At 37.9% G+C, this 144,179-nt stretch overlaps 2 protein-coding genes across 4 annotated transcripts in view; one reads left to right on the forward strand and one right to left on the reverse strand.

Moving 5' to 3' along the window:
* The first annotated feature begins 25,028 nt into the window (after window positions 1-25,028).
* Window positions 25,029-108,386, forward strand: LOC149787779 (uncharacterized). The gene is made up of 12 exons (XM_089975666.1): window positions 25,029-25,183; window positions 46,907-47,091; window positions 54,935-55,107; window positions 55,522-55,670; window positions 56,682-56,809; window positions 85,935-86,076; window positions 94,402-94,469; window positions 97,152-97,298; window positions 98,275-98,410; window positions 104,365-104,412; window positions 107,259-107,368; window positions 107,943-108,386. Exons 1-12 carry the CDS (start codon window positions 25,096-25,098, stop codon window positions 108,153-108,155), a joined length of 1,587 nt encoding a protein of 528 aa, XP_089831792.1. The 5' UTR covers window positions 25,029-25,095; the 3' UTR covers window positions 108,156-108,386.
* Window positions 108,387-135,319: 26,933 nt separating this feature from the next.
* LOC149787780 (DNA damage-regulated autophagy modulator protein 1-like) overlaps window positions 135,320-144,179 on the reverse strand; it is a 14,113-nt gene continuing 5,253 nt past the window's right edge. For all 3 annotated transcript variants that reach the window (XM_089973978.1, XM_089973975.1, XM_089973977.1), the window contains exons 4-8: window positions 140,595-140,662; window positions 139,476-139,621; window positions 138,388-138,568; window positions 136,185-136,261; window positions 135,320-135,806 (exon numbers count right to left, since the gene is read on the reverse strand). In XM_089973978.1, the coding sequence (XP_089830104.1) occupies window positions 135,576-135,806; window positions 136,185-136,261; window positions 138,388-138,568; window positions 139,476-139,621; window positions 140,595-140,662 (703 nt within the window). In that variant the 3' untranslated portion in view covers window positions 135,320-135,575. The remainder of the gene's footprint in view (window positions 135,807-136,184; window positions 136,262-138,387; window positions 138,569-139,475; window positions 139,622-140,594; window positions 140,663-144,179) is intronic.

Below are 144,179 nucleotides of genomic sequence, written 5' to 3' on the forward strand. Positions count from 1 at the left end.
ATTCATCTTACCTAGATCATGACCTAGAGACAACAACAACGCGCGGACCTAAAAGAAACACTCACTCACTTTTTATGCTACCCATCACTATTGTAAAATTTTTATTAATCACTTCAATTGACTATCCTCATACGCAAAGCAATCCAATCTAACCTAAAATATATACCTCTAACAGCCAAAAAAAACAAACATCATTTTAATCTACTATCCACACCAACCTACTTTATCACTTACAAACACAATCACACAAACACATACCCTCACATTTTTTAAGAAAGAGTTAGTGTTTATTTTCACACTACTCTACCTACACACACTGGCAAATCGATTGTTATTTCTTTTCTAGAGTATTGGGTAGCCCTGAAAAGGGCTTTTTTTTTTTTGTTTTTTTGCTATGGCATTCTTTTTTAGTTTCTAAGAATGCGATGTCCTCTGAGGATAGACTTTCTGGCGATAGGTCTGCTTCTTCGGAAAGAGAAGAAGAATTCTTTGGTGTCGATACGACAATCGACAAAGCCTCTGTCAGCTTCAGGTTGCTGCTGTTGCTGCTGTTGTTGCTGCTGTTGCTGCTGTCTCTGAAGTCTGTACTTCTCTGTCCATTCTTCTTTCTCCCTGTTCATTTCTTCTCTGAAGAGCTCTTCTATCAGGTCTTCAGTGATTTTTAACATTCTCACATTCTCTATTTCTTCTGGCTTCGGTATCAGACTGTGTCCGACCCTATGCAAATTCACGTAGGCTTCGTTGAGCTTAGCTAGTTTGGAGCACATCTTCTTAGGAGGATGAGTCGACAATGGATGGCTAGACTGGGAACAACCCGGTTCTTAAAGTTAAAGCGCGGACGTGAAGGAAAACATCCCCCACACGGTTTTCGAGCCGCAACGTTCATGAGAGGGATAGTAAGAAATGAAAGAGCATCAATCCAACATTCTTATAGCTAAACAAAAGACAAAGGCATTTTTTCTAAACACAACATTTTTTATTCAAAAATCACTTAACACTAAACAACAACAACATTTTTAACAATAATCCAACACTATAACATCAAACAATTTTTTTCAAATGACAAACATTTTTTTCTTCAATTACTAACTACTTTGAACAGGGCTGACAACGTTGTGAATGAAATTGTGATTTCCACTGTTGGAAGTCATTAGGCCATTGATGGACACTACGTTTCCTAGCTTGAGACAAAAGATAAGCATAATGGTCACAAAACCATCGATCTACTTTCACATCGTTTCTAGCAGAAGAACGAGGATCGAAATGAGTCACTAAATGTTCTAAGGAATAGCCCAGGCTGCGATGATGCAGAAAATACACACAGTACTGTCCACACACCAAGGAATCTGTGCCTTGTAATTTCACGTTATTGAATCGGGTGGTTTGAGCATTTCTTCTCATAAAGTCGATGATATCGTCTTCCAAAGGGGGCAATCCGTACGAATCGAAATATTCCACGCATCCTTCTTGAGGAAAGTAGACGGCTACCCAGTGGGTTCCTGGGAGATGACTATCGTCCGTGTTGATCACGTAAGCTTGATGGTCTTTAGGTTTGCGATGAGGGAGTTCATCTTTAGCACAGACGACGGGATTCCAAGAAGACGTATACGAACTGTGGTTCAAAAGGTAATAAAGTTCCCAGGTATCCATTGATTTGTGTTTGTTTTCTTCTTCTTCACAGGTAATAATAAGTCGTCAATTCGATCCTGACTTTTTGCTTGAAAATGTCTGACGAATAAACGGTTATTCGTTCTGTTTCCTCACTCTGATTCAGGAGAGCTTCGATACGATGGATCTCTTGAGTGGTTAATGGTGGACAAGAATGTTCACGCAAGTCTTTATACCACTGGTGCAACACGTCTTTGTTCGAGATGAGGCTCCAAGCTTCGTCCAAATACTCGTCCAATTTTTCTTCTTGACTCAACATCAGGCATTTATCGTGTTGAATTTGACTGGGATGATCGTTTTGACATCCATAGCAATTTTTCTTGATCAATTCCGTCATTTTGTCGACCAAGTGTTTGGCAAAACAGCAGACTAAATGGGCTTCTTGTTCTGGCCATCTCGACTTCATTATGATATCTTCTTCGTCTTTGTCTTGAGATTCTTCTTTTTCCACGGTCTCTTCACATTTCATCTCCAAAGTTTCTCCACTAGGTAAAGAGGGATAACAGTCTTCCATGGCTTTCTAATAATCTAGAATGACTTCTCTCAAACTGTTGATTTCTATGGTATTATCGAATTCTGCATACAGGAGGACGTTCACCGTCTCTGTTAGATTTGTAGTAAACTGAAGTTCCACACGAATCTGGCCTGATTTTATAGGGTGGAAATGTCCCTCGTCGCTGCCTTGGTCTGGAGTGAAATCGAAAGCCCACAAAGCGTAGCCTCCTGCATAATCTTCGTACGTAATGCCGTGACTGGTGTTGGTTCCTAACTGTCCGGTAGCTTCGTACAGGGACAAGTACGACCTCAAATAATTCCCGTCACCAAACTTAGGTTCTAAAGGCCGGGTACACAAGGTCTTGCCGTCGTGACTGACTTCGATCTTGGACACATTGTAATGATTAAAGAGGAAAGGATTTTCGTTGTAGGCTCCGTTGAAGGCTGAATTCTTGACGATACCAACAATCAAACGTTTGGGTAACTGTCCTTGGAACAGATGATCTTGGATCATGGATCGGAGTCCAGAGGCAATGGTGAACGTTTTCACTTCCACACGTCGGATCGGATACTTGGCGGTTGTTCTGCTCAATGTTTGACTGATGTCGTTACCTACTTTAGGTAACACTTCCACACGACGCACGTAGAGTCTGGCTTCTAGGATTTTGGTTTTGAAAGTGGAATTTTCTGCAGCCATCAAATGGAAAGCGGCACTGCTGCGATTCAGTCTCAAGCGGATATCCACCCCGTTCAGCAAATACTTTTCTTGTAACCACATGTCCAAATGCAAGCGATCCATCAGTTCTAAACTACGACTTAGTGCAATTTTCGCTCGTCGGTCTACAAATCCCTTTGAATGTGCAGCATCCGTAGCAAGTACAGTAGCGTTGAACTTAGTTGCTGGGTCAGGTTTCCATACCACGCAAGCATCTAGATGAGTATTCTTGGCGTTTATTCCATACGTCAAGAGATTTTCCAGGTACGCTCGATAAGGGTAAGTATCCATGTTGCTGCTGACCAGTTTGTTATTCAAGTACAAGTCCACTTCGCTGAACAAGGAATGCATGAAATTGTTGACGGGAGCTACTGCATCATTATTGTCTAGGTCATCGTTGTTCGCTTCGGTTACTTTGACTTTCAAGTACAGGTAACTGCTATTTAGATCGATGTAATCTTCGGGTTGTCCTTTGATTTCGAACTCGATGGGAGCAGAATCGGTCAAAGAGGAGATAGGAAGAAATTCCACCCATTGGGATTCTTGCATCGTCATCATGGTGGGGGGCATGGCAAACAGATCCAGTTCCGTCTTGGAACAGGCGCAAGACTCTCGGTGCATCATTTTTTCTGTGTTTCAATAATCGAAAACGTCTAAGTCTCGAACGGTTCTTCTTTTCTTGGCCTTTCTCGCTTGAAGTCTGGTGAAAGGGTGTTTTCTTCTTCGTCGTCTCTTTTTGCCTTGTCCTTGCTGAATGCTTGACTCGGTAGCGTGCAGGGCATTTATAGGTGTGTCTCGTCGGCCTAAAATGTCTTTGCCCGTTTGCAGCAAGACATTTTTGCCTGCCCTCATGAAGGCTTCTTTAGGGTTTTGTTTGTCGATGATGACATTTTGGAGAAATTCTTTGCCTTGTGTCAGTGCCGCATCTTTCAAGGCGTGCAATCCTCGTGTCACCATCGGTTTCAAGACTGGAGCCACCGAACGAAAGGCCGATTTTAACATGTCTCCTAAACCGTGTCCTCGCTGTCGAGCAACCCCTCGGTACACTGGATACATGACTTACTTACTTACGAGTCGTGAAAGAACCGTTTTCGAAAATGGAGTTTCACCGTGACTTTTCCTTTGGTGAATGGAATATCTTGTCCCAAATCTCCTTTTATAGTAATGTTGACCGTGTCCAAATACGACTTGCTGACCGGCAAATAGTGAGGATGGACAAATTCGCGGTGGACGTGGTAAGTGTTTCCACCTTCCTCGTCAGCGATTGTGGCAGAGTCCACTTTGAAAGGAATGACACGCAGTAACGGCACGGAGGTGTGTCCCACCACGTTGTATTCCACCACATCGGAATACACAAAGATCAAATTCAGTCCTTGGTTCAGTTCTACCGGGGTATGAAAATACTGGCCAAAAGACTCGTTGCTGTAAATGACGGTTTTTTCTTTTAGTGTTTGTTCTACTTTCTTCCTCATCTTTACGTTACCACCCAACATGTCAAACAATTCATCACAAAAATAGAAACCCATAATTTTTTCTCCCTCAGGAAATTTCATCAGGAAGCGACGAGCTGTTTTGTGGTATTCCAGGGTGACAGCTTTGGACTTGAAATTCTTAAAAGCTTCCCCAAACACGCCATTAAACTTGGAGGCTATGGCGCTGACCAAATGTTGACCACTAAAATAATAGCCTGAGGGAATGAACAACTCATAGTCGGTCCACTTTGGATTGACTTTGTTTTGTTTTTTATGGGGATATTTGTTATTCTCATTCATCCACTTTTGCAATGGTTCGTCATAAACTTCCACCGTAAATTTACTTTGATCGTCAATGACATTCAGGACTTGGGTTGGGTGAATCATTTCCACTAAAGCCACTTCCCAATGGGCTTCGTGATCTAAGGGGATGGCCTGAGGTAATTTGGCCGTGTAACAGCACAACGTGTTGTTGGGAAACACCTCCATGGAACTGTCACTGGGTAAGGTTAAGTAAAATTGGTTTTGGTGACTCATAATTCCAGAGTTCTGTGGCTGTCCGAGGGGTTAGTGGATGTCAGAGGCGTGTCTCCGCCCAAAATGGGGTTCTGGTTGTGGATGTTGGAGTGGTGACTGGCACTGACACTGGCACTGGACACAACGTTCCCGTTCGAGGAGAATTTCAGGGAGGGATTGGGAAGCAGGTAACCGATGCAACTGCTCAATAAAATGGTCCACAATTGTTTGTCTCCTTGTTGCAAACTCAAATTGGCGATGGCTGCCCCGATGACACAATACACCACGAAGATTTGGCAGAAAAAGACGATTTGCGTTTTAGGCACACGTTCTCCACACCACACCCACAAGGGTTGTTTTTGTAAATCTTGCACAGAAGAACTAGGGGAAGAAGGACTGGTCGACGTAGCTGCGTCTGATGTGTGAAAGGGCATGATGGTCACTTCTTCTTTTTATAGTCGATGACTTGCGAAGCGTCGATCCAAGAATCGAAACTGGGTGGATATCCTTTCCAACGTACTTTGACTTCTTTGACACGTCGTTTGCCCACTTTACGGGTTCTGCGTTCGAGAATGCTTTCGATGTCGTACACGTCGTCTTCTTTTTTGGTGACACGTTGTAACTCGGGCAAATAAAACGTTCCTTTGAGTACTTCTCCGTTCATGTCTTCCAATTTATAGACGGCAGGATGACGGCCATGCACTCGTCCAGTGACGCGAAACAATTCGGTCGTCCAGTTAGGTAAGTAACCTTTGTCGAAAGTGTGTTTGGTTTTGCCAATGCGCACCCAATCTCCTACGGCCAACTCTCCATTTTTCTTGGGGACAGCCCTCGTCGGGGACGTACCGAACAGACGCTCAAACACCAGCACTTCGTTGTCGGGAGTCACGTCTTGCGGGGCACGTCCGATGCTTCGATGGTAAGATTGGTTGTACGCTTGCACCAGGTGCGGTAAGATGTCGATGTACTTCAGAGTGTGGTGATGCGTAAAATATTTCCACATGCGTTCTTTCAAAGTGCGTTGAAAACGTTCCACGATGCTGGCTTTGGTTTCGGGATTCTCGGTGGTAAAAAAATGAATGTCACGTTTCTTTAATTCTTTTTGGAAAGCTTGGTTCAGAAATTCGGTGCCTTTGTCCGTTTGCCATCGAAGAGGGTGACGACCGCTTTGTTTCAACACCCGTTGCAGGGCTCGCACTAACTCGCTGCTCGATTTGGATGTCAAGGGCACGACCCAGGCAAATTTGGAAAAGACGTCGATGACACAAAACAAATATTTGTAACCACGATTGTAGCTGGCCAAATGAGAGACATCGGCTAAATCGGCTTGCCATTGATGATCGATGCCTTCCACTCGGGTGCGACTTCTGGCAAACTTGCGTCGAATGGGTTTGTGTAAAGTGTAGGTAGCTTGTTCTTGTAACCATCGTTGCACTTGAGGTAAACGGAGACTTTTCAGTCGAGTTTTGGCAGCACGATACAATTTTTGAACTCCTGCGTAACCTGCAGGATGCGAGGGATCGTAGTAAATGCTGGCTAAGACTTTTTCCATTTTTTATTTTGTGTGTTAATAAGTCACCCACTCTTCGGTGATGCTACTTTGGGTGGGACGAAAGGGTGGTTTGGAAACGGATTTACGTGTCCGATGGGCTACGGGAGTAGAAGTCGAAGGTAGTGGTGGTGGAGGTGGAGGTGGCAATGGAATGACTTTGGTTTTCTTTTCTTTTTTCACTTCTGGTTTCCCTTCTTTCTTTTTCACTTCTGTCGAAGGAGGAGTGGACATCATCTTTTTAACCCAAGCTTTCATTTCTTCTCGTTGGGGTGTGGGGGACGGGGTCAACAAGGTTCCTGCAATCTTACTCGAAATGGGAGCTGCTGACGGTGTTTGAAACACTTCGCGCATCTCTTCTTCCTCAGGTCTTTGTGGGGTAGCATCTCTGGTAACCCTTGGGGATGGTAGTGGTGGTGGTGGTGGTGGTAATAATGGTGCTGGACTTTTCATCAAGGTCTTAAAATCTTTTAGAGTGGGTAAAGCTGTTTCGTCTAAAGCTTTCTGGTGAAAGAGTTGCAGTCTTTGCAAGAGTTGACCATACTTTTGCGATTTTTCTCTTTCGGACAAATCTTGGCGATCCATCAAGGATTGCAATTCGTGTTGTAACTGGGACATCTCGCTCAAATTGGGATTGGGAGGTAAATGCGGGGTGCGTTGTTCTTGCCACCGATGGTATTCCATCCATCGTTTGTAAGGCACTAAAGCTAGTTTTCGTCCTTCCATGGGGTTGTCAGGGGTGAATTCTGAGATCTTGGGACTTCCGAGGGCCTTTTTATCTTGCTCCCATCAGTCCTCCCAACATGGTTCCCAAGACTCCTTTTAGTATGGGGCCTAACAAGAGAGGTAAAATGCCTCCACGTTGGACCAACATCTTCTTTTTTTGACGAATGGGAATTTTCTTTTGAACCATTTTCCGAAGAACGTGACGATGTTTGCCTAAGCATTGTTTCTGGTGTTTGGACAAAGGGATCGTGCCTTTCAAAACGTTCAAACAACATTCGCACACGGTATCGATGACCTCTTTGGAGGCCGTTTGAATGAGTTTTTTTCGTAGGGGTGGAGAAGCTTTGGACAGGACAGATAACATGTCCCCATGTTTGGCTAAACGTGGTGGCAGTCCTTTCCTTTTTATTCCTTGGGGTTTTCTGGAGGGTGACATTTTTTGCTTGTGGGTTCCGGGACATTCACCGAACAGACACTAACGTAGATGACTTAACGCACACCCTTTTATCTTTTTTTGGGACTATCGCTTTGTCATAAAGGTGACAATGTTTTTCCGAAGATCGCCAAGGAATCCTCCCCTTTGTTGGCGCCTCTTTTTCTTGGAACGACTGTGTCTTTTTTTAGGGTAACGTCGATGCTTGGCTAAGCGCTTTGTCGGATGACGCGTCTGCCTTTGTCTCTTTCTTTTGTGGCTTTTTGGAGGTGACATCTTTTACAAGTTCACTGATACCCCCGACTTGGTCACAGGTCTTTTTATACTGGAACGCGTCGCCACTGATTGTCTTTACGTTTTATCAGTTTGAGGACAGGCATGACACGTCGTGCAGGGGTACGTAACGGACTAAATCGAGCCAGTTCTTGTTTGGACAAATCCAGTAAACTTTGTAACATGCCCGATCTTTCTTGGACTTTGATTTTGGGAGAAGGTACTTTGTGAGCAGCAGCCACTGCCGCTAAATTGGAAGGTCCTGCCACTGGGGAAGTTCTTTTGGGGGTCATCAACGGAGAAGTTCTTGGTGTAATCAACGTCTCCAAGTACTCTTCAGTTCCTGGTGACATCAACGGAGAAGTGGACAAACGTGAGGCTGCCGGAGACGCTGTGGCAGGTCGTGGCTTGCGAGTGTAAGGTTGCGTCCTGGCCGAAGTGCCTCTCTTGCGACTAGTTTTCTTCTTCTTCTGTGGACTTTTCTTTTTCTGGGGACTTTTTCTCTGTTTCTTTTTCTGGGGGCTTCTTTTCTTTTTCCGGGGTGATGGTGGTGGTGTCTGGTAAGAGGAGGGTCCTGCCACTGGAGAAGTTATTCTTCTTGGGGACCTGGTCTTTTTCTTTTTCTTCTTGGGGCTTCGTTGGACTTTTGTCTTGGGGATAACTTTGGGGGCATTAGGATCCCATCTTAAGAGTGAGCGAATGATGACCCCTCCTAGAGTACCGCTCCCTCCAGGTTTCAAAATGATTTGTTTTTTGGTTTGAGTGTCGAAGCGGGGATCGGCCAGTTGGACCAAAGCGACTTTGTTTCGATCGAAAAAGCGTTGGGTTTGATGAGGAATCTGAATGATTCCTTGGAGTAATTGACGTGCCGTCACCGTGAACCATCGTAAGACTTCTTTGAGACTAGCTTCTAAGACACGGGCTCGTGTTTGTGGATCTTTTTCTCGACTGATGCCATACAAGGCACGAATCAATTTGACGGGAAGATGCGACTGAAGGGACGTCATGTTCACACTGTGTGAGACAGACGAAAAAGGGTCTGAGGTTTTTATAGATTTTTTTCATGGGGAGTGAAATGAAGTCGAGGACGGAGACGTGTACAGGACAGGCCCTCCGTCTTGGCACCAGTGGTGAAACAAGTGGGTACGAAATCGCAAATCCTCGGGAGTCGTAGGTTTCAAATCGACGAGTAAATAGGCGTGTGGCGTTTGAGTGGCATCGTCGTACGCCTGAGTCAGCCAAGGCGTTCCTAACAGTTTGGCTAAGACTTGCACTTGCGATTTATCTCGAGGACTTTTAAACAAGACCACGTAATGCGCATTGAGACTGATGGTGCGATGGGCTTTACTTTGTTGAAACAAATTTTGGGTGATGTAAATGACACTGGCATTACGGTGATGCCCTTTGCGCGTGAACCACAGTTTAATTTCTTCTTCGTCTTCTCCTAACATGTCGTCGAAAATGACCAAATGGGTTTGACGGGAGTCAGAGACGATGCCGTCGTCTTCTTTAGGAATGCCTTCCACAAACACGATGGAATCGCCTTGACTTTCTCGCAAGAGGCTGTATGCCGATTGCCACTCTTTGTAACACCACACGATTCGTTGAGGGGGCCGATCGATCAAATGATGTTTATGTTCGATCAAACGTTTGACGAATTCGGTTTTGCCTGAACCGCTAGGTCCAGCAATGAGCATGTTAAAGGGATGGCGAAGATACAAAGCCTCCCAACTGGCACGATCTAAGTGTTCGTCGATGACTTTGACAGTAGAAGAAGAGGGAGCAGAGATAGTAGAGGTAGCCATGGTGTGAGAAATGTCACTTGTGACACGAAAAACAAACAAGACAAGAGTTTATATACTTTTTTCAGAACACGTTTATTGAATGTTTTTTTTCAAACATGAATACGAAAGACAAAAATACATAAAAGCCAAAGGCTTAAGTACAAGAATAAAAGGCACATGATAACGATGAATGTGGAATAAACACAAGTGTCTGTACAACAACCACATGTTTTGGGCAATGTTCTAACCAGTTCAACAGGGGGTAAGGTCACACAAGTGTCCTCCCGAAAGGGTCTTTCAGGCCTGTCCACGACAGTCCTGTCCTGGGTGGCGGGTTCTTCTGGCACCGTCACTAACACGGGATGAAAAGTAACTTTTTTCCTTGAACAACTCTCGTGCATACTGGGCCACTTCTTGGGTCCAAGCCTCAAAACCCCATTCTTTCCAGGCACGGACATCTGTCCAATGGGGATGTAAATCACAAGCTACACACACATCGTCATACACGTCTTGGGTAGCTAAAAGTTGACGAATCTTTTTTTCCTGTTGAGGTCGAGAAGTATCCAGATGAAATCGCAAGGCTTTGAGCAAAAGAAGTTTTTCGTGACCATTTAAGGCCATTGAGGTGGTAAGTACTGATCGTAAAGAGTCCACAAAGAATCGGCTGGTAAACGAAATCCCAAAAAACAAGTCACTAAGACACACACCACTTGTCGTCCCAAATTGAACGGATACAGTTCTTGTAATAATTGATGGTAATGATCCACGGTTTGAATATGGTCATTAAGTTCCTTCCACGGAATCTGTTGAATGATATGTGACATAATCCGTGGCATGGCAACTTGATTTTATAGTGTCTTTGTTTCGGAAGCAATAAAGGTAATTTCTAACCAAACACGTTCGTTCTCCAGTAGGGAATTTAAATGTTACATACTGTAACTGAAACGTCAGAGTTTGTCTAGATGTTTCGTCTTTTTCTAAGCAGATTCCATGTAACAAATGTTGGTAATCCTTTAACTCGTCTTCCTCAATACGTTGCAGTAAGTGAATCTCCAAGTAACCAAAATTACGAACGTCTAGCCCATCATCATTCATATACTGAAAGTATTCAACAAGGTCTGACCAGTGAAAAAATTTCTGACGAATCAGTCCTCTTATACCATTCAGGTACCAGTGGTTAAAGATCTGGTGACGTAACGGATGCAATTGTTCTTTACGTTTGACTTGTATTTTGACTAGCTCTCGGTAAATCCTTTCTCTCAACTCCTCAGGCAAGCCCAAAATGTACTCTTGTAAAGTATCCATAAGTATATACACTGTTTTTGGAATCGCTGGGTGGTAGCCAATAGCCTCGTTTAACTTTGTGCCTAATGTAATATCCACTCATAATCAGTCTTCTTGTACTTTGGAACATAGCATAATTTAAAAACGGATGAATCACTTTGAGTTTGCGTTTCACTTGTATTTTGATCAGTTCTCGGTAAATGCGTTCTCTGAACTCCACAGGCAAAGCACGAATGTTCTCTAGCAAAGTATCCATGAATAGGTCATACTAATTCCTCTTTGGTCTGACACAAAAAATGTACTCTTTGCACAAACATGGTTTCACTTCAGTGTCGAATTTAAATCGTTGAGTCACTAATCTACACATTACAATTCGTTCAGAAGTTTCCTCTTTCACCAAGTTGACATTGTGTTCAAGATGTTGGTAATTCGTTAACTCTTCCTCTGGAATTCGATGCAGTACGTTTACAATGATGTAACTACAATCGTCCATACCAAACCAATCCTTTTTAAAACTAGAGGATCGTTGATCAATGTCTGTCCGATGGAACACTTTCAACTGAATCAATCCTTGTATAGCCTTCAGGTACCAGTGGTTCAAACACCGGTGACGTAACGGATGCAATTGTTCTTTACGTTTCACTTGTATTTTGACCAGTTCTCTATAATTGTGTTCGTTCAACTCCACAGGCCAAGCACGTTTGTTCTCTTGTAAAGTATCCATGAACAGATTATTATGGTAAAAAATTACTTCAATGTCTCGGTCCCACTAAAGGTAAGTAATGACAATTCGGTGACCATCGAGCATGTTCAACGTAGGCCGAATCTTGCGGTTCCCAGTGGTGAAGTGACACACCGCAAATGAAGCACTTGACTTTATCTCCTTCGCCCAAGTAGAAAAATCCGGCTCTGGCTAATTCTTCGGGGGTCGGTCCTCCCAGATACTTTGGCCATTTTCCTTTGAACGATTGAAGACGATTTTCAAAGTCGCAGTATTCCGACAAACGCACAGGGAACGAATATTCGTTTTTCACAGGTTCGTTTCGATGAGGGTTGGGTGACAGGAACAGGAGTTTGCTCAGGGCTGGATGACATCCGTAGGGGGGTAGACGTGAAGGTGAACATTCCCCTTTAAACCCGGTAAAATGTCTAAGAGGACGAGCGGCATCGCTTTCGCATCCCTCAGGTTTGACACGCACAGCATCACTTTCCATGACAGGGGCAGTGAGAACAAAGTTCCCATGATGCTTTACGGCATCGCTCAGGTCACAACGTACAGCATCGGTCCCATCGCAAGGCTCACAATCGCACTCGTCTGCAAACTCCGTTACGCAATTACAATGGTAACCACATGGACAATCGCAGTTTCCTTCCGGACATTTTCCGTCGCAATGCATGGGTCTTATCCATCCAGTATTAGTCACACTAGAGGAAGATACAACTTTTTTACAATCCCCAAACTGAAACGATGTCTTTTTCAAAGTATTCATCTTGTTCGCTCGGTCTTGGTAGTCACAATGAACTATCGATCTTGCCTAGGGTTCCTTTTTTATATACAGACCAATACCGACGTGACCGTACGGCAACGTAAAGTGATTGGGAAGTCGCACTCGCTTCTGGTACACGATTTGATAGACTTTTTCCAAGGGTCGACTGACGATGTGGTGAGTGGGTAAACGTACAATTTTGTTCGGTTGGTAGGTGGTCACTTTAAAGTTTCCATCCTCTCCCGATTGCAAGGCTTCTTTCAATACCCCAAAGTTGACCACACGACTGGTACGATAATTCAGAGTCAGTCCTTTCACTTTGCACGTCGTATGCACTTCTCCTTGTTTGTCACGGTATTCGTAGCCGTAATTTTTGGGACCGCCACTGACGAAACTTAGAATCTTGTCGTCGGGATGCTCGTCTGTCCAGGCTCCTAAACGGTCTCCTTCGATGCTAGGGTGATGTTGAATCGGGTGATGGATGTAAATGCAACTGTCCGTGTCAAAGTACAGGACGCGTTCTTCTAACAGTTCTAAAGCTTCGTACAATTTTAAGCGAGCATGGGCTGTCACGTAAGCCGCAATGATAACATTTCCAAAAGGGTCGTCTTGTACAAAGTCCAGATCTTCTTCGTAATTGACCAAGATTAAATTCTCTCGAACGACGTCCACGTGTTTCATGTATTTGGTTTTGTCGTGAATCATCTGGAAGTAGCGGGAAGGTTCTGTCAAATATTCCGTCTTGGGTAAACACGGTCGCTGTGCCATTTTACCCCACAAGCAATTTAACATCACTTTGGCAAACGATCGCCTGCCTTCGTTTTTCTCGATGCGGTCTAAAGTGATGCCTTCTTGTTCGTAGTATTTCTCTTTGAATTGTATTTGGTCTTCGGGAGTGTGACACCAGGAAGGATAGCCGCTGGCTTCTTGCTTCAGTTTCAAAAAGGCATCCACGTAGTCTGCGAAAATGCCTTTCTGCGTGGGGTCACCCTTGCGGTACTGTTGTGTCTTGGGAAAGTGGCAAATTTCGTACACTTCTAACAGTTTGTATCCCATGTCCAGAGCTTTGAACAATTCCACGCTGACCCAGGTTCCCGTCAAGGCCCGTTCTTCCTGGCTGTGCTGACAAGCTTGGTCTTGGTTGCACGTTTCGGCACAAGTACGGCACAAGGGAAACATCAGTTTGCCTTGACAATGGTGAGGTAAGACGGGATGGTATAGGTTCGTGGGAGGCAAAACTTTACACTTGATCAAGCCTTCGTATTGTCGAATGTTTTTCAGGTCGATGTGTTCCGTCAGCAATTGCGGGTGCCCTACAGGAAAGCGACAATATTTACACACGTAGGGATACAGCGAACACACGTCCAAGTATTTGATTTCTTCTCCTTTCTCTTCGTCGGCTTGGTACAGCAAACAGGTGGCATTGGTCCTTCCTCCGTACAAACTATCCCTCGGGTTCAGCGGGTCCATGAACTGGTAACTTTCCACGAGGCGTTTAAACTCGGGATCGGTTTTCAAACGGTGATCGTACTCGTGTTCCCACATTTCCACCACTTGGTATCCTTGCTGTTCTAACTTTAGGCGTCGCTGACAAGTGTCCTGGTACAAGTCTTCCATGGTTCGTTGTAAAAACTGATTTTTAGTACCACGGTCAGGGTAACAGACGGGACATCCGTGAAATAAGCAACCGTTAAACTCGTACACGATCTTGGGGTTTTCTAAGTCCCAGCCATCGACCGAATACGTTCCGATGGTCTTTTCGCCCCCTCCGTTGCGGGCATGCTGAATCCACTTGTCTTCCTTGTCGCACAAGTAATGTAACCAACGTAGGGCTTTGACCGAGTATTGACGTTTGACAAAGTGGGTCGTTTGAGGACTGATGACAGCCACGGTGTTTTCAGGCATGAATCGTTGTCGATACACTAAGGAACACGCTTTGGCAATGGTGCAAGCTTCTTTCAAAGGATCCACCCCTCCGTGTTCCATGAACAGTTCTCGAAATTTTCCACAGCAACGCCGTAAAATGTCCACGTCGGAACGACAATACTTTAGCATTTCTTCCTGAAAGTCGAAAGGGTCCGAGGCGTGAATCTGGTACCAAGCGTAGAAAGCTTCTCGTTGTTCGGTACGCATGTTGTCGGGGTCGTAATAGTGAGCCTCTGGTAAATGGGGTAGAACGACATGTTGATTGGCTTCCGTATTGAAAAAGTGTGGAAAGTACCCTTTAGCCATTTCTGTCATTCCAAACGTTTTAGGCATTCGACTCAAAGGCATGGCCAAATAGCTCATCGAATCTTTAAACTGTACTTGTCCCACTTGCATGAAAATGATTTTGGCTCCGTTCAAAGTCACTTTAGGACGCTCGGTGCCTTGTTCCGTATAGTATCTGAGAAGAAACTGTCCATCGTATCCGGAGAAATTGTGAGCCATCACCGTGGCATGATGATGACAATCTCCGTAACGTTCGATGTCCTCTTGGCTCCATGTCTTGTCAACGGGGTCTAAGACCCATTGGGCAAAATCGGCTAACGTGTTTGGTCCCCGAAAGATTTTTTCACGCCCTCCGGGTATCTTGCTGCAGTGATGGCAATGACTGAAGATAGGTTCTTGAATGCACTTCTCGCACGCTCGATGAGCCACGCAGAAATTAGGAATGTGAATGCCGGTTTCTTGCATGCATTCGAAATCGAAAAAGATGAAATTGCCTTTCTTCTTGTGACCGTCCTCTTTCTCTGGTGGGGGTTGGTATTTTTGCACGTAACATTGGTGTTCCAAGTCCACGATGTGGTGACAAATGTGACATTTTTTCTTTCCTGAACATACGTGTGCCTTGGTATTATTGGTACGTATGACTTGTTCACACGTAGAGCACAATCTCAGCAGTTGACAAGCGCATTTCTTCTGTGAACCTTGCGTTTTCAGATGTTGTTGGTAACAGGTAGGGCTGACAAACGTGCGCAGACAAGTGGAACAAGGCACTGGTTCTTCGCTCAGACAGGGTGAAGAGGCCAAACATCCTGTGCATTTCGATCCACAATGCTTGTGTTGCTCTCGATTGTTATAACCATGGTCACATTTCTCACAGTAATAACTGTATTTCAGGAATCCGGTGATACTGGTAATGGTATCGAAATGTTCATCGTGATGATAAAGATGAATGTATTTTCCGTCCTTAAAGTCTTGGCCTCGAAACAACAGAGGTCCGCGCACTTCTTGAGGGTGCACTTTCAAGGTGTAGCGTGGAGCTAGGGTATCTTGCAATTTTTGCATCTCAGGAATGCCACAGGGTGTGTCTTTGGACAGTCCGGCTTGTTGTAACAGGAGTTCTGCTTCGTTTCGTTGTTTGGCTCGATCGGATCGTTGAATAGTGTCCCAGGTTCTTTTCCATTCTACCGTGTCGTTCTTGTTGGCATAGGTTCGTCCCACCACGATGGCACGGGCTAAACACATCTGGTCAAGAGAGTTGTTAATTCGGACGAGACTCTTTTTGGTGTTGCGAAGGTCGTCCACCAATAACATCTTTTTGCGTCCTGTCCCTTGAGGAGGAGAGACGTGGGTCATGTCCAGTGTGGCTTTACCATCGGTGATGTCAAACTGATCATTAGATTGTTGTACGTGTTGAATCTTGTCCATGACTTTGGAAGCAGTCAATTCTGCAGGGGTGCTAAACTCGATCCAAACAGGGGATTTCAAACCGTCGTGTTGTATGGAAAGTCTCAAGCGATCGTCTTCTTTGGGTTGACATTGTCGCTTGAGTGCAGTGAGCAAAGAATCCCACACCTCAGTGATGAACACTTCTGCTTTCTCTAACGGCACTTCAGCCTTGAAATCTTTAAACTTCACCGTGTATTTGTAAGCCGTGGTTCTAAATTTTCTAGAGGAGCGCTTTTCCGTCTCTCGAATGGAATAGTACTTTTCAGGGTTGACAAAGGGTGGTGAACTTGGTTTAGAGGGTTCGGATTCTGGTTCACTCATGTCCTCTTCAAAATCACTGGCATGAATTTGTGCCAAGATTTCAGCCCTGGTACGAGGCGATAGATCACGTTTCTGCCTCTTACTTTCTTCTTCTTTCTTCTCGAATGAATGGGATCGTTTCATCTTGAAAGCAAAAAGTCAAATGACTCAAGTTCAAACACCATAAACTACTTTATAGTCATAGCAGACCAGCGTATATAAAAGGGTGTGTGTCTTGTCCTTTCACTATTCATTTCACTCTCAAGCCGAGCACAACGATGGAAGAGACTGACCAGATGGAACGTTTCGTCAGAGCTTTGCGAGGGGTCATTAGAAAATTCTCTTCAGACCAGCCTACGGACTACTCTCCTTCCTTTAGAGATAAAAGTCAAGATACTTGCTATATCTGTCAGAAGAAAGGGCATTGGTCTTCAGAGTGTCCAGACCGTCAAAAAAGAAAAAAAACAGGGGATAAAAAAGACAAAAGTCAAGATACCTGTTATTATTGTAAAGAAAAAGGACATTGGTCTCCAGATTGCCCAAAAAAGAAACAAGAGGAGTCAGAAGAAAAGAGGAATTCTTCAGAAGAAGAGAGGGATTCTTCAGAGGAAGAGAGGGATTCTTCTGAGGAAGAAAGAAGACAGGTGAAGAAAAAGAAACAGGAGAAAAAAAGAAGAAGGGAAGAAAGCGAGGAGGAAGAAGAAGAGGAAAAGAGTGTGACGGTGAAGAAATTCAAAAAACAGAGAGACTAAACAAGGAGACAGAAGAAATCAATGAACTTTTTATCAAAGTGTTGTGTTGTGAATTGTGAATTGGATTGTAAAAAATGGATAAAAGAATAAATGAATGATATAAGGTAAGAGTCTTTGAGTTTTGATTTTAAAATAAGAAGCTACACTCACGCACTCATACACAGACACGTACTATAAGGGTAAAATGGGTGGTTTTTTTTTTTTTGAGTTATTGGCAAATTGAAATTGTATTTCTTTTCGAGAAATGTGGGTGGCCCTGAAAAGGGCCTTTTTTCTTTATGGTGCAGGGGTGAGTTTAAGCAATCAACTTTAACTGCCTTAAGCCTTTGCCACGGCCAAGGCCTACTTCTGGACTGCGTAATGATGATGATAATGATTGGGTTGAAATCACTAAGGGTGGTACGGTAGGCTTAGTCACAGGGTTGACGTGTTTAGCTCGGGAAGGTCGTATTCTCTTTGGTCGTGATAAAGAAGTCTGATACATTTGTTTCAGACTTCTTAACTCCGCTAAAATGTCTAACAGTACCGTGACCGTTTGATTTTCACCCTCTTGTTTCTTTGCTGCTACTACTTCTTCTTGCTGTTGCTGCTGTTGTTTTTTTTCTTACCTCTTCTTCTTGCTGCTGTTGCTGTAGGAGAAAAACTTGTTCGGCTTCCTTTTGTCGTTGTATAAATTTCTCCAATTCTTCTTTCTGTCTCTGTCTAAAATTCTCCACTTGCGGTAATGAAGAAGGTAACGAAGGTTCCGGAACAAATTCTTGCGAGGAGAGAAAATCCACAAAATCCCAATTCACCTCTTCTGAAAGTAAGTCCGAGTTCCCTTGGGCAGTCTCTCCTGCTGGTGCACCCCAATGGATCGTTTTCTGAGTTTCCGTCATGTTGAATCACTGTCGCATAGATTGACTGCACACAAGCGCTAGCGAATCTATATAGACTACGTGACGTAACAGACTGCACTCTTACGATTGGATGCGGGCTGACTGAATTCTGTAACGCGTGTTTGGATTGGTGAATGAACTCACTCCGTTTCAATCCTTCCTGTCCCTATAAATAAGCGCCGTTCACTGCATTGATTCACCTATTCTCGGAGCCTCAACATGTGGACAGACGTTGAATCTTCAACCCTTGTGTCAACAATGATGTTCAGGACGGACATGCTCATGTATGTCCGATCCAAGTGGACTGTTGTCCACAGGACCAACAGCAGCCTGTGGATAAGAAGAGTCTATATAGAGAGACAAGGTTGCCTCAAGAGGACTCTGATGTATGGCCCTGCTGTAAGACGAAGTTTGAGGAAAAGAAGATGTCGCAAATGCCCTCTATGTTAAGGGCATATTAACATAAACCAAAGGCCCTTTTCAGGGCCAGCCATATTTCTCGAAAAGAGATAGCCTTTCCATTGCCTACCCCTTTTTTAAAAATTTAAAGAAAAAAATCCCATGTTAAATTCCCCTTGTCCCTAAACAAGCCCAAACTCTATTCCCATGTTAAATTCCCCTTGTCGGTAAAGTGCCCCACGATTTTTCGCCATGTTAATTCCCCTTGTCCGTAAAGTGCCCCACGATTTTTCTCCATGTTAATTTTCCATTGTCCGTAAAGTGCCCCAAGGGGTCTTGTAATGCTAATTCCCATTGTCCGTAAAGTGCCCCCCTTCACTACTATTATGACATGATAAAGTATATAAATTTCCAGCTAAATGTAAAAAGTTCTAAAGGCTGGTACACGGCAAAAAGCTATATGGCGCTTATGGCCAAATAGTGCCTTAAAAACGCCGATTTACCCGGGAAAAAACAACATAATGACTCCCGCTCACTTAACCCGTCCAAGCATGACTGCGAAAAATGGCATTGTTTCTAATGTTAAGAATTACGATGGGATGGCTGAATATAACAGGAATCTATTGGCTAATCACCTTTCATAATGACTAAAACTACTTTAAAAAGTGTTTGGTGTGAACTTTTACAATAGATTACCAATACCCTAGTAATCTGCAAACATGCGGAATATCTGATTTAATTTTTACATAATTAATTAATATTTCCATTATTTAAACTGTGTTGATATTCCTAGTCATGGAATCATCTTGTCCATTTTAATTGCATATAATAATGAACATAAAACATGTATCAAAATTTCACAAAAGAACATAAAACGATAAGGCAATGCTAATATTCCAGTATAAGCGGTTGAATCCCAAAAAGACATTTGAAAGATTAAAAATTGATATCGTCGAGACATTGTCAGACTCTTTTCAAGACTATCTTGTTTAATCTTGTTTGGTTCCCTTTCTAGTTTTCACAAGTGAGCGATACAACAAACGAGAACCGGTTTAATCTGTAATGTATACCTGAGATTAAGATGATACACGTTGTTTCAAAGAGTTGATTAATTCTTTCATTAGCATTTAGACGAACTATACCATAGCACACATACTCTGGTGTAAGAAGAAAAACCCACAACAAAATCAACCATCACAATCCGGTGGCCGAGTCATTATATTACTTCAGGTACTTTAATTTCAAATCGCATGGGTCTTAATAATAAACGCATGTCACTTCTTTACTTTCCGGTGACGAAAGTAAACAAAAAACAAACAAACAACGAAACCACAAGCAAAGTCAAGCTCGAGAGCTACTTCATCCTTGGATATATATGCCAATGGCTATAGATATGTTTCATCTGTGTATGTCTCTACTTTACTTTTCTGTAAAGAAATAAAATAAAAAACAAACAAACAAACTAACAAAACAAAAGAAAACAAACAAAACAAACCTCGAATGTTGCTTCATCCTTGGATAAATGTGTCAAGGGTTATCGATATTTTTTATTTATTCCTTGCCCGAGTCATCTGGAGAAGTCTGGTTAAGACACATTTTGATTTTTGCTCGTCATGCGTGATTTTTGCTGAGCAGGTGTTTGAATAATATTCCGTTAACATGTACATATGTCTTCATGCTACATATATCTATCAATTTATTGTTGGTAAAGCTTTAAGCTTGATATATCAATTTTATGGTTGTTTTCTTACCACCAATATGTTGTGTATAGTTCTGGGTTATGCAATTTGTCAAGCATGGTAGGAATATGCTTTAAGGGTCATTTTGTCATCCCTCATAGACGTTCTATGGAAATATAAGCGCGTGCATACATTTTTCATAAGCTTTCTAATGTCATTTCCACAAAAAGGCAAAACTGTATGATTGGGAGGGGCAGCAGTGAAAAGTGGAACAGCTAACCGCATACTCTTTGTGTATTGGTTCAATGATTCAAGTGATCAATTTTTAAGTTTCAAATTAGCTTCATAGATTGATTGCAATTTGGCTTGTGAAGAATTTATCAATAATTTAGCACCTGTACACAATATCGCAGCGCGATAACAAAACGCATTGGAACTATATTGATTTATGTAGTTTGGTGTGGTCTGGTCATCGAATCACGCATTTTTACTTGGACATACTCAATAACCGGTAATTGTATATTGCGACAACAAAAGTGGAAACTAATGCCAAATTACCAATCATTTTTATGCCAAGATCAAAACGGTAGATATTCGTCGGTTATACCGGATTATTGTCTTTTAAATATAATACTTCTATCCTGATTTCACTACATTTGTTATTATTTTACTGGAGAGCACAGCTGCGAGAGAGGTGTGCAATCTCATCTCAAATCAAGATTTTGTAAATTTAAGATAGACTAATAGTCCAATAACTACATTCATTTTATTAGACTAAAAATAAAACAAATCAATAAGAAGCAAGTTTCAGACAAATGTATAAGTACAAGCAAAAATCCCGTTAATTACTGGATCAATTTAGCTGTACCAGTTCCACACAGATTGGGTATAAAAGAATGGAAGCAGTCTGACGGAAGTGACTGATTTAACCAATCAGAAATATTAAACAATTTGGACCAGAAACATTCGCATCTACAGCCACAGGAAAAGAGTGAACTAAAGCAATTATTGTGTGAACATGAGAATTTGAGCACTTATTTCCTGACGTTCCAACACGAGCAAATAAAATTGACAGTGACGTTGAGATGGTAGATTTTACACCTTGTAAACAACATCCTCACAGGACGAACCCTCTCGAGCAGTAATATCTATAACAAAACAACCAGTAAGTATTTACTGGAAAATGATTTAACAGAACCAAGTAAAAGTAACTGGAGTTCATCATGTTTGCTTGTGCCGAAACCAGATAATACATTTCTGATGTGTACTGACTAAAGAAAAATCAACAGTGTCACCAAAAGGCATAGACGCCCGCACATAGGATCAGTGGGGAAAGGGCAAGCTTTGAACTACATCCCTAAACTTAACAGCTGACCACAACATGTTTGCCCCCCCCCCCATAATTCTGATGTCGTCCGTGCCAAAAGTGATTCATTTCCAATGCCCAAAACAGGTGAATGCATCAACAAAATTAGAAATGCAAAATATGTCATCAAGGTTGACCTATTAAAAGGATTCTGGAAAATTCCACTTATGTAAAGTGCAAAAGAAATCTCGGCATTTGAAACTCCAGATAGATTTTATCAGTATAAAGGTTATTATATTTAATTTGCGTTGTTTGTTAGTTATTTTTTGAATTTATTTATTTTTATTTTGGTTATGTTATGATAAATTGTATGTTGGACCTGGCCCAAAATAAAATTAATTTTCCACTTGATAAGAATCATTGATTTTGGTTTCGTAAACATGTTTATCTCAATCTGAATCTAGAACGTTGGAAATTCCCCATGCAATGCCTGGTATACTTGTTGTTTACTATATTATAATTTTAGTAATGGATTTCTAATCATAACAAAGATATTTTTATCTTGTAAACAAAGGAGCCCTTCATAAGGTTAGTTTTTCGTTAGGTAATTTGTTTTTGAAAATGCCAGTTGTGAAGCGAGGTCAAGTAGTGGACTATATAGTCCTGTTTTAAAAGAAATTACTCATTCATGTTGTAAGATCATAGCGGAACCAATTGCATTATCGTTGTATCAAGTAATTCATTTGGGATGGAATCTTATTTGTTCAAATTATTTATTTAATGGAAATACAAAGTGCTGGTAAAGCCAACATTCTTTAAAATAGAGACTTGAATTTATAGTGAAATTTCAAATGCGGATATATTCTTTTGGCTTGTATTGTTATGATATAGACTGTTGACACATCACCACTTTACGGACCACCATAGGAACATCAACACTTCGAGCGTTGGATTTAATTTGGATTTCCACTAATGTTTGTTCAGAGCTTTAATATTTAGGACTTGTGTCGGTAACTAAATGATTATTTGGGATTTAATTCGCAGTACCTTAAGTTCGTTTTTTTACATTTTTACTTTGTATTCTATGGAAAGAAATTATTTGTTGAATTTTACAAAGCTTGTTACTTTTCACTCTTTTTATTACTTGTATTAAGACCATAGAGTCGTAAGAAGCGATGCCTTTTGGCATGAAAAATTCTTCGTCTAGATTCCAACTTTTAATGAACATGATAACATCTGGTCAAATAATTGCAGTGCATACATCGATGACGTCATTATCTACAACGATAGCTAGAATGATCACTTGTAACCATTCGGAAACTTTTTTGATCGACTCAGTGATAAAAATTTGACAGTAAATTTCGGTAAAAGTGAGTTTAGCTGTGCTTGTGTTACATGTTAGGTCATATTGATGGACACGGTCAAGTTAAGCCTGTTGAAGTTAAGGTCAAGGCTATATCTGATTTCCCAGCGCCTGGTAGTAGAAAGCAACTGATGCATTTTTGGGGTATTGCTGTATATTATCGGAAATTGTCTTCAAATTTCTCCATGCTGGCCGAGCCTCTGATAATTTGTTGAATAAGAAATCCACGTTTCACTGTTTTAAAAGTTTGAGAAATCTTTTGACAATTTAAAATCCATACGTGCACAACTCTTCAGCTTCAATTTTCAGCCCATTATTTATAATGTCTGTTGATGCAAGTGATGTAGGGTTTGGTGGATTATTAATTCAAGAAGACGAAAATTATGTGGATCATACAGTGTGTTATTATTTCTAAGAAACTAATCAAGCACCAAAGACATTATTGCACAATTAAGATGGAACATTCTGGATGCCTTTCTCCTTTTTTAATTTACAAATTCCACCAATTAAAATTCTTTCATATTATACAAATCTACTTTCCACTAATTGTATTATTTGGCACCATGAATTGACTTTGCTTTGTTGGGTACTGGATTAGTGTGGACCCACTGGATTCTTTAAATTGAAACTTAAAGACACATCGAAAGCGAAACGGTATGTAAGAACAAAATATGATAATCTGAGTTCTCAGTCACATATCCACACATTAAAGTCTTGTTAAAAATGCCAATCTTGCGAACTAGAAAACTATCAACAAAAGCAAGGGAGTGGAAACTATTTTATGTGGAGTTCGCCTTCACGTAGATTTCAGAGTTGCTGCAGATCTCGAACACGTTATCTTAAGATACAGCAAGAAAGATGAATAAATTCAGATTTCATATCAATCTTATTCGAACAGTTTTTCTTGGGTACAGAGAGTAATGCTTGAGTTAGTCATGGATGGTTTCTTTGAGTCTACATTTTCGGATTATACAGAGCAAATCGGAGCATGTTTTCGTTTGTTACATCCACTTCTAAATTCTTACGCATTGTTTGATGGCACACATACGTCTTACAAATATTTCTCAAACGATGAGAACCTTTTAATGGGAATCCAGCTAAAATTTAATTTCTCCTTTTAAGTGGCATTCCAACAAGTAAAGCCACTATCTTTGATTTTAATTGGTCGATGGAAAAATAATTACACGTTAATTTACATCTTACAATAATTTTCAATTTTGACGATTAAGATAGTGTAACCTCCTTTTAGCAGTCATCCGAAACGACTGAAAAGTTTACTGCTTTTGTAGGGTAACTGATGACGAGAGGTTATGTTCTCAGAAGGTACTGACTCTATAAGCGGACTGGAAACGAGAGGTGATTGTTGTGTGAAGACGAATGGCGATCATTCTTGCAATTCTGGTATTTATTTATTTATTTATTTATTTATTTATTTATTTATTTATTTATTTAAAGAAGCAAGCACGTAAGCTATTTTTTTGTTTTTTAATAAGAGTTTCCCAAATAGACTAATAAAACCTTCAAAGAATTAAGACAAAAGGATGATCCATAACAACCGAGTATACCAAATGTTTTCATCACCCCGGATAGTTGAATTATGGACTGATTTCCCAGACTTCAGTAATCTTGGCATAGGGATTAAACAATACAATTAAGAAAGATTACAACATTAACTTTTTTATTACAGATCGAGGACCCTGAATACACTAGGCTTTTTAAGATATCATTTTAGTTTTCCGAACGTAGTTGCTTCAGCTTCATTCTTAATTGTAAAATATTTACTAATAGACCATGAACTGTCACATCATGTATAAACAATTATGTCTGTTTCCAGTTATCGGAATCTTTCAAAAACTGAATCTTTCAACATTTACTTGTATATCTATTTTCTTTAAAGAACCGTTTTGAATCAATAACAACTCTAAACTGTAGCAATGAGTATGGTGATTTTTCTTCTTCAATTTTCTTTAGCTATTCGTCCAAGTATCAGTAATTACCCTTGTGAGTACTGTCTGTAGCAAGGATTGATTTTAAAGTCTAAATATATATAAACAATGAATGAAAAATAGGAGAGTGTATTTGCTGTGCGAATCGGACCTTGTTTAGATAGTTTTGAGAACCGTTATTCCTGAGTCATCCAAATATTTCCTCACTTTTGAAAAGAGCTACGCTAGTTTGTTTTCACCAATGAATAATTTACGATATTATAACGCAATAGGGCGTGCTGCATTCGGTTTTGTATTCCAACAATCTGAGTGGCATGCATTGGTACAGATGCTGAGGACAAGCATGGAATCTTACCACCGCTTCGCTTGGTGTCAACGCTAGCTCTTAAACAAACACAGAACGTCTGCAAAGAACTATGAAGAACTTAAGAAGTTTCCCAGTTTATCTCTTCATATCTGTGATACTTTTAATTTTTCAAGAGAGTGAAGCTTCTTATATGTCAGGTAAGTACAATATTTTTTTGGTTACTTAAAGTGCACGCTAACATTACGGTTACCTGTATACAACGTTCATTTCTTTTTTTCCAACCCATGTCTGATCTGTATCTGTTTTTATGCTCAAAGTTTTTTTCTCCCTCCTTTCAACAACCATCTTTCTTTAGCAACAAAATTTGTTTATATTCCCGTAAGTGTTTATATAAGAAAGGTTGCTCTTACTTTGCAATTTAGGTCACTGTTTCATTTTATTTATGTACTCATATTTGCAGTGGTTTACATTCTCTATCACATTTTGACGAAGTAAAACATTATATTTTCTCACACATTTAGATATAAACATTTAGACTGCATAAGAAAGGTGAGGATGAATGTATTATACCAAAATTACAAAAACAGCTAGTGAGTTTTAGGGATTATTCCTAAAATTTCCGTACGTTATTGTTTATGACACATTTATTGGTGTTATATCTAAAATATTTCATAGCATATGAATATTATCTGTGGTATATCAATGGTAGTAGCATATAATATATTTTATTGATATGCGTTGCAACATTTGGCTATAATTTCTATCTCTCTTAAAAGTTAATGTGCATTATCTTGGCAATACACATATGTATTACAGTATTTGAGGAGGATGGACTTCAGAGTTCACACTCGTGGTAAATGCATCACTAGTTTTCTGACCGGAATCATTATACAAAGCTGAAACTATTATGCATCCAAATTTTTGAAAATAAATGCAATATTTATCGCCTGATCAATTTTAGTAGTAGCATAATTAGAACACAGTCTGCAAGCTTTAAAACGTAAATTACTTGAAGTTTCGGCCAGGGTGAGGTGTATGAGCTGTTGTACTCTAGAGTGTCAACTGAGAAATGTAAATCAAAACGAAAGAAAAACTTCGCCTACTAAGCTGAAAGACCAGGCATGTACAAGAAAGAAAAAAACAAATAACATAACAAACAAACAAACAAACAAACAAACAAACAAACAAACAATAATAATAATAATAATAATAATAATAATCATCATCATCATAAAATTTAGTTTTTCTTCTTTTTTTACATTTGTTTGAGACCGCTCTGGTGGCCTAGTGGTTACAGCGTCCAACTCGGATGCAGGCGGTCATGGGTTCGATCCCCGGCCGAGTCATACCAAAGACTTACAAAAGTGGTACTAACAATTGCTTCGCTTGGTGCTCAACATTAAGAGGTTAGTGTTAGGACTGGTTGGCTTGGTGTCAGGATAATGTGACTGTGTGGGAAATGATGCTACATGTCTGCGGTACGATGCTCCGGTACTAAACATCACTATAAACTGCCGCACTGCAGACATCGTAGCAATATGACTGAAAAATTGTTAAAGCTATGTTAAAAATCCAATTCACACACACACATTTATTTGAAAGGGTTTATCTTCCTAGAGGTTTAGTGCAAATCTTCACCGGTTATTACATTCATTTGGCAACACGTTAATACGTGGATGCATACATACATACATACATACATACATACATACATACATACATGCATGCATGCATGCGTACGTACATACATGCATGCATACATACATACATACATATATACATACATACATACGTACATACATACATACATGAGATTCTTATACATAACACATATTCACTCGACTTAGCTAAAACCTCGTGTATACATTCTAATCCGATTCGATGACTTCATAAAAGGGATATGGCTCTCATAAAAAATGAAGTACAATGTGACATGTCAGGATCTAAAGCCCCCACGACTACATTTTAAAATTCCGTTTTGATGGGTTTTGTATTTCTAAGATACTATATTTCACCAAAGAATGTGACCTGATGAAATCTATCCACTTATATTCAAGTAAATAAAAATTTGTTTTGAAAACAAAATGCAATATTTAGTCAAAGGTAAAAATGGATATATGCGACAATTGAGATTTTCTTGCATACATGTGTGTTACTATACTTCGGCGTTATTTTGATATGTATTTCCAAAGGCTGTTTTAAACGATTGGCTAGGCACAGACATAATTAGATTTCCGTTTTTGTGGGGTTGATGTTGATACAAACTTAACAATAACCACTGGGAGCCGAACATTTCCGTTTGGTTTTAGAGACAGCAGTCAAAGGTTAAAGGGTCAAAATATATAGCTCAATACTCAACGTAAAGTAACATGTGATGCAGTGCCAATTTTGAGAGATAAAGAATAATCAAATAAATATAAATCCATATATTCAATTATTATTATTCAATAAACAATTATTCTTCACGAAGTCATACAAGGAGCCGTTAAAGTTGTTTCTTTAATTTTACAAGTGGTATGGTTTCTACTTCAGTTGCGATATTTAGGTTTCCCAGGTTCTTTGAGTAGTTTACGATACTCATAAAACATTTTCATAATTGAAAATACGCTTTAAAAGGAGGTATTTCTCTCAATATTGTTTGCGTTTGTTATTGCAACAGGAACACATTCCCGATTCTTCAACTTCAGAACTCATGCTAGAGGAATATCCGTGGTTTAGAAACTTCTTGGAATCAATACTTAGGGCTAACATTTCAATTAAAATGAGCTTCATTTTTCTCGTGTTTGAATGGATTGTTCGCCATGAGAGATACAAACAAAATTTATACAGTCTCTTTGTACTCGTACAGGCGTGGGAATCCTTGTAGAGTTAGTGTTATTCTTGTTGTGTATACCAGCTTTTATCATCAACCGTATATTCACATTTTTCATAATGTATGCTTTGGAAAACGTTTGCCAACCTTAAGTTTGTAAGATAATCGGAACAGACCTAAGCGTTGCAAAAATAGAAGAAAAAAAATCAAAGAACTCTCGTCTTATGGAATCATCTCTCTCTCTCTCTCTCTCTCTCTCTCTCTCTCTCTCTCTCTCTCAAAGTACCTATTTCATATACCAGTCAAATAAATTTTGAATAATGAATAATTACGTTTTAAGGTAGACTAATTTGTATCAACTATAACTAATCAAGGCATGTCCGTGCAAAGTAGTACAGTTTCCTTAGCACAGGACAAAAACGCGAGCGTAGCGCAGAACAAAATATCTCAATGGCGTCATTCATATATATGTGGCGTAATAACATACAAAACTGTTCTAAATCTGTGGTGGGTATGGTGTCGAGATGTTTGTCACGTTGACATCTGTTCTTTTTGACTCCCAAAACTAAGGAATTTGTGATAAGAAGATACTAAAGGTAGCGTTATTTCCAGTCCGCTTCACAAATATGAAAACAACTATTTCTTCACACAAGATCTCCAGACTAAACTTGTCTTATTTTCTTATAGTGCTTTCTTTTACCACCCTTATCCCATATTTGGCCCCTTGATCATTATGGTACACAGACTGGGGCACTGTAACAGGTCTCAGGTTAACCATTGGATCATTATGGTACAAGACTGGGACACTGCAACAGGTCTCAGGTTAACCGTTGGATCACAGATTGGGACATTGTAACAGGTCTCAGGTTAGCCATTTGATCATTATGATACACAGATTGCGACACTGTAACAGGTCTTAGGTTAGCCATTTGATGATTATGGTACACAAATTGAAACACTGTAACTGGTCTTAGGTTAGCCATTTGATGATTATGGTACACAAATTGAGACACTGTAACATGTCTTAGGTTAGCCATTTGAAGATTATGGTAAACAAATAAAGACACTGTAACAGGTCTTATGTTAGCCATTTGATGATTATGGTACACAAAATGGGACACTATAAAGAGTATTGGGTCTCAAATGAGGGAAATTCAAAGTTTCAATTCTCTTGAAAATTGTAAGATAATACCAAACTCAGCAAGTGTGTACTTTTTCAATTTCATTTCCCACCCCATCATGGTACTGATTGGTGCTGTTTTACCATTTTGGTTTGTGTATGAATGGACTAGAATCTATAAATTATATTGTTGTTACATTAGAAAAATGTAACATTACAATAGCATTTATCATTACATTAGAATTTATTATTACATTAGAATTTATCATTACATTAGTATTTATCATTATATTAGTATTTATCATTACATTAGCATTATCATTACATTATTATTTAACATTACATTAGTATTTATCATTACATTAGCATCTGACATACGGATGGAAAGAATGTGGGTTTTAAGCGAGCAGATCAAATGTCATGGACAGAAATTAAAACCGTCAAGACAACGTTCAAGACAAACGGATATTTATTAGTTTTTCATAATATTTTACCGATATTATAGCTGATTAAGATCGTACCGGATCTGGACATAAAAAATTTACTTTCTGCTGGTCGCTTCCTCACTCATCCGTCATTTAAATATAAACTTGAATGTGGAATTTGGTGGGCAACACACCTTTTGCAACCATACATCATGAAGAGTATTTTAGCACTGTTATGATTAGGAACATTTTTAATTTTGATCATTCATCGGTTGTCTTGGCAAATTTGATTGTGATCGTATGATGCAGTTCTTCCTTGCAATGGATATCCAAGTGTTACCTCTGTTCCAAAGAAGGTATGCTTCGGAAATGATAAAGCTAATAAAGGATGGATTGAGGCCAATGGATGAAAAAGCTTAAAAAGTTTTGTTAACTGAAAGATAATTTAGCACACACCCTTCGGGGTCTGGATGGAAAGGTACAGAGGTTTTAAAAAAAATCAGCTCAAACTAAATACTAGTGTGTGGATGTATGTAACGCGAGACAGTTTCCCAGATTGTATTGAAAATTGTTAGTAGTGTATTGTGTCAGATAAATATTTCAGTAGTCATTAGTATAGATCACCTGATCCTACGTAAGAGCCATAGAAACGATCAATAGTCTTGATGTTCCATTAGGGCAAAATGTTTATTGTAATAATCAGCTTTAGCCAATCTAAAAGTTAAAATAGCCTTTTCATCCATATTTTTGACATGGGGAAGTTTCCAAAATGGTTTCTTAAGACGTTTTTGGAGAATTGTTTGGTCAATGTTTTTGAAATGTTGGAAGGATATATTTGTTTAAGTGTTTTATACAGTTTTTATTTTTGCCAATATTTACAGTACCATGATCAATACTGCTTCAATACAGGAGCGAGATTTAGCTAAAAAAAACCACAGTATCTCCATGTTTTCCTTGTGCTCTCTAATGTTGCGACACCTCGCTATGGATGTTTAATAATGAAAGTTATTTTTTAAATGATCCATTTAATAGTATGATTTTTAAAAAATACAAATTCTTAATTGCATTGTCGAGCATAATTATGCAAATTATAGATTAGCGGCCATCCAGAGAATTAAAATTATCAATGTATCACTCTGATGGCCATGATTAGATTTGGTAGATAGCTTGAGAAAATCTTCTTCGCGTATACCATCAGGCCCTTGTAAACATCTTGTATTGTCCTGGCTCTTGAGAACAGTGATTGTGTTATACACATAATTTAAGACTTTGAATTTGTATTTCCCAATTAATCAATGTGATTGGTTAAGCATTGTAGGAACACACACACACACACACACACACACACACACACACACACATATATATATATATATATATATATATATATATATATATATATATATATATATATATATATATATATATATATATAATTGAATATTTAGTACATTTAGATACAAAGTAGTGCACTTAATTAAATTGTATTTAATTGAAACATAATTAGATATTGTGACCTTTGACACACCAGAAGTCATTGTGTGCTTTGTTAATTTTACATCCAAGATTCTTTTATCCAACATACCTCATGACGGATTGTTTACTTCCGGACGTACAAGTATATGAGACCAATGGGTTGTTCTTGTTTCCGTTTTTCTTGTAGATCCTTCAATTCAATTGTATTAATATAGGATGTTGAAACATAAATTTAATGACATAAAAATCGGAAATAAAGTCACAGTCACAAAATAGATCCGTCAGACAATATTCTCAAGTGATACCAGTAATATCGTAAAGTGGGGAACTCAAAGCGAAGAGAAAGCGGCCATGATCAATCTACAAATATCATGTTGGCTGCCTCACCTTACCTTTCTTTTGGTATACTAAATTTTTTAGACCAATCATATACCCTCCTGCTCAATCGACTCTTACGCTTTCGAGGGCGAAATGTGTGTTCCTGTTGAATGGCCTGGAGTACTGCAACATGTGCATTTATTACACGTTTGGTATCGTATAGATTTTCCATCATCGTTACTAGTATCAGGATGAATAATTCAGAAATGCGGATTATTATTTTTATGTGATAGAAATTATATTGTTAAACATTCCATGTTTGGAGTATCTGGTTTAAATGCTCAAATTTCTTCCGTTATTATTCTGTTAATTAAATGTTTGAAAACTGGATGATATTTTCTTTTTAATTTCTAACGATTCCCTATGAATTTTATATGAAACTAATATAAATGCTTTATACACTGTCTCTGATTTTATATAAATGCATTATACACTGTCTTTGATTTTATATAAATGCATTATACACTGTCTTTGATTTTATATAAATGCGTTACACACTGTCTTTGATTTTATATAAATGCGTTACACACTGTCTCAGATTTTATAAAAATGCTTTACACACTGTCTCAGATTTTATAAAAATGCATTATACACTGTCTCAGATTTTATATAAATGCATTATACACTGTCTCAGATTTTATAAAAATGCTTTACACACTGTCTCTGATTTTATATAAATGCATTATACACTGTCTTTGATTTTATATAAATGTGTTACACACTGTCTCAGATTTTATAAAAATGCTTTACACACTGTCTCTGATTTTATATAAATGCATTATACACTGTCTCTGATTTTATGTAAATGCATTATACACTGTCTCAGATTTTATAAAAATGCTTTACACACTGTCTCTGATTTTATATAAATTTCGTTTTTGTTGTAATTGCAGAATGAAGGAAAATGATTTGTTGCCACGCTTGTGATATAACGTTGTTTGACTCTGAAGTTCCAAATATGTGTGTGAGAGAGAGAGAGAGAGAGAGAGAGAGAGAGAGAGAGAGAGAGAGAGAGCGAGACAGAGAGAGAGAGAGAGAGAGACAGAGAGCGAGAGAGAGAGAGAGAGAGTTAGTTGATACATCAGTTTGATAAAAGTAGATACAAGCAGACAAATTATTATAAATTGTTTAAAAATTACTAACAGCGGGCCATAAATATAGTTATTGAATAATTTATCTTGACATTAACAAAACAAAAGGCTTAGAGCAACCCGAGAATTCAGATTCGCTTAGAGGCTATACTTTTGCACATTAGCCCGAGTTTTCGTCTAGTAAAAATAGGTGTAATCAATTTCAGATTGTAAAAGCTATTGGAATCGAAAGTATTTTCATACAGATTTAATATATGGTTATGAATTCAATTTCACAGTAAACGATTTTCTACAGCGCATATCATTCTTTGACTCTATGACAGTTGAAACAGTACCCTAACAATTATTAGTGTTTATTTCCGTTCATTTCACAAATTATTTGTGTGGATTAGATATCTTGTTATATGTGCATACATTTTAAATTAGTATATATTTCGTATGCCTACGTGATCGTGTATGAGAGAGAGAGAGAGAGAGAGAGAGAGAGAGAGAGAGAGATGTACATTGATTTGGGGCATGGAGTCTTATATTCCAGGTGGGCGACAAATAGTAACCTTCCAACAGATAATGAAGTTTTCTATATACCTGGACTTCATTCTAACACGTTTCCTTCTGTTGGATTCAGAGACATGTCCCCTATCTTTGTTATAATATTTGTAATTTGCGACATGTATTCATGTGTAATTAAGTCTTCTATTGGATTCAGAGACACACCCCTTCCCTTTGGTATAGAATTAGTAACTTGCGACATTTATTCTTGTGTAATTAGGTCTTCTGTTGGAATGTGAGACACGTTACCCTCTCTTTGCCATAAAATTAGTAACTCGCAACAGTTCATAACGTGCAGCAAAGTTTTATGTTGGTTCCAAAGAAACGTCCCTTCTCTTTGATATAGAATTAGCAAGTTGCAACAACATTGCATCCATGGAACAAAATATTCGTTTCGATCCAGAAACAAATATCCTCTCTTTGGTATGGAATTGGTCACGTGATTCATGTATAACTAAATCTTTTTTTCCCAAAGCGAATCCTGAATTACTATGCATTTACATTGTTTAGAGATGGAGTACGTCAGTTTTTTTGTCTGTAGATAGACACTAGAATTTACTAGAACACATTTATAAATGCTAATGGATACAGTGCAAATCTTACGTGTGTTAGTCCATGCGTTTTGTTTTTCGTTACATAAAACGCTAATATTCATATCGGGTTTAATTAAACTCGTGGAAACCTTTATCATCTTAGTTCATGGATTATTTGCTGATACTTATTCCAAATCATATTTAAAAAAAATTGGTCTGGAACATCCAGCGACGGAGTCAAAATGCAACACCCACATTTTTGGGAAAGAATTGTGATAAGTTAACAATTTATTCCTAGAGATGTATTAGACTGACTTCAGTAAGTCATACAAATTAACAAAATAAAGGGGCAACGTATTTGAACTATGTGTTGATCTTAACATAGAGACGTGACCTCAGAGTTGATCAACGTATGGATAATATTCAAAATTGGATAGTAAATCGCCAGAGTGCAGAAGTAGCTTAATTATCGGCTAAGGCGGTCAGTTCGTTGTCCACTTAATGTATGTCATTTGCTCGAGGTGTGTGATCCATTGTAGTAACGGTGTTTTCCTCTTAATGTATATCATTTACTTGAAGCGTATCATCCATCTTAGTTACAGAATTGTCCTCTAATATGCATACGGAACACCAGTCATATCAATCAAAAATAAATCTAACGTCCTCTTTTCCCTGCTTAGAACTGAGAATGAATGCATACTTTTCCGATATTTACTGTCAATGAACATGTTGTTTCAAGACAAATATGAACTGTACTTTCATTATCAGAGGGGAAAGAAGTGAGTGTTGTAATGTCATAGAAATGATTCGAAATTACTAAGCACGCTAGTTTGTTTTTCTTTACCCCAACTTCATTGAGAGCCATTTGCCAATCCTTGAAATTAATATCACGTAGCGTAAGCATATGGATATGCACTAGCAACAAAAAATAAATAATATAAATAAATATAAATAAATAGTTAATTAAATAATTAAATAATTAATTAATTAAATAATTAATTAAATAATTAAATAATTAATTAAATAATTAATTAATTAAATAAATACTTAAATAAATAAATAAATAAATAAATAAATAAATAAATAAATAAATAAATAAATAATGTAATTAATTAATTAAATAATTAAATAATTAATAAATAAATAATAAATAAATAAATAAGTCGTTTACCTTACCTAAAAAAAACTGGAACAACAATTGATTTGTCATTTTAGCAACGCTATCACGGTTCACGTTTTAGAGAAAGAGACATGGATGGAGAGATGCTCACTAGAAGGAATAAGTTTCTGTTTAGGAATTTGCCCCCTTTTCCCTTAAAATCGTAAGGAAGTGATCAGTTTTTAAACATCGTAATTTTCATGTTCTCCATCATGATAACAACAAGCATTAGTTATACGTAAATTCTACCAGAACAAAGTAGATTGTTGCGTTCTTATTTCATTCTTATGAGATCCTAAACATAATTAATAAACTGTCTTTACGATGGGCTCTCTTTCCAACGTGACAGTGAGCAGCATATATTTATTTTACTTGGAAAAAGGAATAATGTTGCCACGAAATGGGCACAATTTACCTCCACGCAGCCAGCGTATGTACATAAGAAAACTCTCCTACCGAAACATTTATATATTTTTACACTGAATATTTATCTATGCGCTAATCTCGAGCACAATTGGGCTAAGCGCATGTTTCCGATTCTAGTTTTTATAGCACGCAATTGGTATAACTTTAACGTTTGAAATAAATATGGCACAAACTCAACTGGCAAAACAATTTTTGTCCGTTGTAAGTTTTCAGTTTTTATTCAAATAGAATTTGATTAGCATGATTAGTCAACCAATTAAAAGATCTGTTTCTTTACAGTCGGGATTTTGTAAAATACTTTTAAACGAATCATGACCATTGGAAGGAGACGTTTCATTAAGTTGTGCGGATTGGACGAGATACGTTAAAGTTATAACGAGTTAAAGTTGTATGAATTATTGCAGGAAAACCTGAATAGGTGATCCATGGGGCTCTCTCACATACAGCTTGTCCAATCCAAATTGTGATGGAAAAAAATGATATGAGGTAAATTACATAAGATGTCATTGGGAACGAGAACAAGGTTCTTGACCCAAGCACAGTGTTCTTGTAGTTCATCACACCCTAACGCCAAAAGTCTTTCACGTGAAAAGTCAGTAACATCCTTTTTGGTTTGGGAATACATACCATCTCTCAAGAACGAGTAGACAAAAACAAAGATGGCGGGACACGCTCTGCGTTCTTCCGCCATATATTTTTGTTTCGAGATCAGTTCGGGTTGGTAGTGCAAACATGCGAGAACGTGTTCTTGGCGTTTCAGTGAGATTCTTAAAGGATCTCCCAAAAAATGACCCTATCCTGATAACGACAGTTGTCGGTGGATCATTTAAATGTTCTGATAAGGGACATTTATTTGACAGTCACAGCTCAAGGCCAAGAGGTCAGTTTTAATATCGACCTTAAGCGCTGCGACAGAATACGTCCTGCTTCCGCTGTATGTCAGTAAATCCTCTCGTTCATTTTCACGCGAAACCATAATTGAACTATCTGGAAGTGGACTGAGCAAAGGGCGATAATAATCGTCAATCGGCCGAGAGGCCCAACCTTTGATAACCTATTTATATTGTCATGCACCAATAGAGTTGTTTCCCTTTCTGCTTTTTTCATTCTAATCGTGTAATTCTTTTAAGCTCGAATTTATTAACGAGGCAATGGTTAGACTTTACCGATTTCCGCATTTTTATTGGACTAGTAAAATTTTCCTGCACAACTAGTGGTTCTGGTACATTGAGGAACATAATTTTGGAATATAACAAATTTAGTTCTGCCTTTCATTTCAATACGAACTTACGGCGATATAGGAACCTAATGTCTAATTTATTAATTTTAACAAATTAACATAATAAATAAAATGAAGACGCGTATTTTTGTTCTAGTTTACACCCAGAATGTCGTATATGACAAAATGCAGTTTCAAAACATATATTACAGGGTCTGTGTTGATGCATGTCTGTCCAGTTTTTTTCCACAGTTTGTTTTGTTTCTTTTTATCCTCGTACTGTGAAGGATGTTTAATACTTTTGTGTTGCAATTGTGTATATCAATAGGCGTTGTGGATAGATTTCAAAGTCTTTTTATTTCGTCCATTCAAATCGTCTTAGTTTACATGACAATAATAATATTTTATGTACCAAAATACTTTGAAAGAATAATGTAACCATCATGATGATAGAAGTAATGGAAAAGGGGGCTTCCCCCCACCCCCTCAGATCACGCATATTTTGAGAACTTTTCAATTTTGTGCACTTATTTCTGATTAAGTACATTCTGCAGAGTGCATAAGTACAAAACAATTCAGCATTTTATATTGCTTAACTAATTTAAAGACCAAAAAATGTTTTCTTCATTTTTTCATTAACTAAACTAGAATTAAATTATACACCATACTCTAACATTAAACGTGAAAACTAAACTGATTATAAATTTGTCTGCGAGGGTAGGTGGAAGTCCACATCCGTATTACTACGTTTTTGTTGACTGATCATGTTGCAATCTGTTTTTTTTTTTTTTTTTTTTTTTGGGGGGGGGGGAGAAACCCCTCGTTGTTTTTAGATGATGACGCTGGTAATAACTTTGCTGCGCTAAATTACTACATCATTTTATTCATGCGCTCACTCAGCTCTCTCACTCGCTCATTAAACTCATTCACAGCGTTTTCATTTTTGTCCAGGAATTTTCTCTAACGTTTGTTTCCGTACAGATCCAATTCTTAATTCAACCACTTTTTTGGCTTGTCTTGCGAGCTTACGCACATCATCTGACATTATCTTAATTACTTGACAAACTTTTGTAATGACCATATGTTAGTGTGTGAACATCATCAGAATAATATCTAATGATGATAATCCCTTTTTTTTTGGCACTCTAGTTTTTATCTCAAGTTGATAATCCCTTTTGTTTACTAATCTAGTTTTTATCTCATGATGATAATCCCTTCATGTTTAGCACCCTAGGTTTTAGCTCATGATGATATTTCCTTTTTGTTTAGCACTCTATTTTTTGTTTCATGATGATAACCTTTTTTATTTAGCACTCTAGTTTTTATCTCATGATGATAATCCCTTTTGTTTAATACTCTAGTTTTTATCTCATGATGATAATCCCTTTTTGTTTAGCAGTCTAGTTTTTATCGCATGATGATCTGATCTGATGGTGGTCATTGTTAAGTTTTCAACATTCCCATTTATCACATCTCTCTCATATTCATCGTAAGTAACATTGTTTTTGAGATCATATTTCTTTATTCCTTTACAGGTTTTCTTTTGACCTTAATTAGTCAATAACAGACAATACAGTTTAGATCTCAATCCACTATATTTATCAACTGCTACTAGATTTGTCTCGTCTTTGAACTTGCCAGTCACTTTCTTATTTGTATCATCATGAAACTAAGAATCAACTGGATAATCTGATAAATTATATAATTCGTATTCTTTCTCATGTCGTAGTAAATTGCATTTGTCTTAACCTAATAAACCATTCTATCTGTGTCAGTGAACAACAATTATGATCGATCTCCATATTTCATTTTCATCGTGTTGTAGTGAAAATCGTACATCAGCATCTTAGACAAATCAAGAACAACGGCGCCAACATAGATTGGTTTATCAAGAACTAAATTTGTTTTCTTTTACGTCGTATCGCGACTAAATTCTCGTCAAATAGTTTGATGCTCACAAACGAATCACTCGACACCAATTTGTTTCTTCGTTCAGCGTCATTTACTATCTCGATGTTAAGTCGTTTCCAGATGTTTTCCACTGCTTTACCAAAAGCAGCGTTATTCATCAGCTTGAATAAATCTTTCTCAAAATTTATCCTAGCCATCTTTCTTTGTTCTGTATTGAAATTGAAATACGGTTCCATCCATCTATCTCGTCTGTAATTTGATTGCTCGATGAACTTTATATATCACTAATCCATGATCAACAACTTATTTCAACGCTGCATGATGAATCACGCAGTTTTTTCGTTTATCAGATTCGGTTTCAATTTCTTCACTTTCATTTCTCTTTGTTGATCGCTCAACATGTCGTCTGTGACCAACAATGTTTCCGCGCAAAATGGATAATCATTGTGCAGATCGTGAATTTGCTACGGGTAATAGAGATCAACTTCAACAAAATATTCGACATTATCGTCTGCTCCATTTTTTTCTTTCCCATATTGATCACGGCTTATCCAGCTAAATTCACCAGTTGGCAGAATCTGGCTCATAGCGTAATTATAAAGATTGTTTGTATCCAGATTGATGATGTACTTTGATGATGAGTGATCATCATAATTTGGCAATTATTTATTGTTTACTATAGTCTATTTCTTTGTGATAACACTTATTACGCCTCGTATTCCACGATCAATGAAAATGAAAATGTCAGCGTCAGTAAACAAGTCTAATTTTATTTTGCTCTGTTGATACACGCGTCCCAACTGAATCCTGGTGATGAAAAGTTCCAAGCAGGATCAAGCTTGTAATACTTTTGACAGACCTCTGAAAGTTTCAACTACATCAGCTAGCAGTAAAACATCAGTGGTCAAATACAAGTCATGATACTCACCAAGATTTGTTATCTGAAACTTATTCCCAGATCATCGTAGCAAACTCATATTCCTCACCTATGAAATTCTCATTTGATAATTTTGAACAAAACTTCCTTCTGATGGTAGATCAGTTTCATTAAATCTCGACTATCTGCCTATGTACTCATAATGTTAAATTCCTTTTTATTTAAGATCAGTTGAGGATTCACTAAAGTAATCATCAAGGTTCTGACCGGCATCGCAATACTTAACGATACTTTCTAGTGAGCTCGCCATGAACTGAAATTAATAAATGAATCTTAGTCCACCGATGCAAAAACAACGTGTATTCTTCAAAATTGTCCGGTATTGCGGTTATTTTGCTCTTACCCATCAGTTTTATTATTTCATCATCGCCAAGTGCTTTAACAATCATGTGGGTTTCGTAACCTCTCAGGTTATTAAACACAACTGGAATGAAACTGCGTAATATTAAATAAAGATTATACTTGTCATGTTCAGCAACACGTTATTGACCTGTTATGTGACAGTGATCTCTCACTCTGTCTTCACCAAATGTGGCAATTTACCATTGTCTTCAAGTCATTCGCTTGTTTCTTTGTTAACTTTATCAGCTTAGCTTATTCACTCTTTTTCTACCTCACCAAGCTCAATCTGCACATTTTGTAATAACCATTGTGCTTGATAGGGTCCTCTGTAGAGTTTTCTTTTTTGTTTGTTTTGATCAACTTAAAATACCAGTTTGTAGGCGGCAGAACATTAAATAAGATTTTGAATAGTTGTTGTGCAAGATGTGCTAGAATCATTTAATGGTGCTTCAACTGGCTCAAGTAACGCTTCGAAGTCAGGTAAATTACAAATGGTATCATTAGTTTTCTGTTATTATTTTTGAACTCAAATAAAGGCTTTTCCTCTTTTGGCATTGCGACAGCTTGAACTTCTAGACAAAACTAAACTATTGTTCTGCATATCCATCATCTCACTTGACTGGAATCCGTGTAAACATTTGAAACAGAAGAACTTAGCTGTCTTGTGTTAATTGTATTTTTTATTGACAAACCTGGAAACATTCTTAATCAACAGGTAGTGGTTGTTATACAACAACAAATTCATTGTTTTATCATCAGTATTTTTTATTGATCAATCTGGGATAAACAACAAATTGTCTTTCTGAATCAGCTCTTTCCTCAATACCAAAGACATTGAAGATTAATCCTGGATTTAACTGTTCAAGCTTGGTACATCTTTCTCAGCAAGTGGAAACTGAAACTCAGTGATGTTTGCATTATTAAGATGTTCTCTGTATTTTGCAACTCTCTCTGGAAGATGACAATCTGCTGGATAAAGATGAAGCAGATCACACCACAAGAAGCGGGATTTTTAATATTCAAACACAATTTTCGTTTTGAATAATTTCAGGTAATTTGACATAAGATGATTCTCTCAATGGCGCTGTTTTCCCAGTGTGAAATGTTATCCTGTTAAATTTTTCAGATGTCCATGCTGAGCCACTTTGCTGATAAGCCTCTACTTTGCTCATTATCTCCTGGTACAACTGGTCAGCTATCTCAGCAACATTACAGTTTGGATAAATTGAAATCGATTTCGTGTTAAGCCTGGGGGCCATCTCTTTTTCCTCTTCGCTAACCTATATTTTCATGAGCGCATTAAATCCAATAATTAATTTTATTCCGCCATGTTTTCTAACTTAACTGCCAACAATCGGATTCAGCAGAGTAAATAGATGATGTTGACCAAATCCATCACTCATTATATGTTCATTATCAAACTCTTATGACTTATCAAATCCAACAAAAGCTGACTCAATTTCTCGTGCAACAATTTGTCTTTGTGTAATGTCTCTCAACTTAACACGTTGTGCTTGTATATCTTGTTTTCAATTTTGTTTATTTGTTGTTGTTGTTGTTGTTGTTGTTGTAGTCTATTAAGATTATCACGCAGTTGTCTTATCTCAATGTTTGCCAGTAGCTTCTCTTGGGTCGGTGGTTCTTTCCAGGGTTTTCCCGGTCTCTTCCATCACCATTTATACTTGCCGCCATGTATAGCTTATCTTGTGCTGAGAAATGGCATTAAACCCTACAGCAACAACAACAACAACAACAACAACAATCTCAATGTTTGTTTTTTGGGTAATTAACAAAAGTTTTTTGACAGAGCAAAATATTGTTCCATAAGACCTCGAGCTAATTCAAATCGTGTTATCACGTCCAAGCTCATTAAGTCGTTGAACTTATCAGCGAATTTAATTCTCTTTGATCTGTTCGGGGCCAATAAGACTGGGCAGATTGTAAATATCAAAAACCAAGAAACATTTTGGTCGATAAACGGCTTTTGGTCTCGTCGTCATGGTGAGAGTTTTGAGACAGATTGGTTTGCTGAAATGTTATTATGTCGTTGTATCTTCGATGTGTTTAACGGAGATGTACCTGAAGGAAAACGAGTCTGTCATGTCGATGGTGACAGAAAGAACAACAATATTGATAATTTGGCTTTGGAGGATGAATACACGGGTCACCCAATTTATGCGAACTATGAAGCGAACGAAGACTGCGTCATTGGAGACAAGTAATGAATAAAGCATTAGAGACAATAAACAATTCAGGTTATTTACATATAACATGATGAAGATAAACCAAGAAAAGATTATCTCTCTCATCGTTTTGTATACGAATGTTTTAATGGCTCCATACCAGCTGGTTTTATCACTGATCATCTGAACATTATCAAAACCGACAATCGAAGTTTAAATCTCGAGGTGGTGACATCACAAGAAAATACTTTACGAGGAAATGCTGGAAGAAATGTGAAAACACAGAGGGCATTTCTTTCGATAAACCTTGAAACAGACGAAAGGACTGAATTAAAATCGCTTTATGATGCAGGAAAACATTTATGTATTAACCGCAAATCAATTAAGTTAGTCTGTGATGGTGTATAGAACACAGCGATATAAAAACTGTGGTCGAATTAGAATCAAGTTCATCTACTTGTAATATAGTTGTATTTATCAAATCGTCTTGGTAATTTATACAAGATGGCCGATCAGTCAAGTTAAAAAACCAGTTATCACACAACCAACACCAATTTGTGATGAGGAACCAGTCTACGTTCCTGATCAAGGTGACGTTGTTGACGATGATCAAACTGTTATCATAAAACGAAGAACAAGTATGTGTCCAAGTATCATGTGTCAAAAAAGCTGAAGAAATTCGATTTAACCCTCGATGATAAGGAGGATTTTTAATACTGTCGTGCGTCTGTTTATCAACATTACGATAGAAGGTATCATGAAAAACATAACATTTAACTACATTTTTTCAAAAATCTTTGACATGATGCACCAATAAAAACTTGATAGCAAATGAGAGGAAAATCGAGGTAAATGCGCTTTTTAGACCAGTTAAGTGTAAACCAATATTACTTAAGTACGTGATAATGTTTGCTAGTATTATACAAAAGCATTGCACTTTGTTTATTTTGCTAGTCAAAACCCAGCTGTTGAATGAGTCTGGGTATCCTCTCCACTTGACTAAGCTTTTGTTGCATCCCTTCATTCTAACCCTTAAGACATTTTTCCCCTTTCTTAAGTGTTACAGGATCAACTGTTTTACGAGTAGATTGCTCACCAAGTATGGTGGTTGTAACTGGTTTGAACAGTTTTACAGTCTCCTCAGACTTCTGCTCACCTTGCCTGGCTGCAGTCCACACCTGTTTCAATTTGTTTTTGCCGTTTACTCAGCTAAAGCAATATTTCTTTCTTGTCCGCATTACTCAAGTCACAAAACATTTATCTAGGTCGTGACGAAATATTTTTTATCTATCGTTACAAAAGTTGTCGAATGGTGATAATAATCAGCAAAGTTTTCTTTTCAAACATCACCGCCTTGTTCTCAAGCAATGTTTTGAACATCGGTGTTGTTTAACCCAGAAAACAAAATGAAACATCATGAAAAGTCACTGTGCTAGGCAGATTGTGTTGCAACATTTATTTCCTGACAAACATAAATATGATTTTATCTATTGCATCTCACTGTTCTCAAGGGGTATATCATCAAACAGAACAATTTTACTTTCGGTTGCATTCAAAACAGAAACTGGTGTCAATTGATCTGGGTCCTTTAGCATAAAAATGTCCTCAACAACACCTATTTCATCACGCAATTTGTCTTTGTTATCTTGAAGTAACTGATATTTGTCCTGTTGTTGCTTAACCGTGCAAATATAAATCTTGTCATAATTAAGGCCGTTGTTCAGTAAAAGGTTCATTAACAAGTTTGTTTTGCCAGATCCAGTTCGGTCGACTATCAAGTGATGGCAGTTGGGAAAGTTAAAATTGTGTCTATGAGACATAACGTTCACAGTATAAAAAATAATTATGCTCATTTTATATTTAAGTTTTATACAAAATATATCAATAAAATGAGCTATTTTATTATATTTGGGACAATAATTCGTGCTACGAGACGGTGACAGCATGACGGGTCATCTGAACATGACAGACAAAAAGAGATTAAATCTTGAGACAACTTATCCTTGGTTAATGCTGATTTAACACAATTACAGCTAGCTTAAGTCAGTTAAACACACTAAGTGGACTGAAGGTAAGCAAGAGCGGTGACAACATCACAAATGATCTAAACATGGACGGCTACACTTAGACATTGTTTATCTACAACCAAACTGTATTATAACTCAGGTTGTTAGCTTAAATCAACTGGACACAGTTAATAACTCAGACGTAAGCAAAAGCGGTGATACAATGACAGGTGATGTCAACATGTCAAATAAAAAGATAATAAATCTTCCAAGTGGTAATCTATCTCACGCTGCTAGTTTAAATTACTTAAACACAGTAAAAAATGTGAAGGTAAGTAAAGCCGGCGATACAATGACAGGTAATTTAGTGTTTACTAGTGGTAAGATAACGGGTTTACCAAGCAATTTTCTACCAGTTGATAGTGATGCTGTTAATCACATATAAGTTAAATCAGTATTAACAAAATACGCCACATTCAATGGATTTCAAATGGCCGGATCAATTTACATGAACAACAGACTGATAAATAGGTCAAACGCAGTCAACACCAGTTGATGATACATATGAAGCGAGTGTTGGTTACGTGAAAGGTTATGCTCTGAATAAAGCTGGTAGTATCATGACAGGTGATCTCAACATGGGAGCCAACAAAGTAAAATCAACAGCTGTGGCAAGCTATGCAAGAAAACATCAGTAGACCAGATAGACTCGATGGCGTTGTTTCAGAAATTAAATATTACTAGTACAACCATACGTTTCGTTTTATAAACGATAGGAACAGCTTGTGTGCATTTTTCCTGGATAGTTTGTACAAAACAATATAATGATCTCTACAAATTTGGACGAAATTAAAATTCTCTTAGAATCGTAGCAATATTGTACACAATTTTAACTGAAAAATGAACAATTTGTTTCATCAGCAAGGCATTACACGTTGTACATATTACGATCTAAGTTGCAGACAGAAAATATCGCTGACAAAGCATGATATTAGATTGTTTCATCTAAGGCACAATTTTATCCATGCATAGTCCTTGGCAAACAACTCTTAGAAAATTGTACGTTGTTTAACTGTGTGAGACACGGTTTTAACAGTTTCATGCAACAAATTACTGACAAAGTTATTTATTTACAAGATAGAATCACCATCTCAATCCTCTTATGCAAGGGGTGAACTGCTTGAACTGCCACCGCCTTTACCTATGTCAGAGTCTATCTAGTTCACTGATTTGTTTTAGGTGAAAGTATTAATCTGAAGACTTACATGTATATATTATTTTGGGTACTCCTACTTCATTAATCAGAGTCTTCATTTTGATTTTTGTAAGTTAATCTGAAGACTTACATGTATATATTATTTTGGGTACTCCTACTTCATTAATCAGAGTCTTCATTTTGATTTTTGTAAGTATAACTCTTTCAGCTTGTATATTTAACTATATGATATATGAATGAGTGTGTGATTTTGACCTTTGCCATACATTTCAGGACAACCTATCTGTTATTCTGATCTGTGAAATATTTGGCTCATACATCTCTAATACATCTTACCACACACTGGGACCGATGCTCTTATAAAAATCAAACAAAGCAAGAAAGCCCAAATAATTTAACAGTTATAATTGTTATGTCTTGTAAGTATTGTACCATGAGCGTTAGGAGTCACGCGCTATTGCATTGAGAGTATCGCGCATTAATATAAATACGTTAATGAGGAGATTGGTTTAGCCTGTTGACTGAAAGTACACAAGTTCTAAACATCAGAAAAAAAAACAGCATACAACATTTGATAGTATTGCTGCAGTATCACATTTAATATATATATTCCATACACATATAACGATAACTTTTAACGATTGACTCGGTGGGATTGATTATTCATGGATAATGAAACAATTGTGTCACTATCATATATACCGGGACAAAGTTTGAAGAAAGCTGGTGTGACATAACACATGTCTTGATGTTATTACGTGTGCGGTACGTATTGAGAATTATACTATTGCTCATTTGGCCCAGGTTCATCCGCATGAATTGCATGGGTAACGTAAAATGGAGGGTTGGGTCACAAACATCACTGGAACGTTTGTTCTTATAACATTTATTGATCCAGGATACCTATCGCGTAATATGGGGTTAGAGTATATCCTTGGATTTTCATTTCTTGTCTTTCTGACATACTCTCGAGTCTATATCTTTCTTTGTATCTTGGTAACAGCAAATATTCTAAATTAATTTTACAATCTTGCTTTACGGAGTTATCTCCCCATTGATGATTCTGTGTTCTTTTGCCCTCATCGTACACCAAAGTGCAATGTATTGTTAACCATAAAGTGATTAATAAATCGGATAGTGTATTTGAACACAACGGCGAAGTTTCAAACAGTTTAATGAAGTCTTCATCACTGACTTCATCGGCAGTGTTTGTTTGGTTTTCTTTCCCTTTCAAATCTTTCTTCTTCAAGTCTTTATGTTACCTTTTAAGATCTCTCTTGATTGGTAAACTTCAGGGCCATACGCCAAGCTACATTTCTGTCTGTGTCATCTCAAGTGCCATTCAAAACGTTCCATAATACCTATTACAAATAAATGTGAAAAATATATTTAGCTAGAAGTAATTTTCTAAATATGAAGAAAGAAGTAAATATTTGTAGGATATACAATTATTTATGATCAGCGACAAATTTGCTAGACTGTTTTTCTGTCTGTTTGTCTTTCTGTCTCAAAATGTTTTGTATGATGTGTTATCCACATGAGTGAAGTTCATTTCGTTACATCTCGTTGTTGCTTCTTTGTTTTTTGTCTTTTATTATCGTTGACGTTTGATTGTAAAACAACTCCGTCAGGCACAGCAAAAACACAACAACGGTTGCTTCCCTTTACAAAGTCCTTTCTAGTCTGCGGACACCATGACTGGGACAACATGACTATGACAAACAGACTGAGATTTAAAAACCAGGTTAACGAATCATCTTGATTTTTGTGTCGCATGGGTGAGAAAAGATTCGTCGCGTTTGCTAACGCTGAATTTGAAGGATTGATGACGACGGTTGCTATGTTAGATCAGTCGAGATATCGCTGAATCACTTTAAACTACAGGACATGTGCAACCGTATCTAAAAATTAAAGTTGAACAGCGTTCTCCCATTTTCCCATGCCCTTATAATCTGAAATAATTCCAGTTAATATGATGCTGTAATCTTCCTACTTGACTGAATCCATTTAGCCCAATTAACGAGAGAGAGAGAGAGAGAGAGAGAGAGAGAGAGAGAGAGAGAGAGCGTTTGTATGTTCTTGCATGTGTATAAATCGAATCATAATAAATATAACTGGCTGTTTATTTAATTAATAGATTGGACAACACTCCTCTGGGTGAAAGCGGAAGCGGGAGTGAGCCCCCTTGACGTATGGATTAATTCTAGCTATCCAACTAACTCCAGCAATTTGGATATGTCTCTGGAAAGACTGTTGTCAACAAATGTCACAGTATTTCGAAGTGGCAAAATAGACAACTGGTCCGTTCGGAAGCCTTCTCGGGTAGGTATAATTACACACCGTTATTTGTACACCGATGGGAATTTACAACCGGTCAAACCACGTCATGTTAGTATTTAAAACCGATCAAACCACGTCATGTTAGTATTTAAAACCGATCAAACCACGTCATGTTAGTATTTAAAACCGACCAAACCACGTCATGTTAGTATTTAAAACCGATCAAACCACGTCATGTTAGTATTTAAAACCGATCAAACCACGTCATGTTAGTATTTAAAACCGATCAAACCACGTCATGTTAGTATTTAAAACCGATCAAAGTACGTCTTGTTAGTATTAGGGTTCCAGACCATAAATACTCTATAAATTGAATAATAATTTTGGGCACGACAAATCTGGAAGCCTTGCACAAAATACTATAATAACTGTAATTATATGGTGTCTTCAATCTGTACTGATTAAAAGGTTTGAAGTAAATTCATCTCCATGATTGTTTGTGATGATAATCAAGTAAATTACAATTAGTGAAGTCCTTTGGTAAACACACTAGACGTCCCTAGGCGGTATTGATTTTTAATTTTCAGTTCTAAATATTTGCAAAATGTGTAGAATCGACTATCTAAAAAAATAAGATTTGCATACTGTGAAGAATAAAGATGAATGAAATGCAGAAAGGGACAATACTAAATCTGTATGAAGCTCTAATGATGATGATCAATTGAATTCGCTAAAAGATTGTCTTTGGTACACAAATTGGTAACTGTATTTACATAATTTCAAAACTTTAGAGCATGAATGGCCATATATATCCAACTCAATGCCCACTTTTGTGCTATATTCACGGAGAAAAGCGTACAGCTTTCCGTACGTTGTTGGAGTTTAAGTCAGTAGTATGAAAATAGAACTTTTAGACATTTTGTTACTGACTTTGATCAAAGCCCTTTACCCCTTATGACTTTGTCTTCACATCACAAACCAGCGATTATAATATGTGAGCGTTACCATGAACCAACCCCATCCCCACACCCGCCATGTCTACATTCGCGTACACGATTATGATTTACATCAACTCTCGCGTGTTGAACAGACCGATGGGCTACAACATAATAAGTATACTGACGGTCACAGCAATTTGTCAGTTGCTTTTCCAACAGTTCTTCTCAGATTTCTTGTTTAACGTCACCTAAAATTTCTTCTGTCATATCTTTGCCTCCTTCTTTCCATCGTTGTTTAGTAAAATGCTCTATGATTTAAATAACAAAGCGTCCAGCAACTGCCAGTGTTAGGAACTTTTGTAATAGTATAATATTTTCGTCGTTTGCTAATATATGTTATCCAGCTCTGATATTTTGTCTTCCATAAAAATGAATTCATCCATTGTTATTTCGAGATTATAAATTATGAGCTTTTGATCTCTTTTGTCGATGTCAAATGTTTCTATAAATAGATTTTTTTCGGGATCAAATCTTTTTATCGACGTAATACTTTCCGGTTGATGCCGATGCTTTGACAGTTGGACAATATTTGAGAGCATTCCATATCTAATATAGTCTGATTAACTTGATTCAATACATTCCTTTGACTTCTTCTGCAGGAATATTTCCGGAATAATTTGTGGTGTATGGTCTGATTGTTTCTATAGTATTTGTATACTTCTATGCTGTAAAAGTACATCACTCGACTTTCACTGCTTGTAATTGCGCTACCTATTTTAGCTCGCGCCGGTTCCGATCTGCGCTTTGGGTCGCCGGTGGTTTTCTGATTCCACGAAAACGGTGTCTAACTCAGTTATGCAAATCGTTTTAACATCAATACCCATAGAGTACAACTTGGCAATTGTGTTGAGATTAATTTGTGTCGTCGCGAGAATTTTTGAATAGACACAAATTCACGAATGCAGCCGTACTGAAACAATTTTACCAGTGTTGCCATTCACATCGGTTAATACTGATATAGCTCCAATTGCATTATAATAGTTGTCGTACTCATGATTTCCAACACACCAAGTCCAACGGTGGTTGCTGAGGTGAGTATATAAAATGCATCTACAACCACACACATGTGTTTGTATATCACGAGTAGAGCCTTTCTCGTGGTGATTTTATCCCACAGCTGTTGCTCCGCTTCGATTTTATTTTATCGCGTCGGAAACAGTGTGGGTCTATCATAGTTCTTCTATTAATGCGATCGCGAAATATAATTGCTGGACAATCTTAAGTTCTTCAGATGCCACACGCATATGCGCTCTATAACCAATCATTCTTTTCTACTGGTACAACTGTCTTACGATTATAGAAAACATCTGCATGACCAATGTTTAAGTTTACGGCGATTGTGTACTCTGTGTAAATAGCACTCGGTTCATATAGAAACACACCGATTACACTACTGAAACGGTTATTCGTCATCGTCCAAAAACGGTTGCACAGACAATTGAGTCTTTGTTGAATAACAGCCAAAACTTTTTTCTTCTTGGTTAAGTCAATGTTAGTGAAACATAACCGTCGGGGAATACAACCCGGTTGAATTTGACGGTGAATTTCACCTGTAGAAACAATCCTTAAATATTTTCATGCATGGCTGTGCAGGTAGTGATCGGGCATTTTCACATAATAATGCTTTAGCGCCAAGTTGGCATATGGTTGGTATTGGGTACATCAAGAGGTCCCAATTGCAGATTTCTGTTTGGGTCTCTTCAAGATTGTATTTCAGTGTATGCCATGTTTTATTTAATACCAGTCAGATATTCGTTTACAAGTGGAATGAAATCACCATTAATGTTAGCATCTGATGTCAACAGCTCCAACACCCGTGAGCACATTTTGCAACGACAACACCGCGGTCAGAATTCATCACTTTCATGTCATGATAAACACAAAAACCAAAGACGGTTAAATTTTCGTATATATAGATGTCGAATGCTTCAAAGTAAAGTTCATCTTTGATGACTAATGATACTGATATTATATATGTATCGTGCAGATTGTTACTTATTATTATTCATCGACCAGGCCGATTATTTATCAAGAGAGGTAATTGACCCCATACATTATAATAACCAGATACAATAAATGAATATGACTCAGACTCACTTACTGTTAGGATCTGTGATTTAGGTTTATCAAGACCATTCATACGTGTAAAACAAATTCAACCATTTGTTAATACATCATTATTTTTCAGCTCCTTTGGTCAGCAACTTTAGGTATTGTGTACATGAAATAATTACGCGTTCTGGTGAGGGTACCTTAGCGATCTTTACATCTACATATTGCTTGATTGCTGAATTAGTATCATCAATGGGCTCTTTAATCACTTGAATTCGATAATTGTCCATAATAACGTCTCCACTCTTTTCATCGATAGACTTTAAAACTTTTAATACCGAATATGTATCGACGTATTTTTTTGACAAAAACAATCGACATTCAGAGTCTCTGATTTCCCCGATGTCATTGATTTCGGACGGAGATCTGCAATTGTGCCTAACACCTTTAAAATAATATCTTGAATGTTCACGTTGGTCTTCTGAGGCTTCCAGTTTGATCTTGGTAAATCACAGGCTCGTCCGGGCCGACATCAATAGCAACCCGGCTGGTAAACTAATTTAAATCCGATTCAGTGGCAAACCTAGCCACATCCTCATCAAGATCGCGTTAGGTTTTTACGAATTCACGTACGTGAATATCATCGTTCATTTTTTATTGTATCTTGCGTAGTTTTGATATGATGGTGTAAAAGTAGAAAGCATTTGCAGGTTTGATATACGTTCAAATGCATGCAACAACAAGAGGTCAACATGTGGGACCATCAAGATGAGTTTGTAATTGCAGCGTTGAATAAAGTAGGTGTCATCTGTTTTCATCACTGTGAAAATAATCAACAACTTTTCGTGGCTGTGCAAGCCCGTATGAGTCAAGTATAGATGATGTTTGGGTGTCACCACGTATACGACATAGTAAATTCCAGGTCCTGTTGTTGAATCTAGGTTAATGATTCCAGTTACCCAGTTGGGTGAAGAGCCATTGGCCCCAATCTTATCCCGCATAAAGACACATCGGAAATATGGCATTGATTTTATTATTGGAAGTAAATCAAGATTAGTTCATGGACTTGAGCTCACAGAGGAAGACATTGACCCCAAATGTGGTCATGAGGCCAATGTGACTGAGACAAATCGATTTTCCACCGTCGTGTTTCATCGCGGTGACACTGGCCTCTGAAAAATTAAGAGTAATTCCGCATCATATATGTTTGGCTGTTCTAAATTGTTGTGCCTGCGTTGGTGTCAACAACAGTGAGTTGGTCTCGGATAACCTGTCTCATAAGGAACGTTTCAAATAAACTCTGGTTTGGCTTTTTATCGCAGCTGATATCTTTTAGATTTGTCCTCTTCTTAACGTGACATGTTTACGCAAAAGGGACATTTCATTTGAAACGTAACAGGTTCAATTACAAATTTATGAAGACACTATTTGTTTCCCAAAAGCGTGACTTGTTTAGCGATCGGTGCAGAGCGCAAGGCCAAATCTAAGAGAACCTTTGGGGATCGTGTGAGAAATCCAAGGAAAACATCGCCAAGACCAATTGCATAATATAAGCGTAAACGGGTTTTCTGGCGTTAACAACACACACGTCTCTTACGACTTTCATTGAATTAAATAGGTCAATATCTAGTTAAAAGTTGTATCGTCATAGTCTCCCTGTAAATGTCCGACATGTGCCTGTTCCAGTCCACAAGAGTTAAACAAAATACTGTCAAGCGGAGATTTTTGCATGGGAGATATACATGTGACACAGGAGTAATTGAGATCAGATTATCAGGGGTCACATTAGGGGAGAACCCAAACAATATATAACCATAAGAGGCTAACACTTGTTAACGATCCGATTTCGTAATTGCCGCTAATGGCATCACATATAAGAATAACATGGATCGTCGATGTAATCCCGATGATGACTGGCGTGATAGTATAATTGGTACAGTCAGATGCTGCATGCGACATTGGCTCGTTTGGGGAAATCTCATTAATATCTTCAGGTCAACAAAGACCTTTTCCCAGCTAAGACTGAGCTGCGCAATATCAACCTCATAATGTGTACATTTAATTGAGATAGCATAGCTGGTTGAAGGCTGGTGTTCACTGATTAAAACGTTAGGGCCTTTTCGGTCACTAATGTGATCTTCCGTCGAATCTCAGTTTTGATTTTTTCAATCTTGTTCGCGCACGTGGTGAATCCAGCAATGTCCCAGATACTTTCTCAACCACCCTCTGCCAAAATAAATCGAATTATTCGCCGGGAAACAATCGAATATTAAGCCAACTGCTATAAACAAACTCCAACAATCATGCGATCTCGAGTCTGCTGAATTTTCCTCGGCGATTGTTGTAGATAAACGTTGGGTTTCGATGATAAGATTGTAACCATGTGGTACTTGGGATTGTATTTGCAATTATACGGTGCACCCCAGCACTGATTTAACATAACACGTAAATGGCTTCAGACATCATCGTCTGTGTTATATACATCATTACTGACTTCATTGTGTTCGCACGTCAACGAGCAAAACCTATTCGGGTACATGATACTCTTGGTAAAAAACCGCTGGCAAATCGATGCGGCTTCATAATGACCACCTTGTTTCCAGCGCGATGCGACCCCACTAGTTTTTCCAACCTTTTTACGAGTTCATGACCTGCGGTTGAGCAATTAACAATGGGCAAACCGATACCTCCGCTAGATAGTACATCTGCTTCTTCCGGTTGTGCTCTCCTGTTTAGATTTTTTTAATACATTTTGACATTTGGAAACAATTCCTTCAACCCTATTACAACAGTCTTTATAAACCTCTCCCGATATATCGATTTAGCCCAATTGTCAGATGCTACCTCGTCGTTACGTGTATTATAATATGATCCCGTTATATAACCTTTCCAGTCGCTGTAAGAACATGCGAAAATTCTACATCTTTTTCAATCAATTTGCTGCCTAGATAGTTAAATATGCTAGGGCGTGATAACATTGACTTCTGCTTGGGTGGCGTCATTGCCTCGGTCTCCTTTTTCTGGAACAAAGCCATCGTTTGACGTACAACCGCTTCTGGATACACGGGCAACTGCTAATTTACTATTCTGAGAATCGGAACAAGTTCTGGTTCTGTTCCAATCATTGCGGCGGTTGTTTCTGCGACTTTCTGTACTTGTACCGCTGTGTCGTACGCGAGTTTGATCAGCTGCGCAACGATAGTCCAAAACCTGCCTTGAGGTCTTCCCGTTAGTTCTGTCGGTCTTCTCGTGGCGCAAACATATCTCGGAAGCATTAATGGACATCTCTGTTTCAGTAGATCCTGGGCAACTTTGTCCCATCGGCCAGCATATTTCATTATGACATTGGTGGCGGTGGTTATTATATACATCAAGTGGATGTGTCTAAACCATCGAAATGCGCGCGATGAAATCAATCGTGAGGAAGCTATATTCGTCCTGGGTGATTTCCTGCAAACATACTTCGAAATTCCTCCTCCGAGTAATCAACAGCACACCAGATCCAATGAATGTTTTCGAAGTAATGTGCGCTAATGTCACGAAAAGTGTTATTAACATGTTAAAGTTGTCGAGAATCATTTTACGCGTATCGTTGTGGTGTAAAATCACGCCTGCTTCTCAGTGTAGGCCCCGGGAAAATATTCTTGCGGGGTTGTATAGGTATTGAAACATCACATCGTCGTACATGATAAGGTCATTCTCACTAGGATCACGGTCAAAGCCGGTAGAAATTTTATCGACTGTGAATAAGAAATCAATGACAAACGATTTGCTTCCTTGCAACGAATGAAGCGTTTCCGTAAAGTCCATCATACCGAGGTTGATCGTTCGCTAACGGCGCATTTACATGTAGGCTATCCCATGGTAACAAAAACTCATAACTAAATACAATACAGTTGGATTTGTTCTGATTTCTGACCAAGTTGGGCCAATGATTAGGCCTAACGCTCGAACTAAGTTTGAAAGAAATGATTCTGTGCTTTCCTGCGCAGAGGTCAATGACGATGAAATCATTCTCGATTTGTTTCTCGTGATGCCAAGTTAAATGTCAGTTGTTGCATAGTACAATCGTGCCTTGATACTGTGTGTGATGGACGTACTATGAATCCAGCTGTGACTAACACATAATGGTCAAGCCGGTATCTCGGGAACTTGAGTTGATATTGAACAGTAAGAGCGGCTGAATATTACCTTTGTTTCCTTTTTACATGTTTTTTTTCTGTTGTTTTTATTATTTTGTTTTGTTTCCGGATGCTCGTGATTTACTTTGTATGACTACTTCAGAGGAGATTGTAAAATCCAGAACAATGCAATCAAATTAAGATTTACTTTTAAACGCAAAGATGAACGTTCTTTTACACAGGACAAAGAATGTGCACGTGCCTTTATGCAAAACATTTTAATCGAGTCAAGAATTTATTGCTGTTTTCCCCGTGCCGTTCTCCACTTCATGGAAAATGTGGCCAGTTGTGACACGCATGCGTCGGTTAGTAAACTCGTAATATGCGCTCATTTAGGGGATTTGACTTATTGGTATTTTTTCGTAACATTTATTTCGCAGAGAGAATTTCATGTAACGTTTTGATAATTTGTGACCAAACTCTATTTGCATATTAGGTCAACTGAATCATTCATATTAGTGTAGTTTCAGTTGTGGCGCAAATGATTCAGTAAATGGTAAACAAGCATGTATATACATCCAATGCAAATAATGTCTGACGTAAAAAGATAAAGAAGGCACAGTTGACGCTGAGAATTGCCATTTTCTTCAGAGATTTTCGTGTTATCTGCAAAGACTAATTTTATCATGCTGCAGTAGTTGTTGTCTTTTTCAGCTTCGCCTGCTTTTCCTGAGTGAGACTGGTTCGCCGTTAATTATGCTCGAATTCAACTCCAGTGATGCCAATAGCGCTGAATGGTTCTCTGCTACCAACTTGCTGCAGACATCACTTCCGTCACCTGAGCAATTCAACATCAGCTATGACTTGGATTTAACTTCTTTGTCCAGGTACTTACATATATAGATAAATTTAGATTATAATTGCCTCTCTTTTCAATCTTTTCTTTTCTGTTCATTTTATTGCATGTTAGAGAACGTATATTTTCAAACAATATTTAAAATGCCAAATGCTAAAGGCATTAGTAAATCATTTACAATAGAATATGGTGTACCCGCAGCAAAGAAACAGCTGTCCTTGCTTCGAAAATAATTTTGTTCTTGCCAATTACATTTTTAATAAGAACATTTCCTCTACAATGGAAATGTTAAAAAAAAATAAATAATAATTTCGTGACAAAAATATTCCAATTTGCGGAAGAAAATTGAAAATTATGGCGTAAATTTTAATTCGCTATCTTGCTGCGTACTAAAGTAATGACATATGTATGAGGTAGGTTATGTCACTTTTGTTTTGAATTTCAGGCTTGAAGTCACCTTTGGAGTACGTTCTCAACCAGACGGAGTGTTTGGTTTACATGCAGGCGCATTAAAATACAACTCCAGCCAATATTTCCTATTCTCCGCAGACGGTTCGCTTTTATACCTACCAGGCCCCAGTAATACGATTTTTGGTAAGGAGGATTCTTTATTATATGGCTAAAAAAATTGACTGTAGATTGTTTAAAGAAGTTTTAAAGAATAATAAAGATTTTTAAAAAAATAGTTATCTAATCTGCAATTGATGTAAGATAGAAATCGTCATTTCAAGAAAATCATTAAAACTAACGCATGGTGTATTTAACTGTCACATAAAATATTTTATGATTTTTCAAACAATCGTGCCGTATTCACAGATATAACACACATTTGAAAGAAAATTAAGGAGTGGGAACTCTATGCAGGGATTTGAACGTTAGCTGTATCTATATTCGTTCACGTTAAATATGTATGAATGAGTGTGAGACGATACCTAATTATGTGTATGAACCATTAGTTTGGGTCGTTTTTCTTAACATAGCAATTACAAAACTTGAGGACCACATGGCAAATGGGTCAGCCATGACCAAATGTGTTGTCCTCGTTAAATAAATATTATTATTATTATTATTATCCGTACACTCACATCGAAGACAATTTCCATGTGTGGTCAACCTGTTAGTATCACGTGTCTATCATTCAAGTTTGAAGACACGACTCTCATTATCAAAATATTGCATATCCTACTTAATAATAAATGCACACGGTGATTTGGGGGCCCCTCATTACTAGCACAGTGTCTGGTGGTCATTGGCAATGATAGAAAAGAATCTCTGGCCCAAATTATCTAAAATAAAAATAAAATAATAAATAAATAAATAAATTAATACAATGATGAAATGAGAGTTCGGATGGCGAGTCATCGTAGCTCTATCCAGCATTGCTTGAATTTCAGGAAAATACATTCTTTGTGTATTATATTTTGTAAATGGGATCTTGCTCTTTGAATTATTAAAGACAATGCTGCTTCAGAACAAAATTGTGTCTGTTCTACCTTAATCAAATAATTGTATCCGTTCACTCCACAAACCTTACAGAACATGTCTGAAATTGTACAAAACATAAAAAATTAAGAACTTTTATACTTTTGTTTTTCCTTTTTTCAGGTAACAATTGCATGTCATTGAACTTGTTTAAAGCCGAGTTTGACATGATGAAACATTTTACGCGTAACAGGTGGAATCTATGCGCATCATTCTGCAGACAACACAACTTCACATACTCGTTTCTTTACGTAAGTACTATTCTATGTTGACAACCTACGTCAAGGGCATTCAAAACACCTAGAGTTTGTCTTGTCGAGTTTTTAACATTAGGCAGTTCCAATAACTGGTCTAACCATTTGAAACATCCTGAGTCACTCATGGAAAAAATAACTAAATAAATAAATAAATAAATAAATAAACATAAATATGATTTATTTATTAAAATCAAAAGCTTCTATTTTAGTGTATTTGGTATGCGATATCATTTTTGCTGAACATTACTGATAGCAAATAAATGTAGGCAAAAAGAGACATTGATCGATACGGACATTGACAACCTTGAAAGAAACGTTTGAGCAGATTTTAGTATTCTTCTTTACGTCCATTATCAGCTGAGATAAAAAGCTTCTGTCAAAGGCAATAGGTGATTTAAATGTCCGTGACATTTGTTGTGAACATAACTTCGTTGTGACTTTCATTGTATTTTGGTAAGTAAATATACGCATACATTACGATTGTTAACATTTGTTTCTTCGTTTTTCATTTCTATAAAGACTGATTATATATATTAATGACAATAGATGCAAAGAGCTTCCGTTGATGTTCGCCCATCGGTGTCGATCATGACAAGAGTTTTATTTATATGTTGTCAAGCGGTGTGTACACAGATGACTAGTGAGGCCAAGGATTGGTATCGATGTAGAGGTGTTTGCAGTTCTGGGCTTACTATCGGCACGTTTTCCCTGCGCATCAGCAATGTTATGCTGTTCTACTGCGCGGGTGCTAGGTGTGATCTTTTTGCACCAGGAGGAGTCTTGAGCAAGAGTCTCCCACAATGCTGATATGCAGGTGTTTTAAGGACATCTTCATTGAGTCCCTGAAGCGCCTCTATTGTCCTCCAACAGTACGCTTTCCCTCTCAAAGTTTTTAATAGAGGAGCTATTGGGGATAATGTCCTCGGGTATGCGGGCGATGTGTTCTCTGTCCATCTAACTTGGGCCCTCTGGAGCAACGTGAAGACAGACATACATGATGGTGGTGAGCACTACAGCACAGTACATTTTCTGCTTTGTGGTAAGACTGAAACCTCTTCTGTCCAATACATTTCACACGAAGTCTCCCTAAGGCTGAGCTGGCTTTAACAATTCTACTGTTGACTTCACTAGCAATGTTAAATGCTTTTGAGAATCTGCTTCCTAGATACGTGAAACTGTCGACAGCTTGGAGTTTCTGACCATTCACTGTGATGCTCAGTTCGCAAAATAGCTTCCCCGGAGGAGGTTGGTACATGAATTTAGTCTTTTTGGTGCCGATCGTGAGGCCGTAGTTGTCGCATGCCTCGGCGAACCTCTCCATGCTGGTTAGTATGTTTAGAACTGACACTGAGAACCCAGTTGTCAGTAAAGAGGGAGTCTGTGAGCAACCGTCAGTAATTGTCGCAGCACTGAAGGTTGCTCCTTGGCTTGTAAAAGTGGTCTGTGTAGGCATCCTTATATTCTTGTGGGTCCGCTCCTCTTTACAATATCTATTGGAAGAGGTATGTGAACTTCTGAAGCAGTACAGAACCCCCAGATTTGTACGTCATTGTGTTACCTAAATGACAAGTAGGTACCCATTTTTATTTTAAACATTACGTTTCCATAGAAAATACACAAACATAAAGTCATTTAATGCATGTATGTATTTGGTTTGTGTATGTATGTACCTATTTTTGTATGTATGTCAGATGGATGGTTGAATGATTATAAAACCTTAGAATGTCATCGAAACGATAAATAATCAATTACTCATTACAATTATTATGATACAATTCTAGAGTTATCATCCTCAGTAAGGACCTATAGCGTGATATTTTGTCCCTAAAAAAGTTTATATTGCATTGTAAGATTCTCATTGAGATCGTCGACATTACGAAGATCTGACAGGCATCGATAGAAGTTCATGTTTTCGTGACGTTTGGAATTCCATTGTCCACTTATATTTCGAAGCCTGCCAGATAAATAGTTGCGTATCGTGTTGGGGAGATTTATCGTTTCCAACGATGTTTCAAATGATGTTGATTCACTTTCAGTAGTAAGAAATGTGCAATTTAATTGGTTAACCAAAAGATCAACATAACATGACCTTGTATAGTTCGGTGAAAATTTAACTGTACAGTATTCTTCATATTTTATGATGTATTAATTTTTAAGTCACATATGCAATACATATACAAAGCTTACCTGAAAGCTTTCATCCTCCTACTTAAGACTTCATCAGCATACTGATATGTTATCTACTGACTGTTAACATCACCCGAGGGAATAGTTAGCGATGTTAAAATATCGTCTCAGATATGCCGCAGATTGTATCGGCCCCCGACCCTGTTCAGTGTCGGTTTTTGCGCACAGACAAAGGTAGGTTCTCGAAACACCTCCCATCCCACTAAGACCAGGCTTGTTCTCGATGTATTATTTTTTGCTGTGTCCTAAGATACAGTTTGGCCAGAGAAATCATTGACGATGTGCCGTGATACCTCGCACGAGCTTGAACTTGGTCTTCACTGTGTATTAAATCTCATTTTCAATGTCCTGTCTGTTTCCCCAATATACTCATGGTGGTACTGACTTTCACCCCGACCTTCATACTCTATGTGATAGATAGCTCCACAAATATCTTTCATATCAGTCTTATCTTTTGGATGAACTAGCTTGTTAGGGTCGGGTATGGATTAAAACAAACACTAATTTTGTGTCACTAAAAAACGCGCTTCAGGCATTCTGTAATCCCTTTCACATATGGTATGATTGTGTAACCGTTCGAGTCCATTTTCATACTTATTGATCGACTCTTCTTGACTAGTGTTCAGCCTGTTGGAAACATTCTTAATCGCCCATTCTGGACAATGATGCCTCTTGAGGGCAGCACTGACATGACCGGATTTTCGCTTTAAATCCGTGTGGTCAGGTATAATGACATTGGCTCTATTATGTAATGTTCTCATGACCCCGCGTTTCTGATCTATTGGATGGTGCGAGTCAAGCCTAGAGTACTGGTTGGTATGTGTAGGTTTACGATCAACAGTAATCATCAACGTGCAGTCGATGTTTCTTAGGGTGTTTGTGTCTAAAAATGCTAAGCCGCCATATTTCTCTTATATGGCGAGAGTAATATCTGAATCAGTTCTGTTAATGTGATCTGTGAATTCAGTTACATATTCTAACTTCTCCTTTGTGTGTGCCATCAACATTGCTGTACCATCAACCCGGAGGATTGGAAGCTGAGGTGAGCGCTAACGACTCCAAGCGTTCTATATATAAATTACACACTATAGGGATAACTGGTGACTACATAATAGTGTCAAGTATTAGAAGGTAACAAGTTTCATCGTATACAAAATATGTGCATTTCATGCAAAATTCAAACAGCATTGTTACTTGTTGTGGTGAGTTGGATGTCCTCCTCGTAAGGGTAATGTCAGATGATAATCTGTCATTAATACCTGACAAAATCCTATCAACCAGTACACAAGTACACAAAGTGCTTACATCGTATGAAAACAAGACCTCATCCTCTACAAATTCTTATCGTTAATCAGGCTGGCAATTTTTGTTTGAGTTTTTAATATGATAATGAGTTTTATCAACCGAAAAGGTGATAAAATCTTGGTCAAATATTTTTCACATTTACAGATAATAGGGCTCACACTACTGACTACCAGGCGCAACGGCATATTCTGTTTATGGATCTTTGGTAAAACATTGAACTTTAGTAGGTGTTTCAGTGGTAGGATATACTTGTTTAAATAGTAAGAAACTGGCGTTTTTGCCCCACCGGCCCACTTGGAGGCCTTTCAACCCGTTTTCACCTCTACTCACCATAATCAGTTAGACCATATGTGAGCATTGTCTTTTGTTCACTTTTAATTTGACCTCACGCAGGCAAACAGACATGTAACGCGAGTGATCCAGTCGTGGTGAGAAGAGTCTCGTCCGGATGGAAATGTCCACAAAGAAGGACAGTGGGACCAACTCCGACCATTTGTATTAATGTACGTGATTGTAGAAACGACAACAAATCATGCAGAGAGTAATTTACTCAAACAGGCAAGTCTATGGTAACGATCAATATATGCACGCTGAATGAAGACTGATTTTTATTTGACTTTTTCGTTTGTAAATCCGCGCATGTTTCTTATTTGTTATCGTAACTGCCTCATAATTTTCATTTCCTCCATCAGAGTCTCAAACTAAGCCGCACTGAATATTTTATCTTCGCTTGCAGCCGAGCACAATTTACTAATCGTATTGAGACTGTTATTTAAGGCCACAAGTAATTCAGAAAAGATGCATACTCAGGAATGTAGTCGCCATAATATTAATTTGCTATCACCACCAGAGGCACCGGTTACTATCCTTGTAGCTCCGATAACAAATCTGATTGGTGCACCTACAATGATTGATGTTCTTGTGATTCTAGTCACACCAAGACCAACAGTTGCTGCCGCCGCAATACCGCAGATGGTATCTACGACCAAACATGCGCGGTTCTATTTTACGATCAGCGCGGTTCTCTTAGTAATTTTATATCGCATCTGTTATTTGTAATTTCTACTTGACCCTTAAGAAATCCATATAACAGTTCATACGAGGGTTTGTTAACACTACTCTAAAGCAGATATTCATTGACAAGTGGAATGCAATTCTTATCACTATTAGCATGCGCTGCCAGTTGGTCTAACACCCTGTTGGTGAATGCCGCATCTTCATCACCGCAGTAAGATTCCATTATTTATATTGAATAATAGGATATAACCTGAAACACACACACCGAAGACGGTTAAGTACCCGACATAATAAACGTTGAGAACTTCAAACTGGAATTTATTTCTATTGACTAAAGATTTTGATACTTCAGATGTGACACAAATCTACAAAATGACCAGATTTATCGATATATGATATAGGTGACAAATATCAACATTACTAGTCTCTCCCGTTAACCTTCACGTCCAGTTATGATAAACAATTGTGATCCAGATTCGCACAACTTTAAGATGTGACGTTTAGGTCTATTAAAACATTTTCAACAAGAGAACTTACAATAATCGACCATTTGCTAAGGTTAAAAAGTTACCGTTTTCCTCTCCTTCTTCGATTTATATTCCTGCGGTTGCGCTCCATGAAATTACCACGCGTGGTCGTGCGATTTCTTCTTGTACGCATAGTCGTATTTCAATATTAGCATTATTAATATTGCCTTGGATAGACGCATCCGACATACCACTGTTTCTACTTCCACTGTGGTTAGTGAGCTCAGTCAGACTCTTTACCACAGATTGCCTTTCAACTTGATAATAATATCTGGAATGTCTACACTTGATTTCACTTTGCCAGTATGATCTTCAAAAATCGCAAGTTCAACTGGATCGACACCAACAACAACACGACTAGTGAACTCATACAAATCTGCTTCGGCGGCCTATCGGCTCAGACCCAAATCAGCACCGTGTCGTGGAGCTGAATAACGTCCGTAATTGTTAGGATACATTGCTATGTAATATTACACGTACTTAAATGTGAAATAAATAAGTGCTCGTGGTGTTGGTGAATGATCCAGTGCACGCAACGCTTCAATGACTAGATGACCGCATATGGTACCAATCAACCGTGTATGTACTGACATTGTCGAATGAAATAGCAGTTGTTGTCAACGCTCTGATAATAATTAACAACTTCAACTGACGGTGTTAAGTCTGTACGAGACAAAATACGACTATGTTGAGGTGTACAACGTATGCAACCCAGTGAATACCTGGATCTGTTGATGAATCGAAATTGACGATGCCGGTTTGGCTTGTGCGTGGCACCATGGATGCAATGTTTATCTCAACACCGCGAAAATGTATGATCGATTTTGCCAGCACGAGGAAATCAAAATTGGTCAATGGACACTTTAGAAGCTTCTCTTCCGCTAACGGCATGATATTTTGCGATCGGGTAACCGAAAACCTTTGCTCGAGTGTATTCGACGACTCGTATCTGGTAGGCAAAGGCCTCGTCCTTTTTAAGTGGCCACCAGCCGCCTTTTTTAACGCCATTCCCAATGCAGTTCAGACAGCACCTAACGCTGAGGCTTTTGCAACCGCAAAGCCCCTACTGCCAACAATGCCGGAATATTTGCAAGGAATGAAAAAATTCCACTGGTCTTTTGCATTTGTGCCACCTCTGACTCTGATAATTGTATAGTTATTGAAATATTTTTGTGTTTTGCCGCATTAAACTGAGCGAGCTCACGGGGGCATTGCGAATTCATTGTTTTATTTTACGTGTTCGATTTTTCCCAGCTGACTTTGCGAAAGCCGACCTTCACTTCGTGATAGGACATTATTATTCATGTACGTAACAGGGTCACTTATGAATGTTTATGAATTGTCTACACGTGCATCGATCACCATCCTTCGATCATCAGCACCCACGAACAACAGTGTCTCTTATTGGAAAGTATCACAGCATAGCATGAATAACCCTCACCAGTGTTACTGACAAGTGCATGAAAATACATGTCGACAACGGACTGTCCAAATAATTCCAAGTGTTCCAGTGAAAAGTAATAAATTGGATACAAAGTACCCAAGCTTTGTTTGGAAATCTGCAAACCCTTGTCATCAGAAGGCTCCTAATGACCTTTTAACCGCAAAGAGACCTCAGTAACTTCTAAGTTGTCAAATATCATGTTACTTTGTGCCCGGTCATTATCTCGTGGTATAAGTTGAAAAGCCACGAAACATTTTTTGGTTCAGTAAGGCCATGCTGAGTTCTAATTTGCCGAGTAAACTCTCACACAAAAGCAGTTTGTAAGTTTGCTTCTGTGGTAAGTGTGACAAAATAGCAATGTTAAAGTGAATCCCGACTGCTTAAATGATAACAAACATGATTCTGTACTCAGTTAAGTGGATAACACAGACGTTCACAACGTTAATGTATCTAACAGAATTTCACCAGCGGTTGTACCTGCATCACGCCAAATTAAATCTTTGGAGTTGTTCTCACGAAACAAAGTGACTGTGTGTATGGCTCCAAATATCACCTTGCGAATCTCACTACGAAACCAAAAGATGTGACTGAGGGAAATTGTGCACGAAAATCGTAACGAAGCACCAATGACGTGTGATCAAAGAGGTGCAAATCCAAGGATAAAGACAGGATTACGAAAGCGGCACATCTTCTACAGCTGCACCAGCATCACTCGCAGCATTTCGAAGCTGTCTGATTATATTTAGTCTATGATTGACTTGATCTGTTCCATCTTTGACAAACATTATGGTTGACCCAGCTGTTCCTGTCTAATCATCCCTATATCGGGCTAGTCAGAGAATCGTTGTGATAACGTCATCATTGTCCCATCATTGTCATGAATGGGTCGATTTCCTTTCCATTAATGGAACTATGTACACTGTTAAACAACACCGTGATTCATTCATTAACAAATCCTACTAGGGTATTGACATCGTAATTCGCATTACTATCACGTACAAATTTTTACGCGATAATAAGGTTAAGCAGCAGGGAGGGCAGACAGACCGATAGTTCCCAACAAAGAATAAACCTTCGACAGAAAACTCTCTCATAGAAAGGTTTTATTTGCCGAATAAAGGCTTCCTGGAGAATTGTATTCGTTACTGGACCCTGTTCCATCAACAAAACCCTAGTCTGAAGATTTTAGCTAGAAAAAAAAGTATTCTACGTGAATTTTAATTTTTTTTTTTGTTTATTGCTGTACGGCCGACCATAGGTAGAGCCCTCCCTGCTGCTATTGTCTAATTGCACAGAATTATACCAATCAGCGTTAAAAGATTTTATCCAAACCTATTCGATACCTTGACCTGGGATCACATAGATTTACCGTTACAAATCCATGAGGTGTAGCTTGAGCTCGTGAGAAGAAATTTTTGAATTTATTTATATCCATGTAGCCACAGCACCAGGTCTGATGAATATTTCTTAATGTATGAACACCGACGCCGTTAAAAATAACCAAAACATTACAATTATCTCTGGTCACTTTAGGTATCTGAGTATACTTTTGAGTCACATAAATGACATCTGTATTTTTATGTCTACCACGGGAAAATATTCTGGCTGGATTAGTTTGTTTATCCAGCATCACGTCGTCGTAGACAACTAAATTATTGATCGACCCATCTAGGTCATCAACTGAAGGAGCCTCCTCAATGTCGGTGATAAATTCAATTATATTTTCACCATTATTCAGCAAGGCTGCATTTTCATTAAATTCTTTCAAAACCTGATAGCAACGTTGACATCCACAGATGGTGCAACCAAATACAATTTATCCCATTTTAGCCATCTCATTATCAGATTCAACAATAATTGAGTTTTTCCACTACCAGATGGACCTATTATTATCATTCTAATTGAATTGGGTAATGCAGCATGATGCTTGACAGGAACGGATTTTTTTGTAACTGAAAAATCAATTACATTCATGATATAATAAATATTATGGATCTATATTGCGTTAGATGTAAAACACGCAAACCAACGGTAGAGCTAACTACGGTTCTTACTCGCAACAAGAGATCAGCTGTTACCGGTAAATGTGAAAAATGCGGCACAAAAAAGTTCAGATTTGCCTCATCAACTAAAAAAAAGATTCCACGGAGGTGACATCACCTCAAAATTACCCTCGCTGCCAGGATTCCCCTGGGCTAAATACTCAGGAGAAAAACACCTACCAGGATACAGCTACTACAGACCAGGTACCAGACTCGATATCAGATTAAATAATCAGGATCAGCCAAATTCAGGTGAGGAGCCAATTAATGCGATTGATCAGGCATGTTTGATTCATGACATAGCATATCGAAATAAAAATATTCAACAACGACATCTTGCTGATATAAATTTAATTCACGCAATAAATTCTATAAAAAATAAATCTATCAAAGAGAGGTTAGATTCGTGGTTAATTAAAAACGCAATGAAGGGTAAATTAATCTTCGGTGCTGGTAATGAATATGGAAGCGATTTATTATTCTCCAGTTGGATTTTGGCTGGGTAAACCAGCTATCAAAAAACTTGCAAAAGCAGGTCGAGTAAAACCATCAACAGCTGCTGCTTGGTTATCTAAACAGGCTATATGGAAAATTTATCTATCACCACCAAAACGAATCGAACACGCACATTTTGATGTTAGTGTGCCAAATGAGGTTCATCAGGCTGATATAATGTTTCTGCCACACGATACTATTGACGATAAAATCTACAAATACGTCCTAACCGTAGTAGATATTGCTAGCAGATACAAAGAAGCTGAGCCATTAACCAAGAAAACAGCCGCTGAGGTAGCTGATGCATTTGAAAAAATATATCAGCGAGGACCAATAACATATCCGATTTAGCTTCAAGTTGATCCAGGACGGGAAGTTTTTGGTGCGGTCCCTCATTAATGAAACAAAAAAATACAAAAATAAGACGCGGTAAGGTTAATATTCATAATGATCAGGCAATTGTGGAGAGATTCAACAAAACATTAGCTGAGCGGTTATTTGGTTATCAGTATGCTATGGAATTTATTCAGGATAAACGATCTAATGATTGGGTTGTTAGGCTACCCGGTGTTATTTCTGCGATAAATAACGAAACAACGAGAGCTATATCAATGAAAACAGCGATTGCCACACAGAAAGATTTTATACCGATAACACGACGCGATTTTTCACCTCGACCTGTTCTTGGTAGTGTCATCGTTAGATATTTATACAGACCAGGTGAGGCTGAGGGTGGCAGAAAAAGAGCAACAGATCCAATCTGGAGCACGACGACACATAAGATAGTATCAGTGACAAAATCATCAGGTAGACCAGCAATTTACATGCTCGATTCGTTAGCGCCTCAACGAGGATTTACTCGCGAGCAATTACAGGTAATACCAGCTGATACTCAATTACCACCTCAGTGACTTAGATAATCAACTCCACGCCGATTACACTCTAAACACATCAGAGTAACATTATCGCGATTGTGACCTAAATTATTATTTATTCTGTCTACTGTAAATTGTCTGGAATCATTTTTTTGATAACTCCACGTCATTATGCAACTGGAACCGGCACAATGATTTTTTTGTTTCTCTTTCAGCGATAAAATAAATTCGACATCTAAATCAAATTCGAGATTATTTTTTTTATCGGTTTGTTTATAGCTGATCAATTTTTTTTAATCACATACTCGTCAATTTCATCGTTAATAAGTATTCTATCTAAAACAATCCGTCCTAGTTGATTTATTTTTCTGACTCTAGATACAGCTAAATACACCAGATTAGACCATTCTATGTGGTCATCAACAATCCAAACTCGAATATCGGTTATGGTTAATCCCTGCGAAGAATGGATCGTCATTGCATATCCTAACGTCCACGGAGATTTTTCTGCACTCAACATATCATTGACAAAATTAACATCGACGATGACTATATCATTCAACACAAGATTCTGCTTTCCTTGTCCTGGTATATCAACGTCAATATTCTGCCATCTGGTATCGGTTGGTCTGTAACATAACGGTAATAGCATCAGCGGATATTTTTCATGATGTAATTTAAATAATCTTTGCTGAAGTACGTCGCATATTATTTTTCTGCTAGCCACAATCAAATCATTTGGAGTCCACGCTGATAAGAAATCTTCCATGGATGTTTTTGGAATTATTTCTCGCATCACACTGCATTGAATTTTATTTGGTTGTAATCGAATTAATCTCATAAATTCGCTCAACCGACCATCAAGAGATCTGTAATTGGTGTTAACTTCCTCATAATAATCAACAAAATTCTTTAGCCATTCATGAGGTGATTCTCCATCAATAGGATTGGGTTGGCCGTGATCGCCGCACATAATTACCGCTGTGTTTTTTGTTAGCGACCAATCCAAAAACATTTTTAACGTTTTAACGAATACAGTGCAAATTTCATCCAATATAATTACTCTGTTCACGTATTTCTCTCCCATTCGCGAAGGATTCCATGTACGAACATTATACTTGAAAAAACTATGATACGTACATGAGTTAACGCGGCGCTGTCTCATTTCTCTCGTTAATCGATGTGTCGGCGTCAATACAATTACATCAACGTTCTTAAATAATTCTATAATTCTGGTTGTTTTACCTCATCCACCCGGCCCATTCACGTAGACTGTTTTGTATCTCAATGCTGGATCATACACAGATGGTGCTGTCGAAATTTCTGTTATACTATCGGAATAATAATTATCTTCAACATGTACATCGGCGTTTTCACAATACCATAAAATATGTTCGTCTTTTACTCGCCATTTACCCCATGATTCATCGTCGGTTAATTTTTTCAACTCTGGTTGGTATTTTTTATCGATATAAAATGAATCAATAGCTACCCTAACAGCGTCATTGGGAATCTGTTTATCATCGATAGCAGATTTATGCTCGCGTACGCCAACATTGATGATCTTAAATGAGTATACTGCGGTGACTCTCCCTCGAGATAGCTAACTACAGTACCTAATTTTGTTCCGTTTGATAAATAAATTTTTTCTCTGTTACAAAATATACCTCTCTCAGCGGTATCAGCGATTATAAAATCTAATTCAGCTTCATCCATAATCAATCTGCAATTATGTCGCTGATGATCACACGAACCACCCTGAGTAAACTTTCCGATTATTTTTCTACCCAAATCTTTCGCGTCGTCATGTTCAGTTGGCAGTCAAATGTCATTTTGTTTTTTATATGATACAATAGCCTCGCTGACAGTCAACGATGTTAGCATCGCAGAATCTAGCACATATCGCAATAAAACAATTGGAACCCATATTTGTTCTGAGAAATGTTTACCAAACCAAGCGTAACATATCTTATGCAAACCATCATTAAATTTAAACGATTAAACACGAGCGAATCCTGTCAGGGGAAAATCTGGCAATGATCCATTAATAGATATTCTGGTCATCTCATCGCGGGGATGACCAAATTGAGTAAAATATTTACTGCACTCACCCATTCCGAGAAAACTACCAGGATAACACGCTATCATGTCAAATGAAATCATCTTCATAGGATTATACTCAGTATTTTACAATCCACCATGACCGTATTCGATTTAGCTCTGTTGAATATCTTTAAGAAATTCACGTCGAGTTGGCTTCCACGAATTTTTCTCTCTCGCTGCGTGAGCAGCAATAGATGGGACGGTAAAGCAGTTAACCAACAAATTTTCATCCGCAGAATACTTTTTTGCCATTGCTGTCATCGAATTATGTAAAGATTCATTTCGATATAATTCTCCGTTAGGCCGTACGAATTGATCGTATTTCTGATCACTGGAAAACAACCAAATAGATACCGGGTCGGATTTACTTATTTCATGAATAAAATCAAAAATATATCCGCTGTAAAATTTAACACCGCGCTCTCGAGGAAAAATTGTTACCGCGCTGCTCCATGCATGTGAATTATGATCAATTATTTCTATGGGTTCTCCTCTGGATTTATACGCGGATGAATATAAAACCTCACCTGATATTGTTTTTACCGTGATGGGAAATTTTAATTTCGCTGATAACGCAGCAACATCGTCAATTGATGCAACATCAGCGACAGATTCTGACCAAGCATTAATCTTTTCTCGCCGCAGATCGGTTAACCCATTCCCGCGTATCGCGTTTGTAAAATGCTCTATTATTCGCTCAGCTACGCAATTTATCTTCGTGGACATCTTCATCTTAGTAAGATTCTCAACGGTGGGTTTATTTAATTTATATACGCCATAAACAACCGCTGTGACAGGATAAGCTTGCACATAATACGGTTTGTCTATGCCGGTCAATAATCCTGGTTTAGATTTTTTACTCACCGTTACAGATTTTTTCCCGCTAATTACAGGATCACGCTTGTCTCGAGTAATGCATACGTCATTATCGTTATATACAATGAATTTGATTCTGAGTATGTATTTGTCATCACCGAGTAAATCAATTAATTTTTAGCTCTTGTATCGTTCATGATATTGTCTATGTCGTTTGTCCTCCACGTGGACCATACATTAGCCGCTCCATCATCGTCGAATTCCTTCTTAGCGAGATCTACCTCAGGAACAACATATTCAATATCATCCAAGTCGAATATTTTCATTATTATATTTTAGACAAATGTGTAGTAAATAAAATGTATCAATGCAAATGGCTAATGGTTGGTTTGTTAAATTACTGCAACAGGTCATGTAGAAAAGAATACTGCGGAATACATTTAGCTTATATGAAGCGAGGTGGAATTGGCCCAACCAGATGTATCAGATGCGGCGTTGGAATTCGAGGGGAAACACGTATTTGTTCAGGTTGTGGCGAAAAAATACAGAGAACTCAAGCGATATTATGATAAAAAATCTTCCGATAGTGATCTCGCTATCAAGCGTGAGGACGATTATCTGAATAGGTTTTCAGACAAACTTCGATTTAGACAAATGGATATTGTATAATGAATCTCGTATTCAGGAAGCATCCAACCATTGATAACTATGAAGCATCTAGAGACGGCGTTGTTAGAAATGTTAGAACAAAGAAATCTGTTGGTAGAGTTAATACTAACGGTTATCGGACATTTAATGCCGGAGGTCCAAGAAATAATCATCTTAACCATAGATTCATTTACGAATGTTTCCATGGACCAATCGAATTTGGTCTTGTAATTAACCATATCGATGGAGATAAACTCAATAATTCTGTAGATGACCTTCAGGTTATTACCCAAAGTGAAAACCTACAAAAGTGTGATACTGGCGGACGCAGAGTCTCTAAGGCGGTTAAATCAATTAATATGGAGACCGGTGAAGAGATGTATTTTCAATCAATGATTCAGCTGGTAAATATTTTGGCATTAATCGAGCTTCAGTATGTAAAGACGCAGATGGAATACATAATTCAGCATTCTCATACAAATTTGGATATTGGGTTAAATTTGGTTATTATCCTCTGATATTAGATTCAGATGAATAAAAAAACTCTGATATTAGATTCTGTATATATCTGAAATCATTATTTTTTTTCGCACATTTAGAATTAAGCTAATATAAATATGAACCAAGAAAATATTAATGAAACAATCAAATCTATTGAGGTACTTCGAATCAAAGAAATTCCTTTATCGGATGATTTAGACGCCGACAAAATTACAATGGATTTTGAAACATTGATTCAGAACAAACAAGAAGGCCGATACACGCTGTCGTCCGAATACAGATTAATCAAAAGAATTCAGTCGGCGATGCACAAATCGCTGATTAATATCGATGATACACAAATATTAGATTTTACCCCGTTGGCGCGTGCCGTTGAGAAAATTCGATCAGCATTGTCTGACGCGTATGAATCTAAAAAAATGATTGATACACGTGCGAGGCAGCTGCGAAAATTAATTTCTGAATAATTTATTTCTGAATAATTTTATTTTATTTCTGAATAATTTTTTTCTGAATAATTTTAAGAAAATCAATCATTTCGGTGGAAAAAATCAACCATTTTATCCGATTTTGTCAAAGAAAAATTATCAATTTTCCTGATTTTTTCAGGTCAAACCTCAAGCGGTTCTCTATTTGATTTATCGATAAAATGTGAAAAAACGTCAAAATTAGCTCAAAACTACCAGAAATTTATCAAAAACAAATCAGTAATTGTTGATTTTTGAGCTAATTTTGTTGATATTTGATGATTTATCGATAAATCAATTAGAAAACCGCTTGGGGTTTGACCTGACAAAATCAGCAAAATTGTGAATTTTTCCTTTGCATTAATCGGATAAAATGGTTGATTTTTTTCACCAAAATGGATGATTTTTCATCAAAAACAGCCGAATTTTTCAAAATCCTCAGAAAAAAACACAAGTATAAAATAAAATTAATTTTTTTTGCTGCTATAATGGATTAAGATATTATTAGCAGATTTATGCTCAGAGTTTCCCCGCGTATATCAAGCAGATTTCCAGACTTGTCTGTTAGTGAGAAATTTACTCTCGACTGTAGATTATTGTGACACCTCAAGTACACAGGATTGATCAGTTCTTGCACAAGTAAAAATCCAGGCGGGGATGCTGGTGAAAACGAAAATAAAACAAATCCCTGTTTTGCCTGATCAGATACAGACGTGTCTGCGCTGTAGCTGTTTTCGATGATATCACAATTGCAATTAACCGCGACAACATTTGTCATATTTACTATATCAGGTGAAATATGCCGTCCGGTACCATCTGGTGCGTTATCGCGCTTAAGAATAGATGGTGTTGGTAGTCTTTTTCTCCATGCAGTGTGTAGTTTGGGAAACATTTCATCAATAGTATCATTGAGAGATTTTTTTAAACTCATATGCGTTATAACCGGGTAATTTATAATTTGGCAACTCAGCCTTAGTTATCCGATACGCCCTCATAAATATTTCTTTGTTATTTATTTTATGATCATCAATTATTATCTGGATTAATAATCGGTGAAATGTTTCTAAGGTAAATGTTAAATAATTCATTATTGCAATGTTTTTAATAATTTTATTACGCGAAATTGAGACATCAGAAATGCACTCATTAAAATGTCGCTTCAAATTATCTAATTCACTGTGATATTTTTTACTGTGTTCATTAAACATTCTAGTAAAATCATGAGTGTGAAGGGACATAGTAACAAAACCAACAACGCTGCCATCCGCTAGTATTTTTCCTTCGGAAGAAAATATCCAGTGCATTGTATTACCAAATCATCTGGGATGTGTGTAGTATGTAAAAATATGAAGATTCCCTATTCATTACATAATCAAAAATAGTTGATATTGAAGTCTGTCGGTCTGTGATAAAATCCTCTCTCTTAGGTTCTGGTGGTGCTGGTGGTGTTGGCGGCGCAACCTCAGGCCAACCCAGTACGGTTCTTATTGAACTTGAATAAATATCGACCATGTAATTTGAGCTCACTTCGATAACCGATGTCAGTGTTGGCTCGTGCCCAGATATCTTTATTCCAGGATCCTCTCCGGTTATATTTTTTATTCTCCATGTTAACTCGTCGCTGATTTGCTCAATCTGATAACTGCCTGTGTTTAATCCAACTACGTTCCAATCAGGTATTCCATCGGGTTTATTTTTATTAGCAAAAGCAAATGAATTATTTGATTGTAAATTGCCAAATGATTTAGCTCTGATATTTGGCCAGCTGTAATAAACTCTCAAATGCGCCAATAATATTTCGTTGATAAAAATCGGCGTTGGAAAATTAATACTGAATTCGGGTATAGTCGAGCTCGCCGAGATCATCGTTGTCTTTTGCGGATTTGTGTTCGTCGCTATCTGCGTTAGTAATTCTGCCATTATTTATACTGACGCCTTTAATCGTTTGATTGTAAATTTTAGTCATCAGCGAGAACTCAGCGTCAGATACAATACCATCATTGAGACTTTCTGATAACATCGAGGATAATTTTGAATTCTCCGCCATCGCTGTGTTTAATTTATATTTGTATTCGGTTAACTTTGCGCTGGTACATGAAGATATTTTTTTGTGATTATACCGAACACGCCGGACAACGCGGTGGTCACAGAAACAACGATGGTTAGCGCTATCAACGTTAACGCGGATAATAGTATTCCGGTACCGACAACAACGGCAGATACAGAATAAACGGTAACATCGATTACAACTAACCTGAGCTATTATTATTTTATTTTTATTTGATAAATATCGATGATATTTTTCAGAGACTCCTGCCACGCACGAGCCTGATTGTATCGGTATTTTGATGCACTCATTTTATATTAATTAGGATGTTTTAAATATAAACTCCAACGCGTGTGAGTAGGTTGCTGCAAATAAAACATTATCAATTGGCTGTAATTGAAATACTGCTTCAATATCTTTTTGTAATTCAACTGTTACCGGGTGAGGCGATTCAATTGATAATCCAGCTATAATGACCCTAAATTTAATTGAACTAATCACTGTTAATCTGTATATGCCAGCAACAGCTGGAGTATATTTTATTGCATTATCTGTTCTTGTCCACGTTGCAGATGTAGATGATGATGCCACACGAACCACTTCATCGAACAATTTTTTAATTTCTGAGTATTTTATAGTGAATGTAGGTGATCAACCAAAAATTGAAGAGTTATTTTGTTTAGGTCTAAAGTATTTCTTCTAAAACTTGTAAAGGCTGCGAATGTACTTAAGTGTTGATTATATTCTTCACGTAAAATACGTAATTTTAAATTTACATCAGCAACGTATTTTTTTGTTGCGGCATCCTCACCTGCTGTTGGATCTCCCAGTGAAGATATTTTATTTTTACCCATGTTAAGTTCTCCTAAAATTGTATCGCCGGTAATTTTTACGTGATCATCGAATTTTGCATTAATATCGCGAGCATTTTCATTAACCTTTTTGATGGAGTCATCAATTTTTTTTAATATCTTCCTTAGCAGTATTAGAATCACCTACTTGAGTACTGTATTCATCTCGTTTGATTATATCGCCTATCTTAACGTTGCTGGTTTTTAATTTTCCATGCTGATCCTGAAAAATAACAACCTCGTCAGAATCTGCTCCTGCCATCGACAAAAGATTATTTATGTAATCTTTTGTTGCATATTTAGATAAATCAACATCGACGGGTGTTTTTTTTTATTGATCGCGATGAGAGAGATCTACCAAAAATATCAACCATTATTTATACCTGATTGATCTAATTTACTTGACGTGTACTCGTGGACTGTTTTATGGTATGGTTTGTTAGATTTAGATATCGCATCGAGTATATTAATCGCCTCATCACCGCTGATCGGAGGATCAGTTAGTTTTTGTGTTGGTAGCTTAGAATACCATGCTGGTATATTTAATTGAGATATATAATTAAGAAACTCACGAGGCGGAGCTAATCCATATGAGTCGGCGTAGATAATTTCATGTGGATTTATCGCGTAAGCAACCCAGTGAGTACCTGGCCTGTGATTTTATCGAGATTTATAATTCCCGTTTCATAGTTATTGGGGCGAGCTGGTAATTGATCTCGCATAAAAACACCTCTGAAAAATTTTATTTTTTGTTTTTTAGCGGCGCCAATTAAATCAAAATTTGACATCAGTGTTATTTTACTAATCGAGGACCTTTTCCATACCATGAAGGGGGTGTTCCTGGTAGACGATTACCTCGTCCTTTTATTTGCCGTAGTTTCCGGCGACTATTTTATTTACGGCTAATCCTCCTAGTGATCCAGCAGCGCCTAACGCAGCGGCCTTCGCCAGAACTGGTACTGCCGCGGCGGCTAACGCGGGTAACTCAGCGGCTTTTGCTGCGAGCAGCGCTGGTATCGCAGCTAACAGCGGGAAAAATCCACCTGTCTTGGCCATATCTTTAATGGCACCGGCGGATAAATTAACTTGAATTCCTGTGCTACCTGATTTACCTTTACTGAAACGTGCTAGCTGTGTTTTGGTTAGAGATAGTTTATTTGGACCACCTTGAATTTGATTATTTTTCAACGTTAATTTTATCCCGCAGGTTTTTGTTGTACTCGATTGTAATTTTTTTATCTGACCCGGAGTCGGAGTGACGCTAACGTGCTCATACATTTTATAAATAAAACGATTGATTTAAATTACATTCTCTCCACAGGAGCGTCAATGATCCTCATGCGACCACCAATGCCCTCAAGAATCATGGTCCTGTCGCTGACTATGACCGCGATTGTTCTAAACTGAACGGCACCTGCGTTGGTTATTCTTGCTTTAAAATGTATATCAACAACATATTGTTTTATTAAATCAATATGCTCTAATGAAAAATAGTAGATGGGATAAAATGATTTAAAATCCAATTGAGATATTTGCAGGCCGGTATCTATATTTTGATCTCTTCCCATAAAGCTCCATAATCGATGATATCCACGCGTCACGGAATTACCCGTGTAATCTAATGAAATTTCCTCGACTGGTTCCTGATGTCCATTTATTCGCAGTGAGATCTCGCTGGCATCAAAATGATCAAAAATCATATGAGTTCGTTCTTGATTACCCAATCGATCAGCTTGCTGAAGAGCTAAAAAGACATGTCTTGGCGCAGAAACGCCCTGTTGTGATGCTATATGCCAAGTAAAAATACCATTGATGTTACTTTGAATGCTAACCGTGAATGTTGTCAGCCAGGACATCACTGACTTACCACCCTGATTCATAAACGATAGTAATTTTCCTTCTTCGCTCGCTGATGGTGTCATCGATGGCATCCACAAGGTTAGTTTGGTTAATACAACCTTACCGTAGTCAATGCCGGTTGCCCTCCAGATAGCATCGTTACTGTGACCCTTTCGATAAAAGACAACTGTGTGTTTAGCGCCAAAAATAACCTTTCTGAAGTATCTGCAAAAACCAAAAATTGAGATAGTGAAATCGCACATGAAAATCTTCGACGATCACCAGACAGCAAAGATTTACGCGCAGCATATCCGAGGTTGTAAGCGTCAACGGTATTATGAAGATTTATGAAAGCATCACCTGGTCATGGTACTGTTCCAGGCGCAGCATCACGATGCATCCATATCCCAGTAAACATATTTGGTTCAGCACTATTTGAATTATCCTTAGTAAACATCTTACTAGGACCAGCCGATCTGGTAAAATCGTCTGAGTAAACCAATATTTGTTGTTGCCACATCAACATTATCATTGATTGATTCAATTTCTCTTCCATCAATCATATATGCGGCGCTCTTAAATAAGGCCATAATACCGTTGTTAACAAATCCAATATTGTTGCCTGCGGCACAAGCGGTACCATTAGCTAGTTTGACGATCACACCAACAACCTCAATATAAGCCTCGCAGGGGAGAAAATACCGCGTTGTGTCTTGTACTTGTAATTCATTTCTGCTGCTGCTATTTGGAGTAACCGCGTCATATGAGTAAAATTGATAATCCTGAACAGAGAAATCTTTTCTCACTGGCTCATCCATGTTGAAAGCATCATTGGATGTCGGTGAAAACTCATTTTATTAATAAAAATATTCATCGTCTAAAACGAATATTACCTCCTTATGCGCTGGTGCTAATTACATCTTGAGGTTGTACTAATGATTGTACCAGAGCTTCTTGTTGCGCTAACTCCGCTAATTTTTGATTAGCCGCATCATTTACTATCTTACTAACCTCGGCGGGCATCTCGGCGGTGATAGGTAATTTTGCTGGTGGTTTTTTTCGTCGCACTAAATTTGATAATTTTTCCTTGATGGCATCAAAAGCTTTGCTAGCGGTATCACCAAAAGCACTAAAGACTTTATCACGAATGACGCCTATTGCTTTCGCTGATAATTGTTTAGCAATAGATCCAACCTTAGGAGCTATCCTGGTAAATAGATCACCCAATCCTGACCCGTAGTTGTATTTGTATACGGGTAACCGCGAGTTGACCACACGAATCTGCACTGGTCGCTGATTATATTTATGGATAATCATTTTTATTTATTTGATTTGTTTAATCGCTGTAATAATCAACGATCTCATCGTTGAAATCGCGGTAAATAGATGCGTCGATGATACCACTCTGAAATAACCTTCTGCAGATATCGGTTGCTTCATTGATTATTTCGTGAGAATTATTTCCGGCTCTCATTCCTCCAATTAAAACCTCTAATCGAGATGCGTCGTTAACAACGCTATCGGGACAAATAGTATTGTATCCACTGCCTGTTACAGATCTTTGCGCTCGTATTTTATACATATATTCTCTGAAAGATTTATACTTCGGATCATTTAGATCAACATTAGATTTCTTGTGAGCAAAATAAACCGCATGAATCCAATTATCCTCAGTAATCTCAGAATATTTTGGTATCATATATTTTTCTCGATTTTTATACTCAAATGCGGCTATTTCGGTAGCTCTTTCCTCATTTTCAAATTCTTTAGGGTGTTTTTCTTAAATAGCCTGATAATATTCCCCCCCCCCCCCGCTAAATTAGATTTTTCCGGCGGAGCAACAAATTCTTCAGCTTCTTCATAGATTTCTCCCTCTGGCGTTAATTTTTCCTTATTGACCTCCTTGATAAAAAGTCGATAATCCGGATCATTATTATCAAAATCATTATTATAGTATTTGAAATATAATGCGGCAGTCCACTCATCTGGATCCATATTGATCTACCCTGGCAGCAGATATTTATCTTTTTTATCATAATCATGTGCAGCAAGCTCAATTATTCTTTCACGATTTTTGAAAAATTTAGAAACATCCGCTTTGAATACTTCAGCGAGCTCTGGTTGCTGCATGGGTCGAACCTGCTGCACAGGTTGAGATTGTTGTGATCTTGCAGTATATCTATCTATTGCATCCATGTATTTAACAAACTTTGGTTCGGTTGTCATAGCCTTATTGGCATTGTGATGTATATTAAATACCCATGTAAACCATGTTTTGCGAGCTGCCGGTTTATAATCGGGTTTCAATATCGTTCTTTGCTTTTTTAAAATTTTCCACAGCAAATCTAGCAAGATCATCGTCATTTCTGAACGATCTGATTTTATTGATATTTTCTTCGGTAAACTTTTCAATAAAAGGAATTCTAGTAGAAGCTTGTCTTGTTTCATCCTCCTCATATACATCCTCTTCTTCGTCTGCGGTTGGAATTTCCTGTTTAGTTCTTTTTCTAATTCTACTAGGTCCTGCTTCGACAGGTACAGGCCGAGGTCGTGTTTGTTCTTCAATTTTTTTCAGCATAGGAAGAATACCGTGTTTCTTATCCTCAATATCTTTTGTATCGCCCAAAATAATCTTTTCAGTGGTCTCGGTAATTGGTTTAAATAATAATTCGGTCGACTCAGTAAATCCTTGTTTTGCATCTTCGACAGCGCGTACTTTTTGCTTAACCGCTTCTTTTATTGGTATATATTTCTTCAGAGTTTCCTGTCGCTCTCTTGCTATTCTTGTCCTCAATGATTCTCTAACATCCATGATTATTTCATTATTGATGCAAACTCTAATATAATCCTTGTGCAATTAGACAATAGCAGCAGGAAGGGCTCTACCTATGGTCGGCCGTACAGCAATAAACAAAAAAAAAAAATTAAAATTCACGTAAAATACTTTTTTTCCAGCTAAAATCTTCAGACTAGGGTTTTGTTGATGGAACAGGGTTCAGTAACGAATAAAATTCTCCAGGAAGCCTTTATTCGGCAAATAAAACCTTTCTACGAGAGAGTTTTCTGTGGCAGGTTTATTCCTTGTCGGGAACCCTAGGTCTGTCTGCCCTCCCTGCTGCTAAGGTTATGAATGCTTTTATTGCGCTCGCAAATAATCCACGAACATCGCCTAGTCTATTCGATAATAGTTCATGTACACGGAATTTTTCTCGTTAACTACACTAACGGGTTTCACACGTCCTCAAAGTGTCATTGTTATAATTAAATGTCAAGTCGCTATCTAATGTACCTAATGGCCTAGTGGTTAGAGCGTCCATCTCGGAAGCGGGAGGTTGTGGGTTCGATCCTCGGCCGAGTCATACCAAAGACTTACAAAAATGGTACTAACAGCTACCTCCCTTGGCACTCAGCATTAAGAGGTTAGTATTAGGACTGGTCGGCCTGGTGTCAGAATAATGTGACTGGGTGGGATATCATGCTACGTGTCTGTGGCATGATGCCCCAGTGCTATGCATCAATATAAATTGTCACACTGCAGACATCGTAGCGATATGACTGAAAAATTGTTAAAGCTACGTTAAAAATCCTAATCACACACACACACTCTAATGTACAGTTGTATCGACAATGTTTGACTGCGCATCTGAGCTACGTTGCCGTCTTGATCTACAAGAGGAAAACCGATTCGGAACAGCCGATTATTATGGCATGGAGAATACACAAGTGCTGGGGTTGTAATCTATATCAAATCACCTGGATCCATGGTTGATGAAAACCTAAACAGTATGTAACCTTAGGAAACTACGTATCACGCAACTACGTATCACGCAACTACTCATGTCGTAACTACCACTGATGGTTTCACAGGTTAAATTGATCTGCGTTGTTAAGGTAATTCTCTCAATGTCAGGTCCAATATGATACCCAGCCCCTTCAGGTCCTGCGCTCAAAATTTGCTTATTTTCGGAAAGATCTTTGAGCCAGTCAAGCACTGTTCTCAATGAGGACTGTCCATTGTTAACATGATGTTGTAGAGATTCGATGGCTATACTGGCACTGAGTGTGGGGTCATAGGCACCCATAGAATATTGGTGTCTTTGCCAGTCTCCATCGACATTTTAGGTTGAATTTCTTTATTGATTGATTCTATGTTGTACGCGCCAGAGGGAACTCAATAGTATACCACTTCGAGCCAGCGTCTGCTTGAACAACAATTGTGTTATTTGATGGCAGGCCGTCAAACGGTTCCGATCGAATGTTAACCAACTGTAATATCATCGCTGCAGTGTTAGTGCGATCTAGAGTGTGGGCGAGTTCCCAGCGTCACAGGTGCAGAAAGGTCAAACATAATTCTGGTTTCGTGGATGAGATGGGAATCATCAAGGTCACGCTCTGGGCTGTATTTACAACCACATGTTGCATTGAAACATAAATTTTACGTAAAACACTAACCAACTCAATCGTTTCAAAACACATCATCGGTGTTGTATGTCTTGAATATCTTCAACAATTTCATGCGTCAACGTTCGATAAGTCCCTCTGTCCATAAAAGTCACACAGTCTGCCACCACCATTACAAGGCCTTTCCTTGTTGTTTTGCTGATATTGTTCATACTGTTTTACTTGTTCGACCAAAAATATATCGTATTATTTTGTTCGTTCTTCCATGGGAACGGATGTTGATCTTTCAAAATAAAAAGGCTGATTTAAAGATTTAAAAACAAATACTTTTGTCAATGTGATCGCTTCTAAGCAGGTTCGGTTAGACACCTGTTTTGGTGTTACTGATGGAGGAGGACCCTGTGCAGCACGCTGTTATTCCTGATAAAACCTTTCTAAATTTTGTCTTATTTCCAAATTCTGGTTTAGGTTATTGTGCTAGCCAGCTCTTAAATTCCTAAAATCGACGTTGTTTTTGTTTTTCTTCTAGTGTTTCAGTGATTGACCGAGGTATTCGCGATCTAGGACATTGTTCTGCCACGTGTTGATTTGGTACTTCAAGCTGTGGTTGTGGTTGCATTACTGTTTGTGGTGTGAACAGTGTCAAATATTCTCTCCATAACGCATCGCATTCTTCAGTTTTCCCTTCTGTAAATGGTTAATATGCTTGCTTAAAATATTTACAAAGAGTGCCGGTAAATTGCTCCTTTCCGTTGAATACCATTTTAGACTATTCAGCATTTATGCATTTATCATGTGACTTTGATTGCATTTTTATCATATCCTACCTCTAGATAGGACGTCTGCTAAGAGCGACACGCATATGATTTTCACAAGCCGCCTAGCAAGCTACTTCGTTTAAAATTGAGGTGGTGTTGGCAACTCTGACCTGTAATCAGGTGACACGTTTGGTATCCTGGCAATTGCCTCTCTAATGTCATCATCAAGTTCAACAGTGCGTTTGGCGAGTATACTCTGGGCCTCTCAAAATTGTTCAGTGTCTTCCTTGACTTCCTAAGTCGTCTCTGGCAAACGTGCTTTCGTTCTGCAGTTGAGTTTGTGGCTTTCCTTGGTGTGTTTAGCTATCTTACAAACTGGACCAGGGGTGCTTCTGTTCCCTTTAGCGCTGCCACCTGTTGCACGGTTGCTCTGGTGGCCTCAGTAATTTCTTTTGTGAGTTTAATCAGCAGCTCCAGTGTTTGTTCACACCCGCTGTGAGATCTTTTTATGAATTTTGTCCGCGACTGGAAATTTTTTGGTCACTTTTTGGCCTTTGATTACTGTTTAACTAATTCTTGTTGTACACAATTAACTTCACAGGATCGCTTCCCATAATTAGCTATGACATCGCTGCGGAGAATTTTTATGATTTGGGTCTTGATTGTTAAATTGACGCATCCGCGTTTAAACCAGCACGATACTTGCGTCGCCCACCAGCCAAATCAGTGGTGAGAAAACAATACCGATCCGAAGTAATCCACACAAAGATGTCATGAAATTCATTTCACTAATGGTCGTCGGCACACAAAGTCTAATGAATGTTTCTGAGACCATGCGCGGTAATGCCACGAAATATCATCAACATGTTACATTTATCACGGATCACGTTTGGCACATGAGTGTATCGTTGAGTCAAATAAATCACGTCCGTGTTTTTATGTCGATCTCGTGGAAATATTTGCGCCTTTTCAATATCACATCGTCGTACACCACAAGATTGTCTTATTTGCATCAAAATAAGACAATGTTAGGGACTTCGGCCTTAGCGAAAAAGAAATCGATGAAATTTCCGATTCCCGTATATGACAAGTCGTAATTCTGTCGTTACAATTTCTCAACACTTTTTAACACTTTTGAACACATTATAACACGTTTGATCATTAGCGGACGGTTCAATCACATACAATTTATCCCACGTTAACTATCGTAAATCTATATTCAACAACAGTCGAGTTATTACCGGATCCAGCCGGGCCAATGATGAGTGTCCAAACTGACTTTAGAAATACGGTTCCATCACCATGCTTGGTCGGTTCAGGTGTTGTTTCTGCGGAGAAATCGATGACTGAAAAGTTTTTGATTTTTCCAAAATCGGTTATTTTACCAAAATCATCAGTAATGTTCCTTTCAAATGAGGCCATTAAAAATTGTCTGTCGCTATAATACGATCATGTCTTCATGTCGTGTGAGATGTTGCTCGAAAACACGTACCAGAAATCCGACTCAAGTTCAAGCAAATACATGTACTGGAATTTGTATTTAATGTGGAGCACAAACGTTTACGTTTTATTGGAAAGCTGCTAACCATTTTAAAAAAGTCACCGGAGTCGGTGATATCGCGGCTGCATTTCCTAAGTTACCAGGAACACTAGTAAATATCAGGCGAAATAATCTCCCTAGATAGATTTACTGTGAACCTAGTATGCTTCTGGATCTATGGTTCGATTCTAACAACTAAGGTCCGGCCTTTATGCAGCATGTTACCGACATGACAATGAATACTAAGTATCAAAAAATATCCGTGGATGTGAAAGTGCCGACGTAAATCTGATCCATGTCTTTATTTGCAACAGTGGAAGAACGAATCGCACAATGGTTCGTCAATGGAGTTTTGATGCCAAGATTGCACTTGGTTGACAAAGACCACTCGTTTATGCCTCCTGTGGAACTCCTGATTAATAAAAGTATACCAATATACATAATCATACAATGGACGCAAAGAACCGAACATTATCCAAAATATACTAAAGACCACGTGGGTACTGGAAAGTTGAATATGCCGTGGAACAGTTAGCCAGCGCATCCAAAGTCACTCATGCTAAGGCTCGAACATTGTTGGTCAAAAAAGTGCTGTGGGAAATTTATTTACCAGTACCAAAAACGATATCACAGGTTCGTTCGATGTCCTAACTCTAAATGAGGTGCATCAGGTTGATTTTTTATTTCTTCCAAACGATTATGTCTGAGATTAACAATGCCGATTGCCCAGATATGTCGATGTGACCAGCAGATACAAAGAAGCGGAGCCGTTGACATCAAAAGATGTTGCCAATGTTGCAGAAATATTCAAGCGTATTTATTCGCGAAGACCACTAACATTTGGCCACTATTGTTTCATGGGGATCCTGGCAAAGAATTTCTCATGTATAAGGATGTGATGCTGGTCAAACGCCAGGTGCTAATATGTATCGGACATGTCAGTGTGTATCGTGGCCAAGTTTTGTAGAACGATTTAATCGCGCTCTTGCAGAACGGTTATTTGACCAAGAATTGCTGATGAGGCCAGAGCGGTCTAACGAAAGGATTGCACGACTTACATGGTCATAACAGACTTGAACAACGAAGTTCATGTACACGAAGGGATTAAAATAGATCAATGCGATTCGACAAAAGACAAGTTACTGTTACTCACAATTTTTTCCTTCACAGCCATCACTGTTACAACTGCTCGAACACAAGTTTGTTCGGTATCTGAATGTACCTGGAGAGTTGGAAGGTGGGCAACAACGTCGTGCTACTGACTCAGTATCGATACTCCAAAACAACCAACCCGTTTCCGATTGGTGCCATTATCACCTGGTCGACATCGTCCTTCCAGCCGTTTATTTGTGAGAAAGGAATGGCAAGTCGTTTCAGCAGGTATGGAACTACCATTAGGATTTGTGATGGAACTTATTTAAGCAGTGTCAATCATAAGCTGACTCACAATAGCCTGACGACCGAACGCTTTAATGGCAATTCCATCTGGGAGTGTCCCATTGCTTCGTATTCAGCGGGTACAAATTCGCTTTGGTGCATCGCTATACACCCATATGATGGTTCCTGGAACGTATAATATTTGCGGTGTGTGCAAATTCACGATGGTCTAGAAGATCTATGCACAGTTCATTTTTTATAGATCTTCTGTACAAACGCCCGTTTAACACCTTTAGTTTTCTTAATGTTTTATGGGTCTGACCACACTCGAGTACCTTTTGGGTCGTTGCCCCTCATATTCCTCGATTGGCTTAACCAAACATTTAGGCTTTGAACTTGCCAACCACCTTTTATTGGCGGCACTAAACAACGGATGTTCTTTCCTGGTATCAATTTTGGGGATGTAAAAGTCGTGACTGGTAAAGCAGTTCTTGAGTGTTAAATACATGCATGTAACGTCTGCACGGATATTTTTTACCCTTGACCTTGCTGTATCCGTTAAGCAGTCTACCAAGATCATTTATCCACAAATTCTGAGATATCAGTTCTGTTTCTTTCATTTCACTCACAAAAAAACAAATAAATCTGATTTCGGCCATTCTGTCCCTGGGAGATGGCAACAGCGGATAAAAGACATTCGTTATACGTGAAAACATTAACAGTGATCCCCGGGTTAAGTGTTTCAAATTTCTTCAGTGTGGCTTTGTAATCTATACAGGAAACTCGATATCACTAAGGTTGAGTTTCGCCCAGATGTTGCCGATATTTTTGAGGCATATATCGCCGACTGGATCACTCATGTTATGTGTATGTTTTTCTGTGTGAGGTCCATAGGGGCTATATGATCATGGTTGGTAGAAGCATGGACGGGTTGAAAGGCTACAAAGTGGGCTGGGTGGGGAAAATTCCCCACTTCCGTACTACTGTTTACTAAGTGATCAATCAATTACATTCTACTTCTCACCTAAAATTCTGAATAATCCCAAAGGTCTTTCTTGTAGTTGGCAGTGTGGCAGTGTGGTGCCGTGACAGTGTATTATAAATTTTAGAGTCCTGAAGCATCTTCACACATTTCTTGTTATAAGTAGATTTGTCCATTACCTCGGTACACCGATCCTTATCAGCAGGAAGAGTAGTGATACTTTAGTCTCTTGCTTTTGTTTCATCCTTACTAATGTTATGTTAGTTCAGACTGCTCGTCAAGATATCAACCACATTGCCTCTGAGTTCATCGGCATCACTATTAGATAAAATCCACAGGTAGATTCCGAAGCTGCCAGTAAATCAACAACTGGCAGCTTTTCTTCCCAGTGAAACTGCAAATTCAACCCATTTAGTTCCGATTCCGAGAGTGTACACATACTTCAGCCAACTATCCGACAATGAATCACGATCAAACCATGTGCTAACAACACTTTTCGTACATACATTTTCAAACTTATTTTACTTTTGTTTACAATCATCATGCTTCCACAAACGCGCAAACGTCGTCAGTCTTTCAGCTTCCGCCATATCTTCTAACGATAACATTTTGTACAAGCGGTCCGCGACGCTGAACCGGGATTGGGCCGTTACAACCTGCCGAATATCTGGAATAAACTGATCACTATTCCCTCGTGGGTTGTTAACAGTCAGTAGAGAATAGGTAAGTCTGCTGACAAAATCCTTAGTACGAGGACGAAAGCTTCAGGTTATCGTTCTATATTTTTTGTGTATGTGATTTAAAAGTTATCATTATCAAAGATGACCTTACTAAGTAGATATTGACTGTAATCAGATGGTGTGTGACATGATTCTTACATTTTTTTTTCTTCTATAGAATACGTCTTGTGGATGCAACGGCACGGTGGGAAGAAATCCGCAACTTCATTGCAATATCAAATGTCTGGGAAATGCTTCAGAGTTCTGTGGAGGAACACTGGATGGTGGATACACATCCATAACGGTATTAAAAAACAATTGTGAGTTTCATTAGCCGTTTGTTTTCATTTGACGTGAGATCTTTCAAATGTAAATTAGACCGATTCGAAATGAGAGAAAGAGAGGCAGAATATTTTTACATATAACATATTCAAATTATCTGAATTATGTTTTATTAGGCACTTTGTAATTCCAGTGAGTAATAATTTGAATAAATAAATCCAACCAAATTCATAACTGAACAAAACTATCAAATGTTAAGTCAAAGATAAATAATTTTTATGTGAGGAAGATTATATTTCCCTCCACTTTACTTAGATAGCAATTACCAATTTCAAGAAATAGCAATTACCAATTTCAAGAAATAGCAATTACCAATTTCAAGAAATAGCAATTATGAATTTCAAAATTAACGGGAAATTGTCATTATGGAAGTTTCTAAGGTCAGAATATCTTTAACTCAAATTGAAGTAAACATGTTTACAGTAATAATGAACTGAAAGTTTAATCCACAATCATAGAGAAATATTATATAATTATGTATTATGTTGTTTATTAAATAAGTATCACTAGTCAGATACAGTTAACTTGACTTTGGATAAAGGTTAATTACAAAATTCAGATATACATATAAAAATAATCATTAAGAAAATCCAACAAACAGTACAAATTAAATACACACACACACACACACACACACACACAGACACACAAACACACACACACTTATATAGTTATGCGCATTTGTATATCATTTATGCTTATCGATTAAAAATCGATAGTGGGTTACAAACAAGCGGGACAGTGTGCGAATACTACAGGTACCCACATTATTTTCTATTATTAGGAGCTTATCAAATTTACTCGACATCCTTCATCCTTCAGATAATTTGAATAATGTTATGTGTATTATTTTTTCTGCCTCTGCCAGGATTGTTCTATTGTAACATTAACACCTATGCATACAAATATAGCTACATAATATTATCTTGGCCATGTTATCGGTGTCTGTGAATGTAATTTGTAGTGAAACAGAGATTTTGGCCCACTAATACCTAACGTTAAGGAGACTAGCATTAATGCTAGTTGTAAATAACTTTTGGAGGCTATTTCGACCCTAGTAGTAGAAAATTGTGGGCGCCTGTAGTATTCGCACACTGTCCCGCTTGTTTGTAACCCACTATCGATTTTTAAACGAAAAGCATAAAGGATATAAAAATGCGCATAACTACGTAATTTCATTCATCCATTTATAGTTTCTAACCTGATTATCGCTAGGGAGTCAATACCACTCTCAACGTATTCACGTGTCAAACTTAAACTAAATGGAATCTCTTCATGTAAACAAGCAGACAGACTGCTCACTGCCCTTTTCTGGTTTCGAAAATAATCCATTTCAGTATAAACTCTGTCGAATGTGTCCTATATTTGCAATGTCGAGTTTTAAATTGAACAAATAAAAGGGAGGAACTCTTTTACACATGTTCAAAGAGATGTAACTCCCAAATTTACGGATTTATTAAGATCATCAAAGACAGTGAGCTAAGTCACGTCACATAAGTTGCATAAAAACAATATACCCGCCCATTCAAATATGGCAACCTTCTTACTAGAGAAAATCCAGGGGATTTGAAACGCCAACAAATTGTCAATGTTTGGGACACCCTGACGACAAACATGTTAGAAATTATAAATTGACGATTTAAATGAAAACGTTTTTTTATGCCCTTGATGCAGTTCATTTTTTAAATCGGTAGGTGAGGGAAAAAGCAAACGTCAGTTTGCGAATACTATAGTAATAAGAATTTGCGACGGTGTGTGAATATAGAACGTTTGGCGATTATCTTTCACACTAGTCGTAGAAAACGTGCGTCGACTCAATCACATGGTTCATTATGACACGAATACGTGCACGTGGCTGAAACTGGATAGTAAAGATGTATGCGGACAGATGTGTATAAACACGTGTTGCATGGTCCATGCTTCGCGAAGCAGGAAAGGAATGGCGATATTGTCACAAAAGAAATGTAGGGATGATATCGGCCTTAACAATGACACTGAAATAGACACAGACTAATGTGAGGAAATAAATCTGAAAGGTTTTTTCCCTAGGTGCTGACGCTGAATTAGAGTTGGATTTTACAGATGAAAGGAACAGATGGCAAAAAGCTTAGACTCATGCATGTGGCCCAGCTCGAAAAGGCTACACCTGACCAGGGTTATCAAAGAGTGCATAAAAAAATTACATGTGCGAATGGTTCAGCTGGCAAGTCACAAGCTGCGTGTAACTAGAACTCAACATTTCAAAGCACCGCCCGTTTCAAGATTGAGCTAACTACCGTCGTCAAAGTGTATTATCATTGTGAAAAATACTGACAGTGGATCATTTGAGTCTCTAAGTCCTGAACCATACGATGACTACGTCAACCGGCCACGCTTGAATAGCCAGCACCTATGTGATCTCAAGTTCAATGACATCCAATTCAGAGCTAAAGTCCTAGATATCGGCAAGTTCGAACTCCTTAACCTGGAAATCGCGATCATCATATTTTGACTTTAATAACGGTCTTCACCGATTGCGCATTAGTAAGAAATTAAGATCACAGGTTGTGGTCGGCTTTCCATTATCTGAAATGGAAGGCAATGCAAACATACACTACTAACTCGGGATGTAAGATCTGGCCTAGCAGGTACACAACACAGCAAGTATGTAGGTATGTTGCAGGAAGCTTTCGGTACTTGCAAACCTTAACCCGGGTCAACCGGCTAGAGGCCAATGCAAATGACTGCGCGGGATAAGCAAGAAGGCGTCATGCAGAGCCGGGCTAAAGCATCACTCCTGCCAGTTGCGTGACCGGTTTATTCGTTTAAGGCTACCTCTGGAACAAAAGCAATATGAGTATGTCAGAAACAGCCGACCAGTTCCCTTGCGGTTTTCTGATATGTTATCGTCTGGGCCAATGGTGTAATCAGGCAAAGAGACGGTTGTGATATTTGGAGAGTCCTTGCTCCCATCTAAGCTATTCGTTCTCCCTCCGTGTCTTTGCAGAAGGCAAAGGGCTGCTAGGTCTGCGGCAACTCCATAGGGAAGGACTGTTTGCGGGACCAATGCCACATCAGATGCAATTACTGCTGCCCGTCACACAATGTGCGCAATATCCACTTGCGTATCATCCCACAGAAAACTAAGAAGCCAGTCTTAATCTACAACTTCTGCGGCTACGACAAACACAGCATCATGTAAGCAATCTGAAAGGCATCCGCGTCCGGCATCAATGCCATTTCCATCAACATGAAGAAATATGTAGCGCTCCACCAACGAAATCAGCAGTTTTTGACAACCTCCTGTTCCTTAACAGAATCCTTGAGAAAATGGTAGCTAACGTCCCAAAAAAAGCTTTTCACATCACGAGCCCTTATACAGCGTACGAATTCAGCCTAGTAAACACCTCAGGCGTATACCCCTAGGAGGGTATAAAGTGCTAGAAGCGTTTCGTGGATACGCACCTCCCCGAATAGATGCATTTTATGGCCAGATCAGTCACGCTGACATCGATGTAAGCAACCACGAGCAATCTCTATTGGTTTGGAAGGAGTTCCCTTATCAAAACCCGAAAGAATACCACCAGTTTACCTTCCAACAGTATATCTCTTGCTTAAGGAAAGTGTTTTAGGTCTTACGCGTCATCTCTATGACAAACTACGGCCTTGACCCCACCCACTTCTATCGCTCTCTCTGGTTGAGATTGGTCGCCAGGAAGACAAGTGCGCAACTCGAGCTGCTCACTGTTATTGGGATGCTTAGCGGGTAGAAGTGGTACCGTGCATATCATCTTCGAGATGCATTCACCGGCTAGTTAAAGCTTATTCCAAATCTTCTGACATGAAGCGCGACGTGGTCCACTACCTTTTTTCTCATCCGTTGCTAAAACCGGAATGCACTTCTCTAATGTCCATCTGTCATTGCATTTTCAGAAGAAAGGGTGGACATTGCCAAACAATCAGACCATCACCAGCCTGTCAAGGCAAAGAACACGCGTAGGCAGGACTGCTTTAAAGCCATGAGGATAGCCCGAGGGTGAGGATGACACGCTAGGGTGCCAGGTAGTCTTCCCAGCATATATAACGTGTAAATCCTCTGACAGAATTCTCGTCAGGGTCTATTTGACAGAGGTCTGCCAGATCAACACCGTGAATTTGATCCTGGACCGCTATAATAATGACTTTTACTATAACCACGCAAAGGCGCAAAAGGTCAACATTCCCCAGCAACCCACACGGCGATCAACATAGCAAACGTGCAATATGGACGCGGATTGTAGGCTCCTATCGGTCTATATGGGTGTGGGTTTGGCGGCATGATTCGGGTTAATGTAGATGAAAATCCCATTTGCCGTCTCACCCGCAAGGGCCATGACTGCACAATGTCAAAGGCATCAAGACGTTTGCAATCAATGAAGGGATGATTGATCTCGCAACCGTCGATAGCAAACAGACGTGTGAAAAAAGCGAACTATCTTTGTTTACGGTCAAACCCACACAGGTCAAATCCGAGAATGATGCCGTACACGAGGGTCACCAAGAAATCGACTGGGTGAGCGACGAAATAATCTCGAATTTTACCATGAATCAAGGCGTACGCTATTCCTTTAATAGAGTCACCTCGTGGTCGCCATACACATGATAGCCTCGTTCCTAGACGTGAAAAGATCCGCCTACGACATGGGGAACAGCCTGAAAATTTCGATGGATCCTTGTCCCCTGCAAGCTCAAAAAGAAATCGGCGGCACTCGAAGAATGGTCGGGTTTCCAAGCTGCAGCTCGTCTTTGGCGACCTTTACGTGCGTTACTCTGTCATATGGAGATTTGTCAATGTCAAGCTACTCTAGTCGGCCGCTATTCCAATGTGCGATGTCGATTTATCTTCTGTGGCTGTGATCCTGAGGGATATGGTCAAGGAAGACGGAATCTTATCCCTGTTGACCCTTCTTGGTACGGTCAAAACGGTCACCCAGGAATCTGCCCAAGAGACACTCTATCACAACTTCGGCAGCAACGGTCAGAAAAAATAGACAAGGACCTTCCCCTAATGCTGCGGTGAGGACTATATTCAACTTTAACCTGTTCGGGTAACGCACACCTTGAAGCACTTCATTGGAATCTACATGCGCAATAGGCTGGTCAGCTGCAGCACCTTACCAAACCGTGGTATGCTTTGGATGGCTTTGACTCTTACGGCCTCTACCCCGCCACCCGAGATAGTCAAGGACTTCCCCATACGCGCACGCTGATTTGCACCACGCTCCCTTTTTAGATAAAGGCTAGCTAGTCGATTTGCGACCACAAGTCTGCCAAGGCCCGCAGCTTTCTCTGATACGCCGTCAATTGGAAATATGCGGTCTTGCGGCATGCGTGCAATGTCTGTAGCCATCTTTAGATGCTCGCAGAAAAACGCGTCCCCTCCCTCCTGGGCATCCTGACTGATCTCTCATAATACATTAAAAAGACAGACCTCACAGAGTGTATCAGCAACGTCGGCGACGTAGACCCGAATAACCCGGTTGCTTTCGCCGACGCCCTCAAGAACGTAAAATTATCTGGCTTGACCGTCTATTCGCTGATACCTAACCCGGTAAACCAGGAGCAGCCATTCATCATGAGTATTTTTAAGCCGAAGACACGCTGAGCTACTGCGACAAGCCCATGGGGCGAAGTCTGAGGAGGCTGACCGTCGTTACCTTGCAAAGTGACCAATCTCGGTTGTCTGACGTCACAAACTGATACGTTCATCGCCGAGACGACAGAAAGGAGTATGTCGTCGACCAAGACGCTCACGCAAGGAAGAAAGGTAATCAGGGATGACGATGCAGCCCTGAAAAGATACGTCGACAAGGCGCTTTTGACCGTAGTAGAAGGTGTGAACCCATCAGAAGTGTCCCAGTATGCAAGCAGGGACTACCTGGCATTTTTTGTACCTCAAGGCGCATAATGTGACCCAATTGAGTACTTAATAGGTCCTTCCGCTACTGCGACAACTGCGTCAGTTTTGACCGACGAGATGCAACGCACAATGTTGGTGTGGTCGTCGGCAACAATGAGGACACTAATCCTTCAGCGGCGACATCAGCGAGAGTAACCTTCCACGAGTACGGCGTTTTGGCCGTGGGTGACTTTTCTCATTAGCTTGAATGTGTGTCTGATGGTTAAAGAAGATAGATGTGGCCAGGTGGCCGCCATCGAAAACGAGGGCTTCGCAACCAGCTATGGTTCCATTTTATTCGTAATCCAGGACCTTAACGCCGAAATGCAGGTAACAAGGGCATTAGCCGCTTTATTCATTTTCGCCACACAAAGATAACCGCCCAGGCGAAAATATGGCAGAGCGGCTAAGTAACCCTTTTGAAGACGATTGTGCAGAACTAATATAATAAATGCCCGACATCGACAATAAGTAGAAGTTGGTGGTACTAGAATGCCTTCGCCAGCACAGTTTCAGGTTGTTCACGTTCATGTTATAGTGAAACGATGTCGCGAGCCTGATAAACATAGAACTCGAGTACCCTCAATCTTGCAACGACAAGTCGAGGACCATGCTTTCGCTTCATCAAAACATTCCTCTTGTGGGGCGGCCGTGGTGCAATTGTAGCAATAACGACATAGCTGAGCTTTTCATAACATTCATCAGCCAAAAACACACCAATCGCTAAGATTTCGGGTAGACGGTCCGTTTGCTTTATTACTTGGCGAAATATCCTTCTATCGTTTCAACAACTGTTTTACAGCGGGGACTGTAAAGATCAAGGAAAGCCCAGCATCCACCTTATCATTGTTATTGTCGCCTTGGCTTGCCAGGCTGATAAGCTAGAGGTGCTGAACAGCGGGATCACCATAACAGTTAGCTTCGCTATAAAATTAAAGTTCCACCTCGTCCTGCTCATCAAGAAGCAATGACTCTGTACATGCAGGTCGGACGCCTGCAGGACTTCCACTTGAAGGGAATATCAGAGATGGAAGGTGCCATATGCGTGGTACTTGAACGACGACGGAACCTCTCAAAAAAGTACTTTCGTCCTGTCAGCGTGAACGACAGTGTTGATGGAGCACTGACTGTGGATTGGAGGGAGGGCAGGAGCCGTCCAGTTGTTCACCATGTGCGTCGCCCAAATCGCGATCAGCCTCGAAATGATGTTAATAGACTACAGCCTGCAATCCATCGGTAACGCTGAGAGATGGGGACGGCGAGCAAAAAAAAAAAAAAAGAAAAAAAAAAACATGATGAAATCTGCACACGGGCTAAGGCCAAGCTCAAAATTATCCTGAACCAACCTTAGCAAGAACGATTGATCAACAGCAATTCCATCACGCCTGACCGTGTTAGGATACGAAATTGTGAAGCCCTCAATTATCAGGCTTCTTGAATATTTTCTTTAACGCGCCGAAATAATAATGTATTGAATACGTCGATGTGATATTGGACTCATACGACCCAAGGCAGATGAAACGCACTAACCAATGCATGTATATTTGGATGCAGATAACAGAGTTGAGGCATTCTGCCCACCACACCGTTATGGCTCATATTCAGTGCCGGATTACCAAATAGGCAGAGTAGGCACCGGCCTATGGGCCCCACGCCTTTTAGCGGCTCGGCGACAAAAAATATTTAATAATTTTTGTTTAATAACATAAAATTTCGATTTGTTTATTAACTTTAATAACTGTTAATCTTTGTTTTGTGTAATAAAATTGGTTTATTAAAATTGCTGGTTGGTAAAATTAAAAACGTATTAGGAGATAATTTGCGAGGGGGGCCCCAAGATTTTGACTGCCTATGGGCCTCCACGGAGTTTAATCCGGCACTGCCGACATTGATACCCTTTGCCAAACATTTTTATTGGCTCGTATACAAAACAGTATTCCCAAATCGAAGTAGTCACCGCAACAACTGCGTTAACGCTAGTCACCAAATGTGTTGTACGACTCTAGTCGAAGTTCGACTTGTGGTGAAGCTAGTCACCAAACGTGTTGTACGATTTGAACATCTACTGCCCTATTACTGATGTAAATGTATGCAGTCAACAAGCAATGTGACTTTGCTTCTGTTCGAAGTTCTGTCATATTCTAGATGAGTATATATATATATATATATATATATATATATATATATATATATATATATATATATATATATATATAATGTAAGCGTGTATCCATTGACAACTATAGTTAGACATTACCTTCATGTTTGTTCGAACTTACAATTATATAAGTGTGGTGACATATACATTTAAAACATTTATTATCAAATCTACTATTTCTAAGTTGGGTACGGCGGAGTAAAATTATTAATTGATATTTATTATTAGTGGATGTTGCTGCATTCAACCCAGAAACGATTGAAGAAAAAGCATGGACATTACAAACTGGAGATCAGGTTGGTTATTTTGTTACTTCTTATCGCTTAAACGCTACAATCCATATTTGTTCTGTTCTGTTCGAATTTCTGACTCGCCACCTGATGAGCTGCGTTAGCTGATATGGTGTCTCTGTGCAAGACATCTTTAGATAGTTACCTGGGCACGATATAACCTTTGCGCGTTGCTGCGCCATAAAACACGAAATTGAAAATCAAACCAAATCCATAGCATTTTCTTGTATATTATTCTATTCAAATCCATTTCATTCTGTTCAATTACATTATGTTTTAGTATTGCAGCACCTTTTCTTTTTGTATAAATATTGTTCTATTCTGCCTGAGATCATATGAATCGCGTGACAACTAACGAACCTTCGAGTGCAATTTATTGTCGCAAACTTCACAGCGAAAATATTTTACAGCTACGAATTCTATTGTGGAAACAAGGTGTAGCTTTGTTACACGTGATCTTTTTTATGAGTAAAAGAAGTCAAATTCAGTTAGAAAAGAAAACTATTCGTACTTCAAATACAAAGTCTCAGCGGACAAAATAATATGTGGTATGCTAAATTTCTTGCTCCAGACAGTAAAATGATTATTTTGGCGCCATTTTTAAGTCATATACAACCTCTCATACAATATGCAACCTGTAGTTTCTTCATATATTCCTCTTCCTCTTATTATTCTTCCTCTTCCTATTTTCAGCCTCTGTTGTTATAAAAGAAATATTTTCTTACTGATTTTACTCGATTATAAAAATAACGAAGTAAGGACAAGATTATTTAGACATGGTATGTTCGACTTCAAAAAGTTCCTTTAAGACTTCTGGCCCATTACTGAAATGAATTTGACAAAGGATGTCTTAAAACGGTACAGTTAGTCGTGGCAAATTACTGAAACGATCTTATATAACATTCATTCATTGCCTTGCCCTGCATCTGGCGTGCACCTTTGTCATCCTTTATTTTTTTATTCTTCTTCTTCTAACAATCAGCTGAAGCACTTTTTACCAAATTTTTACAGAAAGTATTAAAGCGTCCCTGCTTATAGTTTTTAAATTAGGGCCACATTTAAAAAAATAAAGAAAGAACAAAAGAAATAAAAAAGGATAAATAAACACACAGATAAGAAACATTACTCTTCTTTTAATCTTCAAATACTTCTCATCCCATAGCCATTAAAAAGAACGCCACTTAGCAGATCTTGAATGAATTAAGAAAGGACCATGACATTGTTCAAACGATCCGCCAATAGTTATTGCCGCGATTATTAAATATAGTACTGTCAATTGTACATTATACTTCATCCCATGTATAGTAGTTCAATGTGTAGGTTCTAGAAGGAGATGGTTGAATCGGGAGATTCGTGACCAACGGGTCTCAAAGACTTGTATCTTGGCCAATGTATGCCATCTTGAACTAAACTATGCAAAAACCATTATTTTCTTAGTGGATTTACCATTACCGTGACTTTTGACCTTCTGACCCCTGAATCTAGAGGTTCATGTAGTCTTTACATGCAAACCAGACACAATGTTGAGTAACGAAACACACTCTAGAATAAACTTAATTCTTCGAAATCCATTTTTATTTTAACCACAATGACCTGGACCTTTTGACTCCCTAAAAAAGTTCATGACTTACGTGGAAGCACAGACAAACTTCTCAAGGTACGTGGTTAGAATTATGCAAAATCATCTTTATTTTTTTTAGTCATATTAGCTAGACAGATTATTAACAATTTAAAAACAAAGGCATGGTCGAATTAAGGCTTGTCAAGTTTATACAAGCTATACCGATTAACATATAAATATTTCTGCCTTTACTATAATTAAACTTCTTCTCAAAATCTGCTCACAACTTTAGATCAAATGTGATAGAAACCATCAAAGTAAACCAAAATGTCTCGCTAATTTAGAAAAAGGTACAGTTTGCAACGATTCCGTTCCGCGTTTTCATAATGAGTCGGTTTCGTATATTGAATGCCCTTTTCGACAAAATAACCCTTATTTCCAATTGAGGCAAAATTATCAAAACGTAAATTATTTCAATATCTCGGCTATCATTATAGGAAAAATAATATTTTTTTATATTATCAATTTCCAGTTCATATTAATAAAAAGAAAATTTTTAGGATACAATTTCGCATACAGATGTTCATTTTGCTCCATTTTGTAAAAAGAAACTCCATTACGCATTTATGACCGACCGCAAATACAAAGAAAAAAAAATATGGTCAACCAGTTGAGGTCTAGAGGATGGGCAAATCAATTTGCCAAATCTGGATTTATAGCAAGTCTATATGGAACAGTATTTGATGTTAATGAAAATAGTTGCGGGTGTTAATAAGTTAACTGTTCCATTTCTAAAGCAGGAATATCTACTGAAGAAGCATGTGGCCCCACCAACAAAAAAAGAAACGATTGGGTAAAAGCAATGATGGAACAATTCAGTTAAATAGGAAACATGGCTATTTTTTTCAAACTGTAGCAACTATTTCAAACACCGATCTCCACTTTCTAGCCAATGTAAACAATTGGTCTGCTGGCACCAAAAAGGATATCGGAAAGATGAATGATCTCAGCCAGATTTGGGCCTCTTGTTTTCACTGTATGTATAATTGTTTGATTTACTACGCGGTTTAGACCGCAACATTTACTTAATTAAAGTTTATTACGCTTTTTCATATTTATTGTTCCAGTTTGATTTGGAGCGTCCTTTCTATTTTCGGAACGGTTCCATCACAGTTCCTGAGAATGTAACTGTTGGGTCCAATTTAGCTTTGGAAATGTCCTACAAACTAGTGGCATGTAATGATTCCAAGGAGGACTTCCATATCAAGACCATCGTAAGTCATCCTCAATTTAAAGTTCTTTATAAAAAGTGTACAGAAATCATAGTGCGGCCAATTTCATTAAATGATTTAGTGATTGGTTTTCCATACATACTCTCCTTGTATATCTGGACATTAAGATTTTATATCACATTTTAATTCAATAGCAATAACATGACGGTCACAAATATGGAAACTATGTTTCCTAATCAGCTAGTAATTGCTCTGTTAATTATCGATTGTAACTTTTGGTATCTTGGTTCCCTTGTCAAATTCCGTGACTTTATGACGCAGTCTGTCCGTCGGTTTTTTTTTCTGCAGCGTAACATCTCGTTCTAGACACATATTCTAGCCAAACCTTATGAATGGCTTGCACGTTGGATAAGAACGAAACGCGTACATTTTGGATAAGATGGGAAAGGCAAATGCCACAATGACACAAAGAAACTTGGTTTCTGCACTATAATTTAGGTGTATAACACACGTCCTGACAATTACGCCTTTTGTTTCCTTTGTTTAAAAAAGATACTAAAAATGCAATCAAGATCTTGAGAATTCTCTCTCTCAGTGAGAAAGGAAAGAAAATCTCTCTATCGAGTTAAAATACCAGATCAATTTAGTTTTGAAAATGTAAATCCGTAAACGTATCGGATTTTATACGAGTACGCTGTGAACAGTAACTTTATTTTGCACACCCAACGGCGGCAAATATTAGTAAGCGCATATCTGTTCACAGGTTAATTGTCCTTAAATATTATATTTACCTGAAAATCCTCAATCAATTAATTTAACTTGATAGTGTTATCGCAAAGTTAACATCGTAAACAGCTCCTTGGTTTGTTTTATTAAAAATTCACTGTGACCTATCTTTTAAATACATTGTTTGTATTAATTTCTGACTACACCTGTTTATCAGGAACCCGAACACTATGAACACTTCCCCCAGTTGCCTTATTTTCTTCTATCCGGTTTGACTATGCCTTTATTGCAGAATATAACAAACAATGGTTCCACAACGCATTTTCATTTTCGAGAGACAATTGGAATTGTTTGCCTCAAACTGAAGCTGGAAGGTACATCAGGGATTGTCAATTACAACATTACAGTGAAGGCTTCGTACATCAAAGGTAGGAATGCTTGTTGCTCGTGCGTGAGTTTTCAAAACTGAGGACTGCAATGTAGTATAAATGGACAAGGGAGGTTTAAAGTGCGTTTGTACCCGAAGAGGTCAGTTGTTTTCATTGTCATTTGTTTATCATGTTTTTTGTTCTATATCAGTCACGAGTAGTATCTCTGTTACTTGTATTTTGACGTTTAAACAAAACAGTTACAGGAGCGGTTGGAATATATACAAAACGAGAGAGGAAATAAATGCTCTAAGAATAGACTCGGACTACATTAGTGGGTTACTGACCAATAATTAATAAATGTGCTCTGAGTCAGATCAGACCAACTTATGTACTGTAAATTTGGTCAAATTCGTATATTTGCATGCCACACATATTTCAGCTTTACTCATGGTTTGATTTTCGTAGTCAAACAAGATATGTGACACTGTTCGAAGTGTGTAGTGTTGATGTTCCACGGAATGCATTTATTGGACCAAGAACTGTTGAGATGCTACATCTTCCTAGTTATACGAATCTTTCAATGCAGTTAAACATATTTGTAATAAAAGATAATTTGTATCTGAAAATACGTCTGAAATTTATAAATCATTGATAGATTCAATTTTAATATATTTTTTATCAAAATGAATTTCCATGTAAAATTACATTTTCATGCAAATTTTAGAAATGAAACAAAAAATTATCAACAACAGAGTTGACCAATCAATGATATCTAAAAGAAATGGTATCTTGGGCATACACTACTTATGGGCATTACTTAATACATTTTATCCAGGGGTAAAGATGCAAGACAGCAAATATTAATGTTCAAATGTATAAAGGTATTCACACAAAAGAAGGAAAGACATCTGTATCCGGTATTCAGTCAGCTATTCGAGTAAATAAAAGAGCGTTCAAATGTTCCATTTTGATATGACCAGTACCGTGTGTTATGGCTAAAATAAATTGCATTCAATGTAAATAACCACAAAATGCGACAATGTAACATAAATTAATACAGCCCCAGATAGACTTACCATACTAAACAGTGACGCCTATCTCTCTCGTGACGACCTAAACCATGTCTTTGAAGCGCTAAATATCAATGTGGTAGTATTAACTCATACTGGTAAATTATGGCGGATACATTGGACATGTCGTAACGAGACCATTGTATTACCGCCTGACTGCCGGGGGTGGGGGTGGGCTTTCAAGCTAATCCAACTATTCCACCTTGTTCCAAATACCAGGCTAGAACTAAAAGATGTAATATTTTTACTTAGTTTTATATATTAGTAAACTGTACGTACGTTAAGTTAAACTTTCAAGATATAAAGATTTCATAATAAGGGTGCAAGCATAGGAGAAACATTAAACTTGAATAATGACACTCAAATATTAGAGGCAATGAACATATATTAAAGTGACTATTCAACCCAGAAATATATGAGGTTGCTAGAAGTAATAAGATACACTATGTATCATAAATTTTAAGACACTGTGCGGAAGGTGAGTTTTGGTTATATGTCCAACAATTAGTACATAAGGTCTACAGGGAAGATAAGTGACAATGTAGATATTAAGTTAAAAGATGTTACTATACATTAGCTAATTCAATATAGAAATAACACTTTTTAAAATTTCAAGTGCATAATGCCAATTACGTGTCTCACAGATATATTAAAGGTACAAATATATACTAAATGATCAAATATATTTGACATTTCGATCACCAATATTTGAAAACAAGGATGAACACTTGCATATATAGGACATGTACCATGTACTTCTGTTATATATATTTGATTTAATTATATCTGATCTCATATATATATATATATATATATATATATATATATATATATATATATATATATATATATATATATATATATATATATATATATATATATATATATAAATTTAATTGATTTTTTTCAGCATTAGAAAATTTTCATTACATGCTAGTGTAATGTAAATTAATTCACTAGAGATGATATCTTATTCAGAAACTCGTTTGACCTTGACTGTTCGTTCTGTAAACACCAGGTGTTGACCTAGATCCTGACCTTGATTCAAAATTTGTTGTTGTTGTTGTTGTGGAGTTTAACGCCATTTTTCAGCACACGATAGGCTATACATGGCGGCCAGTATTAGTGGTGGAGGAAGAACCCGGGAAAACTCCGGAAAGAACCACCGACCCACGAGAAGCTACTGGCAAGCTTTCTCACATACTCACATTAGCCGAATCCGAGAATCGAACCCACGCAGACAGAGGTGAGATGGCAGTGATCCGTAACGTAGAGCGTTTTAGACTACTCGGCCACTCAAGGTCCCCAAAATTAGTAGCAGCCACGCAGATAAGTTCTATTTTTATTTTCAAATGTTTGGTTGTTGTCGAGGTCATTATGGGATTACGTGTTTAAGATGTAAACAATTTTTTAACAAATTTTTATTTCTTGGAGTAAAATGATTGGTTATCGTCAGGCCCACACTAGGTGTACGTGATCATTAACAAGTAAATAATTTCGATGAGGTTCTGGAACATGATCACGTAACCTCCTTTTTGCGTTTTAGAATACGATATAACCTTTGTTTGGGAGAGATATTCTCATTAGTTGGGCTTTTTCTTTAGACTGGATGGTGTATGTTGTGCTGTTTGGAAATATTTCAAATTACTTGGATTCGAAAGGATTTTTAAAAAATCTTTGAAAATACGCGTGCTCATATGAAATTGTTGAACAAAGACAGCTCTTATAAAAATTTATTCTGATTTCCAGTAGAGGTTACAGCATACGTCATCGTCTTCCATCTAGGATTCTTCGTAGGGACTCGAACTTGAAATCAGTAGAACATTTTATTATTAGGACTACTAAAATTTTATTCGTGGGTTATTGTTTGGATTATTTATGGATTTGATTCTTAAAACCGTAAGTTTCTAAAACAATTCTTTATTTTTTTACAGAATTTTTCCAGGGAAATAAATTATCATATTTTTCAAAGCTTGTTGTTTTCATTCTTTCTTGTGTTACTATTTATTCTAGCTTAAACACGTGACATAAGACTTTGTAAGATCAATTGCATAAGCATAATTTGAACGATCTGTTGTATTTTTAAGGGTGTCAATTAACAATTATTAAGTAGAATGATTAATTTAAATGTGATATCAGCTATTACTGCAATGCAAAAATTAATTAAAATATATTGCCGTACCTAAGCAAATTCATGATGGAAAGAGTATTTTTGGATATTTCAAGTGCATAGGGCCAAATATGTACCGAACAGATTATCTATAGGTACAGTTAGATCCAAAATGAAGTACTAAATGTAAAATTCCGATTTCCAGATATTCCAAAAAATATGTAAATTTGCTGGTTTGGTACATCTAGCCATCTTAACATTAGTTTTCCAAAGTTAATTCAAATGATCTGTTCAATATTTCTGGAGTCAATTTTATAGTGTTAGTTATTAATTATTGTTAAATATTGCTCAAAGCAAAATAGTTCATTATTATGGGATATCATCTTATACGCCAATGCCGCACTATGTGAATCAATGTCTTCACCAAAATTAACAATAAAAAGGAATGCACTCTTTGTTAGACTTCATTTTGCTACTATCATATATCGAAAGCTAAATAGATCTAGGGAAATTCCATTAGGTCACTCTGACCTATATTTTGACATTTTTCATCCTTTTGCACTTTTAAAATGGTTTAGTAGACAACCCGGTATGCCCTACAAAGAGTTTTCATTTCCATCCTCTCATTAAGTACCATATAATTATAGTTATAAAAGAATTATTGAAAGTCATAAAAGCAGAAATGGTTTACTCACATAATCACCCCCCATTATAATAAAAAAATATAAGTTAACTGTTTGAACCCATGCTAATTAGTGTATTATAAAGGCACAGTGCCATCTAGAAAGATGTGGCCAGTGTTTTCAATAAAGGCCTAATCCTGACATTTAAAGATTTTTTCTCTGACAGCATTTGAATATTATCCACAATTTTGAACGTGAATAAGCTGTGTTGTGTGGCAATGCATACATGATCATAATAACTTGCATCAGTTCCATACAGACTATACATATGAATATATTTAAACAGTTTAAAAGTTTACAAATCTTTAAAAAATTTTTAACTATTCACATTTTTTAATTTTATTAGTTCTATTTTGAATGTCAATATACAAAAATCTTTCAAAATTGAATGTGTTTACCTGCAATAATCAACCTGGGATTTCAGTTGCAATTGCATTCAATAGGCTGACAGGACTCAGATCTCAGTTATATATCCTATATAGTTAATATATTTGTTTCTCAGTTCTGAACTGTCCAGTGTGTCCAAATCCTAATAAATAATATGTCAGTCTAAAGTATCCACTAAGATGAACCGTAAAGTTTTGTCATGGGTTATCCACCGTCTTTTGGAGAGACGCGACTGTAACGTAACGGTGTACAATAAGTCACAGACTTCATTTCCAGACAGCAATACTGCAACATTCCCAATTGTGCACTATCGCCAAATGCACACACACAACCTCACCATAATGTTCGTATTCCAAAAAGTAAAACATTTTCATTAAATCAAGAATGACTAAATCTAAATCATGTCTCACTAGTAAAGGAGAGATAAATGTTGTGCAAAGAGACTGGGACTATATTCGTGGGTACTGACCAGGAAGTAATAATTCTGAACTGTCCAAATGTGCCTTATTCTGTTTTTGATAGCAAGACATCAGATTAAATGAAACCTGCCCGGTGGAAACTAATTACTTTCTAACCAATGGTTAGTACAATCGCATGCATTTAATGCTCTGATATTATTCTAGGATTATCTTAGCGAATTAATTACCGCAGATTGTTATATTGCGTCGAATAGTACACTGTGTTCAATCATAGAAGCTAGGAATGATTTACGATTTAATGCCTTGCGAATTTTGCCATTCCTTTCTCAACCAACTTAAACACTACTAATGAGGGACTTCTCCAAACAATACTCAATCGAAAGGATTCATTAAGCACACGATATGAAGATTTACAGGGACAAAATCTAGTCTTGGTCATAACCAACAGAAAAACACCCCTATAACCAAATAATGTACACTTCCTTGCGTATTAATAATGCATAACGGCATGCGCACACTGAAACACTATGCTGCTTATCAAATGTTGTTCTTAAGAAAAGAGAGTATGTGCGTTATGACTGGCAGGACTATACAACATTAGCCCTAGATTACCAAGTAACCAGTTCGTGTAACTGCGATAGTTTCTTCCTTTATTTGGTAAGTTTGAATATATGGGTCGATTCTTTTGTCCTATGCCACCAAGTAAACATGTAGAGTGCCGCCATTTTGTCTTAAGATGGCAGAGTAGCCTGCTTGAACCGCTATATGCATTCTCAAAAGAGTTTCATTTATTTTTCTCTCGGTGGAAACATTGTTAATGAGCATTGAGCGCGACATTCCATTATTTAAAGAAGAGCGAAATACATTACCGTAGGCAGAAGATTTGTAGCTGGCCATTTCAATGGTTGATTGTACATTGTGTATTTCTTCATGAACGTCATTCCTTTACTACCCTTGTTTTGTGTGAGATATGAAGATTTGTTCACCCAATGCGAATAATATCCTACTAGAGTGAAGCTTGAGCGGAACATGACTTGTCGCGGTTGACGAAACTTTCGTATCCTCCTACAAGGGCAAGGAGTTATTGTATATACTGAATCGTACTTGATAGGGAAACAAGTATTCGAAGGGTACACGACTGCGCGTGGGAGACACAATCGAGTATTGAGGTTACCATGTGTATTTCCTGACACGTGGCAGTCTGTGAGCCAATCGTTGACACTTTTATTTTTATGATGACTTGTATGACTTAATTGTATTTTCTGGGCATATTCTCCTTTACCAGCTGTTTTTTTTTGTTGTTGTAGCTTTTTGTAATGATACTGATGATATATGATTCTAGGGCCAGCCTTGTTGACAGCTCCAATACTAGCGGTGCAGGCAGCTTGGGGTAAGTAGTCGTAATTTGTAAGTACTTTTGTCTTGAAGTAGAATTATATATTCTAATATTAGAATTATCGGCTCTCATTTTTTTCCATGAGACATTAAGTCACTTGCTTAGCATGTAGCAACTTGACTCACAGCTGACAATTGCGTCAGTAAAACTGTTTAGAATGATGATGCTATTTTGGGGTTTAACACCATTTTTGCGCATGATAGGTAATACACGGCGGCCAGTACAACTAGTGGAGCAAGAACTCAGGAAAACCATGATAATAATCGAAACAAGTTTATAAATGCAAAATTAAATTAGCTTACGTTAAATCTTTTTCTGTGATTTTCACGATGAACTGTTTTGAATATGATAATAATGTCACTCTACCACACGTTTGTTTCTTTTACTGCGGATCATATGTACAACAGTATAAGGGCGCTCACCAGTTATTATGTACTTTTGAGAGTGACGTATGTAAGGTGAAATTGTTTGCATTTGAAACATGCACAGTGGAGAGAATGTTGGCGTGCTTCTATGCTACTTTGATGTAATGTGGCTGACAATTCTTTGGATATTGTAATGTTGGCATGCTTCTATGCTATTTTGATGTAATGTGGCTGTCAGTTCTATGGACATTGTACTTATGGAAATTGTACATGATCTAAGCACACTGCTAACTAAAACAAATGCCCCCTTGTGATAAAAATATCAGCCGGAATTAGTATAAGATACACTATCTTTAGTACCTATTACAATAGGAAAAATGAATGTTGCCGAACTAGACAATACCAGCTTCAGAAAGAGCAGTGGATGAATTACCAAATATATCAAACGTAAAAAAAGGTATCGGCTTTTCTTTACAATTTACCACTGAAATCCAGGAGTGAAAATGACCAAGTGGAGCTAGCAGCTTTCTGAAAGGTGCACATCTGGAGTAAGGCCAAGCAGTATACTCTATAACCCATATTACACCCATCAATCATACACCAAAATAAAAGGAATAAAAGATTCGTTGAACAGTACCAGAGACATACAAGGTCTTTTTTAAATAGCCAGTATAACCAATGAGGAAACCCGGGGAAACTATTTAAAATTCTAACCCTATGCAAAATACGAAACTGTAGAGCGCCACCAGAAGTAGATTCATAGGAAGTGCATCAAAATGCATGGTCACGCTATCTTTTCGATAGAGTGTCACCTAATTATAAGCACGTGGGTTGTTGGCAGTGCCGGGTTACCCATAAAGCTCAATAAGCACGTGCTTATGGCACCAGCACAACAGGGGCATCAGAAAACATTCCAATTAAGTGTTGATGATAAAGATGAATGAATTATATATGACCATTTCGATCTGCATGTACGAGTATTTTGATTTGGAATGATGGCAACACTGGTATTTTCCCACCTGTTTAGCTTTTAACATTGTTTCTTGGAGAGTTTCCCATTTTGTAGGAGGGACGTGTACGATAATATTTTCAGCGTTTAGGGCCCTAGAAAGCATTCATCAAGTACTGGTTGTTAGCATGCCAAGAGGAGCACGAGACCTTGACCTTTAGTTACATGTTTAAGAAAAATAACTTATCATTCAAAACTAAAAAGAAGATTATCAGTCTGAATGGAGTATATTTCTGACAAAGTGAAGGTAAGTGCTTAAATGAATTAAAACCAATGACTCCAGAAAACTGTCTTTAAATCGAATTAAAAAAAATAAAAAAATAAAGTTCATTATGAAGACATTAAAATTTAATAAAAACTTTTGTATTTCGTTTGTTGCCAATCTACATATCAGATCGGTTACGATGACCTAGTAACTTCCTAAAACTCAAATTCAAAATAGCAAATACTATTTTTGGGAAAGATAAAAGTCCCATTTACTGGCATCAAAATTTAATGAATAAGTTTTGTCTTCCAATATTGGAAATATTAAGATTCACTTTGATTCTACAGCGTTGATAAAAAAAACCCCAGTAGATTGCGTCATTCTTCGAAGAAATTTGATTTATTGTAATTATCTGCGTTAAGGTCACTCAATCGATTGAAGAATGTTCTAAAATATAGTATATACTTTCTTGACGTCAGTAAGTATATTATTATTCCATATTTTCTAATTAGTTATTTCTCGAAGGAAGAGAACTAACAAGTGTTGAAAACTTTAGTGTCTGATTCATTTATTTATAGTTGCAATATATGTTGAAACTAAACCAGGCAAAGAGTAATTTGAAAGCAAGCTTAAAATCAGGAAAAGCATCCGATTATGATATTCTTTCTAAAGTAAAATTTGATCGTAACTTTACCATCGAAACAGATTTGCAAACCATTTAAGAAACTTGTTTGTTGTCATGTAAAAGGTTGTGTCCAAAATACGGATAGGTATGTAGTCTTCTGCTTTACGTAAGTAAAATTTTCGCTTTTCTTCTATATACAGCAAAACATGTCTTTAGCAACCATCTCTGGAAGGTACGAAAATGGCTTTTGAAGATAAGTGATTGTTTAACAGATGTTTGTTTCTAATATAACTTGGTTTACGGGATCTTAAAATAAACTGCTGTTGAAGATATGCGATTGATTAATACTGGTAACCTCTTAGGAAGGTACAACTGTATGTATGGTACCAAGTTTGCTTCAAAAATAAATTATGAAGTGAAACGTTTAAATTTTATTTATTTCACATTTGGCAAACAAGATCTGGTAACTGATAGTACATACTCTTAATGATGCAGATGATGGCGGAAAAGCCATTCCAATATTTGCTGCCCGACCACATCTTGTTACACCTGTAGAAACAATGGATTAACCCATAACTGTGGAGAGTCACCTTATTTGAAAATATTGGACACTAAGATGACATTTCCTTTCTGCAGAAATGTGTGATTGCGATTGCTGGATGTACCAACTACTATATGGAGACTCTCCTTACAAGAACATGACATATGCTGAAAAAGAACAAGCATTGCAGGATACGATTGTAAAGGTATGTATTAGAGTCGAAGGTATACTAATGTTGATACTAAAGCACCGAGATGACAATGCTAGCATTTATGCTTGTATTGAGGCTAGAATCTTGAAAGTGCTTGTGATTCTTTTTGCTTCCTTCTTTCTTTACTTTTGCGGAAGCCATATATTCTAAAACGTTACAGTGTCACGTTGACATCCGCATGCAACCTTTAGGAGTTCGAATTTCAAAACATGTAACTACTATTTAAATAAACTTGTCGGCCATATCTAAGACAAGCAAAGCAAATCACACAAAGAAACAATTTGCAATGAATTAAAAGTAAGTCCAAAAATGTGTTACAATCCAACAGGTTGCCAACACAACTTTTATAGACAATGAGAGAGAGAGAGAGAGAGAGAGAGAGAGAGAGAGAGAGAGAGAGAGAGAGAAGTGAAATTTCTTCTAGAAGTTATTTTTGGTGTACGATCGCGACATTGCATTACTACGTAGCACTTAAAAGTGTATCTGGCAATATATATATATATATATATATATATATATATATATATATATATATATATATATATATATATATCACATTATCATGTAGATCAAGAAGGTATTGGCAGTAAATAAATTGGAGTTGTCAGCAAATATTCGGAAGAAGACAAGTGCAGAAGACTCCAGAGTGTCAGCCGTACTTATTGGTTCCACGCTTGGCGTTGCTGTTCTCTGTTGCATCGCGGGATCGATCATTCTGTTTGACCTTCCAAAACTTCTCGAAGGATTTCGAGCTCTCGTCCACAATCTAACTGGACGTTAATGCCAAACCCTGCATGAATCGTCTTGATAATGCTCGAATGCTTCAGTGAAATTACTAACAAACCTGTGCTGAATATTAAAAGATTCTTGGTAGTTTTAGGAATTGGAGATGAGCTTTTTGGTTTGTAATAAAAAAATGCTCCACAGGAAAAAGATTTAGTTCGAAGATCGAATCGGAGATTTTACGGCATGGTGAAATTGAAAACTATATTACTAATTTCAATTTAAAATATTTTTCTTCTTATATATATATATATATATATATATATATATATATATATATATATATATATATATATATATATATATATATATATATATATATATATATATATATATATATATAAATATTGTGCGCTTAATATTTTTGTCCGTGAATGAGGGCAGGCGTTTTGCTTTCCCGACTTTTGACATGTTTTCTTTTTCTAAAATATTTTTTCTAAGCTTTAGTTCAATCCGTAACCTTAGATGGTTCTAGAAAGAAACTTTTTTACAATTTTGTGGAATGTTCAATTTGAATTTTTATTGTTCCAGACCAATCTATTGTGGCATAGGTCAAATGAAATATTTATATAAATTATTTGGTAAACAATTATTTATTCCTCTTTAATATAAATCTTTGAGAATCTATGCTCAAAGTGTATATTTGTTTTCCAATATAATTTGAGAGGAATTATTTATTTAAATTATTCGATGAATTACGTTGTGTTCATTAAGGTTTTGGACCAAAACACAACTCTGAGAATTTGAGTACTCATTCAAAACGTTCTGTATAATAGCAGTGTAGCACATCAAGACATTCAAAACCGTTAGAATTCAGTCCGATCATTCTATACACTTGGACTTTTGATATGACATTTAGGTTTATTTCGAATTATTTCACAATACTCTGCCTTTTAAATTTTTACATTGAATTTTAAGCAAATGTATTATTTGTTGAATTTTGCTTGTTCATCTCACTGCTTTTCAGTAACATGGTTCAAGGCATAGAGTCGTAATTATGTATCTTGTTTGCTGCTTGTTAATATGGTTCCATTAATTCATTACAGGAATCGAATGTTGAGTACTAATATAATTCAGATGTATCCAGTTTTATAAGGTGTACGAGATATTCAAATCCATATCCCTGGAAAGACCGTATACTGTAAATTTAATGAACGGTTAATCTCATTAGTTCAATTTTGCCTCGAGAATATAGGTATCTTCCCTGTGGACTTTTAACTAATAGGAGTTACTTCCCGTATGTCTAGATAGCAGATAATCGATACAGTCGATATGAAATTTAAAATTAAACGATTTTTGTAACTGAAAGACGGAGACGCAAAGACAGATATACAGTGAAAGTTACATAATTAGGTCATCAAAGAACCACAATTATCGTGTCTAATAGGTGTGAAAACCCCCCCAGAAATATCTACATTTAAATGAAACAGCGATAGCTTTTTGTAGTGACACTTGCGTGTGACACTTTTGAGCTGTTTCGTATCATTTTTCCGACATTTCCTTTTATACGACGATTATGTTTTTGGAACTATTTGCATTAGATTTATTAGTCCTAAGTATTTTAGCTATAATATACCTATCATGTCAATCTAGAAAGTTTAAGAACATTTTAATATAGAACGTCGTGTTCGTGCATCACTTTTGTCTGGACAGTTTACCTGTTGCTTGCACAGGAATCAGTGAAAATGTTTTGTCTGCTTACGAACATGTCACCTTTGTTTCTTAGCCGTGGATGGTTCCAAAATTACAATGATGTACATCCAGATCTACAATCTTGTACTCAATAATGATATATTTATCTAACACTTTTATGTCCATCCGTGGGTGCATAGGTGAGTTCATATATAGTCTATCCGTGGGTGCATGTGTGAGTGCAGCTATAGTCCATCCGTTGCTGCATGTGTGCGTACATACATAGTCCATCCGGAGGTGCATATGTGAGTGCGTGTATGGTCCATCCGTAGGTACACATGTGTATGCATGCATAGTCCATCCTGGGTGCATATGTGCGTGCATGCATAATCCATCCGGAGGTGCAAATGTGCATGCATATCCCATCAACATTGATCCGAAGTCTTCAGAAGAGCACACAGATCTCTCCACCTGGGCGAGTCTTCTCCATACTGAAGCTACTAACCTTGTACGGAAGAGATTTGCAGAGGAAGTGAACAAGCGCGAGCAGTGGAAATCTTATAACTGTAACACGTGCTTTATTGATCAAGCATGCCCGAGCAACATCTCCTGTCAAGTATGCCACATTCAGCTCAGAGCACAAATTTGTCTGATCAGTCAGTCATTCAGGTACTCACAGAAATCTAACTACTTAGTGATGTCATGGTCAGCTTCGAACTCCAAGGACAAACAATAAATATAAGTTACCTGACAGGTGGAAAGAAAAAACTTATTTATGTTCTATCGTGTGCTGAGACGGGGATTAAAACTTTACTAAAAACGTAACCCATAATTTAGTTTTGCATTAGAGTAGAGTGATAATTGCGGCATAATCATTATAGGAGAGTGTTCAGTTCACGGACAATTCAAATTCAAATGACTACTTCGGAATTGGGTGCTAATTTACAGGCATAAGAAAAGTCTTTAAATCATAAATCATTCAATTTTACTTTTCATAAAGGTCGTTAAAGCACAAAGCATTCAATTATACTTTTACATATAAATCATGGACATGTTTGGAAAAGGATATGATTAGCGTTCTATATTCACTTCTTAGGTGAGGGTCACTCAGGTGGGTTAATGTTAAATTACCTGATTTTTTGCCCACCTGCACAGGTGTAAATATAATGATGGCATATATACACATATGCAAACGATTAAAGAAGAAAACGGTATGAAATGTGTATTATGTCCATTACATTATGTATGTCTGTCTGTCTGTCTGTCTGTATGTATATATGTATGTATGGATGTATGTATGTATGTACGTATGTATGTAGTTACCACTGTATGGTCTTAAACTAAGTACAGAAAAAGCAAAGCCAACAAGTCAGGTAAATTTCATCCATTATTTTTTTTCCTATAATTCGAAGTGAAAAGTAGAAGGAGCTTGCAGTATTGTGAATTAAATATAAATATATTCCTATCCTCTCTACGTAGATAGTGACCAATTGACCAGACCCAAAACGAAAGATAGCTCCTCCGACCAATCAAATTGTCACACACTTTAACTGTACCCTGTTAAAAGTTATTCGACAAACATTGAGACATTATCTGTATTAGATTTTCGTTCTAATGGCTAATCCGAGAATTGTATATCTTATAAAGCAATCCTTCTCCAACATTAGAAAGCAAGATGGTTTCGAAAACGTGGATTTGTATAGTCCGTTCAATTCTAAGTTGGATATGATAAGGATTCCAATAGAATACAATGACTATGAAAGCGCCGAGGACAAAACTTGCGGAAGTTTATTTGACTGTTTATCCTCTTTTAATCCCAAAATATATTAAAGCATGTGAGTTTGATTTGTTCTTTTAAACTTTAAGAGATCCAACTAAAATGTGTGCAGTGAGCTAACTTATGTGAGATTGTGTAATTGTATCTTATAGCTATCGTTACGTTCTCATGGTGTAGAATGATGAAGGAAATATTCTTATTATATGCTCCTTTTGTTCTCCGTTAACTTTACATTGTCAGAATAGTGCAATATTTCACGATATTGCACACCTTCATATTGCGCGCACGTGCACTACACGTGTGCATAATAGTAGTAAAGTGTATTAGGAACTACTTTGTAAACAAACCACGTGCACTCGTCTAGCAGACGCTTTACGATTAAATTTCTGTCTGAATGAACTAAAGCAGTTGTGTCTTGGACTGGCACATACCAGCTGCTTTGCAATATTCCGCGTTAACTTTTATCATACAATGTTTCCAATTTAGGCTCGCGATAGACGTCATACAGGTCATAAATTGATTGGGTCCTGCAAATAGCATGCAGGTAATAAGAATGGCAAAAAAATATACTTACAGTTTTACATCCTGAATTTCCTCAAAATGTACTTTCTTAGTTCTGCAAATCCGAATTACATGAGCTATGTTATGGGTTCTAAGGCTTGATTACACATTTCGAAATTGTACTTTAATTTCGACTACATTCCAAGTACAATAACATCCTCCTTACTGCACTCAATATGAAATGAACATTATATTCCATAGCGTCTTTTTGATAATTAGCATTGACACAGTTCATATTTTCCCCACATTATAATTCCAAACATTCAATGACAGAACAGAAACACCCATGTAAATAAGTCAAATCGCTGCTCCCTTGCTGCACAAAATCAGACGTTTCTTCATGTAGAATTGACACAGATAAATCCAGTCCATAATCACTAAATATAGTAGAATCAATAAACATAGCCAAACCTATTCATTCCAGACCAAATGGAAAAGTTGTTGCAATGGGCATTCATTCACAATATGACTCTGAATTTCAATCTGAAATAGACCAAAACGACAACTTATTTCGAAAGTGTCGAAGACCGCTCGACTAAGTTCAAATTTAGCTATGCGGAGTTATGTGCCATTAATATTATAGTTGTGTGCTGATGAATCTGTGTTTTTGTATTTAGTTTAAAATACAGCATAAATTAATTTACTTTTGTTTCTTTTATTGTATTTTTGTTTATACAATTAAGCCTTAGGATGAATAAGAAAATGAGCATATAATAAGATGTTTACTTCCTTTGTATGGGAAACTATGAACTCATTTTCTCGGATGGATATACCGCACTTTCCAATCGGTCATGCAGTATATCTATTCGAAAAAAACTCATTCATATTTACCCATACAAATGCAGTAACCTATACATACTTTTTCAACGGTTTGCATTTTCTCCTTTATTTGCATGCTCAATGTGCATTTTACAACTTTACTAACAATGTATTTTGTATTTGATGTGGGTTTTTTTCTTACATTACTGCAAAGTTTTCGATTGTTCATTTATTATACATTATGTATGAGTGACTGCACTCTTTGTGTGAAATAAATCAATCAGTCTCTCGTGATTGTGGTACTTATTGTCTTGTACATCTCAGTGTATTTCTATATAATTTGATTAATTTAATAAGTACTTCATATCTAATTATTGTTTCTGTCTACAGTAAAAGTGACTTAATAATGTAATCAGTTTAGGTCTGGTCGATCAGAGCACAAGCAGCGTTTCATGAGCAACATTTTACCAACCAAAGTAGACTAAAGGAAACTCATGTTAAACTGACATTACCACCCAAGGCTGACTAAAGGGAACTGATGTTACACCGACAATAACACCAAAGGCTGACTAAAGGGACTACTGAGATTAACACTCAATATTGACTTAAGGGAAGTGACGTTAAACTGACATTAACGCCAAAGGCTGACTACAGGGAACTGTTGTTAAACTGACATTAACACTCAATATTGACTTAAGGGAACTGATGTTAAACTGACATTATCACCCAAGGCTGACTAAAGGGACTACTGAGATTAACACTCAATATTGACTTAAGGGAACTGACGTTAAACTGACATTAACACCAAAGGATGACTATATGGAACTGATGTTAAACTGAGATTAACACTCAATATTGACTTAAGGGAACTGATGTTAAACTGACATTATCACCCAAGGCTGACTAAAGGGAACTGATGTTACACTGACATTACCATCCAAGGCTGACTAAAGGGACTACTGAGATTAACACTCAGTACTGACTTAAGGGAACTGACGTTAAACTGACATTAACACCAAAGGATGACTACATGGAACTGATGTTAAACTGACATTATCACCCAAGGCTGACTTAAGGGAACTGATGTTAAAATGACATTATCACCCAAGGCTGACTAAAGGGAACTGATGTTACACTGACATTACCATCCAAGGCTGACTAAAGGGACTACTGATGTTAAACTTACAAGTATTTATAATGAAAGCATACAGTGGTAATAAATATGTTTAAAATATATTGTTACATAGGGCAAGCTAAAGAACATACACGTCTTTATATTACCCATCCCTATATTGTTCTTTTTGTCTTGTAGCTTAATATATTGTATGACACAATTTTGATAGCTCAATCATTCGTGCAATTTGTCTTCGGCAGTTTTTATTGGATCGAAGTGAAACTTGATACATATTATGGTCATGATATAGGGACCTACATATTGAAAAATTACTGTGTCCCCCGTGATGTTTGCACAATTAACTACCCCTTTCGCTTTACAGCTGTACGCAATGAGTAACTTTTGTGAATGCAACTAATTTTTCAATTCCCTTCTTACTAGATTGCAGTGAAACTTAGGACGTTTTTTTATGGTCATAAATCAAAGATATGCATGTAGGCAAATCACTGTACTATAATTATTTCCAAGAACTATGTGTTTATACACAATTTGGCATCCACGGGCCAATATCATGTAACCAAAGAAAATTAAGTATGCATTTTTCTTAAGACACCATCTATACTCGCTTATAAGTTTTGTTCAACTGCAAACAAAATAATCCCTGTTCTTCTGGCACATTACGCGACGGCAAATCTGAGTCTGAGTAGATTGCATTTGGACTCGACTTCAAAGCGCGTATAGACGGTACTGTTGAAAGTAAGCTTGGGTGGATCAGACATTATATGATATCCGTCTTCAAATTTAATGTAACCTAAGAAATATAGCAGTCATTTCTAGCAGCAGGGGGGGCGAATCGGACATTTTGTCCAATCGTTATTTTGCTTAATTATTACTTTCTGCACTCAGCGGATCCGGTGTAGTCAGCGCCTGGTAAAAAAAAACGACGACGGTCCATCCTACACAACGGTGACGTCATTTGGTTTAATTAATACTTTCTGCGCGCCGATCCCAGCGTCGTCAGCGTCCGGTAAACACAGCGACGACCGCGTCGATGTCATTACCCCCCCTGCTGCTAAGAAGTTATTTACAATGAAAATTATTTACAACTAACCGAATATTTGGTCAAGTCCGATACGATATCGTGTCCGAGGATCATGTAAATTTATCGTTACAAATCCATGTGGGGTCGACTGAGCATGACTAAAAAAGTTTCGAAAACCATTAAAGTCCATGTCACCGCCACACCAAGTTTGCCAGATATTTCGTAGCGTGTGTGTATCAACGCCGTTGAATACAGCAAGAATATTACAGTTGTCTCTGATTACTTTTGGAATCTGAGTGTATCGTTGAGTGACATATATCACGTCGGTGTTTTTATGCCTGCCTCTGGAAAATATCCTAGCTGGGTTTTTTTGATTGTCTAACATAACATCATCGTACACGACTAGATTGTTAACGTCGCCATCAATATCATCAATACCTGGTGCATCATTGATATCTGTAATAAACTCAATAACATTTTTTTCAGCGATCGCTGATGCATTCTCGTTAAAATCTTTCAACACCTCGTAGCATCGTTGATCATCTACGCTAGGGGCGATTAAATACAACTTATCCCACTTCATCCATCTCATTATTAAATTGAGTAACAATTGCGTCTTGCCGGATCCAGATGGTCCGATGATAATCATCCGGATCGAGTTTGGTAACGCTGCAACATGCTTAACTGGTTCTCTCGTTTTAGTCGCCGAAAAATCAATTATATTCATATCTCTATACATAAATTATGGATCTATATTGTGTGAAGTGTAGAGTGCGTACTGGCACAAATGATATGACAACCGTTACAACAAGAAATAACAGATCGGCGCTTACTGGTAAGTGTGTACAATGCGGTACAAAGAAATTTAGATTTATTTCTGCTAGACCCGGGGATGTTTTAAAAAAAAGCGAGGAGGTGATATTGCAGCCAAGTTATCAAAACTCCCCGGATCACCGTGGGCAAAGTATCCAGGAGAAAAGCACCTCCCAGGATATAACTACTGTGGCCCCGGAACACGATTAGATATCAGACTCGATGATCAAAATCAGCCCAAACCCGGTGAGTATCCAATAAACGCTATCGATAAGGCGTGTCATGCTCATGATGTTGCTTACAAAAGTAGCGATTTGCAACAGCGTCATATCGCGGATGTAAAATTAATTCACGCATTAAATGCTATTCCTGATAAATCCGTCAAAGAAAAATTGGCCTCATGGTTGGTAAAATCGGCTATGAAAGGTAAATTAATGATTGGAAGCGGAGCTTCTCGCGCTGGCAATTGAAAACGCTAGCGTTTATAATAACAACATGGAATCCATCTATTATTCTCCGAGAGGATACTGGAAGGGGAAGGCCGCAATTGGTAAGCTTGCAAGCGCTGCAAAGGTAACAAAGACCACTGCGGCTAATTGGTTATCCAAACAGGCTATATGGCAAATCTATCTACCACCGCCTAAACAAATCAACTTCTCGCGCTTTGATGTCAGCGTACCTAATGAAGTTCATCAGGCTGATATACTATTTTTGCCGCATGACAACGGTTACAAATACGCGCTAACCGTAGTTGATGTTGCGAGTCGATACAAACAAGCGGAGCCGTTAAAAACAAAGTCGGCAACTGAAGTAGCCGCTGCGTTTGAAAGAATTTATCGAAGAGGCCCTCTGCGCTGGCCAAATCTATTACAAGTTGATCCCGGTAGTGAATTTCGCGGTGCTGTTTTATCAACGCTGAAACATCATAGCGTCGCGATACGACGAGGTCATACTGCGCTACATCGTGATCAGGCAATTGTTGAACGATTCAATCGGACTCTCGCTGAACGGTTATTTGGATATCAATACGCGAAGGAATTCATCCAAGAAAAACGATCTCGTGAATGGGTTAAAAGGTTGCCAGGTGTAATTGCAGCGTTAAATAACGAGATTACCCGAGCAATCAACATGAAGCCCAGCGACGCGATTAAATACGAGTATATACCCGGAAAATCAAAAATAAATAGCGTTTCCAAGCCGATTCTTGGCGATGTCACCGTGAGATATCTGTATGAACCAGGAGAGCTTGAAGGCGGTAAAAAAAGAGCTACTGATCCTATTTGGAGTGTTACCACACATAACATATCAACGATAACACGATCAACTGATAGACCACCGATCTATAGACTGGATTCAACTGCCCCACAGCGGGGGTTTACACGCGAGCAACTACAAGTGATACCTGACGATACTCAATTACCCCCGCGTGGTCTTAACTAGCGCCGTTGCGTCTATTGCACTCAAGACAGGTCAACCTCACATTGTTTTTGACATGACCGAGACTGTTATCGATCCTATCCACGGTAAATTGGCGAGCGTCTTTATCCGAATAACGCCAGCGCATTACACAATTACAACTCGCGCAGTGATTATTCTGTTGTTGTCGTAACGCAATTATTAATTCGACATCAATATCAAAACGCCGCTGTTTTTTTTTATCCTGTTGACGGTAACCCGAGAGTTTTCTATTAATGACGCTTGCATCGATGATGTCGTTGGTGACTCCGTCACTGACTCCGTCAACAACAATTCTTCGAAGCTGATTTATCCTCCGTACTCGGGACACTGCAAGATAGACTAGATTTGACCATTCGATGCGATTATCAACCATCCAAACAATTGTGTCCGTGATGGTTAGTCCCTGCGAGGAATGTATTGTTGTTGCGTATCCTAGCGTCCACGGGGATTTATCAGCACGTAGCGCGTCCTCGACGACGCTGATATCAACGAGCACGATATCATTCAGCACGAGAATTTGTTTTTTTGTCCCCGACGCTGTCGGGGCTGGAATTTCAACTTCAATGTTCTGCCGCCGTGTATCCGCGGGTCTATAACATAACGGCACTGGACGCGTTGGAAACTTTTCCTTATGCAACGTAAACAACTTCCGCTGAAGTGTGTCCCTGACTATCTTTCTACTCGCTACAATCAAATCGTTTGGTCTCCATGTTTCCCAGAATTCATTTAACGGCGTTTCCGGAATCACCTCGCGGATTATTTCACACTGAATTCTATCCGGCTGTAATCTGATTAATTTTTTAACCCCGCGCAGTTGTTCATCAAGTGCCCGGTAATCAGTATCGGTTTCTTCATAATAGTCCACAAAACCCTTTAACCAATCATGTGGGCCCTCGCCGACAAATGGTGGTGGTTGACCATGGTCGCCACACATGATTACCGCTGTATTCGCGAGCAGCAACCAATCAAGAAACATTTGTAAAGTATCTAACGAAACAGTACATATCTCATCCCAGATGATAATGTCGGGAATAAATTTTTCACCCATTCGATCAGGAGTCCACTCACCGCCGCTGTATCGAGAAAAGCTGTGATAAGTAACGGCGTCAACATTTCGTTGTTTTATCTCTCGCGCTAGTCTATGGGTCGGTGTGAGCACGATTATACTTGCCCGCGTACGAAATAATTCAATTGCCCGAGTCGTCTTTCCTGACCCGCCACAGCCGCTTAAATAAACTGTTTTGTGTCTACAAATTGGATCAGAACACGATGGTGCATTAGACCATTCTGACAATTTATCACCGCGTAAGTAGTTGTTCTCAACGGTGACATCTGCTGACGGGGAATAATCGCGTGGTATTTCATTTTTAATTCTCCATGTACTCCAACTCTCGTCCGGACTAGTAAACTCGGCTACGTTTTCCTTATACGATACGTCAACATAAAACGAATCAACGGCTACTCTAACCGCGGTATCGGGAAATCTATTTATCATCGAGAATAAATTGATAGCGGCATAACCCAGCATAGACGCCCTCAAATGTGGATACGCCGGGCTGTCTCCATCGCTGTAGGTAACAACTGTACCCAACTTTGTTCCATTGGACAAGAAAGCTGTTTTGCAGTTCACGTATCTATTTTTTGCCACTGCGTCCTTGATTACGAAATCATATTCTGCGTCATCTATAATCAGCCGTGAGCAATATCGTTTGTAGTCGTGGTTTTTTCCACCTTGTGTGAACTTACCAATTATTCTTCTACCGAGATCTTTTGCCTCGCGGTTTCGTTGGTTAAATATCCTCCTGGACCATTCGATGATATATTCCTCGTCGGCATCAATGCTTTTTCTGGACTCGTCAATTATGCTATCTAGACGCTCCGGTTCTGGTAACCAGACTTCAGTCTGTGCCCGGTATGATATAATCGCGTCACTGACAATCAACGAAACTAGCATGCTACAATCAATCATATACCGTAGCAGCGCTATTGGCAACCACTTCTTTTCAGCCATGTGTCTACCGATCCAAATATAGCAACAGCGATGGAGTCCTGCCGCGAATTCAAATGATACTATGCGAGCGAATCCTGTTAAATCAAAATCAGGCAGTGGTCCATTAATAGCAACACGAGTCATTTCATGACTGGGGTGTCCAAATCGTCTAAAGTACTTAGCGGCGGATCCATACCCGAGAAAACTCGCTGGATAACAGGCAACCATATCAACGGAAATCATAGCGTCGCGGTTGTATTCAGTGTTCCATAGTCCACCGTGATAATACTCCAAACAACTGGATTGTATATCCGGCAGAAATTCCTTGCGCGTTGGTCTCCACGCATTTTTCCTTGCTGCAACATGAGCTACAACCGATGGAATCGTGAAACAATTTGTTAGCAGTTGTTCATCATGCTCCTCAAATTCTATGGCGGTTTTTTTCATCCTGTTGTGAAATGCTTCAGTGCGATATAATTCACCGTTTGGTCTTACAAACTGATCAAAGGTATCCACATCGTTTTCAGCGCTGCGAAGTAACCACACTGATACAGGGTCGTTTTTACACAAGTAGGCAATAGCATCAAATAGTTTCCTCTCCGCGAGAAAACCGTTCTCTTCCAGGAATTCTTCGGGTATATACTTTACTGTTCTATCCCGTGGAAATATTATGATCGCGGGCGTCCATGCGTGTTCGTTATGATCAATAATTTTGATTGGGGCTCCCTTCGATTTATACTTTGATTCGTATAATACTTCACCGGTTATCGTTGTAACGGTTATTGGAAATCTCAGCGATGTTTCTAATCTCGCTATGTCGCTGATGGTTGCTCCACGCTCTTTTACGGTTAGTTCCCACTGGTTGATTTTGCTACGTCGTAAATCAGTCAATTTGTTTCCTCGACACGCATTTGTAAAATGCTCTATTACTCGTTCTGCTACACAATTTATCCCCGTTGACTGTTTCATTGGTTTCAGTTTTCGGATATCAGGTTTCTTATTTAACGGGTATATTCCATAAACAACTGCTGTTTCAGGATACGCTCGTTCATAGTATGGTCTATCAATTCCGGTTAACAACCCCGGCTTGGAGTCGCGGCTGACAATGACTGTTTTCTTGTCGCTGAGAACTGGTTCAAATTTATCACGTATGATCCAATCGCCTGATTCCACCCGGACAATGAATTTTACTCTGAAGAAATACCTTTTACCGTCAAGTTGTGATATTATCGTTGCTGCGCGGTTGTCGTTCATGGTAGCATCAACAACGCCATCAATTCGAAATGTTGACCAACTATGAGATGCACCATCACGCTTGAATTCATTGATACAATCGCGTATTTTATTCAACAGGGTTCTATCGTTTATTAACGCTTTTGGTGTGTCCTTGAGGACTCTATCGAGATTGAACTTAATATTTTTCCGGGGCTTAATTGCTGCTAATCTCTCGAACTCATCCATATAATTAAAACAAGTATTTAAATGAAAGAATATAGTATAATGAATAAATGCAAATGGTTGATGATTGGGTCGACAACCCCGTGCAATAAATCATGCAGAGGTGAATTCTGCGGGTACCATTTACAAAGCGTTCGTAATGGTTCTCTTGGCCCCCTCCCGTGCTTGGTTTGCCACGTCGGTGTAAGAGGAAAATCACAGTTATGTATTAATTGTGGCGGAAAGCGATACAGGGAACTAAAACGCTATTATGACAAGCGAATTAAAAACGCCGTCATTGACCCCACCGCCGACTTCGTCATCAAAACCCCCCAAGACTATGTTGAAAGATTTATAATTAAACCAAATAATGAATTAGACAAGTAGTATTATTATACAAATGGACCAAGAATTTCAGCCGCATCCTGTGCTCGTCAATTACGAGGCGTCTCGCGACGGCATTGTTAGAAATCGTAGACTGAAGAAGCTGGTTGGTACCGTAAATAATCACGGGTATTTGATGTTTGGTGCCGGGGGAAAAATTTATCTTGTTCACAGGGTGGTATTTGAAGCATTTAACGGATTAATCGAGAATGGGCTTGTGATTGATCATATTAATAATAATAAGACTGATAATTCTCTTATAAACTTGCAAGCCATCTCTCAGAGTGAAAACAATAAAAAAGGCCAAACCGGTAAATACCCAAAGAAAGCAAAACCCGTAAAGTCATTTGATACAACAACTCACGAAGAAAAAACATTTCAGTCGATGAATGAGGCAGGAAAATATTTCGATATTTGTAGAACCTCAGTTCGAGATGTTGCAGAGAATATAACTAAAACAGCGATCTCAAAAAAGACGGGCCATAGAATTCGATTTTCATATATAACAGAAATTAGCGAGTGACAAGGTCACCGTGACAAGGCCACCATGACAGTGTGAAACGTTATTGTCTGTTCCGGAAGAAAACAAAGTATGAACACCTCGGAATTGATACAAGGGGTTTCATTTTTTTTTATTTAAAAACAAGATGTTCTATAAGAATAATGAATATCGAAGACATCAATAATATATTAGCCGAGATTTCAAAATTAAAAAATCAAGGAATTGAATTATCTGATGGTCTCAACACTGAAAAAATATTATCCGATTACGAGATTATTAACGAACAGTCGAAACGGGGGCGTTTTACCCTGGCCCGCGAGTACTTTTTTATAAAACGATTACAACATACGATCAATGAAAACTTGTACCACAATGACGCAAATGCATTCATTGGACTATTCACTGCCGTTGAAATAATACGAAAAAAACTCGGACGTGTTTATGAACGACGCCGGGAGATTTCTAGTAAGATCAAAAACATTAGAAGGATTATAGACGAAAACTCCGGCGAGAAATTAGAAATTGCTTCGCAATTGCAATAATGGTAGGCGAATCACTTACTACTCGGCTAGCCAGAGAGCGGCTAGCAGCGCTTAAAAAGTTTATACCGTTACGAGACAGGGTCCGAGAACAACTTCAAACGCGGCAGCAACTACAAACCGATTTTACTGTTGGAAGCGAACAACTCTTTGCCCCGGTAACTAAAGCGACCAAAGATGTTACGGCGGCAACAGTACCCGTCCTCGATGCGCTTGAAAAGATAGCGGCTCAGACCGAACAAACAAAAAGGTCTTTAGAAACACTAGCGGCTGCTACAACACGGAGGCCACCACCACTCGCTATAACGGAACCACAAGAACCTTATGTTACAATGGCCGACGAAGAAGAATTAGGTGCTACTGCGAAAGAACCAGAAGAAGAAATACCAGAAGAAGAAATACCGGAAGAAGAACTAGGCGCCACCGGAAGAGAACCGGAAGAAAAAGAGGAGAATATACCCCGTGTTATACTCAAGAAGAGCACAATAGATCAAATTAGAGGCTTCAGCAGCAGGGAAGAATTAATTAATTTTGCTGCCAACAATTTTGCTAAGAGCATACGAGATAAGAAGCATATCAATAGCGGTTACGAGAAAAATATAAAGTCGTTAAAGGACTGGGCAAGAATAGTGTATTTAGCGAGTAAACATAGAGACGCATTACTACATCGTGGTGATCCCGATTACGACACATTCCACAAGGAAGTTAAGAGTAGAACACCAAAAAAAGGAAAAGGATACCCTGTTGGTAAAGAATCCTACGGCGTTACCTGTCCTGGTAGTGTTCTCAGTGATATATCACGGCTAGAGGTACTAATTGGAGGAAAACGAGCCGGAAATAACTCTACGGAAATAATCAATGAGGCCGCTGATATTTGCAAGCGTTTATTTGCAGGCGGTATCATGGACATTAATGCATATCGAACGCTCATAGACGAGCTCGTGGATGATTAATTGGAAAACTGGTGTTTTTAATAAGGATGATCATACACTACAACCATGATAAACCAGTACTCGTCTACGTGGTAAACTCGCGATTGCCTGTTTACCGCGCGTACTATGGAGATGGTCTCGGTAGCACCATTGCGGGGTTATTTACAAGAATGGCTCCAAAAGTAGCGCCGTTAGCCAAACAATTAGGGATGAAGGCTATTGATGTTATTCGTGATAAGGGTATTAGTGCCATTGGAGATGTTGCCGGAAAGACGCTTTCAGCCGCGCGGGACAAACTAATGTCATTGGTGAAATCCAAGAGATTTTCAAAAAGAAAACAGAAACCACCGGTAATGCCATCAACGACAGTGATGCCTGCAAATGTCAGTAAAGTAATAAATAACGCCGTGGAAGAAAAACTAGCGTCGTTGGTAAACAATAATCAAGATGACATCGCAAACATAATAGCGGGAAGTGGTTTAAAACCACGACGATGATTTAGATGCATCAGCGTATTATTAAATAAAATGTTTAAACGAACAGCTGACCCGGCGTTTGATATGGACGCACCAGTGCACAAGGATGATTCTGTCCGTAATTATCAATTTTATTCCTATCATGCAGTACAACCCGACATACGATCGCGAATTGAACTTCAAGTCCATGATACCAGTAAATATTTTTTACCGTGTGAAGCGTTTATTGAAATCGAAGGAGAACTTGTAACAGAGGCCGATACTCCTGCTGTACCAGCACCGTATCCAGATGATACCAAAGTTGGCTTAGTCAATAACGGCGTAATGGCGCTATTTGAGAGCGCAAAATATCTCATTGATGGAAGAGAGATCGAGTCTATAGAACGCGATGTTGATGTTGCTACAACAATAATCGGGCTAGCAAGATATTCCGACGATTATACAAGATCAGCGGGTCCATCTATGATGTTTGCAAAGGATACTAGAAACACTGCTGGAAACTCGCAATTTGTGGTAAGACGACCAAGAAATAATGCTGATAACGCTAACGCTGATGTTGAGAATATGATTATAAACAGCGATCCTAATTTTAACATCGGAGCTGCAACACGCATATCAATGTTAACAGGGCCGCGTAGATCTTTCTCATGCGCGATTCCACTGCATCATATATTTGGATTTTGTAGGAACGTGCGAAAAGTTATCTACGGAGCAAAGCATACCGTGGTACTTGTGCGAAAAGGTGATGATAGAAATGCAATTTGGAGAATTCCAGCGGATCTTGCGAATCCAAATAATGACCCTGGTAAAGTCGTTTTAACTAAAATGTCATTGTGGATGCCAGTAATGACTCCATCCATTACCACAGAGGCACGATTGCTATCCTTTATGGAGCAAGGAGGAAAATCATTACTAAGTTGGCTAACAACAACAACAGATACTAAGCAATCAAATATCAATGGTATATTCACATGGAACCTGGCATCACAACAAGGCATTTCGGCTCCGCGTCATATATTTGTTGCGTTGCAGGATATGACGAGAGTTGATAATCAACTATCCAGCCATATGATATTTGATCGATTAGGCGTTACTGACGTCTCGCTGAGAATAAACGGCCAGCAGGAACCATCTGAGGATATACAACTTAATTACGGTCAAAACCATATCGCACGTGTGTACCATCGGTTGCTGTCATATATGAGTCGTGATCAAAACGTCGACACTGGTTTGCAAATATCACAACATGATTTCAAAGAACTATATCCGATCTATTACTTTTCGCTGGAACATCTTGATTTAACAAGACAATCCGTCGTTGATATACACTTCCGAGCTAATGTAACTCGCGGCGTTATTGCTAATTATAGAGCTATTGCTGTCATTCTCAGCGATAAATCAATGCTGTTGGAAGGCGTTGGTGGACGAATGAGAATCGTTGATGCACCAGTGGAAAACATGTAATTGAAAGCATAAACGCGTTTACAATAAAATGTCGTATAGTGTCGTCAGTGTAGAGTTGACTGATGGTCAAGTCAAGAAATTACGATCAAAGTCGGCTAAACAATGCGGGACCACAATAACGCTGAAGCCGTCACAGATGGCGGGTGGTAATCATAAGATATCGTTGACGGCGCGTCAAATAAAACATTTCAATAATGCGATGAAGAATAAAAAAGGTGTTCAAATAGATTTTTCCGCCGCAGCAATTAAAAACATGGAAAAGACCGGTGGGATATTTCCGCTGTAAGCTGCGATTCCAGCGTTGATTGCCGCGGCGGCCCCAGCAGTGGCTAAGGCGGCGGCGTTGGGGGCCGTTGGTACCGCGGCGGGAATGGCATTGAAGAAGGCAACCGGGAAAGGCTACAAAAAAAAACGACCCGTGGCCGGAAAGGGTCTAAGACTACCGGGAACCCCGTATTCATGGTATTCGGGAAAGGGTCTAAGACTACCGGGAACCGTTTATTGACTCGGGAGTCAATGACTCCTGAGTCTATGACTCCCATGTCTAATTTTGATTTAATAGACGCCACAAACGCGCTAGCGATAAAAAACTTCAGGGGTGTTTTTATGAGGGATCAATTACCGGCGGCACCAAGGAATATTGAAACCGGCATAATTAACCTCGATGGGTCCTCCGGAGCGGGAACTCATTGGGTTGCATACGCGATTGATCCGCGTGCGATCGTCTATTTTGATTCATACGGGTTAGCCCCGCCGAACGAGTTTATGCGGTATATCCGGGCGTGTTCAGCCCCGGCGTGTTCAACCCGGGTTTTTTATTCCACGCTGCCAACACAGCAATTAAGTGACCCACCGATATGTGGCCGTGAGGTATTGAACGTACTTGCGGCGATTTCATCATCGCGAAAACCACCTCATGTGGTTGTAAACGAATACACTAGTGGGGTCGTAGAGGCCCGGCGGGTTAATTAGAAACGCCGTTTTTTTCTACAATAACGATGATTGATATTTGGGGACGACCGGTTTCGGCGCTGAAAAAACCCACGGAAACGCCCGCCACCGATGACATAAAAAAACTAATCGAGGATGAAATCGCTGATACGTTGAATTTAACAAGTGTTGACCCAGGCGAAATAGTTGTATTTCAAGACCGCCAGGGTAAATTGAAATCCAGTAATGTGTCGCTGGATGACGTTTTAATACGACAGCGTGATGCTGCCGAGAACACTATCGCGCTGTATACCAGCGACGGACGACTCAGACCGGGTAAACATATATTGGAGATAGAGAGAATGATAGACTTATTACAAGACGGTCTTATAAGGTTGGATAGATCAATTATTGAACTCAACGCGAATGTGAGAATAATTATCGGTAATTTTTTTGTGAACCTGACGGTAATCGAACCAAATCTTGCAACAATAAAAAATACTATTTCGGAGTTTACAACGCTGTCGGGCCAATTTTACACGTTACGAAAAAATTTTAACAGGGTTGATAGCGCCGTTGATAAATTCCTTGGTAAAAAAAATGTCAAACCGGATGAGATTACAATAACTATAAATGATATTACTGCGTATAGACAGGAAATAGAAACAATCAAAACTGATGTTGCAACGAACAAAAGGAGTGTAGACGTGCATGAACGGGAAATAGGAATAATCGGCGCTAATGTTGCAACGATCATAAATAATGTAGACTCGCATGGACGGAAAATAGAAACAATCAAAACTGATGTTACAACGATCATAAATAATACGGACACGCATACACAGGAAATAGGAACAATCAAAACTGATATTGAAGCGAACAAAAAAAATATAGACGCGTATTGGCGGGGAATAGGATTAATCAAAACTGATGTTGCAGCGAACAAAAAGGGTATAGACGTGCATACATATGAAATAGGAACAATCAAACTTGATGTTGCAGCAAACAAAAAAAGTATGACCGAGAATACACGGGAAATAGAAACAATCAAAACTAATGTTGCAGCGAACAAGAATAATATAGACGCGCATTGGCAGGAAGTAGGAATAATCAGAACTGATGTTGAAGCGATTAAAGACGGGCTACCGAGAGTAGCAGAGCAATTCGAAAAAATAAAAATCCCTCATGAGAACATCATCAACACAGTATACACAATTCGGCATGGATCATTCGATTGGACTCCTACACAGAATACAGTAAATATCACCGCAACTGTTAAGGGCATTTATCGACTGACACTGGTTTCAATGATGCAGTTTAATATATTATCGTCGAGTTCATCCGGGTTTAACAATACAATATCAACAATTATAGACACGAACGCAACTGAACTGTTTACAATTTATGCCGTTGATAGAAATCTAGCCGGGGCAAACATTACATGGTATGTGGAATTTGTAGCGAATCTAAGTAATTAAAAACACTAGCTCTTTTAAAATAAAAATGACCACCAAGGAAATTGAATCAGAGGTATCACCGACGTCACATCAATATCGATTCGATACCGCAAAAGAATTTTCCGCGAACTTGAAAACGCTTTCCGAACAATACCGTGCAAAAATAAAAAAATACCGCAGAAAAATAACCACCATCGACGCGGTCGTGTACTCGGTGTCGGGTATAGTGGCCGGTACCGGCGTCGTTTTATCCACGGTGACCACGATAGCCCCGATCGCTGTTCCAATCGCTGTCTCCGCAATGACAACAATTGCTGGAGTTGCCAACGCAATCACTAGGAAGATATCATCGTGTTTTCAGAAAAAACTCAACGAGTATACAGTAAAACATCAAATAGTATCCGACGCGTACTCGAAATTATCCGGGTTGATCTCGTTATCGATTGATAATTTGTTCGTATCCGATGTTGAATTCTCCACGATGGTCCAGTTGTATAGCTCCGCGATGTCAAAAATCGAGGATTTTCAACTGGAAGCCGGAACCACCTGGTTGTTGAAATTAGACTCTAAAGACAACAAATAATAATAATGTCGCTGAACCCCGAAGGGTTTCAATTACTTCAGCGGATCGCGGAGAACACCACTCCGGTACAAACAAGTATGATATCGATAACGTCAACGAAACCCGAATTCAGTGTGAACTTCCCATCGCCGGTTCCAGTGAAGGAAATAGCGCTGGCAAAATTGCGAGTATATCACAGTTGGCCTAATATCCGAGCGGACGCATTTAACGGACAACAACCTAATAACTCGCTGGTTTTTGCACGGACAAATAAACCCGATGGAACCCCAGACTGGGAGGAGGTTACAATACCAACTGGGTCATACCAAATAGAACAAATCAATAAAGAATTTCAACGCAGAATAAAATCGATCACAGGAAAAGAATCAAAAATCGCTATTACGGTTCATGAACCGACGTTATCGTCGACGATTGAAATAAGCACACCGGGGTATATGGTTGATATTTATAACAGTTCAATAAGAACCATACTAGGATGGCCTAAGGAAATCCCCGCGGACTTGCACACGAATGAGCAATCGTATCATGAGATTAATCCCTGGTATCGAGATGATTGGTCTGTTATAAGGAGCGCGTTATTATTCAGTTGGTTTACATTTCGAGACAGGAATACCATGCAATGGTATTTTCAGTATAAGAAAACTCCTGAATTATCCGCCGTAGTCACAGTTAATTTAAATGATATCACTGATGCGTTTGCCGAGATTAATCGTATTTACCAATCACAACTAGAACAGCTACGGGAGACAAAAGCACGAAAACACGTTGAGGTGTTAAATCAACTTATATCAGACATGGAATATATCAATGAACTAATCGTTAAAACAATATCCGATAACAGCGATGATAATAAACAACGATTCCTAACCGAGTATAATATCATAGAAGCCGATTTACCCGATTTCAAGTTTCCAGGATACAACGCGCCAGAACTAAGAAAGTCTCTTAATGATTTTCTCGGTCCATCAACTTATATCCTCAAACACGATAACGGAGATGGTGGTAGGCATATTGCTCCATACAACGTAAATATTGCATCGGTGATAGCGATTAATCTAGTGTGTGATGTTATCGAAGGGAGTTACCAGGTGGATACCAAGCAATCAAATCAGGCTCAACAGGGATATATCCTTTATTCGTTTTCACCAACAGCCCCCCCGGGATTTTTAATCGTTGAGAGTCCAATTAATCCGGTCTATATGAGATGCCATAATCGGTTTTTAACGAGAATTAATTTTAGAATTACCGATCAGTCAAATAACCTAATTGACCTACAAGAGGAGGAGTTGGTGATCACTCTGTTTGTAAGATCATAGCAGCAGAGGGGGCGATGACATCGACGCGGTCGTCGATGTGCTTACCGGACGCTGACGACGCTGGGGATCGACGCGCAGAAGGTGTTAATTAAACCAAATGACGTCACCATCGTGTAGGATGGACCGACGTCGTTTTTTTTTTACCAGCGCTGATTACACCGGATCCGCTGAGTGCAGAAAGTAATAATTAAGCAAAATAACGATTGGACAAAATGTCCGATTCGCCCCCCCTGCTGCTTTTCTCTTGAAATCCTATTGACAAAATCTGCTGATATGGATTATCCGGTTCGATCAGGTATAATCTGGCAGCCGTAGTCAAATATACTTTAACCTGGCAGAGGCAGCACACAATATCTTAATCCGACGTATAAAAATTGGAAACCAAACATGAATAGTTTTTCAATTTCTTCGCCTTGGATAGTCTAAGGCACTCGCTCTGTCCGAGTGGTTTCCAGACTCATTTCGACCAACATGGGTACGAAAGAAAGCTTGCCAGTAGTTTCCCATGGGTCGTTGGTTCGTGCCAGGTTCTTCCGCCACCAAATATACTAGCATATAATGAGTTGAACCCCTCCCCACTTCCAGAAATAATTCCATTTCTGTTGTAATGACCTGATGACACAGATACGCAAAAACAACTCAGACTGAAATACAGTGGTCTGATGTACAATAATGAATAGGTCACTGTGTCTTTCAATACGAGTTGGTCTAATATAATACAGCTTGCCACCGTGTACTTTAATTTTAACTGGTCTTGTTTATTTTTTTGGTGTTCTTTATATAGTGATGTCCACGCGCTAGGAACTACTTTAGAAAAGAAGAAAAAACCCTTATTGTATTTTCTTTGTGGCTAACAGAGTTGTTCTAAAATCAAACAACAACAATAGCAACAGATGTATAACACACAAAGCCCATTTACCAACTTAAGTTCTCTCCAACTTCGAGGACACACCATCTAAAACATTTTAAGAGCGACAGACACGCACACGCACACGAAGTCGAGCTATTTGGTCATGTGATAGAAACTATAGTTCGTTGCACACAGCATGGTGAATTTTAACATATCTGTAGGCCTAATTCAGTAAATTTTCAGGTCAGCGACATTAAGTGTATCTGATTAGTTTTAAATACTTCGTGTGAAACGAATTAGATAATGTTGGCTTCATTTAATGAAGCTGATCTGAAAATGTACTGACCTATATATAGGATAAAATTCGCGATGCTGTGTGGAACAAACAATGACAGAAAACATTCCTTCAGGCCAGACTATACACTTCATTGACTACAAAAACATGAAAAATCCAAACAGTCTCAAGAGCTGGCGTAAAAGACCGCAAAAATCTATACATGGCTTATATAAGACCTTCGTTCTGCAAACGTTGTCAAACATCCCAAACAGTGCCTGTTGAATCAAACATTGTAAACAAATGAAAATGCCTGCACTTACCAATTAGAATGGTTCATTCATCAGTCCACACGATATTCCGCAAAATTTCCATGCACCGTATCACTGCACTAGCAAAAGCAATGCTTGCCATATTTCCACGAAAGACAATATTAATTTACAAGAATATCACATACTTAGTTAAAACTGTTCAACAGTCTGTACCCAGTATTGTAATGTATCGTTGACTGCCATATAAATGTTTACCAAATTAGAACTGATGAAAGTTAAAGGTCATCTGTACAAAATATATGAATTATTTATTGTTATTTTTATATGGCACCCATCGAATAAATGTGATAATACAGTAACAATATCAAACTATGTTATGTTTCTATTTCATTGAGTTGAAGCTGTTAGTAAAGAATCAGTTCCGTCAGATGGAAAGCTGATTTGAGGGTCACAGCTCAGTCAGACGGAAAACTGATTTGAGGGTCATGTATCAGTTCCGTCAGATGGAAAGCTGATTTGAGGGTCATGTATCAGTTCCGTCAGATGGAAAGCTGATTTGAGGGTCACAGCTCAGTCAGACGGAAAACTGATTTGAGGGTCACAGCTCAGTCAGACGGAAAACTGATTTGAGGGTCATGTATCAGTTCCGTCAGATGGAAAGCTGATTTGAGGGTCATGTATCAGTTCCGTCAGATGGAAAGCTGATTTGAGGGTCATGTATCAGTTCCATCAGATGGAAAGCTGATTTGAGGGTCACAGCTCAGTCAGACGGAAAACTGATTTGAGGGTCATGCATCAGTTCCATCAGATGGAAAGCTGATTTGAGGGTCATGTATCAGTTCCGTCAGATGGAAAGCTGATTTGAGGGCCATGTATCAGTTCCGTCAGATGGAAAGCTGATTTGCGGGTCATGCATCAGTTCCATCAGATGGAAAGCTGATTTGAGGGTCACAGCTCAGTCAGACGGAAAACTGATTTGAGGGTCATGCATCAGTTCCATTAGATGGAAAGCTGATTTGAGAATCACATCACATACAGATGGAAAGCTGATTTGAAAATCACAGCACTGTCAGATGGAAAGCTGATTTGAACGTCATTTTCTCCAGAGCCCTATATTTTTTTTGTATATAAGCCTAATACCTTTTTATTAATAATTTGACCGCTCAAATTGGTGGCTTCGGTAATTAGAGCGTCCGCCTCGGATGCGGGAGGTTGCGGGTTCGAGGCCCAGCTTATTCATACCAAAGACTTTTAAAAATGGTACTAGCACCTGCCTAGCTTGGCACTCAGCATTGAGGTTAGTGTTAGGACTTGTCGGCCTGATATCAGGCTAATGTTACTGGATGGGACATCATATTATATGTCTACTGCATTATCCCCTAGTGCTAGACTTCACTACAAACTGCCACAATGCAGATTTCGTAACGATATCATCGTAAAGATATTAAAGCTACGCAAAATATCCAAAATCGTGCACCCATTAATAATTTTATTATTAAAAAAAAAGATTCTATTACTGAATGTGATTATTCACCGATCCCCAAATAGCCGAATCTGAACTGTCAGCTAAAACATATTAAGACAAAGCATTATTCCGGAACATTTCTTGAAGTAATCGCCTTGCGACGAAAATTATACTAGATTTAGAAAACTAGCAAGCTAATGAGAAATTATTATACTGTCGATTTAATGTAGGTCAAACGGTTTTCCAAATAATGGGAAACTTCGATTCAAAATCAGCCAAAGATATCTCACTTCTGGTAAACTGCAGAAAAAAACCCCGACTTTAATGATTAATTATAAACGACGGTGTGCATAACATACACGATCATTTACATCTACTGTATCTGCAAGTCCAACTGCGCCATGAAAAATATTCCAAGTAAAAGCACAAACTACAATTACTCGTTATTAATTGCTCAGTCGTAGAAAATGTTACGGAAACACATAATTAGAGATTAAAGTTAATATACTGAAAACATGCCTACTTCTAAAGTAATTCGTTCCAATAAAAATGACTAGTGATTAATACAGACGTAAGAAACAAAACCCATTAAAAATCATGATAGATTAAGTTCCTTAAATTTTTGCTTATGACTAGTAATAATTTGTTAAAATATTCGATTCTTGAAAATTTAATCTCTATTTTTCGTTGCTAAACTAAGCTTCAAGCATGGACTACAGATATATAGATATTTAAGTCAGACAGAACTTAATGTATTCAAAGTGAAGGAATTGTGCAAAAAACACTATCTATCTATCTATCTATCTATCTATCTATCTATCTATCTATATATATATATATATATATATATATATATATATATATATATATATATATATATATATATATATATATATATATATATATATTTATATATATATATATATATATATATATATATATATATATATAATATATATACTTAAGAAAGAAAAACTGCAATGGTTTGTTATTGCAAAATCATTTCAGTGCACATTTCTAACTCCCACCCATCCAGTATACTTCCTTATTGCTACCATAAAGGGTATCACAAAAGCCACTACCATGAAAACGGATAGTTTTTTTATGAATAGATTTGCCTCGTAAACTCTAAGTCAATCTGTTTCCAAAACCCGAGAGAGAGAGAGAGAGAGAGAGAGAGAGAGAGAGAGAGAGAGAGAGAGAGAGAGAGAGAAGAAAGGAAGTTCAATCCTCTTGGAAGAGGTGTCACTTGATGATGTTGTAAATACAGCTACATTTTGGGGAATCTTGGCATGCGAGAGTACTCGGGGTCGAGCTGTAAAGACAAAAGTCTGTTTGAGCTTCTGGCCAGCAAAACTGGTGTCAGCCCATGGCTGGGGCTTTATATACCAGTTTCTTAAGACAAAGCCAAATATGGCGCGCGCCTAGCTCTTTGCGTTGGCCAGAATCTCAAAGTGAAGCTTCATAGTCTCTTACAGATTATTGTCAAGGTCTATGTACACTATTACGTAGGTACTTCTGCAAGATCAGCGCATTTGCCCTCTAGGGGAATCTTTAGGATCTGTCTAGTTCATCTATTTATGTAACCTAGTGAATGTACTTTTTTCTGACTTGAGATACAGGGCAATGTATGTATAAGACGGTTCGTACTTGATCATAAGGGCGCGATCATTATTAAATAGTACACAATCAAAATACCGAAATAAATAGATTCAATTTCAATAGAAAATTACTTTCAATATAATTTAATCAAAACTTACTCTTGATACAATTTAGAGAAAATTTCAATCTTGTTACTTGTACTAAAAAATTCTGTCCTAATAGTTTCGTTTCCGCAGTCGACGATTTTCCCAATGCATAAGATGTCACCATACTTGTAAGCTCTTCATTTGTGAAAGCAGTAGTAGTCAATACCGTGATGTTGCTTAGTCCATTTCAGTTATAATATTACGTGTTTGTTGATTGAAAATGACCGGAACGTTGGTAGATTTTGGTAAGTTTTGTGAAATAATTTGGATATAAGTTGCTTTAATATTAAATATATATGCCGTATATCAGTATTTCATAGTACCTAGATAGAAGTTAGACTCTGCGTATCGAATTAGCATGTGTTATTCTTACGCTGTGAAAAGCGTCAGATTTTGAGGAATATGTTGCACAATTTTGACAGCCATATAAATTCTTTCTTTGTATTATCTCCAGAATATGAATTCATCTGCACTGGGTACTATATAGATTAGCATCGTTGTCGCACGTGATTTTGCTTTCAGCATTCACAAAATAAAACTTACCACTGATCTGCAAACAAATGTATGTTAAAAAACGTAGACCCTGGTATTTACAATTTTGCGACATAGACACTGACTTTTCATCCAGTACTATTAGATGTATAGGATGGCACTGTTGTCATAACAACAATATTGACGACGATTGACCCAGATTTTCTTAATGCACATTTGAGGCCCAGTGACCTAGATGACCCAGGTCTCTTTGATGTCAAGAGAAATACTTTTAAGGTCAATGGTTAAGCGGCCCATGATGAAGGATTGTTTTTATAACAACTTTTCTGAAGGTTAGTGGTGTACGATTTTATATAAAATTTCTGAGGTCAGAAGCCCTATTTTTTGAGGATCAATGACCTAGATGGCCTAGGATTTTAAGGTCAGTGGGCTAGAGTGATGGTCATAGGTTAGGTGGGTACGTACCTAAAACAGGGGTTACATGGCTCAGAAGTGGCAAAATGTGAAGGTCAGTAGTCTAGGTCATCTTCTTACCTTTCCAGAAGTCACAGTCCTAGGGTAAAAGTCACAGGTTAAGACGAAAGCTCAAATGTTAAGGGCAAAAGGTCAACTGTTAGGCGACCATTGACAAATATATGAGGTTAGGAGTAAAGGTTAAAGATTGCGGGGTAGTCGTAGTAAGGACCCGTAGCCTAGGATGAAGGTCTTTCACTACTCATCTAGCTTTTGAGTCAAAAACCATGCGTCTGAAAATCCATCTATATGTCCCTCAATATAATTCCTTACCATATTTGTTCATCCATGCACCCATACAAGTACGTACATGCACGAAATACGTGAAGAATAACTGTGATGCAATACACTAACAAGCTATGTTAAATTTACAACTGACACGTCTTTTTCTTCTTTTATAGTAAAATAATATTTTGAATCCTATAAAGGTAAATGTAAAAACATATACATTTATTCCTTAAAACGTGGTTTAAAATGATCTGCTGATTTTGATATTTGTTTTCATTTACAATAGTAATTTGACTCATTTCAAATATGGGTGGGTACAACCTTAATTAACACATTATATGGTCATTATTGACAATACACAAATTGGTGGCTGTCAAAATTATATTCTTTTCATTTGCAGTATATGATATCTATATTTCCTTGTTGGAATCGTCGTGCATGTCACGGTAAACGACCTTCTGCGCTGAAATAGCTGATATATGCATTTCCTTGTTTGACTCCTCTTGAATGTCGTAGTAAATTACTTCCGGCGCTTTTAATCGAAACTTCCGAAACTCTCCAGTAAAAGTGGCGATGAAAATGGCGGTCAATAAGGCTACAATCCACTCGGATATTGTGGATACCAAATGTTCTCTGTAACCCTATAATAAAAATAAATAAACAAAAAAAAAAGAAATTCCCATTCAGACGAAATTCAGACTGAAAAAGTGTCAAAGCGAAAAAAAAAAGTTATACTTTCATCGAACTCATTAAAACTTCTCTGTGAATCTGACGTAGGAGTTGAGATGATGCATTGAAATAATTATCAATAAAAGAATTTTCACAAGAATGTCACAACCATCTCCCCTTCCCGTCTCCTATCCCTCCATCATCACCGCGATTTTACAAAAACCATTGGTAAAGAGAGAAAATTAGTACTAATAGTAGTATTAGTAGTAGTGGTAGTAGTAGTAGTAGCAGCAGCAGTAGTAGTAGCAGTAGTAGTTTGTTCTTTCCAGATTTTATGTAGCCATACTTACAGGAAAATCTGCTGTCCATTTTAAATGGTTGGTTTTTAGGGCCTCTTGTGAATTTGCTTCATTGGATGAAACGAATACTTGATAAGATAGAGTTAAGGAAAGGTCGACAAATTAGCTAAATTTCGAGGACAACTGCCTACATTTCCAATCTACTAATTCGTGTATCCCATTGATATGCGATCTCTGTCTATGATACCACAAATTTAAAGAAACATCAATTACTTATATCTGAGAAACCTTGGGACCATTTTTCCTCATCATAGAGACATATTTATGATTTTAAGTGACAATGAAAATGCACATTTTTTAGAATGCAAAACGATGAAAATTATAACCCGCGAAAATAAAAGAATTCACAATAATGGTTGTCACACTAATTCCTTCAACATTCGTAACAAATTTCTTTCTGACAAACTCTTGGACATTTGCATGTGTTATAATGTGAACCATTATGCTCGACTTTGAGATATATATGTTATAATGTTGAACATTATGCTAGACTTGGGGACATATGTGTTATAATGTGGAATATTATGCTAGACTTTAGGACATATGTGTTATAATGTGGAGCATTATGCTAGACTTTGAGACATGTGTTATAATGTGAAACAGTATCATAGACATTGGGACGTGTTATAATGTGGAACTCTACGATAGAATTTGGGACATATATGTTATAATGTGGAAAATTATGCTAAACTTTGGGACATATGTGTTATAATGTGGAATTCCGTGTTAGATTTGAGGACATTTTGAATAATAATGAAATGTTATGATAGATTTTGAGACATATGTGTTATAATATGGACGTTTATGAAAGAATTTTATAATAGAATATTCTCATTGAATTTGGTCCTTACATGTTTTGTAATGTGTATCTGTATGGCAGATTTTGGGACATTATATGTTTTGTAATGTGTATCTGTATGGCATATTTTGGGACATTATATGTTTTATAATGTGTATGTGTATGGCAGATTTTGGGACATTATATGTTTTGTAATGTGTATGTGTATGGCAGATTTTGGGACATTATATGTTTTGTAATGTGTATGTGTAAGGCAGATTTTGGGACATTATATGTTTTGTAATGTATAAGTGTATGATTGATTTTGGGACAATTCGTTGGAGGGAATTAGGTAAGGTTTATATATTTTTAAATAATAGGACTAAAAACGTTGAGTATCAATGAGATGGTCTTGGAAATGATTATGTTATCATCCTAGTTTAGAAACGAGCCTTAATACAAGTGGCTAAGTATACCAATTATAACACCATTTGGACGTTTTTTAATGTTGGGCACCAAACGTCAAGCGTCTAATTACTATTGAATGTGTTGATCCGGCCCATGTTTCTAGTTCGCTAATACTTGGGCCCGATCTTTGCCTCAGCCATATCCTAGATTATATACATACGGTCGAAGAAACAAAGGAACAATGTAGGCTAACTATCCGGTCTTTACCTGCACGAATTTATCACGCTAGCTTCAATATCATCATAACGATTTTATATCGTGAATTACAGCAATTATTGCAAAATATTAAATTAAATAATTTATATGTTGTAAGTTGAAACCAACTTAAATCCAAAAAGCATAAGTATAAATAATATTTGCACTAATTCCCCTCATTTTGGTAAAGTGCAATTAGTACAGAAAACAATCCAAACTAGGCTGAGCCTTTCATCGTCTTAAATGAGTCATTTGTTTTATCTGCTAATAAGAGACAAAACCTAATGCATGACATCATGGCAAAACCGCGAATTGGCGAATCTAAAATGTCACATAAAACTTGCCCTCCTTGACGCATGTCTCACTTCGAACTTTCTATGTTATAGGTTTGGTCTGAAAATCTGGTCTGAAAGGCTTCACCGAAGACATTGGTTCATATTGAAGTCTGTTTTGATATATGATATAGTGCATGATATAAAAGCTACAATCCTAGAAATTTTGAATGGAAATGACGAAATATATTCAATAGACATCGAATCTAGAATCATTATAACTTTTTCAAGGAAGGGACAGTCGATAGGGATTTTTTCTAGGATCAATATAACTTTATCAAGCGAGAGACCGATGCTGTTAGGAAAAGACTCAACAGAAGTTATGGCTACTTTCAAATAAATGCTCTCTGAAGCAATCTTAAAAAGATAAATGTAGTAAAAATATATATATTTAAACGAAGTATCGGTAATTTAAGGATACGTGCTATTAAGAGAAGAAGGTCTAAAATACAAAGTACAACACGGAATATTCGTATTTTGAGACCATTTCCGGGAAGATTTGTCATCCGGAATGACATTGCAGCCTGTATGTAGCAGTAGATTCCACCTATTCCAAAAGCCAGGAAGGCGCCTATTAAGTGGACGATTACTATGTTTGTTTCCTAGAGAAGATAAAAATTGAAAAGAAGTAAAATATAATGTATAATCGGAACAATTATGGAGTACAATAAATATATAACTCAAAGACAATATTGACCATGAATAAATTAATGATGTAATGCAATATGCCATACGACGTCTAGTGGAAACATATTTCTGACTGTTTTAAGTATTTCTAACTTTCTGCGGGCATTTCAAGTAGGGATTGTAGATCAGCATCATTTGTAGGCAAAGGGGCAGATATGTAGAGATTCTCCTTTTAATGATGCATGTCACGTGACGTACGACGGACACTAGACCATAGCATTGACTTTAGCCATGCTCCCAGGATTGATATTGAAACGAATGTTAGTCTTGTTTCCTAATGTTAGGACTTCTATGTGTTCAAATGAGATTGATTAAGAGCTGCTAAAACAATTCAAGATATCTGCTTGCATCTGTTTTCTTTATGTAAAACGATTTGGGCCAGCGTGCATATTTATGCACGTGTTGGTTGGAAGTAATGATGATAAAGCACATATTGCCAACGAATCATCGTTTCTAACATAGCTGCTTCTGTTTTCTTCCCTCGCATCATCTCTTTTCTTTATATTCTATGTTGTGTTTTGTTTCCTTTTGTAATTGTTAATGCAACTTACAACTTTAATGCAAATCCTCTAAAAAAAAATGTCGATGTTGCAAATCGAGTATTATTTTAATGGGATTTTAAACAAATCGCTGTGATGTTGCTATTTATGTTGTGGTAAGAACTGACAATACAACCAAGATTGATTCATAGCTATCCCTATTATACGTGGGAGGATTCCATAGTAATGAAAGCGCTGACACAAAATATTCGATATAGTGTCTTCAGGACTTTTCGTGTAGTTGCAATCTAAGTAGTTACTTTTTTTCTGTGTGTTCACGTACCTGGAAATTGCCGACTATACTAACACCTAAACACGCGAATAATCCCAACACGAAGGAAACTTTGTTTGCTATCATCAACCTTTTACGTGAAGACTCTCTGTAGAATTTCTCTATTTGCTTATAGCGAGTATACATAACTACAGAGCCTGAAAAAAGAAGGAAAAAAAAAAGATAAATCAAATAATAAATAAATAACAGATATCTGTTTTAGTCAACATTTTATATTTAACAAATATTAATCTCTTAATTACATCAAAGCGCATGGGATAAAACAATTCACAACAAGTGCATCAAACATCTTAATTTTATATCAGGGAAAGAAGTCAAGTCTTCATTCATACTATCGGGCTATACTACACTAAAACGTCGATTATCCAGACACATTGAGTGACACTGATTTCGTCATTATCATCGGTTATTCGGATGATCGAATTTCGCTCACAAACTGTTGGCCTGTCAGTTTATGCGCGGTTTTAGAAACACATAGAGCTTAAGTCAGCAATCATCACTGATCAAAAGCTAGGTACGTTGGCTTGGACTACTAAATGACTGATAGAACTACTATGTGTCTTTAATCGTGATGGACTAGCTTATAGTATCTGTATGACAAATTCTATATTGTCATGGCGGCACTCGTTTAGCGACAGTTGGATGTGATAATAATTCTTCCCCCCCCCCCGCTGTCTCCATCCCTCTGTCTTAATGACATTTATTGTTACTTTAAAAGTATGATTTAAAAAAAAAATAATAATACCCTTTAATTATAAATGTGTGAGATTCAATTCGATTGTGCTTGTCTCTACTTTTTTCTACTCTGTTCTATGTTGTCGTTGTGATTGGCAAATGAGTTTCATTTATATATATGTTTATGTTACAATAATCAACACATTAGGGGGACACGGTAATAAGCCGTATGGACAAAGATCACACACACACACACACACACACACACACACACACATATACATACATACATACCTACCTCGTATTGAATTGCATAAAGTTTTTAAAATGAATAACAATATAAGAAGAGATATATATTTTCCGAACAATTTCAAAGATAATAAAGGCTAATTTTTTTGCAGAGGGAAAACATATCGACTTTAAAACAACACTTACACATTAATGCGCCTATATTTAGTAATTGTCCGAAAATGCAGCTCTCTGGGGGAGATGTTCCCGTGTCACTGAAACATGAAGAATTTCGAAAGAAGTGTCGTGGTATCAAAATACAAAGCCAAGCAAATATCATGTGTCAATTTTTTAAAAGAGACACGTAGACGTTGATGAAAGAAACATGTATATACTTAAAAAAAATGATACATTAAAAGCAAGCCCCAAGTTCATAATTTGCTAAATTTACATATCGTCAATATTACAAATAAAAATGCAGTCGATGGCGTTTGAAACATGACAAATGCATGTAGGACTTTCAAACAATGAATACGTATTTGTCTTGTTAAGAGTCTGCAGATAAGCTGAGTATCAAAAGGCGTACGGATTCATCTAGCACCATCAGGATTTTTATGTAAGCTTACACTACGTCATTTTCCCAACTATTTTACTACCAAAGAATATACTTACCCGTAATCTGGTAATAACTTCGAAAGCGTTAGATGCATAGATGATCTCAAATAGGTAATGATTTAATATTTAAATTTATGAAACGAGTTAATTTTTTGCTCCTGAAAAAATAGTCTCAGACGGGAATTGAAACAGTATTGAACTATTTGATAACAAATAACTTTTAGAGGTATCATTGTCAATAAATAATAATGAAAATAGTAAACGTCCTTCTAAATATAACCTGTGTCACAGACAGGACAATATTTAAAAAATAGACTGCCGCTGAAAATTATATAACTCCTTTGAGGCGCTTCTTCAGGAATGTGTATGTGACTGTTTAGAACGTTTCCACCGAAAACTTTCCACCTTGGATATAAAGCACAGATACAGTACCAAATATGTCAGACGAAACAGCATTTCAGTTATTAGATATTTCTCTGAAGAGAGTATTTCTAAATTCAGAAAATGTGCTAGACGTAGAAGCGTTTGTGAGAACTGAGATTTGCCGGTTCTGATTTACACTCACTTGTAGATATTAATTGATTGGATATTTTTGTGAGCGGCTATTAGCATTATTTGATTTGGAAGAATGCTGTGGTTATAAAACGTTCTGTCAGTTGGTAGAGGAGAGCGAGTGTGCTTACTCCTTTAGGTCGAAATTTAATTTAACCACGCTTGCTATGCAGGTGGGATGAGAATATTTGGTTTGGACCCCCCGCCCTCTATCCATTAACCATGCTCTTTTTCTAATGCCGATTGGACAATTAATTGGAATGATTGATAATAATACTTAAAAAATAAAAAAAAAATTCCAGAACAGAAGGACAAGGAAAATTCCCACGATCGTAGACAATCAGTAACTAGAACACTGCGCAAGAATTGCATTGGTTGACCAATCAGATTTACATAAAGTAAACACGTTGCCATAACAAATATAATACACTGCACACAGTGTATGCAAAATGTACAGACTGTGTGATAATCCATCTACAAATTCATCCATCCATATACATCTATCTTTCTATATGTCTATATGCAATGTTCACTCTTTGCTTCCACCGGCGTACCTGCTACTGTGTTGATCTAGAAGGTACAACAGGAAATTCCTCAGATTCATGTTCCTGTCAAGACGAGAACATTTTGCAATTCTACAGACTAATGAGTTGCATAGAACCTGTAAAAAATCTACTAGTGTTGACAGTTGGGTTTCCAGTGAAGATAGAATGTCGCTAGATCGTCACTTAGATTAGATTGAAATGAATTGATGAGGTTTTCCGAGTACTAAAAAAGTAGTTCAAGGTGGCTGTCTTCCTCGACTGCCACCATGTCTGCAACATTAAAGACCCAGTCAAACATCTGAGTTGCATTTTAAGGTATTAAAATGAACCGGAAGTCCTGCGAGACCTTGGCAGCGTCGATGCAAACAGAAATTTCATAGACTTTAAGCAGCATATTCCAGGCCAGACATCAGCTTCACAGACTAGACAGTTCATTGCCTCAAAAACTTTGTTTTTTGATTTCGAAATGTGTTCTCTTGTATACATGAACTTACCTTACTTTACCTTATTATTATTATTATTATTATTATTATTATTATTATTATTATTTTACTGGAACAAAACTGATAAATGACTGAACTCTCTCTCTCTCTCTCTCTCTCCTTTTATAAACAACATTGGTTTTAATTGTATCATGGGGAGGAATCAGCACGTTGGTAACACTTGCTTTCAATCCATTTGCTATCTGCTTTACTTACTTACTTACTTCAGGCAATAAAACATGTTTAAAAGGATAAAGTAAAGTGACTTTTTATAATTTCAATGATCTGTTACAGTGAGCACATGAAGGTGATATAAAAATGATGTTGAACATTCCTGGCTTCATGGCATCAAGCCTGTAACTCATCATTTTTTAGCTCTAGTTCGAGCATGCGCTCTCGTGTCCTATCCTTCACTGGCATTTGCTTTCTGAAAATAACTGTTTGACTGACTGAGATTTGAATATCAATGTGAGTCGAAAAATCTCACTCTCAAACTTTAGTTCGTAGTTCTCTAAGCCATATTTTCACCAATAAATCTAAACATTAAGTTTAGACATTAAGACATTTGATTGGTCAATGTGCAAAAGCCAGACTTAAATTTCAGCCAGTCAGACCACTGGAAGTTAGACTAAGATGATAGTCCACACTTATGTTCCGTCAATGTAAAAAGGCCTGTCCAGGTTTCCTGAATTTACTGTATACACTTTCATTATTAACACCAAACGTTTGTTCGTGAGCTACATATAAGAATCAAAGAAACATTTTAATTGGCTATTTTGCAGCGCATATTTTACAGCGCACTGTAGCCACGCATACCAACTGTAGCTATGTCACGGTTTATCATTAGATCAATAAATCGTGACATCGCACTATTTGTTTTCCCCTTGTATATCGCACTCAGTGGTCGTAATATCCAGCAAACTTCCATCCATTAGCAGTCAAATTATCAGCTAAAACATAGTGCATGTAATTTGTGTTGTCTTTTTCAATGCACAGCACGAAGTCTGACCACAGACGACTACACGTGAAATTTCGGGTTAAATACCGTCATTACGTCATTACTCGCTTATAAGTTGGGTTAAATTTTTTAAAAACCTATCGCCCCAGAAGAAAATAAACAAAGATCGTGATCTGCCGTAACATAAAGCACCTGAAGATCAGGGTCTATGTTGTTTGTTCTAATGCTTAATCCTAAAAGAACTGCACAGACCCAGATCTGCCAACGCATTATCAGGGTCTGTGCAGTTTACTGCTGGACTCGACTTATGAGAGAGTACATACGGTAGTCTCTTTACTGGATAAATGGGTATGCGTACGTTCAAACGTTCCTATTCAGAACGTCTTCCTAATCTGAATGCCTAACAACTAGTAATATGGGAATGTGGTAACAATCTGAGCCAGTTTTGTACGTTCTCATGTGATACATGCGTCAAATCGATAAGAACTCTGTAATTTGGGGATGGGTAACATGTATGTATGTATGTATGTATGTATGTATGTATGTATGTATGTATGTATGCGTGTGTGTGTATATGTGTATATATATATATATATATATATATATATATATATATATATATATATATATATATATATAT

This window comes from Sinohyriopsis cumingii, chromosome 11, assembly GCF_028554795.1.
Source record: "Sinohyriopsis cumingii isolate HCF-2022 chromosome 11, ASM2855479v2, whole genome shotgun sequence".
NCBI lineage: Eukaryota > Metazoa > Mollusca > Bivalvia > Unionida > Unionidae > Sinohyriopsis > Sinohyriopsis cumingii.

Coding starts and splice junctions, on each gene's coding strand:
- LOC149787779 (XM_089975666.1), top strand. CDS start 25,096: ATGAAGAACTTAAGAAGTTTCCCAGTTTATCTCTTCATATCTGTGATA. Junction 86,077..94,401: donor AACGGTATTAAAAAACAATT/GTGAGTTTCATT, acceptor ATTTATTATTAG/TGGATGTTGCTGCATTCAAC. Junction 107,369..107,942: donor TGCAGGATACGATTGTAAAG/GTATGTATTAGA, acceptor ATTATCATGTAG/ATCAAGAAGGTATTGGCAGT.